Genomic DNA, 104,211 nt, shown 5'->3' on the forward strand with positions numbered 1-104,211 from the left:
GCTTTAGTTGATCCGCTTATAATTTTTCACGCTTTGTCCTCTTTTGGCACTGAACTCTATGAAATTTACAAAAGCAACACCTGCAGCTCTCTAAATCACAACCCTTTTGAAAGCTGATGTCTACATATCACATTCTCACATTCAATCAACCTAACTGTGTTAACAGCTATGTGACTTACAGTAAATCCCTGAAGACTTATTCTTGAGAAAGAATCTTCTTTGTTTGAAGATGTCTCTCTCTGAAAAATCTGTCATACTAGCCAGATTTTAAAACTCTGCTCTATAAACACCATGGCACAGTGCTCAGCAGCTTTCTGTGAGTTACTAAGTGCTTTCAACTCTTGCTGAACTTTTAGGAATTGTAGAGAGTTGACTATTTACAGGAAGAGCTGAGACTTTTAAAGAATGAAGTGCAAACTAATTTTATTAGCTAACATGCTTGTAGTTACTTTTAGGTGTAGTTTGACATTTTCTATTTTTTCTCCTTGACATAAAAATATACTTAACTGGCAAAGCCTTGCTGTCACTTCAGTTAAGATTCTCACACCAACCATCAGCTTCTTCTGTTGCTGTTGATGTTAGAGGACAAAATGTTTTGATGGAACTTCTGTGTAAAAAGCTTCAGTTTTTAAAATCAATGTGTAGTGCCATGAATTTCAGCAGTTAATTTGCTTCCCTCATGTATATAAATGTACTAATTCTGTGAGTTATTTTATGTTTTTCCAAAACCGTAGCAGCCAGATAGCCAAAGGACCTATTTGGTTGTGGACTTTTCCCTAAACAATCAGTGTATTTCCAGACCAGAGCTGTTGATTGCTCAATGATCTGTTGAAAGATTGAGTAGCATTTGGTACATAGATATTGTTTACAGCATGCCCTTCATTATCTCTGGCACACAACAGAGCCTTCTGCTTCCTCTTGCTTCCCTGATGATCACCTTACAGTGACTCTGGAAGTAAAATAATATAATTAAAGGGAGTGTGGTTATCACTAGATAACATTAGAAAATCACATAGCATATTTAGGAGGATTATCCAGCTTTGTGCTTAGCAAGTTTAGCGGAAAGATGGGTTCTGTGCTTTTTGACATAGATGTCACTATAATTCTTTGTGATGGGCCTTCACATTTGATGATATTGCAAAAGCAGAGTGGGATAGATTTAACCTTGAAATAAATTGCAATCTGTGTGAATAACTAAACAGTAGGGTGCTTTCACAAGGAAGTGGTGGATCACTATAACATTACTTTTTTTCAAAGTAAGAGTTGATATCTTTTTACAAAATATACTTAAATCATCTGGAAGAAATGTACAGTCCCTGTACTGCAATTATGGACTGGAGATACTGTAGTTCCTTTCAATTTCCAGAACCATGAATCCGTGAACAGTTTCTTTTCTTTGTGGATCATGGCATAGTGAGCAGAATTGTGCCCATAGTCCTTGCTTTGCTCACAGTACTTGTACTTCTGTATTACACTAATATGTGTAGTTAAATGTCATCTCTCAGGACTTCAGATGGTTTCCTGAAGTAGTTAGGAAGTTTTCTCTTCACCAAACCCATCAAAAGTGAGGTGCTGGATAGCTTAGACTGGTGGCTAGAGGGAGTGAAGATTTCACACTGGCTGGCTGGAATGTCTTGTTCACAACCCAGCTTTGGCCTAAGGAAGAGAGATCAGTCATAAGATGAATGTATATGTTTCTGTCTGAAAGGAGAGGTTGGGGGTTTATGCTTACAGCTGGGTGGAGGAGTGGAGTAGATTCTGGCTGCAGATGGGTTCCAGTAATATCACTAATGATGTCACTATAAAACATTTTCATACATAACATGATTAAAAGAGAATGCATGGTTCCTGTTGACCTTCCTCTGAAAAGAAGTTTGTAACTTGTCTGTGAAGTCTGAGGGTTATATTGCCATGCAGATTGAATTAGGCAGTAAAGACCTGTTCCTCATAAAACTATGCAGGTTTAATTCCGGCCACCAAACCCTTTTATTTATTGATATCAGACTTGGAGTTTTAGGAGAAGCATAAGGAACTGTCTTGTATCAGCAGTTCTTTCTGGGCTCAATTCCAACATCTTTCTCCACGTTGTATCCATGAATATAATATCTAATATTACATCTGTGGACATTCTTAATAATTCCATTCCTTTGATCCCAGAGGCCAAATTCATAACTTTCTTTTTTTTCCCCTCGAAGTTCTATACTTAAAATGCAAAGATATATATTGCACTTTTTTTTCAGTGTTGTGAGAAGTGAAAGGGAGAGATACTCTTACCCCCTTCTCCTTCAGTCTAATAACTTCCATGAGTAGGTGCTACTCACCATGAGGGACTATGGGAGCAACTTCACCAAGCTGGACTGGGCATAAAATTCTATTTTGAAACTGGACACCCATAGAAGCCCACAGTAGTCAGGGGTAGGGGTAGTACATTCCTGATGGCTTCAGATTTGGAGTTCTGGCTTTGGATCTTTTCCCAGTGGATATAAACATGATTATACACCCTAGCAGGTGTTATATAATCTCTAGTCACATTTGGATTCACTGCTATGTGTTTGATACTTCCTCTCCTACAAAAAATTAGAGATTAGTTCTCTTCATCTCCATCTGCGTAGCTGATGTTTTTTTCCTATAAAATTCGATAACAAGAAAAAAATCCAGTGCATTTATACTCACAGAAAACCAGTCATGCAAAGCATTCGTTTATGAAAGAGAGATGGTTACACTGAGTCAATACTAATACAATTACCTACTTGAACAAACTCAGTTACTCAATGCATTACTGAATTCTGTCTTTTGAGGGTCTTGCTGGGTTTCTTTTTTCTTAAGGTTCTCTTTCTGTATGCTTTTATTCTTGTGTTTTCAAGAACCACCAGTAGCTAGAAATGTAGAAGTACACACTGTTGTCATGGAAAACCTGACTTACCTACACAGGCATCTTACCATCACTGTAAACAAAAAACAAATGCAAGATTTGCAAACTGTATGTACAGCTCTGAGACATGGTAGACTACTCGGTAGAGCTGGGAAATACTTTTTTCTGACTGTCAAAATCTTGAAATAACCTTTTCTTAATCCCAATGGTTTTCCCAGAGTTTTCCTTATTCCAAGTGGAACAAAGGTTTTGAGGGGCAGAGAGATGAGTGGGATGAAAATGGTCTCTATTGAATTTTTAAATTAAAAAAAAACATTCTAGGTGAATTCTCATGTTTTACCTTACTCCATTCCAAATATTTTGCTTCAATTTAATTTTTTATGAGTTTCATCACTAAATGGCAAACCATATTGAGGTTAAACATTTCTGATTTGGAGAATATGGAAAAAGGAAGATTTTTGCTGTTATCTAATAGAAACTGCTTTGAAATTGATAATTTCACATACACCCTCCCCCCCTCCCCATCTGTAGAAATGATACTTTAAAAAATATATATTTAAAAGTGTGACTAGTCTAGGTTTTCAGCAATTTTTAAAAATTAAGATTGTGTGTTTGGAGCTATATCTGTGACCCTCTGAAATCAGTGGGAATCTTCTAATTTCTGTATTAATTATTTTTGCTAAGTCTTATGTGTCAAGCCCATTAAAAAAACACTCCAACAACTTTAGGTAGGTTTCACTTCATCTTAGGGACTTACTGAAGTTTACCATAGTCTGACATTGTTGCCCAGGAGCAATGAAACAGGAGCTGATTTAAACTCTTTATCCAAGGAGCGGGGAGATGTTGGTTCTTCCCCTTTAATTGTAGTTAGAGGAAGTTGCTCCTCTGCACTACACCTCTATGGTTGCACTTGTGACTCCAAAATTGTGGATTATCCCAGAGTGTCACACTGATCACAGTTGAAGTCACTTCAAAAGGCACCAGAATCCAAGTGTGATCCACAGAGGAGAAGTGAGTGGTAAAGATGCTCCTCTACTACAGCTGTTCATCTCCACGTAGTGTTATGAACAAATTTAAGTGTGTGTCATTGTGCATTGCCTGCTTAGCGTTCATCCTAAGTTTTCCATAACATACTCAGTAAATTAAAACTCATACACTCCCGGAAGAACAGACAAGAAACCCCATTCCTTCTCCAGTCCCCACCTTAATGACTAAGTTACAAGTCATACTCTCTCAGGTCCCTGTGAATATCAGCTATTCTACGTAGAGCGGAGCAGCTTCAGCAAAAGTGGTGAGACAGACATTCAGAATGCTGTATAACTTTGACATTATGGCACTTCCAAAGGAAAAGAAGCTCAAACCTGTAAGGCAAATGAAGTAACTGGGGTACTTCTGTAGTGGGCTGCATTCAAACTCAAATCCTTATCAGTGAGTTGTTAGGTAAACGCTTATCAGGAGCATCCAGCAGGCGCAGAAGAGCTCAGCCTTGAGCCTAATCCAAAGCAGTTTGGTAGCAGTACACTGGTCACAAGACCACGGCTGGTACTGGTATGCTTTCCTCTGGAGTTAACCATTATTGAGAAATAATGGCTGCAGTGGTTTGATTTTTGATCACATGGAAGGAATGAGGGTAGAGCAGCCCTCATAGTTTCTGTGTCATAAGGGGAGTGTGAAGCAGTAGCTCTTTGGGAAAGCTATTGCTGGAAGTCTGCACTCACTCCATCTCACACTGCAGCTCACCACCAGGAAAGGGCCGGCTTTGCCGGGCTTGACAGCAATGAGCATCATTTGGCTGACAACTCAGAAAGCTGGGGTTGGCTCACACACAGCATTTCCAGATGATGAGTTAGGTCAATTGATACACTGACTTTGGGAGACAGCAAGGCTACAGTGCATGAGTATCTCCCTCACAGAAAAGAGAGATGAAGGCTGCGTACAGGACAAGGTGTGATTAGCATGAGGGGAAAGAAAGAGAGACAGTATATCTTTTGGAGAGAAGAGTTTCATTCACTTTCCCTTGATCTTTTTGAAGGTTTGGAGTTTTTTTCCTTTATTGTCATGTATCTCATTTGTAGCCAAGGGACTCCATGCTTCCACCCTTTCCCCATTTTTCACATACACTGCACAGAGTGCACAGCTATGGGTGTAACTTAATGGCTGTGCACAGACTGCATCTCTTCTCCAAAGAAGAGTGACCCTTACTTTGCAAAAGACTCAGGAATTAATGACTCCTTTTGAGAGTAAAATAAGTGCAGCTGGACACAGGAGGGGACCAATCTCTAGAAGTTTACAGGGTACTGAGGGCAAAAGAACCAAGTTGATGGATCAGATGCCTAGCGGTAAGCTTCACTTCATTGCTTGGATTCTGAGCCATCTGGAGCAGAGTAGGCTGTTTGGCTTTCTTTTTTTTCTTTTTTTTTTTTTTTTTTTTTTTTTTGTCAGGCTGCATGATACAGTATAAATAAGAACAATTCACAATTCAGTACTGCTCTTCTGGGCAGTACCTAATGTTTTTTTGGTGCAGGGAAACAATCAGCTCTTGGCTTCTTTTCTTTTAATGTGTCATGCACAGGAGGAATTCCTCATGTTTTATATAGCTGCTACTAGATTTTTTTCTGCCACTGGCATTCAGTCTTTGATGTTGCTGCATTTGCCACAGCTCTAAGTGCATAATAACATTACAATACATATTAGCAAAAATGTAGTGACTTGTCACAATGTAACTTGCTGCTATAGCTGCTGCAAGAAGGCTTTTCTTTTCCTGGTTCTGCTTGATGGACAACCTTTCCTAAAACTCCTTAAATAAATCACATATTCCCAGTGTGCACCTTTTACTGTCAACCTTTCCTGCTTTTAAGGGCAGAGTACAAGTGTGTAGGGCACTGTTACAGCCTGTGAGAGTGCAGGACACTGCTGTGAACATGGTATGTAATGGAGGGACTGAGCCACTCCTCTATCACAAAGAGCAGAACAGGCTGGGATCAGCCGGAACCAACTGGCACTGGCTGGAACCTGCAAGGTGCAGCCCCTACACTTCCAGATTTCTAGGCTCTGGTCTGTTGACTTCTGTTTGGGACAGCTCTTGGACTCTCACATCTCCCCATTAGGGCAGCTTTTGGTATGTCTTATCTACACACTGGGACAGCTCTTGGTATCTCTCATCTTCCAACTGGTACAGCTTTTCTACTCTCACATCTTCCCATTGGGACAACTCTTGGACTCCCACTTCTTCTACTTTGTACAGAGATGTGTCATTGGCAACCTTACAGTCCTGCAGTGTTAATCAAACCAAACAGTGGGCTTATTTTGTTTTTAATAAAGATACAGAGCCATAATTACTCCAGTATTGTTTTAACTACCTCAGCACATTCTTATCTGTTTTTTACTGCACTTCATTTCATATTACACATTTTCAGTTGGAGGCTTGACAGGAAGCAGAAGCAATCAAACCATATTGTCTTGCATAACAGTGGGGGAACTGCCATGTCTCTCATGCAAAAGATTAATCATAGACTGTGTGCTGTCTTTGTTAAACAAAAACATGTCTCACTTAAACAGCTTACAAGCTACGTCCTGTGTGATGCTGTCGGGATAGGGGCCATAAGTCAGATGCCTAAAGACTCAAATCTTTGAAGAAGCAGCTTTTTTTTTTTTTTTTTTTTTTTTTTGTAAATCATAGCATAAATTGTTGCAGCTGATCTTGGAGCACGATGCTTACACAAGACTGCTGCTGCAGATAGGAAGGGACAAAGTGTTGCTGGGCAGATTAGTGGGGAAGCTGGGAGTATTTCAGGTGGAGAAGGAATAGCCTGCTATTGCCAGGCGAGGGAGCTGCTTAGGTGCAAGCTTGAATTTTAGATCCAGACATTATCTCTGGAATATAAGGAGCCTAATTGTGTAACTGCTGCCCTAAAATACCTGTGAGGCCCAGGGACTTTATTTCTAGGTCTGACAACAGCTTGGAAAAACCTACATAGATGCTGTCTCCCTCTTCACTGTGTTTAACTGGAGGAGGTAGGGATATGTCCAGAATTATTAAACAGAAAAAATAGGAGTAGGAAGACTTGTGAGGAGGCAACAAAAGTTTATTTGGAATTTTTACCCACATATTTGTTAAGGAATGCTTCAGAAATACATGAAATCACTGTAGGGACTGATTTTCAATCCAGGAGTATAACTCCTTCATATTGCATTTACTGTGATCCATTTTATCCTAAATATCTGAATTGAAGGTAATGCAGCACAGAGCACTGGATTTTATTAATCTGACCAAAGTACAGAGAAATGGTTAAACATAAAAAATTTTGCAGGTGGTGGGGAGGAGGCAAATAGAAAGTGCTGGCACAGGGACTTATCCTCTGCTTGCAGGGAATGTGTATAATCTTCATTAAAAAAATTCAAAGCCTACTTGGCATGGATCCTAGCTGTGTAGTGGTTTGTTTAGTGATGATGGAAAGCTCACTCTACATTAATTCCTAATGGTTTATTGCAAAATGTTCTGTAATGATGACGTGCTTGAGCTGTTAATTGATTATGAAATGCCTTGAGATCTTTATGAAAAGCATAAGATACAACAATTATTGGATCATGCTGCTCATTAACTTTAAAGAAAAGAAATGTGTTGTAATTCCAACTGTCCTGTAAATCTCTTCTTGGAAGTATTTTTATGTCATTCTTCTTTTCTCTGGTAGCATCAGTGTTTGCTGCTTGTTCGAATTCCAGTAGATTCAAGGAGATCAAGGGCCTGAACCAATCTGACTGAAGTCAACCTGCATTGTTCCCATTGAATACAGAAGGAGTTGGAGCAGTCCTTGTTTGCTCTGTCCAAGTCTAAGAAGAAAATCAGTGGAAGAGTGTGGCAGCCATGAGACTTTCCAAAGAGAGGGGACATGAAAATTCTTGTTTCTGAACTGGGAGAACTACTTCATCCTAGGAATGTTTCAAGTTCCTAGCTGTCTTTTGTTGTCAAAAGACTTCTGCATAAATGGTGAGATGTAGGAGATTGGGACAGGGTTTGCTGGAATACTCAAGATTTGGGTACAATTACCTCCTGACCTGGTTTCAAGAGGAGTTTGAATTCTCAGGGTACCACTGAGATGTGGTGAGGCCAGTGCATAAGGGCCAGTCCAGGAAAGGACATTAATGAGTGTGACTTTCACCTTGTTCTGAATGGGGCTTAGGGAAGAAGCTTGGTAATGATCCTCTGTGTAAGGCTGAATTTCAACTCTAATTCTTACACTTGCAGCAAGTCCATCATAAATGAGAGCTGAGCATTTTTATAATTAATACATTAGAAATAATTTAACTGGAGACATGAAAGTTGTATTTTAATTTGTATTGTTTCAGAAATAATGCTGTTGCCACTAGTTATTGGGAAGCAAACACGTGTTGCAAAGAAAAGTTTCAATTTTATCTGAAGTAGTGTAGACTTCTAGTTTCTGCAGAGCATTCTGTCTATAGAGAAGTCAGCAGACTCCCACATTACTCCAGACCTCAAATGCTAACAGGTAGCACTGGCAGTCTGGAAGGTGAAAGTGTATTCTGGATATTCATAAGTAAATTGAGGCAACTGATGTCCCATACTTTTGCTTTCAATTAAAAAAATTAAGAGAGGGGGAGAGAGAGAGAGAGAAAGCAATCCCTCCAAATACAATGGAATATTTACATATAAAAAGACCATTAACTTACATTCTTTGCTCATTGGCAGTCTTTGGAAGCCCACCATTCTTTTCTGTTGTTAAATTTACTCAGAAAAAACATTCACATTTCTGGAGAAGGAGAAGTTTATAAAAAAAAAATTGTTGTTCATTTATTTTCACAGGATGCAAACCTTTCTAGACACAACAAATGTTTCTAGACATGAGCAGGAAAAAATGTAAGATTCTGCGGTAGTGTGTTGTTTTGTCTTTTTTAAAAATATCCTAGATAAAGGTTTATAGGTGCTTTATCAGTAGAAAATCTTACTATGGCAGCAAAGGAAATGTGGATGTTCTCAGTTTCTCATCCTGAATGTGCAGCTTTGTGACTAGATAACCATGAACAAATGACTTATTATATCAAGGACTAAAGTTAGTGTTATTTCTACTGGTGTAAATCAGGAATAACTCCACAGAAGTCAATGGTGTTACAATGCTAATCCAATATTGTTTCTTCATCTGGAAAAGAGGTTAATGACATTATCCTCTCTTGGGGAATATGTCAAGGATATTTAGTTAATGTTGATTCTGTAAAATGGTAATTAATTGTTGGTGCAAAATTTGTACTTTACAGGTGAAAGAAACAGCACACAAGGTACTCATGCTTAACCCACTCTGCTAAAGATGTATTCGCTTTCATTACAACATCTCAAACAATTTTGCCATTATCTCTTTCATTTGGGAGGGAAGACTGATCCATTCTATTAGGAAAGCAACCAGATGCATGTAAATAAATTAACTCCAAAAGATTACCAAGCGTAGCATGTGCATATTCCCTACACTATGCAGCTTGTTTGTGTACCAGTCCAAAGAAAGCATTGTAAGTTTAAAATAAGCAGCTTTGATTCTGCTAACTAATTTGTTGTTATATATAGACTGAGAGAGAATAAAATATACACAGACAAAATGGTGGACAGATAAATAATTACTGCCAGAAGTGATCTGCAGCTTTCAGGCAATCCTTTTAACATTTTTCTGTCTCATTATTTCTGTATATAAATGAGAAGTATCTTTGTAAGAAGCAGCAAGGATACCAGGGAGGAAAGCCCTGGTATGTGTCTATCCAATGCAAACAGAAACACGACTGTAATTCTTAGTAACTCAGAATTAGCAATTTATGAAGCACTCATGGGACACTGTCACAAAGCAAGTAGAAGCATGTAAAACTGCAACAGCAATAATTTCCACTCCTGTTCTAAGGTTCATGCTGGTAATTCTCAATGCATTTTTCAAAAATGGGTGCATTATTCCCGTTTTACAGACATAGAAGGGAATGGCACTGGGGCAAGTGCCTTGCCTAAACAAAGCAGGATATGTGAGGAAGCCATGCAGCTGTGTGCAGAGAAGAAAAGGGCAGGAGTGGGGATCTCATTTCCAGCAGCAGGCATCCCACAGAGCTGCTCCCACACCCACTTTCTCATATGGAAAGAGAAACTTGGCCTACCAGGTCCCATCTTCCATCCACTGACATTAGATTAAAGGTAGAGGACAGAAGAATACCACCTAAAATAGCATTAAAGAACTCTTCCTTATGAATGACCAACTCAAGTATTGGGATCTCCTGGACTTTTTTAGATGCTACTCTTCTCAACAGTGTGTTCATACCAATGTATTGCGTTTCATCTTCAACCAACAACCTGCCAGCCTCCTTTTGTTATCCCTTTTACTAATGCTGCAATGATGAGGGGGCTGATTGAACAGTTCTCATGCTCTAATCTTTCCAAGGGTTCGGTTGTGGTCTCTTGAATCAGGTCTGTAGGACACAGCTTTCCAGCATAGACCAGCTCGGGTTTTTGTTCAGTCTGCAAGGACTGGTGAAAACTGACAGTAATGGTTAAAGCTTCCCTCTGTCTTAGCTACATGACTGTGTCCTGTGAGATAATATTTCCGGAAAAAAACATTGTTAATCAGTTCTGTATTAACCCATAATATTTTTACATGGAACTCTTGAGCTGGCAATGTAGTTAGAGTGGCTTTGGGCACCAGCTGCCAAGTGTTGACCCAGAATTTCAAGTTGGCTTGTCCCATTCATGCCATGAGAGCTACGCTGCTACTGGTTCCTCAGTCATCATGATACACAGCTTGGGTTCATTAACACAACATAAGAACATGCTAGACTTTCCTTTGTTGCCAAAACATTTGCAAAGAAAAACCAAAAATTCTACAACAATCATTGGAAATCACACATTTTATTTCCAAAAGTAGGTTTTTGTATATTCACATGCTAAAAGGAAAAGAAGCAGCAATATTTCTGATAAAGTTTTAATTTAGGAGAGAAACTAATCAAGTAACTTTTTCCGTAGCCTCTATAAATTAGCAATAGCACTGTTTTGGCCAACTTGTCCTGAAAATGAGCTCATTAAGTCTAATTGCACACACCGTATAGCAAAGAATCATATGAAAAAAATCCTTGAGTTTTACGTCCAATTAGAAGAATACTCTGTGGTGTTCAGCACTGATTCCAGTGGTGGATGTCTGCCAAGATACATTTAACTAAAATTAATACACTTTGAGATAGAATCAGCCCTGACAGCAGGGAAGTCATCTATTAGAGGCAATAACTCAAAGATCACAGCAAAACTGCATGTTAAAAGAAATCATAAACTTGGGAAAATACAGATTTTTATTAAAATTTATTATCTCCGATATAAACAGATGGCATAGTGGAAGACATCAAGATATTTTTAAGATTTTTTAACTTGACCATAGTGAATCAAAATGAATGAACACATGCCTTGCGAGTAGAAAATAGGGCTAATATCCTCCCCTACAGTCAAAAGCAAAGGGAAAATACACAACTAAATAATGTGAGGATGAAATCCAGAGTGCCAATTTATGCATCACGAAGTCTGGGCACAGCAGGGGAACCCAAATAACTAAATTATGCACGTCAGTTCCATATTCCCGGAGAAAATAATAAGACACTGTGCAGGGTAGCCCAGAATGCCACACAAGGGCTTAGTGGCTGGCCAGTATGAGATCCTCAGGATAACAGGTGTCTGAGCAGTCGGTCCCCTGTTCCTGAACCTTGGAGCTTCTTTCTGCTCAGTACACACTGCACAGAGCCTTCCCCCAATGCAATGGCCAAACTGAGCATGGCTTATTCTTTCCAGGTGAATGGAATGGCTGAAGAACAAACCTTACCTGGAGTCTCGACTCATTTGTTAGCTTTGGAAGTTTGTCTCATGATTGCCCAATATAAAATGTAATGGTCATTCAGAGCACAGCAGAGAATTCAATCTTAGCCTGATTTCCATGTTCCCTCACCTTTCTCTCTGGCACTGCCCTGTCTGCTTTCTTTCCAGTCTCATTCCCGGATGTGCAGCAGCCCCTTTGGTACACGATGTTCCCTTAAGAGACTTTTCTAGCCTGAGACAGGGCATTTTCAGGCTAAGGATTAACCCGAAATCTCCACTGTCCTGGGTAACTGCTTTGACCACTAAGCAACAGCACTGAAGCAGCAAAAGCAGCATCACTTCTGTAAAGGGTATCTTGGCTGTCATGCTTTGCACTGAAAGAAATATAGTCCTTAAGTGATACATATATACGTTTATAGCTCACACAGTAATTTCTGGTTGTATCATGGTGGACTTCTTTTTTCAGCAAGCAGGCACTTACTTTCACAGAAAAGATACACAGAAGTCTCATTTGAAGTGTTGAGAGAGTTCCTAAGTCAAGTAGGGGCATGCCATCACCAAGAGTAGGTTTTCTGTGGAACACTGGGGTTTTGAAGATGACTTTCTTGTGTTCTTCCCAACTTCTTGTCTCAAGGCACTGAAGAGATGTCCCTAGAATTGCTCCTGGCTGCAAAGTGTGACACCAGCTATAGGGCAGTTGCAACCAAAGGACAAACTTGAGTTTCATACTTAAAACTTTACCTCCATAATTCTTGTCACATTTTCTTAGCGCAGTACCCAGTCTGTATGGTCTGAAATGGACAGTATGTTTCAATATACTTGTCAAATTCCTTCCCTCTGTGGATCAGGATTTCTCAGGACAAAAGCTCATATTAAGCCTTTAGTAGAGGAACCAAGCATTTTAGAACATATATTAAAATACCATATGCAGTATGGAAGATAGCAAGTAAACAAGAAACTTATGTTTTCAGTAAATCTAGATATATGTGCATCTCCCATCACTACAGTACCTGAAGGATTCATTGCCTTTATATATAAAGTATATATAGTATAAGTATATAAAGTATAAGTATATAAAGTATAGTATTAATGTCAACCTGATTTTACACCAATCACTGAAGCTCGGCTTTTTTGACTCCCAGTCCAGTGTCTTCCAGTAGCTCAGGCATTCTGGTTTTTTACTTGATTATTGTTTTTTCTGTTGGTGTTGCTTTTATGTAAATAAAATCAAGAACATAAATATTGTCTAATTCTATCCCTTCCATTCTTAAACCAGTGTTCATTTCCATGGAATAAAATTTGAGTTCTGGCAGAGGGCTGAGCAGCAGTCCTAAGCACGCTGACAAGCACTGATTTGCCACATGTGCAAAGAATTCAACCTTGGTCAGTCTTTTTCATCCAAACAATCTCAGTGTCTTTCACTGATTTGTGACTGGCTGTTCCCTGCCACCTGTGCTGGAATGAGATGCCTGACCAGGCAAACCAGCCTGTATGAGAGGAAGTTAACAGATAATGTACAATAAAGCTTTATTGTTTCCCCAGTATGTATTTACTCTGCATCACAGGCAATCCATTTGTCAAATATTAATTGAATTCTCCAACATTTGGCATATTTGCATAAGTATTATGAAATAGAGCATTATCTCCCTTGGTATTACACCCATTTCCCTTAGATGGTCTTTCTTTGATCCATTAATCATGTTTCCTGTATCCTCCCACAGAAACTTAATTGCTCACATCCTGCAGAACCCCCCCACAAAGAAAGAAATTAGCTCTATGTAAATCTAAGGTTATTACCTTGCCTCTATAAATGTAAAACAATTAAATTATCCTCTAAAAAGGACAGTGATAAAATTCCAGATGAGCACTGATCACCCTAAAAAGCAGATTGAGGCAATTTTATTGGACCAGTGGGGGAAAAAGTGGTTTTGCTCTACCAAGGACACTACTGGGGCAAAGGATAACGCTGCCTATATCTGTCTCTGCTATTGCTGCTGTCCCCTTTACTGACTTCAGTATTACTTTAATGTATGAAACAAAGGGTTAGATTCAATAGATGCCTCCAATATTAGGGCAGATGTAGCCTCATACTGGTGGGTACATCACCTGGGCTTTGCAGGAAGCTCGAGCTATGATCTAAAGATGTGAGCACACCATTAGGGAACCATGTAAAGTCAAAGGTGCAGCTGTCCAGCTACCTTTTAAGAAATACTGAGAAAAGGAATATATCTTCTGTAGGGATATGATTTTCAGAATATGTATCTTTAGCCTCAAACATCTACTAAATATTGGAATCCACATGAAAAACCAAAAAAGTCCTTTTGATTGCACTAGATGTTGATGAATATATATATCTATATATATATATAAAACCCAAAATTCCTGGATCTTGCTCAGGTTTAGATTCTGACCTTTTCAGTCCTATCAACATCAGAAGAGCCTGGGCATATAAAGATCAGCAAATCTAGAAGCTCGTGGATCTTTAAGATTGAAAAATGTTAATAGCTTCTAGACTTCAGTAGCTTAGCAAGGCTTTTCAGGATCAGGATTCTGGGACTTAGGTCCATTCATCAGATCTACCCCAAAATGCCTAAGACAGCATTACAGGCACAAAAATCTCTCATCTTGTAGAAAACAGAAGCTAAGACTTCAGTTTACCAAACTAGCATCTAAATCATCAATAGCTTCCTTACACATTTGTTTTCCTCAGAATTGACTCTAATTATCTGCAATCACTAGAGATCCTTTGTTCTTTCACCCGGCCTTGGTTTCTATAATATTTAGCAAAATTGTGACAGAAAATGTCTCCATATCTTTAGAGAGATTGTTTTTTGTTAAAAAGAGTAAAATGTGAGCAGTAAGAACCAGTATAGCACTACTCCATATTCACTTCTTTCTTCTGAACTAATTTGTTCACTCTTCAGCTTTTCCAAATTTTTTTCTGTTGGTGCAAATTCATTCTCACTTCTTGCAAATTTTTCTTCACTACCCATTCCTTTTGTAAGGTTCTCTTTGAAACATATTTCAACCATAAAGCCTTTTAATGACTTCATCTATATAATCAGTTTCTCTCTACTAAAGGAAACATCAAAGTTAATCTGCAGTAGAAGTGTAATCTGTTATATCACAAGTCTGTCTGATCATACAGTCTCTTTGATTTACAGCATGAAGGTCTTGATCAAACTAGGATCCACTCTTTTACACTGTGAACACTTTTGCTGGTATTTCATAAACAAGAATAAGATGTTATAACAGCTATCCAAGAATAATGACATGTACTTTCCCAAGAGGACACCTGCATCCTGTATCATATCCTGTATGTCACCCACTGTACAGGTGAGGGAAAGGGAGTATCTAACACACACTTTTAACTGCTTTAGATATAAATGGCTATTAAGAGCCTAAAAAGGATTCTGAAATTCTGTGCTTGAATTGGTTAACATATTGGCAGGTCCTGACAACTTCATTCTTTATGATTTTATCCAGAACCTTAATTAAACCTCTTCTTTGGAGACTTGTAGACTTAAAGCCTTAAGCTATCCTTCAGGATGTCTTTGCATTCTCTTTTTTTGTTTGTTTGTTTATGGTACAGCGTTTGTATGTCCATCTGAGAGAAACTAAAGCTTGTGAAAACTCCCATGCCTCCTGTATAAAATGTAATAAACATAAGCCATCAAATGGAGGGGGCAAACAATACAGAGGTTGGAGAAAAAGTAATTAGGTTGGAGAAAAAGTAATCATTTTGAAATTAGGAAAAAACCCCTAGTTTTCTCCTTTTGCCTTTACTATGTGCTGAAAATACAAAGCTTACTACTAATATAGGACTAAACTAAAAAAGCATTTTTCATCACATGAGGAGGGCTTTCCCTACAATGTGAAATTTTAAGCCATTTAAGAAATCTTCTTGGAGTAGAATCTGTTATTTAAAGAAAATGTCAGAAAATCCAGGTTTCTGCTTGAAACTGCCTGCAATAAAGAAAGGAATGTTCAATATAGTTTCTGAAATTGAAGAGAAGTAGATATTAGAAGAAGAAAATCAGGAAGGTTAGCCAAACAAGATATGGCACAGTAGTTGAGAAAAGCTGGCAAAGACCAGCTGTAAACTCACTGGACTGAGCATAATTGGCCTATTAGTGCAAATAGCTACTATGCATATTTTAAGAACTGGAAAAAATTCTTTGTATGGTTCCCATATATTTTAGAAGGCTGAATGCCAGTTATAAGAATTTTAGCAAATGAATGTGCATACACCAAGTTTGCATTGTAGAAGTCTACACATGCTGGCATCACAGAGTAATTAGGTAGGTTGGTTCTGAGGATATAAAATAGGTACACAAGGCTCCTTTTTGTCTGTAAAAACCTGAATCCCGCTCAGTTCTGTTGGCTTCAAGCTTTGGGAGAGTTCATTTGTTTGAGAGCCCATTTTAAAATGACCTTAGGCAGCACGGTGGTTCATGCATGAATGATAAGTTCTTAGTCACTTGTTGCTGCTCTTACCACCCTAAGGCTGGTTGTTTTCCAGAGATCCAAATCATTAAGCTTGGCTAAGGATGCTGGGTGAAATCCCAGGAGCATTTGTGACAGAGAATGAGCCTGGTTTCCTAATAAGAGCCTCTGGATCAATGTCATACGACAGCACACCTCTTTTTTTTGTCTGTAAGACAACACCATATATGTCCAAAACTGTATCTGAATTTAAAGACATTTCCTTCCAGAACAATTATTTTAGGATGTATGCTGTATTTAATTGCACATAATTGTCCTTTTTCCAGCTACATAGCCTTTTGTGCCTCATATTTTACTTATTTTTTCCTTCATTTTTTTAAACGGTAGGATCTTTTTTGGACTGAATCTGCACGCTGAGAATTTATACAGGCACAGCTCTGGATACAGTTGCTTTGGTACTGAAAAGTGTAGCTTTGCAGCTTTCTATTACATGACATGGAACATAATAACAAAAGCTATTCTTCCACATCTGTCAAGAAAATTTATCTCCAAATCAGTCTCAGGCAGGAACTATTATAGGCTGTGCTTGCACTGGCTGACCATGGTAGATTAGTCAGCCTCAAAAATAAAGATTAGCCCTTCTTCCTTCTTAGGAAACTCCATGTCTTTTTGCAAAGCTTACACATGAACATACTTATTGCAAACTAATTAACAAAAGCACTTTGCAGTTTTGAAAATGTATGAACTGGAGGATTACAAACATTTGTAAAACCACATCCTGTCAGTTCCTGGTGGTCATGATAATTAGACATCAGGTGCTAGGTGCTAAAAGAGAACAGCATGGGAGAAGTAATCACACATCAAACCAAAATGAACCATAGGGGAACTTTTAAGCTTATATGGCAGTGTGGAATGTGACATTGAAGAATACTGAATGCAGGGAAAGGTCAGTTCAGACTGAGATAAGTTCTCATTTCATTCTGCTACTTCAGTTATCAGCAAGAAGGAGACTAGAAGCAGAAAACCTCAGTAATGTACAATGATGTGTTAGAGGACTCAGGGCAGGGGGATTTTGTGTCTGAATATGACATGTTTTTTAAAGCTCTTCCTTCAGGGTTTTTCAAGGAGAATACTTAATTCGTGCAGGGTGCCAAGTTCGGTCCAAGGGTGAGCTGTCAGGTGTTTGTATTGTTCCATTACTAGCTCGCAGAAAACCTTTGAAACCGGGGCTGCCCTGCTAAAGATGCAGAAAAGCCTACAAAGTCATCTTTCCCTTGTGCAGCTGAGAGACATGAGTGGACAGTGAAGAATTTCTGATGAGGAAAGGAGCAAGTGTTCCTGTGTGGTAATAAAAGATATAGGTTGCTTGTGCTGGTCTGCTTGACCTGCCCATGAGACAGGGAGTATTTTTTCTCAGGCCACACCAAGTCAGGTCCAGCCTCACGGATCTCATATTCAGACCAAACGGCCCCACAGAGCACACCGGGGCAAGGTGTCTATGCCGAAGTCTCTTGCAATGGTTCATCTACTGATAGGATAAACCTCCTCTGTGATAGGGGCGTACAAACAGTCCACTCTCAAAAGACATTTTCTGGGACAGCACAAGGCCTGTACTGTGATTTGAGCTCCTGACTGTGCACTGCAGGCCAACTCATCAGTGGTTTTCACAGTCATACAACCTCTCTTCAACCTCAAACGCAGTAAATTAAAATAATTTATTTCAAATCTGTGCTTTCACGTAGATTCACTCTGAGACATTTTTTACGCATGGAAATTCTATTCCTGAAAATAAATTCAAATTTTCCACCGGCTGTCTTGGGACTTTGTAGAGAACTCCTGCAAGTGTAATTCCTTTTCCTCAAGAGGAATGTGACTGATAACTGAAGCTCAGTACCTGCAGTTTAATATATCCCTGTGTAAATGCACCAGTACTGCTGCATCACTATTCACCTTTTATAAAATAAACACCATCTACTTCACAGGGGGAAGGAATTAATGTAGGTCTGTAATACTGTCATTCAAATGTGTGTAGTAAAAAGTAGAAAACATTCCAATATTAAAATTCCTGGTTTTCAGTATATGTATGTAAATTAAACAGTAGCAGATATAACTCTGTGAGACAATGACATTAAACACCCTTGAAACAAAATTCTTACCCAGCACATGTAGGTTTCATAATATCCCTTTTATTCGACATTATAATTGAGGAGCATATATTTGACCTCTTTCACATTTTATAAGTAGAGGATTCTAAAATCCATAATCTCAATTACTCTCTTAATAGACTGTCTTAACTTTTTTTTTTTTCACCTGTTGACCTGCAGGATAAAGCTATTTACAAGTGATGTTATTGAGGAGAGTGCTGCCATAATGAAAATGCTGAAGGACAAAAAATCCAATAAGGAGACTAGAAAACACATTTGGAAGTGCACTTCTCAAATCTAATTTATTCAATATGCATATTGTGAAACAGCTGTGTGTCTAATGTACAATCAGGTACTAGCTTGGTACCAGCTATTCCAGACAGTAGTTTGCAGCAAGTTGCAGGCACTTGTCAGAAAGCAAGTCTGTGAACAAGAAGACAGTTTAGCATAAAACTGTTATGTTACCTCATCTCCTTATGCTGATTTCTTTTCTTTTGCAATTCTGTATTTTTTTTTGTCTAATGCCCGAGCAGCCATGCATCTGCATGCACCAAACCAAAAAGTTTTACTGAGTAATCTCAGCCCTCCTGGTTTCAGTCCTGTAGGGCACTCACTATATGGTGGGTTACTATGACAGCTAGCTCTCAGTATAAAATATATTTTTTTTCCTTTCCCTATAAGAAACTACCAAAAAATAGCTATATTTTGCACTCGAGTTTCGGCGCAGGACATTTAATTATCTCCTTTGTGCCTGGTCTGTTTTAAGTCACAAACCTTTCTTTCATTTTTGTAGCAGCGGCTCAGACTCTTGGAATGTGTTCCATGCAAAGAAACAGAATAACTAGCACAAACTCTCTGGCCTCATCTGTATGTGTGGCCGGGTCGTTTCCCTCTATACAAATAACATTTGCATTCCTCAAAAATCAAGGATCTCAGATGTCTCCACTTTCAAATTCCAACTTCTGCAAATCTTACACATACGATAAATGTCTCTTCTCGGAAAGAAAGGTGAAGCATGCGAATGGTTTGGATGGAACGGGACTTTAAAGACGCCTGGTTCCAAGTCTCTGCAATGGGTAAGGACGCCTCCCACCAGACCAGGCTCCTCAAAACCCCATCCGATCCAGTCTTGGGGGATCCAGCTTCCAGGGATGGGCCAGCCACGGCTTCTCCGGGCAACCTGTGCCAGTGCCTCACACTAAAGAACTTCCTCCTCATGTTCCATCTAAACCTATTATTCTCTTTATGTTTAAATCCATTATCCCCCTTGTCCTGTCACGACATGCTACCAGCAAAGAAGCAAGCATTGCATCAGACTTACGAGGGGCAGACATTAGTTAAAATGTATATTTATGAAGGAAAGGTTTATGTTTGACCCCGCTGTAGAAGCCGTGTGCAAGCCCAGAAGACAGGCAGAGCAGCACTGCAGGTACAGGGGCACTGCCATGGCCTGAATGGGCTCGGAACTAAATGATCTCCGTGGTCCGCCTCCAAGCCAAAACCACTCCACGATCCCATGATATTCTTTGTACCGACACAGGGCAGCCAGAAAGAGCGCTGAGCAAAGAAGCTACATAGAAGTAACGCTAGTGAGGCAGAACTAGCAGAATCCAGCTTTATTCCGCTCTCTCAGCGCTTCAAGCTCGGGCAGTGACTGTCCCTCCCACGCGAGCACTTGGAAACTCCGGTGTTGAGAGGGAGCCGTGGTGACAAACCCCTGCAGCTGCGAGTTGAGATTGCCGCGTTAGGCGAGCAAGGCACTGCCCGCACTTAGCTAGGCCATAGAGTAGAGGCAGACCGGCACACAGGAACGCCTTCTTCACCCAGAGCCCCGCTTTTATATTGGGCGCGCGCGCGCCACCGCTGCCGGCCAGAGCTCCAATTGGACACCACGGAAGGGAGGCGGGGCTCGGGTGGCCGAGGCGGGCGGTGGCGCATGCGCTATTGGCGGCTCGTTGGGAGCGCGGGGTCACGTGGCGGGAGCGGCGGCCGTTGGCCACGGCGAGCGGCAGGGCCCAGACGGCGGCGGGTGCGTGAGGATCCTTCTCCTTCTTCTCCTTCTCTCCCCCGTTGTTTTGCTTTCTCTTCCCTCCGTGCTGTCCCTCCTCCAGCTGCGGCCCCCTGGGGGCTCCCGGTGCCTGGCGGGAGCGGCCCGGGCGGACCCGGGGCCCTCTCCCCCCAGCACCATCCCCGTGGTGCTGTGGCTGAGCCCGGGCAAGCGCGACGTTTGCAATCTCTGCCTCTGCTCTTATCCTTTAGACCCAGGCTTTGCATTGGTCATCCTCCACATTTTTCATCTCTTCAGGAGTGTGTGTGTGTGAGTGAGAGAGAGAATGTAGTAATTTGCTGCTTAATTTTGTGCCGTGATAGACTTCTGTACCTCAGCTGGTGACTAAGGGAGGGCTGGCAGGAGCCAGGATGCTGCTGTCTGTCTTTATGCTGTAAAGAGCTTAGGATTCATTGCTTTTATAATTCTTTGCCAAAAGTATCTTGTGGATCTCCGGCTTTACGCCCCACCTGTTTTCTTTACAGTCTTGCTATTTTATCTATGATACTCTGTCTCTAAATACACCAAGATCAGTATATATGATGCCGAAAATAATTGTTTCCAGGTGTGACATTAGCGCTATATGAATTGCTCACTAGTTTTTTAGAATTAAACAGTGGGTTTTGAAAGTCCTTGCTTGTTTTCTTGGGAATATTTCCAGAGTTCTAAACATTTAAAGATCCAGTAAAATTCTTGCTTGATTTAGGGGGAGGGGAATTTTAGACTAGGCTACATATCAGATAGAAGAAGTTTTTTTTTTCTGTTTTTTTTTTTTTTTTTTTTTTGTTGTTTTGTTTTTTTGTTTTGGGGTTTTTTTGGGGTTTTTTTGGGGTTTTTTTGGGGTTTTTTTTGGTGTGCATATGAAAATCGTAATTACAAGAAAAAGAAAAATGGGAAGCAATCTGTAGAACCAGAAGATTCTTGTTTCAACAGTAAAATCTCGAGGGAAACATAATTTGAAATGTGTCTTCTTAGGAGAACTTGAATAAAAAAATCGTTAGTGAGCAGTTTCAGCTTTCCAGTGAAATGCTTGGTACTCAGGCTATTGCTACAGTTCCAGAGCCTGTAGGGCAGAAAACCTTGGAGTGCAGCCAAGAACATTAACAGATTTGCTGTTGTGTCTTACTTCTTCTCTACCACAGTTATGGGGGTATTTCAGTCCAAATCACCTGAGTGACTAGCCTGCTTTACTGTGGACTGTGCTTTTCAGTAGTATGTGGGTTTGTTTTTAAATCTTGACAGTAGCAGAATGGTGTTCACTCTTTGCTTTGCAAATGTTCGTGGCTGGTTCACAGAGTAGACTGTGAGTGTGATCCTGTTGCAGTGTTTGGTACTAAGCTCAAGATAGTTCAAAAGCATTATCTTTTGTGACTGTCAGAAAGACAGAGCCAATGCTGTTCATTGCAGTTAAGAGTTATTAAGGTTGGAAAAGACTTCTGAGATACAGACTCGAACAGTTGTAGCTCTCACACACAGATACCATGACAGACTTGACAACATTGTGGCAGAAACATTATCCTGTTTTTATCACTGTTTTGCCAGTGTCATGTATGCTTAATTTCTCTTTTTCTTTGCATTGTTCTCATAGAAGTTGATTATTCAGCGTATCCGAAGATGAAGAGGAAACTTGCTACAGCTGGCACACTGCGGCTTAGTCCTAATGAAGAAGCCATGTTTCTGAAAGAAGAATATGAAAGAAGAAGAAAACTAAGGCTACAACAGGTAAGCCTGTATTTTTCCATGCGTTGTATTTAATTTGATGGTGTAACAAATAATTTAAGAAAAGTAACTGAAAAGATTGTTTCCTGTAAGCTAAATTTCAAGGTAATAGTATTGTAGAATGGTGAAACTTTTTATGTTGGAAAAGACTCTTGGGGTTATCATGTCCAACTGTTAATCCAGCACTGCCAAGTCCACCACTGAACTATGTCCCTAAGTACCACATCTGCGTGTCTTTGGAATTTTTCAAGGGGTAGTGACTCAACCACTTCCTTGGGCAGCTTGTTCCAGTGCTTGACAACCTTTTCAGTTTAAAAAAAAAAAAGCCTAAAATACAAAGTGGAAAATAATAAACTATGTTTACTAAGCTTTCGGTATAGTTGTTGATTTTTTTTTTTTTAAACTGTGTTGAATTGTAATAGGAGCCTTTCATAAATTACTGTGTTGTATTTTTGGAGGGAAGAATATTCCAAGCAGTTTTTGCAGTTTGTCACTTTTATGACATTTTTTGCACTTCAACTAAAGTGTTTAATTAAGTTTAAATTTATTATTTTATATATTATTTTTAGAGAAAGGTAACAGCAACTTGAAAGTATTTTCTGGACAGACTGTGGATGGAATAGTAGATGAGATGGAAAGGTGGAAGGAGGATAGACTATGTTGTGGAAAGTCTTGCTGCAAAAAGTATTGTGCTGTTCTTCAATTGCTGACAAACATAAATGCTATTTCTGCAGGTCAGAGAGCAGCAGAAGTATATCTCGTACCAGATAAGGCAGAAGGTAAAGCAGAAGAGAGAAGAACAACTGCATCAGTTAGAGGAGGCACTAAGAGCTGAATGGCAGAAGGCACAGGATGAGAAAATGAAAGCCCTGGAAGAACTGTATCTCTCAAGCTTAAGAGCAATTGGGGAGGGTCACCGACAGGCCAAGGAGAATGTAAGTGAGCTTAATATTATTGTGTCATGGTTTCACCCCAGCCAGCAGCCAAGTAGCAGGCAGCTGCTTCACCAGTGGGACCAGAGAGAGAATCAGAAGAGTAAAAGCCAGAAAACTCATGGGTTGAGATATAGACAGTTTAATAGGGAAAGCAAAAGCCACACACAGAGCAAAGGAAAACAAGGAATTAAATCACTTCTTCCCATGAACAGGCAGGTGTTCAGCCATCTCCAGGACAGCAGGGACCCATCTGTTACTTGGAGAAGACAAACACCATTACTCCAAACATTGCCCCCTTCTTCCTTATTTTCCCTTCTTTATGTACTGAGCATGATACCATGTGGTCTGGAGTATCTCTCTGGGTAGTTGGGGTTGCCTGTTCTGGCTGTCTCCTCCCACCCACTCCTAACTTCACCGGTATGGCAGCACAAAAAGCAGAAAAGGCCTTGGGTCTATGTGCACCCTGCTCAGCAATAACAAAAATATTTCTGTGTTATCAACCCTATGTTCAGCACAAATCAAAAGCACAGCCTTATTTGTATCAGCCACTGTGAAGAACATAATTTCTGTCCCAGCCAATACCAGCATATATTGTCAGACACAATTTTGATGTTTTAGAAATACCAAAATTGCTGTTTGGTTGGTTTTTCCTTTGACATTCCTGATTTTGAAGTCCTGTTACCTAAAAAGACAACTTTTTAAGAATGGAAACTTTTTAGAAAAGGTTATGTACTTTTTTGCAGGTGTCTTTCCGTAAGATAGTCTATGGACCTATTGTCCATAGACTTTTGCTGGGCAGACTTTAAAGTTACTTTGTTTGTATTAGCTTGTTGTATGATCATGTACTTTTGTACCTGACTAAATTGTATATAATGATTCAGTATCTCAATTATGCCAGTAATACAGTAATTTTTTTCTCTACCATGGATCTTTTCTATGGTTAAGAAAATACACTTAACATTTTTGTCCCCTTCAGTGCTCCAGTAACATGGAAAGCCTTGGTAAAGGCTTCAGAGGTCTTTTCCTGGACTGCAAACAGGTGTCACTTTTTAATTCTGCACCTATAAACTGGTTTCACTTTCTTTAAAATCCTGTAACTTATGTAGTCTCTGCTTGAGAGATCATTGAGATTGCTGAGTAGAATTTTTCTATAGGTTTGACTCTGAATCAGGTTTGTAGAAATCAGCCAGAGATTTTTTACATGGATTTCACAGCTTACTTCCTGAATTAGTCAGGATCTTGAAACCCAAGTAAAATAGCATTATGCTTTTCCTTATATCAGTGTCTTTGAATCAAATTCTTTATAAAGTCCTTTCCAATCCTAGGATGGGTGAGTTAGTGAAAAACTGTGGAACCAGTGTTAGAGGAACAGAGAAGTAATAATAAATGTTTCTGTTGATGACTGAAGGGTAGTAACATGCTTCTTCTACACAGTTTAATCTGCATTTACTACAGGGTGTTTAAATAACTAAATTTAAATTAACAGGGTTTTTAATTATCTTTTTCATCAAACTGATGCAGAAGAAGCTAAGATTTCTACATCAATATTTGGTTGTCTGAGGGATGTGGCAGGTTTGCTGCTGTTGGTGGAGAAGAAAATAAAGGTGGCATAGAAGGGAAAGTTATTAGAGTATTTTTTACCCTAATACAGTAGAAGGTAGTTTTGAGCTTGTGCTTCTTACCAGCAGTTTGTAATTTGGAATGTCGTACTGATAGTATGAGATAAAATGAGTAAAATTCTGTATTAAGTGATTGCAATATTTCAATGTTAAGGAACCTGACTTAGAAGCTCTGGCAAAGCAAGCAGAGGAAAGGAAACAAAAAGCAGAGACGAGACATAGAAAAGCTCTGATAGAGCAGAAACACCAGAAAGAAAAAATACTTCGTGAGCAAGCCAGGTATGCAATAGTTATTTTGTTTTATTAAGAATAAACTTGCTTGGGATTTTTTCAATCTTGAAATTTTATGGGTAAGAGAATTAATGCTCATGGACAAAGCTGTGGATTTTGATAAAAACTGTAGCTTTAAAACTAAAACAAGAATGTCAGATGTTCAAGCTGGCCTTATAGACTCTCCAGGAATTCAGTGACATATGAAATGAAATGCTGTCAGGCCACTTTCTGATGGAGAGTTAACTACCTGGAAAAAGGGCCTAGTGCATTTGTTATGGTCTTCCTTCTTGGGGTTTTTTATGTTAAGCAGATTGGACTGAACTTGAGCTGGCATGGAAAATGGTCTGTGTCCTCTTGGGCATAGTTGTGCTTGAGTAGAGCTAAGACCTGTAAATTAAATAGTTAAGTATGTCTACGCTCAAGCAATTAAAGTATGTTGAAATGCACAATGCTTTCTGGAAACTTAGGTCAAAAGCAGAGATTTTGCATTGCTTTTGGAATACTTGTATATATTAATGTTTTTGCATAACTTGAAGAAGGTAATTTTTAATGCTGCCTTCCAGCCTAAGTTCTGTTGTCTTTTTGATATATTTCCCCATCCCTATGGCCTGAGATTCAGTGCAGGTACTTAGGAATCTGATTTTATGTTTACCTTTTATTTTGCACAGTTCTGCAACTGTTGCTTGCATAATTTTCCGTCTCTCTTCTCTTCTGTGGTTTTTGTTTCTGTCTCCCAAGACGAACAGATGCACGTAAATGTGCTCTGGAAGTGGAAAGACAAAGAGCAGCCAAAGTTGCAAGCCTGCCACCTCCTCCACCACGTCCTTTTGAGGTATGTATCAGTGATATAACAGTGGTCACAATTTCAGGAGTACCATACATATTTATTAGTCTCACTCTTTGCAACAGGGCATCCAGAGTTGTCATTTGCATACTATAAGGAGAGTGGTTCAGCAAAAACTATGAGAATTAATTAATTATATATTAGCAGATTTCTTGCTACTAAGCTTGGGTACTTTACTGATCTCTTGTTATATGTGAATTTTGTCTTGTAATCGGACTCTTATTTTTGTAGTTAATATGTCTTTTTAAACTTCCATTATATCTCATTTTCATTTAGTAGCCCAAGTGGTATGAGACTTTACAATGTACATTACATGCCTCCTCAGCCTTCTGTTTCATTGATGCAGTTGATAGCATTTTGTTTAGTTCTGTAATAACGACAATTCTGTCTTTTTAGCTGCGGGGTGGCTTTGTTGGGGTGTTTTTCTCCTTTCAATTTCTTTTTCTTGTAGGGAGTACTAAATAAAAGGGAAGCTCTTTAATTTTGGTTGGAAACCATCACACAAGTCTGTTGGGGAGGCTGCAGCCTTTTGAGCTGTGGCTTTGTAGCCCATTCATGCTGCTTTGATTTCATAGAGCTGGTGCATATGTGTAGAATTTCCTGTAGGATTGCAGATCTGAACTGCCGAAAGAACATTACATGCATTGTTACTTTGGAGTTAACTGATAGAACTTCATGAATGCGGAGTTTAAGTTGCCTCATGTGCTGTTGTGCCCTTTTAGACCTTTGAGTTCAGGGATGTTCAAACTACTGATAATAAAAGAAAGGGTTGAGGTATACTAGCCCCTCTCAGAGCCAGTGAAACTTTCAAAAATTTTCCCAGTTACATCCCAGCATGTTATGTACAGGTTAGAGTGCAGGATGATAGCGGTTTGGTGTGGTATCTGTAAAAACTGAGTAAGGTTTGACCCTCACAGTTTTAAGAATGTTTAGAAGGAGTACTCAAGGCCTTTCTTTAGTACACGTTTCTCTCTAGATCTTCTCATTGGCTGCCCAAGGGTTTTCATGTTGTGTAAGCTGGATATGAGTGAAGATTAAAACAAGTGTTGTAAATTGTGAAGTTTGGGGTTATTTCTGATAAGTATATGCAGTATTGAAATTTAGTACATCTGGAATAAGGTCCTGTCTGGTAGAGTTCAGGTAAATTCACACATCCTTTCATGCTGATGTTTCCATCTATGTTGTGCCACAGGGTGTGTTCCTGGTGTGTCTGGTGTAGAGGAGATGAAGTCTGTATCAGTCCAAACTTTGACTTTATTTCCTGGGCTTCAGGTGCTTCTGTTGCTCAGTTTGGCATTGTTGGGAAAGCATGAGATGCTGTGGCTTTGCTTTGTAGTAACTTTTGCAGTTTAGAATGTGTCTTATGTCACATTTTATTTAACCCTTTCCCATCCATAGATAATCACTGCAGTTAACCTCCATAACAACTAAAATGACACAGTACTTAATATGTAATACCTTTATTTAATACTTTTAATCTAGCAACATCAATAATGCAACTTCCTTTCCATTTTATAAATGCAAAATTTTCTCTTCATTCTTTAGTCTTTTGTCGTCAGGGGAAGCAAGAAGGCTTCGTTTCCATGTTTCTCCAGGTTTTGGTGAAACCAGAATTGCATATAAAATTGTGTTGGATGATATGTCTGGGTCAGTGCTCTATTTAAGTATAGTTCCTTTCCAAAAAATAAATTAATTAAGTTCTTTGCTCGTCTTTTCAACAAATGTAGTTTCTAACTGGTTACAGCAGAGTTTGCAAACATCTGGATTTTCTACAGTATGTGGGTTTTGTTTCTGTTATGAAGTTCATGTTGTGATAATGGCAGATTGAATCAGTAATATTGCAGACATGTTGCGTTTTTGTTGAGGAAAGAGATTGCTCTGTTTCAGTATAGCACAGCGTGTCAATTTGTTCCATTTAAACACTGGATGACTTTAAGCCTTTTTTTCTAGTTTTCATATCTGTATAGATTTTAATCCTTTTGTTGTAGACCTATGGCTGGGAGGGCACAGGGCTAAGAATAAAGTTATTTTCTTCAAAGAGTTCTTGGGTGCCATGTACTTCATGGGGGAAAATGTAAAGTAATTGAAAGAGTAAGAGATTTTTGTTCCTGTTTCTGCTTCAAGAGAGAGAGAAAAAAAGATGCTGACTGTCAGTTGGGGAAAGGTAAATGTAGTGCTTTGTCTTGCAAATGTGCTACTCAAAAGGCACTGAATTTAAATTGTTTAAGTCCTGTGAATTACAGCAAATTACAGGGTCATCTGAATAAGTCTGCTTGTTTTTTTTTTTTGAATCAGTTTGCATAAGGAGCTTATTAAATACAACTATAATCATAATCTGGTACTCTGTTGCAGTAACAATTGACTGTAATTTTGACTGTAATTTCATAAAAAGGAGCTAGGGCACTGTTGTTCATGGCATGTTTACTTAGAATATAAGAAATGTTCCCTAAAGATACTCCTATTATTGTTATTTTACCCAGTTAGAAAAGAAGTATTTTTACTCTAATGTTATAACCCATTTTGGTTCTCAGAATTATGGATTTTAGGAGTTGAGACCATATTTAGTTAGACCAAATGAAAAGTTATTTAATGGAACTTAATCTGTAAACACCATTTTATTGAAAAGTCTTGCAGAGTTCTTGTAAACTTACTTTTTCTTACATGATCTTCTAGATTTTTATGGAATGAAAATAAAACCTAAGAAGTGTTACTATACTCTGCTTGAGTATTCGTAGCATTTGTAGAATTGGGATCATGGGGTTTTTTTTAGGATTTTTTTCCTGTTTCATGATACTTTGCTGCTCTGGTTTTGCCAGCTTAGTATAGAATTTCTTGCTTTTTGAAGGAATAAAAATAAAAAGGAAGGAGGAGTTACAAAACCATGATGTAGGTATTTTTTTCAGCCTAAATTGCTTTTGACATTAATTGGAAAATTGCAGGCTCCAACATAATTCTCACATCTGCAGCTTTTGAATAAAATTCTGGAGGTTTGATTGATTACATATAATTAATATTTATTTGTTATTGGTATTTAATTTTTTTAATAATTCTGAAGAGGTGTTTAATTGTATATTCTGAAAGCAACCCAGTACAGGGCAGGCACTGGTAATCTGGCTAATGAGGTTTAGGCCTGGGATTTGTCTGTCTTCATAGTTATGATCAGTATTAGTAAGTGTTTTGGTTAATGTTGATCTGTTACAATTACTATGATTTTCATTGATTAAGGAATTTAGCAGTTTGGTTTTTACCTGCTAGAATATCATGCAATAATATTGTTTAAGGATCATAAAGTAAGTTACTGATGTTTTATTGGTAAGGCCAAAAGTAGTTTAACTGGGTTTGGGTCCCTTATGACAAGAAAGACATTGAGGGGCTGGAGTTCGTCCGTAGAAGGGCAACGTGTCTGGAGCACAAGTCTGATGAGGAGTGGCTGAGGAATCTGTGGGTGTTTCTTCTGGAGAAAAGGAGGCTGGGGGGAGCCTTATCACTTTCTACAATTGCCTGAAAGGAGACTGTAATCAGGTGAGGGTTGGTCTCTTCACCCAGGTAACAAGTGATGGGACAAGGGGAAATAGCCTCAAGTTACACCAAGGAAAGTTTAGACTGGATATTAGGAAAAAATTCTTCACTGGCTTGTCAAGCACTGGAAAGGGCTGCTTGGGGAAGTGGTGGAGTTAGTATTCCTGGAGGTTTCTAAAAGATGTGAGTTGTGGCACTCAGGAACCTGGTTTGGTGGTGGACATGCCAGTGCTGAGTTAATGGCTGGACTTGATGAAGGTTTTTTCCAATATAAATGATTCTATGATTCTTTGATTTTCATTTAAGGACTTTACTTTCTACAGTCTTCATAAAATAGTGACAGTCAATACTGAAATTTTGTATGCCTCTTCTTATGCAGAGATAAGTTTAAGATATTCCTGAGATTTAATGCTGCTCTTTTTGTGTGTGCATTTCTTTATGGTCGTGTTGGTTTTAGACCATTCAAGCTATGAATCTTTTTTATTTAGTTCGTGGGGATAAGAACACCTTTTTAGGCGAAAAAAGGGAAGGGAAGCTGAAAGAAATTTAATGAAGGAGATGTTAAGTACAAAGACGGGTCCTACAGGATATCGAGTTACCTAACCTCCCTATTTTGCTACAGAAAACATGAGGCTAAGCCAAAGAAGAGGGAGAGTCTGATGGCATGTTGTTCAAACTTCCAGAAAAGAGTTAGTGTTAGTTAGGAATGTGTTAGTGTACCCAAAATGAAAAAACCACAGCAAGTGAGTATTGTATGAATAGACACTTTTCAGTGAAGTTACAGAAAATGCTCTTTTCTCTGGTCAGCTAATGAATTGGATGTAGTGGCTCTGAGTTTCCTGAAGCAAGTCTGTACTTGACAAGTGTTGCTTTGCTGTTGGGTATAATTATATTGTGGATCTGTGGTTGCCCTGCTCTGAGGTGAATGTGACATTTGTTGTAAGTGGGATTTGTGTTAATGCATTAAACTCAAGTGCTTTCAAATTACTGCTTTTGAAACATGACACTGATGAGCATCAATTTCTGTGCAGGGCTTTCCCTAAGACTGTTAGACGGTATCAGTTATTAAAGCACTCTAGATTTGCCTTTTGCTAATGTGGTTTATCAATTATTACATGTATGTAAGATTTTAAACAGTATTTTCAGGACAGAATTTGGTGGGGTGGGTTTCTTTTAATAATTCTGTTTAGTTGCTTTGATGGAGATACTGTGACACGGTGGAGACTACAGCTGTAATTGTACCTTTCTTCCTAGAGTTTTGAAGTGAAAAAGATCATTGCAATGAAGCCCAGTGGTGCTGGTAACTTTTCTGTTACACGTTACCATATTGCTGAAGCTTTGGTGGACCGAGAAGTGGATGTTGAGCAGGTGATTAAGTGTTTGTGCTACAGTCTTACAATATATGTTTCTTTACATTGCAGATGTTGTCTGGATATCAGCTCTTGGATTTTCTAGAATGTGTTTAAAAATATGAACTTGTATAAGGCAGTTGTTACACCACTTACTAGAAAGAATCTCAGATGGGCAGGCTTCTAAAGCCTGTTAGGTGCTCAGTCACTTAGGGGGTCACACCTGGCAGTCCCTTGTGAACAGGCTTTCATTAGAAGGTGAGATCACAAGGCTTGCATAATGTTCAGGCACCCAAACTGGAAGACTTGTGGCTTATGCTGAATTGATAGCTGCAGTTGTCTTGCTTTTCTTTCTTCCCCTCTTTTTAGCAACGTAGTGCCAGACTTGCCTTGTATTCGCGTTATTTGTTTGGAATGACTTTTTCTTTTCCTAAGTATATTTTTATTTTTTTCTAGTAAGATTTTTCTTTGAAAGTTGTAGATTGTTTCTGGTTTCCCAAATGATATTGAAGATATTTGAGGGGGTCTTTTTCTTCCCCTTATTTAAAATAAAACCATGAGGATAGAAGTACTCTATCTGTAATGTTGACCATATCATTCATTTTACCATGTATTGTAGGAAAAACAACCACTCTGTGATAACAAATAAATCATATAAATGATTGTCCTTGGTACTGCTTGAAACTGGAACACTGTCCTTTAACAAAATGCGTAACTATGAATTTTTTTCCAAAGGTAAAAAATTATTTTGGTCCTGCTTGCAACATGAACATTCAAGGATGTTCATATGGCATTGTATATCTTTTTTAATGCTTTTGCTGAAGAATTATTCATTTATTTATTGTTACATATGCTTTAAACTATCAAAGAACTTTGTGGACTAAACTGTTGATTGACTGCCAGCCAGATGCTCATTTAGCTGCTGAAGAAGAAGGGAGACGTTTGGAGGAACTACACAGGGAGGCAGAGAGGGAGAGAAGGAAGCAGCTTGAAAAGGCGCATGTTAGAGGAAGTCATGCCTTGAAGAAGATCCAATTGGCCAAGGTAGGCAAAGGAGTTATGCCTGTATTTAATGTCAGAACATCCACTGCTAAGTAAGTTGTAGGTAGGTGATGAATAAAGTAATTACATTTACAGGAGGGAAATTGATGTAACTAAATAAAGTTTGCAGAATGTCTTGGAAAATAAAAAGGCAAAAATTGTTTGCTTGTTTTGGCATCCGGAAGGAGTGAGAATAACAGAATATCCTCTTAATTTTTGTTATCTGAATGTTTGACCAGCTACTAAACAATAGGTAATAGTCAAGCAAAGTTTTTTTAATAGGTAATGAATTCTGCTCTTCCACATTAGCTTTAGTTGGAGTTGGTGATTCTGTACTTCGGGGAAAAAATATTGGTAAGAAGGTAACAAGTTTTTTTTTATTTTTTGAAAACTTTTCAAAGTTTTTTTTAAAGACTGACATTCTGTTAGCATGCAAGTCTGGAGACGTTGAAATATTTCCTTTAAGAAATAAAATTTGAACCACTGAGAAAAGTCTTTGTAGTGAGATCTGCATTCAAAATTATTTTTTGTCTGATAGCTTCACAAGTGTTTGTGTTGGCTAGAAAAAGAAAAGTTTGCTTTTTATCAGCTGGGATATGATTGGCCCTGAATGAGTAACCAAACTAAAATAGGAATTTCTGGAAATATTACTAATGCTCCTGAAATTAAGAGAAAAAAAAAAACAACAAACTTTTTTTTTTTTCAAATAGCTCTCACATATATTCAGTGTGCCAAAGAGTATTTAGTTTACATCTTACAAAGTAGCAACTTCCAAATTATATGCTAGCAAAAGTAATTTGGCAAAAGAAGTACTCATTTACCTTATAAAACAGGAAGTTTAATTGTCTTGAGGAAAGTTGGCCTGCAGGTGTAGAGTCTGATCCTTTATTCAGCATCAGATCTTTGAGGTAGTATTGATGCCACCTGTGTCTAAAGGGCTGATGCAGCCTTCTCCTGAGGAAGCACTTTCTCCCTAGAATAAGATTAACTTTGAACATTAAGCAAACATCAAGGTAACCACATGGAAGCATTTAGTATCAGTCTTGGTATGTGGCTGTCTGAATGTGAACACTGAAGGTTTATGTTATTCCTTCTTTATTCTTGAAGGACAGGGAAAGACTCCTGGAAGAGCTGGAGCAAATGCATGCTCAGGATCGGATGCGCAGGAGACAGTTTGTCGCACAGATGCCACCTCAGCTTTCAGTGCCACCATACAAACGCACGGAAATAAAAGAAGAATGGCAGAGAGAACTGGAGTCTGCGTTTGAAGAAATGTACAGTGAAGACAGGAGTAAGTTCCTTGTTGGAGGTTGCTGAATCTGGTTCCTAGTAAAGGAGAGGCTGCTGCAGGTGCCTCTTGCCAGGTCCAGGCAGTAGCGAGGCTGTGTGTGTATTCATAGTTGGCACACAGACAAACAGCCTTCCAGGGTGCATCCTTACAGCTGCCTCTGCAGGCCAACTGGGAAAACACAGCACTCACATTAACTACAAACAGCACAACTGACCTCCTTCTGCTCTGGCTGATCAAGATGAAGGCCTTTAGTGGGATATAAGTCTGTAATATGGTATGGATCCCTCCAGCAGTTGGTCTTAGACACTAAGACACCAGTCTATCCAGGAGCTGTTCCCTTGTATCCCAGGTCTCTGCTGCACTACAGATCTTCTTCAGGTCTTGCACACCCAGTCTACCCAGTGATTCACGCTGGAGACTGGAGCCTTGGAGTTACCTCTCATACTCATGTATGCACTCAAATGCACATGTGCTCAAATATGTGCTATGGATCACTTGGTGAATAGCTTTAGACGCTCGCTCTTACCTGGCAGTTGATCCTTAGTCTTGATCCTTAGTCTTCCCATTTGCTGGCTGCTGGGCATGTGAACCCCAAGATCTGCTGCTCCACTCCAGTTGTTGCTGCACAGATCCAGCTGGGCATGTGAGCATATGCACAGACATGCATATGCTATGGATTCCTGTGGGAACTGACCTAATACTCAGTCTACTCAGTAGCTGACCCTGGATCCTGTTGTAGTCTTGGAGATGCACACGCATGCTGGCAGGTTTCTTAGGATCCCTTCCTCTCCTCTGTAGCTGGCTTGAATTCTTGGATCTCCTGATCCCTCCACTAGACAACTTTTAGGTCCCCTGGCCTCTGCAATACCCAGCCCAGTCTTACAGCTGCCTGATGTGTAACTCCTAAGCCTTTTACCATTCTTGCTGGCTAGTCTGGCTTGTGATTTGCTAGCCACTGCATGCTGATACTCATACCCACTTAAATGCATTCATTATGGCCTCTGCAGTTGGCAGTGCTCTAGACACAGGTACACCTGTGACTTCTGGTCCTCATTCCAGTTGCTGACCCTTACCTATCTGTGCACACATATGCATACAAAACTCAGCATTCCTCACATAGGAAAACAGTTACAACTGGAATTTTGTGAGAAGACAGAACAGACTGTCAGGCCCAGTGCATGGCGTGACTGTCTGATTTTATCTCACTATTTCTTCATGTTTCTTTCATAGTTGTTCTGCCCTGACTAACTTGATCCTTTCCTTTTCCTGCCTTGGGTTCCTCCCTAAGTATATGTAAGAGGCATAGAATTCCAAGGTGTTCTTCCCCTGTGTCCCACATCCCTTGTAGGCAGTAATCCCTTTAGTCAATAAGGTGATCATAGGAGAATTCCTGTTGTGCAGTCTTCTGGGATTTCACACCTGGACTGTGCAATCGCTCTCCTGTGGCAGCCTTGTGAACAGCCAGGTCAGGGTGTGTCTTTTCCCCAATGAAATTATTGGGGTCATGTGTAATTTTTCTTGTGAGCTGCTGGTGTAAAACTGAGCCTTTCATCACATCAACTTGTATTTTGAAAAACATAGTAATATTCTAGTGGAAACTGCTGTGGAGGTTCTGAATGAATAGATGGCTATTGGTCTAAATGGTTTTGAGCCTTGTGTTTTGGTGGGGAAAAAAGAAGTTGGATAAATCTGTTGTGAAATAACCTATTAATATTTTAATTTCCTGGGGTTTTGTGTGTGAGTGTAGTCTTGCAATGTTGTTTGATTTGTATTCCAAATGGTCATTTTATTTCGTTGTGCTCTTTTAATTAGATGTGAAAGGAGACCTGATTTTGCAGTTTGAGCCCCAACCTTTGCCAGCCCCTTCTGACAGAGCTCAAGATAATGATCTTGATATCTCTTTGGAGCATGAATCTGCTTGTGACACTCAACCTGAGCTTCCTGGTGATACTCAACAAGAATCAGAACATGTGATAGAAGAGGAGGTCCCTAGTAAGCCAGAAAGTAAAACTTCTAATCTTCATATTTAACTTAAAGTTTTTAATTTTACATTAGGAAAGATTAGTCTAGTATATCAAATAAATTTTAGCAATAAGTAAAATGCCTTAAATAGTAAAACTTCTTAATGTGTGTAAAATAACTCGGTATAATTTGGTTTATGGTTAGCGTACATGATAATACCCTAGTGATGATGAGTTTAAAAATGAAAATGTGACTTCTTTTTCTGATATGCTTCAGTTCATTCATATGCTGAGAATAATTTTCAGTTGTAAGAACTACACTTTTAGTAGCCATAATTATTGCTGTGTAATTAGTGTAAATTATGGACTGATGCTGATGTGTGAACTTAAATATTTTCCATTTTGAGGTATTTCAAAGTTGAAGCTTTATAGTTTGCTTATTGTGCATCCTTTATGTTCAGGTTTGTGATTGAGCTGCTGCATATTGTGAGTAGGCTGGAATGGATGCATGAGTGTGTCCTGTTTGCTTGTGGCATGTCCAGGGTCATGTGATATGAGCCAGAAGTGTCTCAGTGAACTTTGCTGCTTGGCCAAGCACTTCTGCATTCCTTGGGTGGCCCAGGCTGGTGTTTGGTCTGTGGTGCATTGTGTTGCCAGTGCTGATAGAAGGCACAGGGCAGGTGTGGGGATAGTACTGCATATTTCTGCTACAATTTGACTATAAAACACTGCATCCAGCTTAGTCCTTCTTTTATAGCTTGCAGAGGCAGATTACTGCTCCTCTCTTGCAGGTAAGAGAAAGTTTTGCCAAGATTTTAAAAATACACCTGAACTGTCAAACTGTGTAAGCAATAAAAAAAAAGAGAGGTTTTGTTTATGGTATGAAGATATTCATATATGAAGATATTCATTACGCAAGACTCTTAACAGTATATATTCTTTATAGGGCATGAAGAAGGAAAAACTTGCCAACCTCAACCAAAACTTGCCTTAAAGAAATTGTTGAACAAAATTAGAAGCCAAAAAGAGGAGTGGATATCAAAAAGTGAGAAAGAACGTCAAAGTGAATTTGGAACTATTGAATCAGGCACAATTGCTAGTGAAAAGAGACCATTATATGATTTAGAACTTAACAAAGAGCAGCAGAAAAATACAGTGTCTGAAGCCAAAGGTACACAGTACATACTTGCATCAAAGTTTGTTGTGTAGGAGCAAAAAAACTTGCACAGGGGGGCTGTGAGAGTGACTGTAACTAAACTGCTTAATGAGCTTTCAATGTTAAGTGCTTTGTCACGTTGAATGAAAGTACAGTTTCCTATCTGTGCCCACTGTAGAGTTGTTGAAACCTCAGATAGGAGAGGTTTTTGCTCTTATGTCTAACTTGTCCATTAAGATCTTGAACAGAACAGATGTCCGAAATAACTTTCTATCTTTCAAATCTCACTCCAGTTGTTGTCACACTTGGAGTTGCTGCACTTTAATAGGTGTTTGCTTCCAGAGATAGACTTATCAGTGCAGAAGTCAGCATTGAAGTGCTGTACCTGTTGAACTGGAAAAGCTGCTTTCTTTGGAGATTCACAACTATAAATGCCCAAGACAAGCATAAGTGGAGATTTTTTCCACTTTTAGGCACCATTCCAAGAAACATTTTTGCAAAATTAGAATTCATAGTGATTAGACATTGCAATTTGTTTGATAGCCAAATCATCTTGGGGTTACTTCCCATGTCTGTGCTTGGTGCCCTTGTGGTTAGGCTGATGCTGGATTGTTGATCTTGTACGTGGAGTGGGATTTCTGAAGTGATCAAATTGTGGCATGTGTTTTGATTGTTTGGTATTTTTGCTTTTGGATTATTTACTTTCACAGGGTTCTTGTTTTTTTTAAACAAGATAAAGTGATTTAGTTCCATCGTGTACATGGCTATGCCAACGTGATGCCTGGGGATTGGAGGGTGCAGCATGAGTGAAACCTTGCCTTGGGGGAAATGTGCTGCTATTTGAAGCTAACAGTACAGGATTGAGACTTGCTTTTTGTGCAATAGCCAAATGTTAGATTATTTGCCCAGTACTGCCAGTTTCAGACCCTTTTTGTTCCAAGAGGTTAATGTGTGGCTTTTCAGTCTTCAGGATGATCTTGCTCTTGAGCTCCCAAGTAATATTAGAAGTAATTTTCAGTCCCATTGAAGCTGGGACATTACTGTATATTCAAGAAAGACACACAATAAAGGGTTATTAAAGACTTAAATAATATAAAAAACTTATTTTCCAGCTTATGGAGACAGGCAGAGTAGTAGGATATAGATCTTTTCAAGACCAGCTTATGCATTTTGTTGAGAGGTTGGGAAACTGTAAAGCAAAATGTAAAGAAGATCCAAGGCTTGCTCTGACTGCAATTACAGCTAAATAACATGTACATTTTAGACCATATGAGCACGTTGGAAAATACAGTTGCAAATGAAAAGTCAGTTCTAATCCATCCTCCAGAACAAGCAGCTAATGTTAGAATAGAAGAGGAGAGACAGAAGCGGGTAAGTGTGTTTGTATTTATTCTTATCTCAGTTTGGTGTAAAAAAAAATAATTACAGAAGATTTAAAAATGCTTCAGATTATACAGCTGCTATAGGCACTCTTAACATTTAAACTTTTACTGTAACATTTTCTGTACTTCTCAAAAATTATGAAGCTGTAGCTGGAATTAAGAATAGAGTGGAAACCCCCAGTTTCTTCAACTCTAACAAGTGCTGTAGGCAGGGATAATTATGATTAAATGAGGATCCCAATTCTCCATTAATACCTTTTTTATAAAGGGAGGTTATAGTCAGCCATATACAACTCTGAAAACTTTATTAACCCTGTGTAATAATGTGAGAAAGTCTGTGGGGTTGTGTTTATAGTGACAGAAAAAGCATACAAACGTTGAGTTTTTGGGTTTTTTTCAGTTATCTAGGAAGGTTATTCAGGAAGCAAATGGAAAAAGTTTTTTGTGTCTCTGGGAATGCTATATTTATTAAGTTTAGAAAATAATAACTTTGTGCATTATTTCATTATATATTGTACCTATTGTGTTTCATTGTATTTTAATTTTTGTTGTATCCCTAGAGACCTGCCTGTTGTTATGTGGTGGTTTACAGATTAAAGGAAAAGTTGAAATTTGGCTCATACTGCAGCCTTCAGTTGTAGAATTTAAGTTCAGAAATTAAGGAAACAAAAATTTGACTAATAATAGTATTTAAAAAGAAAAAACAAGTCACAAATTCTTTATGTAAGTGTGGCTACTTTCTTTAACCTTCATTTCCTCCTACTTTGCACCTGGCCAGGTGTATGTAGCTCTGTGTCCACATTAACTGTTCTCAGGTTTAGCATTTTCTTGGGTTGTTTTTCCTGGCATCCCCATTCAGACTGTCATTAAAGGCTGTTGTCTACTTCATCTTTGCCAGTACTTCGAAATTTTTCCTTGCTTCCATTCTTAAAGCACATATGCTGTTGCTAGGTGTGGATCTAAGTGAATCGTAGCTGACAGGTACATGGAAAGAGAATAAAAATAAACAGACTACTTCAGAGATTTATAGACTGCTCTCAGAATGGTTATACATTAGCTATTTCAGAAGGTTTTGTAAAGCTTCAATTAACGTTTAGATGTGTTGAACTCTGATGAAAAACTGAGTAAAATGCAAAATAGATTTTTCAAGTAAATTCAAGAATAGGACTTCTTTTGCAGTCTTTGGAAAATGATAACGTATCTTGAATGGATTCTGATTTTATCCATTGTACTAATTTGAGAACAGATAATAATGCAATAGTAAATGGATTCAGGGATTGTTGGAAATACTGAGCCAGTAAAACAACGTTATTCCTGTAGACTTTGGAACTACTTTTAAAGGCCTGTTGCAATTTGGAAATACCTGTCACAATCAATAGAATTTCTTCTGTAATTTGGAACACAGGTTTGTGTGTGATGGTGTGTGTGAGCAGTCTGGTTTCCTTGTCATTCAGTTCTAGAGATTCCCCCTAATTTCTCTTTTTGATAGAATGAGGAAATAGAGAAACAGAAACAGGAGCAGCTGGCTTTGATTAAAAAAATTGAGGAAGAGAAGGCTCTTTTGGAGGCTGATTATCTGAAGATCCAAATGCAAACCTGTTTGGACCAGGCTAAGAAAAAGAAAGAGGAAGAGCAAGGTCAGCTGGTGCAAAACCACAGTCTCCCTTCCACAGATCAGCAGAACCAAATGGAACATGAGGTGAAGAATTACAGAAAATTGTGTGTAGGTTTTTATTTACTATTATAATAAAAATAAAGAATACTATTAGCCAATTTTAAACCATATCAAGTAAGAGAATTTTTATTTCTTTGGCTGTGGATTAGAAATGTGTATGTTTCAAAGCTTCCTTTTCTAGTGTACAAGCTTCTATTTCATATGGTATCACTGGACACGAAGGAGTAGCATAAGTCTGTATCGGGGAGGTTTAGGTTAGACACTATGAAAAAGATTTTTAACTAGAGCAGCTCCCAGAGAAGTGGTCACAGCACCAAGCTTCTCTGAGTTAGAGAAGTGTTTGGACAATGGTGTCAGGTCCATGCTGTGACTCTTGGGGATGGTCTTGTGCAGGACTAGAAACTGCACTTTGATGACCTTGTGGATTTCTTTCAACTCAGATATTCTGTGATTTTATGATTGTGACTCTTGCTGTTGTATTGTCTCTCTAGTCTGAGGGGCAGCACATCTGTTTATAATAACTGTTAGTAAATCTGATTGTGGTCACATAATGATTATGCATGTAGACATAACCTTTTTCAAGAAGGAAAAAAGAAACCATAGCGGAGAAAAAAAAGACACAAAAATCTGCCCCTGTTTATATCTCAAACAGCTGCTTAAAGAAGAGGAATTTATGGAGGATGTTGAAGGAAAGTAATCTTTTTTATATATGAAATCTTGCTTCATTTGCACAACCAGTACTCTTTTGAGCGCCTGATTGCATTGGAAGTGCAACTACATTGGCTCATTGCTCCCTGAGTTTGCAGGGTGTATTTACCTCTTTAGGCTAAGCTGCTGTAAGCACCGTTGTCTTTGATGGTGTGTGCAGAGAGAGGCTGTGGCTGTGGGCCATCTGTTCTAGAAACTCCTTTAGCTTCATTGCCTCAGGCTGAAATCTCACAGACTTCAAACATGGTGCTACCCAGTGGTTTCTGTAAACTTGGGCAGAAGATCATACATCTTAAGGTTGCTGCCATAATAGTTTTCTGTGAATTAGTTGTATATGTGCAATTAAAATTATTTTATTTTGATTAGACTGGGAATGTATCAGAAACCAGGAGTCCAAGAGAAGACAGTCACAGACAGATGATACGTAATTTTCAACAACGCCTTCTGCAGCAAAAGAGGTAAGTGTCTTTATGGAATGTAAAATGTCTTTATGGAATGCCTGTTCAAAGTAATTGGACTTGCCTTGATTATTGAAATTGATGTTTCTTTTTGTACTGCTCTGAAAAGATTGTTTTTGCTCTGTTCAGGTTGCACGAACAAAGCATTGAAGAAGCTAGAAAGAATCTGAAGGAGTATCAGGATAAACTGAAGCAAAGGTACTTGTCTACTTCTGAAATAGCTCTGAGCACAAGGGAAACAAAATCCATTAATTTAGAGCCTGTCTCAGAGCCGCTCCTACAGATGCAAGGAGCACAGCCAACACAGTACCAGGCATTGGAACAAGTTCATGCCCAAGAATATGCACGGTCATTACCTGTGTTTTCAGGAACATTGGGTATGTTGGAAAAACCATCTTCACAGAACCAGGAAGAGGAAGTGCATAATATATGTGCTGGAAAATCAGTGCAGTTTTCAGAGGCATCAGAATTGAAGCATGTAGAGTTTCACTTGCCCTGTGACTATCCTTCACAAGAACAAGTAGGAATGTTCGAAACTGCCAGTAATCACATCCGAGATCCATTCCAGTCCCATTTGCCAGCAGGGTCAGTTAGGAAAGAAGTGGCTGAAGTAAGAACACAACCAGAAGCACACCAACAATACGTTAGATACATGTTGTCTGCAGAAAGTTCCTCTGAGTCTTCAGAAACAGTACACTCTGAAGAGTTATCTCAAAAGATATCTAACTATCAAATCAAGACAGGAGCTGGAGAACAGCATCCATTTAAGACATCCCTCGTGCCAGCAACAAAGAGATCAGCCTCAGTTGATCCTTTAGCCTATCAGCAGGGATCTGTAGAGAGCAGCAGCGAAACAAGCCCTGATCAACTCCTATCTGAACCCACGATTCTAGCCCATGAAGAATCTGAAGCCCAGGACGTTGAGGAATTCTTGATATCAAAAGCAGGAGATGCATCTTTGTTAAGTTATTCTGGTATACAGAGTTTAAGGGACCAAGTGTTGGCCTCAGCACAAAGCATTCAAGCTCAGCAAAAGTATTTGAAAGAATTGCAAGAGCAGCTAGATGCACAAAGAGAAGCTCTTCTTTCTAAACAGAAAGTACAAGAAAAACTGCTTTTACAGAAGCAAGATAAATTGAAGGAACAGATGCAGAGACAGGAAGAGGCTTTGAAAGAATTTCTAAACAAGCAGGTAAGCTTTCTAAACACTTGGCATGTGTAATCATCTAGTAGGTGATTAAACTTACAAGTCAATGCTACAGTGTACCCCATGGAGTGTTGATAGTTTTAGGTGATTTACCATAATGAAAATTTTCATTATGACTTGTGATTTTTAATCAGTACTTTTCCTCTGTAAAGCTCCAAGAGTCTAACAGAAGCACTGTGAAGGTCCCTGCTTGGTCTCTGAACATAATGCCTATTGAAATTGTTAACGCTGTTTGAAATACCTGTAGGTGAAGTTGTCTTCAAGTCTATAAATGCACCTCTATGTGTAGAACAGCCCCTGTATTAAAAATACTGAAGTAATGCCTGGAAGGATATCATAAGCATCTTGAATAGATAATTTTTAAAGCTTGTCTTTTTGTGTGTTTTCCTAGGAAACCCACTAGGAAATTGGTTTGGCAGCTGCAGTCTTGAGTTGTAATTTGTTTGTTTCTCAGTAACCGAAGAAAAATCTAAGTTTATTTTTGAGCTTCTAAAGAGCCTCCTTTGGCCTCTCCTTGTGTTTTTTCAAACAGAAGCCATCTTAGAAGAATAACTGTTCCCTGTAGCTCCTGTCTTTTGATTTTTCAGTCTCCAAGAAGCTAAAATTCTTGAATTCAGAAGCTGAAAAACTAAAAGCAGACTTTTCAGGAGTAGTTCCTGTTAAAAATTATGAGTACTCTGATCTAATCTCACAATGGCCTTGAAAATGCCACTGATTGTGTTTTAGCACATGAGGTTTGTAGAGCTCAATAAAGTACCTCCATGTCAAAATGTTTTTGTGAGCTAAGCAGATCTGTCTGGCATACACACAAGAGAAAATGCTCTTTTGATAAATGAGTATAATCTTATCTAAAACTGCTTCTTCCCTTCTAAGGTGAGACATGTGTGCCCAAATGCAGAAGTGACAGAGGCACAAAAGCCTGTCAGGATGAAGAGAACTGACTTCTTCCAAGTCTCAGAAAACTACCATCAAGAGAATTGTGGCAAGAATAAATTTCATGGAAGTGAAACAATTTCACGGTGCACTGGTCCAGTTGAGCAAACTGGTAAGGCTGTTATGTTATTTTTCATTGTAATTTTTATTGTTTTACAGCTGAGATGGAGTTCTCTCCTATCTCTCCAAGTTAATTTGAGGTGTGTGTGTACACATATTACTGCAACATACTAAACTTTGTTTTCCAGAACAATCTGAGAAAGTTCTCTGTAGAGTACAGAAATGGAGATCTTCCAAACCACCAGTGACAAAAGTCAAGTTAGGGCTTGGTTTGCAACAACATGAACTTAGTATTATACCAGAGGTAGACACACCGAAGAGTTGCAGCCTCTCTTTGGCAGGTAATGTATAAAATATACAAGTGCTGTTATGAGTAGTAGATTGGAGGAATATAATCTCTTCTGAAGACTCTTTGAGATTATTAGGAAATAATAGCTGATACGGTTGCCTTTCTTAAAGTATTACTTCTATACTAGCAAAGTTGTAGTTCAGAAAAGTTGATTCTGTGAATGTCTAGAAAAACAGAATTTAAACAAAATTTCACCAGGAAAAGAAAATTCAGTTACTCCATGACCTGGGTTCCCTGTTGATTTTTCATTTGGGCAGGATCTGTGTTAATAGGCAGTTGTACAGTAACTCTGAAGTGAAATTGGTAGATTTTGTTTAAAGTTTTACCTTTTGAACATACCAAGAAGGTGACTGAAATCTTTCAAGTGGGGTGCTAGTATCAGTCTTCTACCATCTTTTAGACCATCTTTTTAGGTTTTTTTTTTCTAGTTAAAAAACACTAGTTGCAAAAAAAAGAAATGGAGAGCAATAAAAGTTTTATAAATATGTTTGTTACAGTCTGCAAGCAATGCTTTCCAATTCCCTATAAGGAACATTGTTTAACAGGTGCAACAAACTCATGTTGTCTAAAGGTAAACATTTAATTTTTTTCAGTGTCTCTTCCGATCTAAGATGTAATGTATATTTTACAAAGTTTTTTGTCGTGTTCTTAAAAAGGCTCAGCAGAACAAAGTGAGTGATTATAGGCCTGTCAGGCTGGCATTCATTGCAAAATAATGAAACAGCTGATGTGGGACATCCTTCAATTAAAGGAAAGTAATTAATGCTAGTCAGCATCAGCTTATGCAGAACAATTCTTGTTGGACCAATTTGATATCTCGATTAGATAGCAAGTTCTGTTGGAGAAGATTTTGATGGAAGAATATATTTATGTTCTCAAAAGCACTTGGCTTAGTAACTTACACTTAGCTGTATAATACTATTATGATCCACAGGTGATTTATTCTGATATTATCAAACCATTGGTAGTTAGGAAAAACTTGAGATTTTTATTGGATTGGATGGCCAAAAAAGGGATGTTTTTCGAGCTGTGTTGTAGAGAAAGAAATCTTTAAACCAAAGCAGAGAAGTTGTATTACCTCTGGACCTGGAGAAGTGACTGCAAGTTTTCTTGGATTTGGTGTGTGAAAAAATTTGAGGTTTTGTTTTTTCTTTTGAAAAAATAGTTTGGTGGATTTAGGAACTAGCTTTTGAGAAGTCTATGATCTGTGTAATCTTTCAGCCTGTATGATGCATAGACTGAGGTGATATATGGCTAAATTCATTAAAATGGAGACCATACAAACTCAGCAGTTTATTTCTGTAGAATAGAATGTGCATCTTAATGTTCCTCGTGAAGTGCAAAACACTTCCTTTTTATACCTAAACTGATCACAGATGTTTTAAATTCAGATAGAACAGGTGATGGTACTGGAGAAACTTCACCACTTTCAACCTCTGGGGGGTTTACATGTGCAAAACATCACAGTCATGCTCTTCATGAAGGTACCTTTCCTTTGGGCATAACAAACTATGCAGGAAAAGCCTCCAATGAAAGTCCAAAGCAAACCAATCCATCAGGGAGATTATTACAAGAACTGCTGATGATGGCTGCTGAAACTTCAAATGATTCAGGTGAGCAAATCCTCTCCATTCAAGAACACCATTCAGCTATTCAGCATTGCTGATTTTGATGCTGTTTATTTGTAGAATATGACCTGACTTGTTAAAGAACATGCTATTTAATGCTATTAAATTTTGAGTGTGAAAAAAGGATGTTTCAATAAGCACTTCAGAATGAATGCGTTTTTATCATTTGGGTTTTTGTGATCTGTTGCCATTCTGGTAACAAGTCCACACTGCAGGACACTTCATTGCTGGCCAACAGTTTTTTTTTTTTTTGTCCAGGGCATGTGCTTTTTATCTGTAACCTTTAGAATTGTAAAAGTTTGCAGGAATTCCAGGTGGGAACCTGTTTTGGCAGACCAGTTATTCAGTACCTGGTGATTCTTGTATTGATACAAAGGAAATCAATGCTTAAAAAGACATCTGGAGTGTTAATGTGTTGATGTAGACGTCCACTGGAAGATCAGTGTGCATAAGAAATTACTTTAAAATATGGTTGAGACAAAAAATAGGCTGAGGTCATCGTCAGCACAAAAAAACTTTGAAAGAATCTTGTCTTAGGTGTGACAGACATGAAAATTGAGCATTGTAGAATATTTCAAATTTAAAGACTATAAAGATCATCAAGTCCATCTCTCTGCTTCTCCCAGGATTACCTAGAATAAAACCATTTCCCAGTTGCTCCTTTGAACTCTGATGGCCTTAGTGCTATGATCACTCCCTGGGAAATGTGTCCCAGTGACTGACCACCCTCTCAGTGAAAAGCCTTTTCCTGATGTCCAATCTGAGCTTGCCCTAATGCAGCTTCATTCCATTTCCTTGTGTTCTATTGCCTTGTTTAGTGTCAGGTAATTATTTTGTATCTGCAATTTCTATTTAATTAGGGAAGTTATGACTGTCTGCTCACAGTTCATTAGCCTTGACTCTAAGCTTACAATGCTGGAGTTGAGCCAGACACCTGGAATTTTCAAGCAGCTGAGACAGCTCTCCAACTAGGAAAAGTCTGTGCATAACCAGTATTCAAGAGAGGTCCATTCTGCTTTGACCTTTTCTAGTAGCCATCATAGGCTTTTCACATGTTCCACTGATTATGTCAAAAGGAACAAAAGTGCAATATTATAAGGACTGCTTTAGCTCTATTCTTGTCTGTCTATGAATAGCTTTTATTGAACAAAAACATCTTTGAGGATAGGCTGTGTTCATAGGTGGCAGAGTTACTCTGATTCCATAAAATAAAACAAGTTGTTTTGGTTATCAAGAAAAAAGTTTTGGTTAGAAAGTTTTGTGAATGTTCAAAATAATTTTGTAACAGGGACATTGAAACCTACTAAACATGTTACAGGTTAACTTGACTGGCTTTATTAAAGAACAAAGATGACTAGTTTGTAAAACATTCACTAAAGCAATTTGAAGCATATTACAAGAATGCAGCGTTGTATGGTCCAATGCAGTTTTCAGTATCCATCTACAATATTTTTGGAGCTGCAATGGAGTTCTCAGAAGGTTGGCAGCTTTCACATGCCCATTGTTACAAGCAATACAACTATGTAGTACACATCTCCTGATTTTGCTAGAAATTTCACCCTAAGCTTTAATTTTTCATTTAGTTTGCACTGAGTCATCATTTCCAATTCAATCGGATTTACTTGGAATTGAAGTTGTTTTGAATAAGTACATATAAGCTCATTTTCCTTCAGCTGTTTCTTTATTTCTCAGAATGTACCTTTTGAAGTATATCTATCTATCTTTGAACTTCAGTTATAATGGAAATACTTTGTCTTTTAACCATATTTGAAGAAAATACTTGTATTTTTCTGAGTAAGCTGTAGAACCATTGCTAGAGCATCTGTTACCAAATTAATATAAAGTATCTTGGTGTAGTGTCTATTTACATTATAGACTATTGTATATGAACAATGCTATAGCTTATGTAAGAGGATTAGAAAACTTCATGTGAACATCTATATTAGAAGAAAAAAAAACCCCAAAGCTTTCTGTGATTATGTGCTTAAGAGGATTGCTCTCTTGAGCAGATCAGCAACCAAAAGAGCCAGCAATAATCTTGGTAACATGTAGGCTGTGTGGCTCTCTTTGGTACTTTCACTAACTAGTGTGGTATTTCAGCAAGAAAATCTACAGTCCCTTGCACTTTAAATACTAAGTTTCTGAAGGGAAAACATAAGGTGCATTTTAGGCTGTTGCCTAAGATTTTTTTATTTGGTTTTAAACCTTTTGCTACTTGATTCTTACCAGAACATGTTCGTATTTTTTTCATGTTTTCATGATGTAATTGTATTTCTACAGGTAAGAGCAAATGAATGCTTTGTGTGATTCTTGACCTTGTTCTTTGAAGTTATGTTCTTGGTGGTTTGAACCTTTCATCAAATAATATAAGTCTTACAACTTACAAGGTGTACTGCTTTCATGATTACAGAACCACTAGATGTGTTCAAATCCTTACTCACTGCTCACACGCTTTTTCAAATCAGACATCAAAGATAAAAAGAGAAAGTTGGTAAATCTGCTTTTTACAAGCAGATGCTTTATCAACAAAGGTGAGTTTCCTGTGATAGCAGAGTTGCCTTGGGGTAACAGGCAATTTTTAAAAAAAGTCTGTAATTAGCTGCCTGTATAGTTTGCCTCTCAAATTTAGAGGGAGCGTGTCTGTAAAATGGTTCTTAAGGACTGCTTGTGGTTGGTGGGATGAATCCTTGTGCTCAGTATTGAGTGGTTGCAAGTGCTACACATACTGATCAGCTGGTTGCAGCCAGAGGACAGGTAACTGCTGAAGTGATGTTGCACTGAGTGCCACCAGTGAGTCTGTAGTCTGAGATGCTCTTTTATATGCCACTGATGCATTGATAGGATGAGTTGGGAACCCTTTGGATACTTAATGTTCTTTCCAATCCTGTTTAGTTAGAATGGGCTAATAGAATTCAAACTGTGTGTAGGGAATTGCAGGGTAACCCTGCAGGTGAGATAGGCAGTTTGATGGCATAAACCTACTTTCCTTAGGAAGTCAGCCTGGATCTAGTGAGTAAGTTTGATATATACACCTCTTCCACAGTTCTCTTTCAGGACAGATCAACAGGCTTGTCTCTTTGTATTCATCTGCAGTGGTTCCCTTGAGCAATGTTTCAGATGTGATTATCTTCATGTGTTGCTACTCTGTACAGGGATGTTATTCCAAGCAGGACTTTTTTTTTTTGATCCAAGCTAACCTAAGATTTCATTTTATATCTAGTAATCACAAATTATTGTCCTTAATTCAGCATTTCAGCAGACTGTCTTTTCCATTTCCATTAGCTTTTGTTGGTTTGTCTGTCTACATGACTGGATTTGGACTAATCCCTGGTTTTATACTGTCTTCACTGAGTGGCTGAATTTTTGGGCATTTGTCTTTCAAATTGCACCCAAAAATAATTGTTGCTATTTTACTGCTATTTCTCCTGGGGGGGGAAGGCATTTGGGATATTACAGATTCAGCTTTTAAATATCAATTCTTCATTGTGGTGGCCAGGAAGTTAAAACATGAAAGTCCCATGTTGATGTCAGGATGCTGTTGGGAACAAGAACCCTGCACTATTATTTTAGAGGAGGGAGAGAAGACTGAAAAACCCTTCTTTATAAATCACCAAATACAGGATTTTAAAGGGTATTAATATAATAGAGTCATGGGATATGAGCATGGATTTTTAATTAAATAATTTGGTTTATAGCATGAAATTGATACTGTTCATCCCTGGTATTAAAGTCACAAGAACAGTGCAGGTTATTACAGTTCAGTAATGAAACATTTTTAACATAGCTGTCCCTAGAATTTACATACAATAGATTATTAAATGCTTGAATCTCATCTCTAGTGTATCCTGAGTTACTGCTTGTCATGGTGATATTCTAGAGAAAATAAAATAAATTCTTTCAGAAAAGTATCTCTAATGTTGATGAAAAGGTATTAGGAAATGGAGAATTATGTGGTAGCTCATTCTGGCATTTGGTTTTTTATCAAATCTTAAAATAGTCTTTTTCTTGTTTCTGAATGTCTGACAGCCATTTCTAGACACTGCTTCTTGTTACAACTTTAGGTTCAGCAATCTTTTCTACTATGCATTTTTCTCCTATGGAGCTATTTAAATTGCAATTGATTAGATGATTGCGGTTTTCGTGCTTGTTCGAGGAATTTTCTTGAAGGCTGTGCTCATTTTCAGGATTCTCTGTCTCTTGTATCCTGCTCCAAGGAAGTGGAGCAGACATGAGCAGAGTATTTGGTCTCTAAATAAATGTGTTTTAGATGTATTTCCTTTCATGTTTTGTACTTCATCCTTCATGTCTGCTGGGTAATAGTGGCTATAGGAAATATTGGGGTTTTTTTCCTTCTGCCTGAAATGAATTTCAGAATGTTTCATATTTATTGAGAACACAATCTTTATTATTATCACATTGTATCAATCATCACTGTTGTTGCTTTACAGAGGGAATACCTTCCTTTTTTATAGTATGAATTAGAACAACCAGTTTGCCACCTGGTAAGAAACTGAGTTTCAGCATATACGAAGTAGTGTTAGGATTCAGAAAAAGTTAGATCTGCCTAAGTAGAGAGTCTTACAAAAGCTTGGAAGTTGAAGTGTATGTCATTAGCATTCTTTTTAGAATTTGGAGAAAACATACCTACTTCACTTGTTTCATTTCAGTTTCATACTTAGCACTTCTTTCTTGAAAACTATACTGGAAATAAGAATATGTATTTGTTTATGACAACTAATTTATAATCATAGAATTGTCAGACTTTGAAGGTGTTATCAGCACTGAATGAAGAAATTGCATTTTTTGGGTGCTGCCGTAGTGGGTTTTTTGCAAAGATACTGATCTTACTTTTATGTGGAAAGGCAAAAGTGACTCAGTTCCGTGGTAGTAGTCATGCTGTAGTAAAGGAATTCAGTGTTTCTGGTTTCTCTGATTCACATGGAATGTCTGCTTTTCTTTGTAATCACTGTAATGGTGGTTCGTAAAAGATTCCACCCACTCCAGTGAAATGATTGCAGTAACACTGGCAAAGCCATGTTTCATTCTGCTAAGCCAAAACATGAATTTTGATCTCTTCCTGCCTGCTCTGTGGAGAGCAATCGGGGTAGTTAGAAATTTTAGGAAGGCATGTCAAGGACCACAGGTTGCAGATGAAATTAGTGGTATGGTGGAGCAATAACTATTGTGTAGGTGAGAGAAAAGTGCTTAAGGATGGGCAGAATCAATGCCCAAAGAGTACAGCCAACAGCAGTGGAGTGTTACTGCCCTCTGCTGTGCATTGCTCACTGTGAATTCAAAAATGGTTTTTTGTTCCTTATTGCTTCTATTACTTTTGTGTTCAGCCCAGTCCCAGGATTCTCAAGTGTCTCAAGATTCACCAGTTGCTGCTGCTGAAGGTGGAGAGAGACTTAGAACAAGTTCTGGACCATCATTCAGGCTTGATAATATGGTTGGTCATATCAAAATAACTGTATAACTCACTCTTTATTTTGTGATGTAATCTTTCTTTCTCATATTGGGTGGCTAAGAGCAGGTGCACTATTCTAGATGCAACAGTAAAACAAGCATCAAGTAAAGAGGTAACCACTGTGATACATCTACTGGCTCTGTTCCTGTTCATGCAGTATGGGATGCTGTTGCTCCTCTGTCAGGGCACATCATGGGCTTACACTCAGCTTGCTGAGACTCCTTTTTCACAGTGCTGCTCCCCAGGCAGGCCCAGTTGGGACTGGTGCTCTGGCTTCTTCCTTTCCATGTGCTGGATTTAGCCCTTGCTGAGTTTCATACCATTCCTGTAGAGGCAGACTCAGAAGTCCTTCTGGATACCGGCCCTGCTGTTCAGTGCATGGGATGCTTCTCCTGCCTTAACGTATCGGCAAATTTGATAAAAGTGTGGTGTCACCTCCTCTGGGTCATTGCCAAGGACAGAGCCCTGTGTACTTGTTCCTTACTTCCACAGAGTGTGTAAACCTTCAGTCACTGACTTCTGAGCCTGATTATCCACCCAGGTTTTTACCCTTTTTACTGTCTATCCATCCAGATTGCAACATCCAAACGGGGATGATAGAGTATTGTGAGAGTGTTAAAAGCTTTGCCAAAACCAGCACCAATCTCCCTCCTTTCTCTCCCTCAAAGATTATATCATTTTGGTAGCAGATAAAAACAGTATTTAAAACATGCTGTGTATTACATGGAGATGTGAAAGTTTACATTTACCTTAGGATGTAAATGTTTTAGATGTGTATGTTAAATACATATATACATATATATAAAAAGTAGTACTTAATGAAAAATGTAGCAGAAGGATTTCCAAGATTTTTTATTTTCTTAGGGTACATTTTAAGTCAGAGTTTGAGAAGAACTGTTCACATCTAAATCTTCAGAACTATGAAGTACAAGAGCCCTCATTATCTGCTTTGTAACTTTGTAGAGCTTACCTTAAAGAAGAGAATGCTCTAGAAGATTTTGTATATTTTAGTTTAATTTCACATAATTAGATTTTAAATCTCTTAGGTGTAAAAAGCTCAATATTAGAAGTACTTGTAAAGTTCATGAGTTTAATATTTTGCATATATGTCCCTCTGAGATCCACAGTTCTACTGAAGTGGGTCTGTGATGAGAAATAGCCAAATCTGACCACCAGAAGATAAAACAATCTTCCAGGTGTCATGATTTATATGCAGTTCTGAGAAGCTTTATATGAGTGAGTGTGTGTGTGTGTAGTGTGTGTGTGTGTGTGTATGAGAGAGAGAGAGGGGAGGGGGCTGTTGGGGAGTGGTGTGCCTGGACCATGGGGGTGTGAATGTCTTGTACTGAGCAAGGATGAGTCCATATTTGCCTGACTGTGCAAAACATGAAGGCTCCTACACTTGAACTGAGCTCAGAATAAAATGTGTGGGTTTAGAGCTTTACTTCTGAACATGTGAATGCCTGATAATAGGTGTGTTACTTTATCCTAGGAAGTACCAGGTTCAGAGGCTTTCATGCAACAAATACCCTGTGATGTAACTTCAACAGTTTCCACTGGCAGCTTTTCAACCAGTGAAATGTTGAAAGCAAGCCCTGTTGACACTGGTGAGTGTTCAGGTTTTGTTGTTCTTGTAAAAGGAAAATGGTGGTTTAATTTTATGGCAAAATGGGTCTAACTCACCTAACCTAAGTTTTGTAATAAGCTTATGTTGAGCTTCACTTAAGGTTGATTAATACACATTACAGAGCTGAGTATGATCAGAACCTTTTCTTCTGTGCTCATGATTTTTTACTTTTATAATAATTTGATATTATTATACATCTGCTTTGGCAAAGGATATTTTGAGTTTTATTATGCAACTGTAGCACTAGCAGCTTTCAAGTGGCAATTTTTGTTTTAAAAATTATCTTCAAATGATACACTGATAAAAGTTTTCTCATCAATATATATATAATGGATTATTGCAGAACTATGATTGTGTTGCTGTTAAGATGCTCTTTCCAGTATATGGCTTGTCACCACAGTAATTCTTAATGACTTATTTGTCAATATGGGATTTTAATGCCATATTGGCTTTTAATAGTTTTCTGGTAAATATGTTCTTACTATTTTTTTGTCTGTAGTCTGCCTCTTGATGTTGTTAGTTTTTTATAAAATCAAAAACAATTCCTTAATAATAAATACGTAAGTGCTTCTGACATTATTACTTGTGAACATAGAAGTGCGTTTGAAATTGATTAGATAGTGACTCTTGGATTAACTTACTTAGAGGCTTGATACTGTGTTATTCTGACATGCATCTGATTTCTTAAGAAACATGTGTTATCCCATGTTTATAAATCAGTTTTTGAAGATTATAGTTTTTATAGCCTGAGATTTCAATGGCTCATTTTAACCCTAATGTTTCAAACAGATATTATTTTGAGTACTAAACTTTATAATTCAAGTGACACATCTGTGTTTTATTGATGTAAGAGAGCTAAAGCCATTTCTAAGATAATTTTCTTGTAGTTTTTCTTCTCTGTTCTTTTTTAGTTGTGAAAGAAAAATACCAGAAGTTTTGTTATTTGACTACATAAATTTTTCAATCTAGATGTGTCTTCACCATACACTCAGTGCTTAGTAATGACCTTTTCTGGTAGCTTTGTGCAATTCTTCTGTAAACTTATGGCTAAAGAAGAGTTGGTGTACTTTTTAGGAACATAGTTTTGGTTGTTTGTTTGATCCCTTGGCTTTCTATTGTTGGTATAAAGCAATTTCTGTTTGAGCACAAATAAAAACACTGTGGGGTGTCATAAATATATTAAAGATCACATGAAAGGATTGACACATTTATATGCAGTAGGAGGTAAAGATGTGCTAGTTAGCATAAAATAGCAGTATTAATTCTTTTCTGATTTTATAATTTCAGTATTTCCCAAATCTACATTCTGTAAAAGTTCTACATACTGAATGCTCCCTAATTAGATATTAGCAACTTGCATTTGTGGAAATGTGTGGCAAGGTTTGTAGGAGTGTTGACAGGAGACAATTAAAGAAACAAAACCCCAGAACTCTATGAATATTTCAGGATTCTAAGCACTGTCTTTTCAAATGATGTAATGTAAGTGGTTTTTATGCAAAACTTTGAACATCTAACTTATTATTTCAGGATTGTCTTCTGATAGTAGAGGAGATGTAATTCTGAGAGAAACAGGAAGCCACCCTTGGAACTCCTCACTTCCTTTTACCTTGCAGCAGAGGCAAGAGAATTTGTCTGGAGTGTCTGAAGGAGAGATGTACTTTTATAAAGAAAACCAGATACAGCAGATCTTGGGGAGACCTACTGAGAACTTGAATTCTTACTCAGAGGACAATACACATTTCCAAGGTATTCATTATTTTATTGCATTTTTGTGCTGCTATCTGATCATACAGAATGAGGAGCTCGCTCAGCGTTGGTCTGTATTATTCACATTCAACTTCCATTTTAAAGTCAATAAGGATTCTACATGCAGGAGTTCAATACTTTGTTCTTGGAGCTTGGTGGTAGATATATGTTCACAAAGCATTATCCAGTGCAGAGAAAAAAAATTGATAGACCAGGTCTCTGTCAGTTCTGTGCAACTTCCTGCCACTGTGGCTTGGCTGCTTGGTACCTGTGCCATTTTTGTCACTTATTTATGCACAGCTTTCACTTGAAGAAGGTAGAGAAGTACTATATAACACTTCATTGTTCACAGGGACTTACATAGTTGATGGAACTCTGGCTGGCTGGCTGGTGGGAGTTTTATGCTTCCTAGACAAATGTAGCAATTCATGAAAATTAAGAACATCATTATTAGCTATCATGAATATTTAATTCAAATCACTTCCTCCTGGAATGTTTGAAAACCTCAAATCAGATAATTATAGATTAATCTAGACCCAGAAGGACCTTCCTAGTTATGTGGCCCCAAATTTTCCTTTCTTCTCACAGCAGAGTCAACTTAGACCAGGTTGGTTAACAGCTTGTCCAGAAAAGTTCCGAGTATCTCCAAGGACAACGATTCTGTACCTCCAAGTGACATTTTAATAACTTTCTTCTTTTTTTTTTCTCCTTTTCTTGCATGTTTGAGTCGACTGCATTTTCTTTAAACTGACAGAGGACAAATTTAGATTTAGTACTAGGAAGAAATCCATCCTAGTGAGGGTATTGAGGCACTGGTACTGGCTGCCCAGAGAAGTTGTGGATGCCCCATCCCTGGAATTTTTCAAGGCCAAGTTGGATGGGGCTTTAAGTAGCTGGTCAAGTGGAAGGTGTCCCATTGCAAGGGGTTTGGAACTAGATGATCATTGGGGTCCCTTCCAACCCAGACCATTCTAGGATTCCCTGTGCTGTCTCTTACAGGGTAGTAGACAGCAGACATTTTTTGTACTACTTCCCTTACACCCCCAGTTCTTTTAAGATTGAACAAACTCAGTTATTTAGCTGCTGTTTGAACATCATGTGCTACATCATCCTCTGATCGTCCTTGTGGCTCTTCATTGGTCTTGTTCAGTTGTGAGTTTTGTACTGAGGAACCCCCACTACTTCTGATGTAGTCTCACAAGAGCTGAACAGAGAACTTATGGACTTCCTTTTCATTTAAAGAATAATAAAATTGAATCAGGGTATCACTTTCTTACTGCTTTTTATATATGCATTGTGTCAGAGTCAGAGAATTGGATGCTGTAAAGATTTTGTTCTTATGGCTGGTATTTGTATACCTGCAGAATTCTATAGACTTTATTTACTGTGTATCGAAACAACTTGTGATATGTCCATTGTTTTGGGTTTTTTTTGCTTTGTTTTAGTTTTATTTTTATGGGGAGTTTTTTTGGGGGATATGGGTGATGCTTGTTTATTTAGAAAATAAATTATTTTCTTATAGCTCTAGCAATGGAACTCTATTTTCCTGAAATGGAGAGACCTTTTCAGAACTTTGATCACCAGCTCTTTCAGCCTTTGGAACCAAGTGTTGACTTCGAAACATCATCATCATCATCATCCTGTTCTCAATACAGAATTTCCCAACACAGTAGAGAATTTAGCAAGGTACTGAAGAAAAAACTCTGTAGGGGAAAATGCTTTGGGTGAAGATTTCTGTAAGATGTAAATGGATAATCCCTGTACTACTTTAAAAAAACACAGCAGGATTTTTGTATGCATAGATTGCTGATTGTCACAGAAGTGTGACCCAAAAATCAAAACTACCTTTTTCTTTTTATCCTTCATATTTCTGAGGAAATTAATCTTAAATCAAAATCATATTTTTATGCCGCTAGATTTCAGAATTTTCAACACAAGGTCCAGACATGTCTGCATTTCTAGAAGGGGAAGACTCCAGTCTGAATGAACAAAGAAGCAGTCTGCCTTCTAGTCTTGAAACAAATGGGCAAAACATTGCATCAGAAGAAGGGTTTGCTAGAGAAAATGCTACTCCAGGTATGTTCAGTGTAGTCAGATCAGTGCTTTCAAAATCAGCTGTGTGCCAGTGTGTAAATACCAGCCCTTAGAGTGGGTTTGCAGTGTTGAAATGGATCTCACTTTTCTCAGCCCTGCCTCGAAATGTCTTAACTCCACTGCACTCTCTCACACAGTCTTCTTCACCACTGTAAATGCTAGAACTCCTAAATTTTCTAAAGTTTTCTAAAGACTGTGGTACAGAAGCAGACCGGTGTGTTCAAGTCACTGTAATGGATGCTATGTTACTTATTCTTTCTGAAGTGATTTGGTTAGCAAAGAAGTATCAACTGTGGCTGAAGCTGTCCTTTTTCAAATACTTGTAAATGTATATCCATTACTTTGTAAGTTTGAGTAAGGTAAGGAGGTTCCAAAAATTAAATTTTTGTTCATCTGTTAGTCTCTCTGAGCTGACTCATTTGTCTTTTACATACATTGTGTTCTTAAAGAAAAATTCCTTTGTCTTTTCCCACTGTTAAGCCACAGCACTGCACACTGTGATACTTGATTTGATTACAGAACTGTCTGATCTTGCTACAAAATAAAGTGGAGGATAAGGCAGCAACTTTTGAGCTAAAGTGTTATAATTAATTTAGTGGATTAGAAGTTTATTATTAACTTAACTGCAGCTTATAGCAGGAAAAATATTTTTTATGTTTTGCAGTTAAATTTAAATTGATACTTCATGTAATTCTAAATTCTAAAAATTCCAAATGAAGCTAGTAGCAATCTAAATATTTTTGGAGTAAGAATTAGGTGTTTCAGTGTTACAAGATGCTCCAACAAAAACGCTGAACTGGAAATGTGGCACAATAATTGAAGTAATAGGTATAGTTACGACGTAAATGTTATTAGTCAGTTGTATTTGTGACTTGCAAAATAATAAAAAATGCTAGAAGAGGTTGACACTTCAAAATGTTGTGGCTGTGGTCACATCAAATAGGGTTTAGGAAGCTCCCTTCTAACTTCAAACCATTCTATTTTGAAACTTCTTATAGACACAGTCTTTGAGGTTTAACTTCAAAATCTTCCCATCTCTTAAGCGTTTTTATAATCCCAAATAAATTATTGTTGTGCTTTAAAAGGAGGGGGAAAATAACATAAGCAACAGACTAAGCAAGTAAAACTATTTTGAGTTGTTCAAGGAAGGCTGATATGCAGGTGCATCATCCAGAGAATCTTCTGTTGATGGCTGATGTTGCAGTGTAATTCTTCCCTCCCATGAACAGCTATTTATCAGCGGACGATATTCTTTATACATGTAAAACTAGATCTTTTCTGCGTATCTAAGAATGCAAAAAAAGATCTAAAGGAAACCATCAAGGGTTTCTGTGGCACTTTCCATGTGTATAAAAAGCCTGGTGATAGCACAGTGCTGGAGTCTGTGTAACCGATTTCATCAAACTTAGGACAAAAAATAAATGTAAACAACACTGTTGTCTGTTCGGCAGATGCTGTTCTGCTGAAAAGACACACCAGTAATTAATGTTGACACCCAGTCTTTCTCTTTGCCTAGCTTCTTCTGGGGAAAAATGGTATCTTGACTTCTATGCTCAGATAAAGAAATATAATTTAAGGTGGAATACTGTACTTTGTAGGGACAGTGGTCTCTGTTCCCGTTTGAATGTTGCTTTCTACTTTGAAGATTTTCTGCCCAAGTAATGGTGTTTTGGATAATTTTCTTTCTGGTTTAGAAATTTTTGTTGCATGCCCAAAGAGACTCAGAGGACTTACATTTACAGATTATGAGCTGTAAAAAATGTTCTGACTTCCAGTGTAGTTATGTCAGCACCTCACAAAGTCCATCCCTAAACCATATTCTAAGAAGCAGCCAAAAGTGTTGTTTTTTTTAGATTTTGTGTACAGTGGTGGAGTAATTTTCTGTAATATGTCCTGGTTTGAAAGACAGGTGTTTGCTAAGACAATGGTCCTTCCTTCCTACAGATTATTATGATTTTGAAATTAAGGGAGCTCTCAGGCAAAGATATGGGGGTAGGAATAACAGTTCATTACTAGTTTATCTAACACGACAAACAAGAACAACAACAGCTATGAAATTACCCACAAACAGAACAGTAACTCAGTCCCAGTGTTTTTTGGCTGCAGGCACCTTTTCCCTGAGCTGCAGTTCCCGGTGCTGGGGGCGGGCGGGTCCCGCAGAGCCGCAGGAGGGCTGGGGGTGATGGCAGAGCTGTCCCGGGGGGAGAGAGAGATGGAGAGAGAGCTCTCCGCTCACGGTGTGGGTCCCGGTGATCAGCAGAGTGCTGGATGGTGGTAGTTCACAGCGAGAAGACAGCCAGGCAGGGTCCGATGGTGGTTTCCCGACGCTGGGATGGCAGGGATGGACACAGGCGGCGATCGTCCTTCTCGTCCGAACTCCGCGGGAGAAATGGGCCGAGGCCCAGCCTTCCGCTTCCTCTTCTGGATGTTTGAATCTCGCGGGGTTCCCTCTTCCCTCCCGTCCCCTCCCCCTTGTCACCAGGGCCCAGTCAACAGGTATCTTAGCATGACAATGGGGAAAATTCCACAGAGGGAAAAAGGGAGAGAACCAACCCCCAACAAATGTTAATGGTAGTATGTTTGAGGAAACTTAAGCAGTTTTTTAAACAAAATGTTTCTTCCTATTTACTAGACTTCTTGTTACCCATTACTGAAAGGTTTCTTATAGAGAGACTTAAAGTGGAAATTATGTTTAGTTAACAAGAAGTTTGACTTCTGACAATTTTTGAAACAGGATCTGAAGAATCTTTTCACCCACTGCAATTAGAATCTACCCTGAGCGATGACTGTCAGAATACTGATCAGCCAGGGGATGTTAACACTGTGTCACAGAGACCTTTTGAACAAACCCCTGGAATTACAAACAGAGGCAGTGAGAACTGTATTTCACCTGCAAGTGGATATGAGGAGCTGTCAAGAAGTATGGGATGTATTAGTCTCCAGTGTTCAGTAGAAAATCTGCGGAATGAAAGTGTGATTCACCTGGAAGAGCAAAAATCATTTTATCAACTAGATCCCTCACCAGTTACAATGGGTGAAACTTTCCCTCAGCAGTTAGTAAAAGAGACTATGTCTTCTGAAAGATTACCTTTGGAGGCATTTGATAAGAAGCAGCATGTGAAGCTTCCTCAAAGATCAGTTCATGTAGATGAAGTAAATAAAGCTGTGGAGCTGCATTCTCAGTGCAATACGGATATAAAGGAGCCAGATCAAAGCTTTCCAGAAGGACAAGAATCTCTGAGGGCTCTCAGAGAAACCAACTTGCAAGACTCAGACATTTGTTTGTACAGTGTTGTACAGCAGAACAGTTCTTTATTCCAAAGACGTGAAAAACATTCTCATCCTGTGCCCAGAAGCTCCTGTCATATTCCAGTCTGGGTGAGTAGAACAGATTTTCAAAAGTAGGAGTTTTGTTGTTGCACAAAGTTATTTTTGACCTTTAATATCTGAAAGCTTGGCAAATGTTCATTTTACAATTCTCATTCCTGCTTCCTGGAGTTTTGCCCTATTCCTTCTTCCAGATCATAGCACTGAGATAATTAGCAGTAGTTTAAATGAGCTGAGTTCCCACGATGGTTGGAGGAGCTGTAGCATCTTTACTGCATCTCCTTCTCTTAGCACCAAGTGACAAGGTTCATGCAGCTAGGTTACATGGCATGGGTACCTCACTGAACAGCCCCTGGCTCCATTAGAAGCCTAAAGGAGGTAAATAAATAAACCAAAGCATAAGTAAATTCAAAGAAATAGAATTGATGTAGCTTTAAACAGTTTGTCCTAGAACTAAGTAATTTAAACTTGTGGAGAGGGGGAGTTTTTGTAGTTGTTTGGTTGCTTTGGGTTATTTGTTTCAGCTCTTTGAATTCTTATAAACAGAAGTTCTTTCTATATTTCATTTACTGCTTGGGGCAGGTTTTATTTCTTCTGGATGTTAAATGAGCTTCCTTTTTCTGACAGCAGTGTTGCTATTGCTGGAAATACTGGGTTTTTACTATTTTCCTTACTGATGTCTTGATTTATTTTCTAGGAGACTGAGTCAGGGTGTGGTATTATGGAAGAACCTGAGCTCACTCTGATAAGCTCCAATGACATCAGTATTGTAGAATCAGACACTGAACATCCTAACCAAGAGAAGATTAAGGAGGATGCAATGGCTAACTCAGCACGTGTGGATCAGTCTGAGTGTAATGTTTTTACAGAGGTGAGCATTATCTGATGTGATTCTGTTTTGAACTTATTATTAATCACAATATAAAGAGAGGCCCCACTGTAGCAGTTCATGCACTGTTGCAAAACAAGAGATTTGTTGGGGTCTCCAAGCTTTGCAATTGCTTTGGATCATCTTGGTTTGATGTTGTGTTTTTCAGACAGATCAGATAGATCCTAAATACGGGATATTCCTTAGAATCACTACCTTGTCATATTGATCCAAATAGAGTTTGGGAAGACTTGCTCCAAAAAAACAAAACTATCTTGCTGGTGTTGGCAAGACTGAATTGTATCTTCTTAGTTGAAAACTAAACCAAAGGAGAGTGTGGGATAAAATCGAAACTGAAAAAATGTTTACAATGTTTACAAACTAAACAGGGAAAAAAAAAGGAGAAACCCCCGACCTTGGTGCTCCATGGGTGCTGAAGTACTGATGTAGGGCCAAGTAATCTGTACCAGTTAGATGAGCAGATTAGATTAAATCATGCACTAATTGCAAAGAGGCATGTAGAGAATTCCTAAAAGTATTTAAGGATGGATTTTTATCAAGTAGTTCATACATGGGTGAGTGGAGGTTGGCAGCTGGAGGCTGTAGTATGCTGCAGAGGGTGTTGTCACCTGCCTCTGGGAAAACGGGGAAAAAGACAGAGCAGGAAGAGAGCGATGGGGAGAACTGGAGTGAGCAGGAGGAAAGGAAAATAAATTGGAATCACAGACCTGTATTAAGAACACGCAATTAAAATCTGGTGGGCAAAAAGTCTTTAATGGATGTTTTTGGTTTTTTTGTTTTAAGTTTTAAAAAGTTTTTAGAAAACAGCTTTTTCATACCTAATTACCAAGACGTATTTCTGTTTTTTCTTTGCATCAGGCATAAAGGCAAAATCATGTCTTTGCATTGGGTCTATGCTAGTGGTACAGTAGTACTGTATACTTTGTATTTTATTTTATTTTTTGTATATTTTAAGTATTTCCAATCCACTCACTGGTCCTTTTGAAACAGGAAAGAGAATTTTTACCACTAGGTCCAGATGCAGATTATTCAGCATTCACAAGGCCTGACAGTTCTCCCAAAGCCCAGAGTTCCAACGAGAATCACTGTCCATCACATCAGACTGCAGGTAATTATGTGGTACTTCAATACACTGAAGTTGAAAGTATTTTTTAGTATTAAAATCATCAATAAAATACACCTCCCATTTGGAAAATTTAGAGCTGCTTTTACTTAGGCAAGTGCATCCTGCTGTTCAGGCTTGGTCTGCAGTACCTTTGACCGAGGTTTAGTGTGTCACATTGATTTGTCTCTTCCTGGGCCAGCTTCTCTCTGATGATACTTCAGAATCTCTACACTACACTTGTTTGGTGTTGTAATTACTTAATTTTGAAAAAAAATGTGTTGTTTTCTGATTTGTTGTCATAGTGTATGTACCTTTTTGTTTATTTCTCACTTTCTCTTAGTCCCTCAAGTCCTGCAGCCAAAGAATTATCCTTTCTGTCCTTTTTTTTTCTAATTCTGATGAAAGTCTGGAAAAGTATTAAAATACAAGACTTTTTTTTTTTCCCCAAGATGACCTGCAGTAATTTAAAGGTCAGGAATTCACAGAACTTAATTGTGTTAGGGACTTGTCAGGACTTCAGTGTATTTTGATGCATTCAGATGCTTTTGATGCAATATTTCTCACAGCATTTTTCTGGGCAGACCTGCTGATCATTACTGGATTCCATAGGTCTGAACTGCTGCTGGTTCTGCAAGGTGCTTTATCATTCAAAGCCATTCTCCTCATGCCATTTACAAAAGTGCTCAAGCTCAGCATTTTAGGAGAAATACCTTGAAATGCATGACTTACTGCTTATTATTAACGGTGAGAAATGTGGAGACTTTTCCTTTTCTTTCACAGTGATGCTGCTGGAATTTGCAGCTACACCTGGAAGTTTACAAAAATCTTTTTTAAAAAGAAAGCAGAATTTCATCCAGGAATCTCTGAAAAGAGTAGAAGCAATAAAAAATAAGGAGAGAGAAAATGAAAAGCTGGGAGCAAGAAAGCTTCAAGGGGGAAAGTCTAAGAATCTAAGAAGCAGACAGAAGGAGTCTGGTCTTCCCTCTGGTAGGTTTATCTGGGAGCACAGTATTAGGTATCCCTTCAATTGCTGCTTTATATCAAATAATAGATTTTTTTATTTGCTACATATTTGCTATTGCAGACTGGGATATTCTTTGTTTTCTCAGGGAATCAGGGAGCTTTGTTTTCCCCCACTGCCTGGCTGTCTCTCAGTGTTGTAAAGGCCCTTACAGGGGCTCTTCGTATTTCACAATCAGCCCACCTGGTGTATCTGTAATTCATGGTCCTGGGGACTTGGAGGTCAGCTGGGGAGAGCCGTGGACGGCATAAAGCACAGGCAGCAGCCTCGAGTGAGACTGGGAGGATCTGTTATAACTCAGGATCTCATCTCTATTGCTTCCATTCTGCTAGCTTGTTTTGGGTTTTGTTATGTCATTTAAAAATCTTTGGAAATCTCTCATACTTTTGAGTTAGCTGAACTAGAGATTTAAATTTTTTTTGGTTTCTTTTTTTCCATAGGAAAAAATGGTACACTTGCCAATCAGCTGAAAAAAGTAGAAGTGAAAGTATCTTCGCGAGAGGATAGAAAGGCTGGAGAAATTGAAATGCACCAGCGTACATCCAGGTAATGCATGAACACAAGTGGGAGAAGTTTGATTAAAAACAACCCAAAAAACCCCGAGTTAATCAATGTTTTGTGAAAGCTGCTGCTCAGTTAGTGCTCTTCCAGCTGAACCCAGTGCTGCTTAACATTGTACAGTGGGGAGAGGAGCTGGTGTTTGTTGCAGGTACCTGCGGGGCAATGCCCTTGGTGGCACTGAGGAAGGTCACCCTGCTGGGCCAGCCTGACATGGGATGAAAGTTGATACCAAGTTCACAGTTGCACTTGGGCATTTAGGAGCAGTAACAGGCAACAAGTGCAGCTCTGAACGGGGATGGGGTTTGCTGGAGCTGAAAAAGAATTTGAAGTGATTCTGGATTACTGGAGAGTGCACTCAAATTTTCCCAATTGCTAGCAATTGAGCCAGGGCAAGCCCTTAAGCCTGTTAACCTACTCTGTCTTTGCCGCTTCCTTCCTGCCCAGACACTATTTTTTTGTTTGTTTTCAGACTTTATAATCAGCTTGCAGAAGTAAAAATCAGAAAGGAAGAAAAAACAAGGCAAGAAACTTATGCTAAAAACAGAGAGAAAGCTAAAGAGTTTCAAAAGGTAACAGTTTGCTAGAGTGACCTCTTGCCCTTTGGTCTCATCATTTCACTGATCTTCCACTCAGAGTAATTGAGATGTGGTGTGACTGGAGCTGAAATGGAGATCCTCAAACCAGTCTGGATGTTAAGTGATGCCATGGGTACATGCCATGTAAGAGTTTCCTTGTCAACAGCTGAGCTCAGATTTTCTCTAAAAATCATGTCTGCCTAAGGCTGAATTTTTCTGTGACCTGAGCTTTTGCAAAAAGGCTCCAGTCTGTGGCAAAAGAATGACAGCCTTTTTATTAGTCCAGACTTGACCAAATTTCCATTTCAAGGCAACATTCTGGGTTTGGTGTTTTTTGGGCTGCTTTGTCTACTTGAGGTAGGGTAAGGTTCTGGACATGCCTGAACTTGAAAGGTACAAGAATCTTGTTGGGGTTTTGATGGCATTTGCTGTGGGACAAGAGGCCTGGACCCATTCCCCTGCTGGGCCTTAGATAACTGAAAGGAAATGCTCAGTAATTCTGACAGGCTCTGACATCCATGGGGAATCCAGGCCCAATTCCTGCCTTTACCCCTGACCACATCTCACCTGCTTTGTGGTAGAATGAACTGCTGCTCTTGTTACATTGCTTTACACATTCCCATTATTAATAGAAGAGAAATAAGCACCCTTCCCTCCTGCCCTGTAAGGTGTGGCCTCTTTGGAACAGGGACAGGTGCTGCACTTAGTGCTGTCCAGACCAGCACTGCCCATTCCTGATGTCCTAGTTACAGGCACAGTACCCAGACAACGCTGACTTTCACTGGGCAGTCACTTCAACTTCAGAACTGTAGTCTCAAGGTTTGTTGTATTTGCAGAAAATGCTGGAAAAACTGCGAGCCAAGAAGACTTGGAAAGCACCGTGACAGGCAAAGACTTTGAGCAACAAGGACAGGCAGTGGGATTAGTACAATCTGGGCCCCTGAGTGTGCAGCCTAAAGGGTGAAGCTATTCAGGAACCCTCAGCTTTAAGCTGTAGGAAAACAGTGAGTACCTCCTGGAGTCCCCTGGTAAGAGCTCACCACAGCAGCAGATGGACTGTGCTGCTTTCTTTGTTGTTTGTCTCAGACCGAGTTACTGGCATGAAAGGCCTTTCTTACATGTCAATATTTTGAAGAGATACTAAGTTTTGTAATATACATATATAAAACATTTTCAAATAAAGTTTCAAGGTTACTTGAGTCATTGGGTACAGGATATTTCTTCTGTAAAAATGGGAGTTTTTAATCTGTTGCTTGCACTATGCAATTAAAGATTAGAGGTATGGTTTTCTGCAGTTACAAGGTACATCTTAAAAGCACTTGAATGTGAGAATTAAAAATCCTACACTGTTATTTCTTCTAAAGAGATGTTTTCTATCCCTGTTTTCTGAGCTAAGCACATCAGGGACAAACTCAAAGCGCAGCTTTGGCTGTAAACTTTGTTATTAACAGGTGCAGTATCAAGGGCTTTTCATTAATTCTCCGTTTGGCTAAAGTGCACCACTGCCAATCATGGAGTAGGTGGGGGTGGTGAAGAAACCTTAAAGATTCTCTGGACCAATCCCCCTGCAGTGCTTAAGGCTCTGTGAAGAGTGCTGGAGCCTTCTCTGCTCCAGGCTGAACCCCAACTCTGAGCATCTTCAGACAAGGTCCTCCAGCCCTCTGCTCATTTTTGCAGCCTCTTCTCCATCTGCTCAATCTGCTGATTTTTGATGCATTAACTCTCCATTTCTTGTCACTCATTTCTTTCAGTCTGGTGCAGTTGCCTGTACTGCTGCAGCAAGCCATAAACCTGAACAGGTTTGGTAAAGCCCATGCAGTCACATGGAGGCTGTTTGTAGTGCTGGGACTAGTAGTAGAGCATGGAGTCTCAACATCATGGCAGGTCTGCAAGGGCTGCTGAGGCCCACCTACATCAATATTCTTGTTCCTCTCTCAGAATATAAGAGACCAAGCTTGCATTCTGCTACCAGCAACGCAGAGGTGATTGAGCAGCTGCCATAATTTCCTCAACCCCGTGTTGGGTCTTCAGTGCAGCAGCAGGAAATAACCCCAGGCAGCAGCCCAGAGCCCCAAGTTTTATTTAAATGCTGTCATTTTCCATACAGAATAAACACCCGTCCAGGGCTTTGGTACAGTTGAGTTCAGTGACAAGGAAGTCAGGGAAATTCCCTGATAAAGCCACTTCCAGTCCCCTCTGTAATCTCAGTTTAGCTGGGCCTTCTCTTAACACTGCAAAGGCATCTTCACCACAGCTCTGAGAAGGGCAAGAGGCAAGTCACAACACATGCTACTACAGTGTACAAAGCAGTAACAAGTTAAAATGGGTGTTTAATGCCAAAAAGCTGCAACACTCTAGAGAAGGTTTTCTTCATTTGTAACAGCTGTGCAGTTCTTTGCAGCAGGCTTGCAGCAACATCACCAGCACCTAAGAGAGGAAAAATATTTATTAGCACCTTCAATCCAAATAAAAGCAACTTGCCTAATACTCAATCTAAGTCTCTCCTGGCACAACTTGAGGTAATCTCTCATCCTACTGCTTGTTAATTGGCAGACCACCCCCCCACCTGCAAGCTTTTGAGAGGTGGTTGTACAAAGCAGAAGGTTCCCCCTGTGCCTTCCTTCTTCCAGGCCAAACACCCCCAGCTGCTGCTCCTCCCTCATCAGACTTGTGCTCCAGACTCTTCTCCAGCTCCACTGCCCTTCTCTGGACACACAACCAGCAACTGGGCTGCAAGACTGCTCAAACCACAACTGAAGCAATGCTGTTTCCCTAATGCTGCAAGTTCTTGCTTCAGAATGGAACTGAGTTGCCTCTCCTCTACATCAGCATGAAAAAAACCCAAAGGCAGGATAAGGCCCTTTTTCAGCCCAGGAGGCGTAACTACACACAAGGTGTTATCTCCTCACAAATAGACCATAGCACACATGGAGTGTCCACGGCATCCTGTAGAGGATTTCAATATGCGGTCACTGCGTTAAGAGCTGCTGGTTTTTCAGCCATGCAAACCCTCTTTGAAGTGACCTTCAATTTCTTTACAGTTCTCAGCTTTTTTGCTAACTGCCCTTACCTTCACATTCACTTTGGTAGCTCCCACCTGGTGTTTCTCATCCCTCTGACATACAGCAACTTGGTAGCAGACCCTAGGAGTTTAAGAGTCAGGTTTGGTTAGTACAGGGCAAAAGTGCATCTTGGGTGCAGACAGCATGGAACAGCCTTTGTTCCCCTTTCTTGCTTCTGTTCCAAAGAACCACCCTCTCAGCAGGAGCTCTAGAATCCAGTCTATGGAACTCCCAACTGGAACTTTTGCTCCCCTGTAGCTTAAGTGAAAGCACCCAAGGATACATCCCTACACCTCAGCAGGAGCTTGCTCTTAACAGCAGAAGGGACTATTGTGTCCTTGACCTATGTTGAAGCTTTATTCCCAGCAGACTTGGTGCCACATCATGTGACGACAACACATGAGTCTGGTGGGTTTGCTTTTTGGTCATGTCCACAGCTCACCAGAAACAGCAACATCCCAGCAGCCTTGGTAATGACCAGATACTCCTCTCACTGCTCTTACAGGATTTCACTCAATAACCCAGCTGCCCATCTTTTCCAGTGAAGGACCAGTCAATCCCACCAATACATAACCTAAGCTGTGAACAAGCCTGAAGAATGGCACATGCTCCAAATACTGAGGAATTCCTCACAACCAACAGCAGTCTAATTAAGACACCAGCAATACAAATGGCTGCAAAACTGGCACTAATTTAAAATATGTCTACACACACAGGTGAGTGATCTGCTCAGGTAACTGCAAAGATCTGCAGTGATCACTACCCAGGAATCTCTGGTACTACACAACCATTTCTACAACACTCAGTTGTACAACAGTTTAGTAGTTCCCATGCTTACAGTCATACAAAGCTAATATACCAACTGTGAAACAGTATGGAACTATTAACTTAGTGCTTACCTGTCAAACAGGTTGCTTCCATTTTTTAAACTCGGGGCAGTTCACTTTGTTCTGTATCCTCAAGCACCTGTTACAAAGCATTGAATGCACTTGCTGAGTTCCAGAAGCCAGAAGCCAGTTTTCACACAGACAATCAAAATGAAGACAAATGAAAACTTCTATTCTCATTTGTTACATGAAAATACAAAGTACACTGAAATCCCTGAAGAGGTTAAAGACTATTTCAGCAAAAGCACCAGCTTTAACGGACACAGCAGAATGAAAACCAAGGAGGCAAAATGCTGCACTGGTGTAGCACTGCTTTTTGAACATTCCACAGAATGCTGCCGAGTGCAGGTACTGGAACACTGCAACTGCTACAGACCTTCAACCACAACAGCTCGCTTTACACTTGAGCTTCTTGCCTGCACCAGTGGGTGTCAGGGAGTAAGAGGTGCCTGTCACAACACTGCCATGCAGCTGAGAGGGAGAACAGACTAATATGAACAGCAGCTTCAGAATTCTCCTATGCTAAGATTTATACTTTTTCCAGAGTACTTTGCTACTTTTACTTTGGACTCTTCTACAGAACAGAATCCAGGGATTTCAACAATATAGCAGTTAATTGCCTGAGCTGCTCAGAAATTAACTCTCTAAATCCTATACTTGAAGAAACAACTCAAATAATGCTGCTCAATATGAAGCTGTGGAGCATCTCTTGATATAAAACAAAAATGCATCAAGTTTATGAATTTACTTCACAACAGACATTACAGTGCTCTCTTCTTACCTACAGCCACTGAAACAAGAAAAAATAATCATTTCTGCACAAGCCATCCAGAAAACAAGAAGCAAAAAGATTTGTGTTACAAGTCAGGTGCCTACACAAAAACCTGGGCAAAAGACTAAATTCAGCTCATGTAATTCAGAATGTCAGTTGCCCCTGAGGTCCCAGAACACACCAACTTTCAACTCCAACCAAGCTTTCCACTTGAATCAGTTCTTGTTTTGTATTCCAAGCATGTTCCAGTACACCTGAAGGAGAACACCAGGCATCCCTGCATTCCTCGGATTTAATATTTGTCTTGCGGTTTTATCCCACAGAGCTAACAGGTAGTTAAGTGGGTAAAGCCAAACCACAAATTTATTCTGTGAGGCGTTTCCAACGACATGAACCTACAGAAAAGATCCTATCGGGATAGACCTCAGCACTTTTGGTACTAAAAATTAACACAAGAGAGAAATAAAAATATCAAGCAGACTAGAAAGTTATCTGGTACAGATCCCAGTAAGTCTAATTTTATGTTGTTTCAAGACTTTTAGGGGAAGGAAGAGGGTAAATTATACACTAGCACCTCCTTCATATTAGCAAATTTTCAATTACAAGTTACCTGAGAAGCAAATATCAAAGGGAATTAACTACAGAACTCTGCACAATCCTTCCTTATAAATTTCCTAGTAAGTCTAATTTACTGGTTGACACAAAGCTATCAGTTTAAGCAGTTAACCTGTTCACCTCATTTTTTGACTGAGGAATTTACATCAACATTCTTTGGGCAAACTTAAGTTACAATAAATTCTTCCCTTGACAGAATGAATGATTCATTAAGATATAGTAATGTAATGTTGAAAACAGTCCCTGAAACCTTCACAAATTAAGAAGCTTGGTTTGAGACTTCTGGCCTAATGACAGCCAGAGCCCCTAAATCATTAAGGTACAGGCAGAACTTCAGATGTCACACTAACCCTTGAAGCAGCTTCAGACTTCAGTGAAATGGCATCCTACGTTTCTTCCTTCACTTTCTCTTAAGTACCTAGCACCAGAAAAAAACAATGTTAGAAACCAGCATGTACGTGCAGGCAAATCAGCAGAACCTACAACAGTACTGAGTAATTTGTTCAGAAAGGCTCTTCTCACTCACTCTCTTCAGAGCAGTTGAACATTTTGCCAATCATCACAACAACTTTCTCACAGCATTCTCAAGTTTGGGGAAGATAAACTCCCATGTTTTCTGAAACAACACTGCATTCTCTCAGGAAGAAAGGAGCAGCAGTATAACTAGCTCACCAAGTTAAAGACAGGTGGCTGACCTGAAACAGGCACAGGAAGAAAAAACAGACACACCAACTTACCAAGACACTAATTCAGACTGGACTTCAGGTGCACTTCGTAAAATAAATTGTTGTAACCAAGTAATACTTCTAAAGTTTCCTCAGTATTTTAGCAGTCCATCAAGACTTGGGTGCTTTTATCTGGGTATGAAGCCAGGCAGCCAGTAGTCCAGTTACACTGGTTGAATGCTGGTAACACAACAAAGTGTTTTATCTGCAATCAAACAACATCCCACTTAATCAAACTACTACTAACAAGGTCTCTCTGCAGTTGAAGTGGAGCACTAAGGCACAGAAGTTAAAACTAAAGGAGTTACCTCACAAAGAAAGCATGGAAGAGACCATTTTAATACACCTTTAAAAAATGCTTTTAATAAACCACCTACAATAATTCAGCACTGCAAATATTTTTCCCCTACCTGCTAATTCTACTTTTAGTACAAAGGATGCAGAATTGTCCCACTAAATGAACTTGTTACAGGTCTCATTGTCACCACTGCAACAAAGTGTACAGTGAGGAAAGCAAAACCTGTTACTCTTCTAGCCAAGTTTTCCATTTCAGACACACAGCAGGTTGTGTCTAATTGCTGAAGAACAAGGCATACCAACTCCACAATGTCTTTAGAATAGCCTGGTTTTTAAGCCCACCCAGGTAACTTTGAATGAAACCTGTCTCTAGAGCCATCTCGAACTTGGTGTTTCAAAATAAAGTACTATTTTTCTTCTTGTCAAAAGACAGTCAAGAAGACTTGAACTTTTATCTTTATACAACCACTTCCATGTAAGAAAAAAAAACACAACTGTTTCCCAAATACTTACACCTCAGCAGAGGCTCTCCAATCTGCTCCACCCATCACAGGAATGCCCCTTTAAGAAAAATTATTTTGGAACAACATCATTAGTTTAACTATACTTTTATCCTGTAACAGTTTAGCAGTTTTTTAATATTGTATTTGAAAAGCTTCACACTAAGAAACATTAAATCTACTTGTGTCAACAGAAATACCAAGTTTAACTAGCACATCTGCTTGAAAACCAACGATGCCAGCTGTTGAGATACTTTAGCACTGTTTTTTGAACACCCCACCAGGAAGACACTGCTGGGTGCAGATACCATACAGTGCACAAATTAGTCTGATTACTTTCTGTGGGAATAGCACTAGGCTGAAGAAATCAAACGGTCTTATGCAGAAGCTCAGAAGAAACACAAAGCTCACCTTTTTTACTACCATGTTGCACAGATGTCCATTGAAGTAATAGATTTGTGAATTAGGTCAGCAAACAGCGTTAAGAATTCAAGAGATCCAAGAAGTTACAACTGCTGCTACTGCAGTGTCAGTGTGCTCATCTGCAAAGAAAAGGCACAACCAAACTACAGTTCTGAAAACTTAGAATACCAAACTCTAGACTGATAAGTATTTGAATGAATGCTATTTGAGGCCATGCAAATACTGTCCCTTCATATATGTAACACAACTAATACATTCATCAGCTGTGGGTTGCAAAAGAAGGGTTTTTTCTAAGCACTAGGTTCCAGGTTTTTGTCTACAGCAAAAGACAAAACCTGATCAAGTGCTGGAACTGACTGAACACATTTTTTTACTATTTTTGAAACAGCATTTGAAGCTACTTCCCAATTGACTACATACTTACTGTTAGCAGTAGAAGCAGCTGACAGTGACCACACCTTCCAGTTCTAGACAGGTAGGCTTGGACCAAGGTAATTGTGGTGAACAGTTCAGAATCGCATACACTCCTCAGGACAGCTTACACTGGGCCAGCCTGATGTAGGCTTCCCAGTGCAGCTCTCTACCTACAGCCAAGGCCATGTGAGAGGTCTGTTCTTATCTCTTACTTGAGAATGTTCTTTTCAGGTTTCACTTGCTCACCCTCAACTGAGTGTTTCCTGTGTTTTCCTATGCTGTATCCTTACAAGGTGCTTTCTTCCATGCTATTTCCTACTCTGTCCCAAGCCATGCGAACTTGGCAACATCCTACAGTAAGCAGCTTTCACAGCCATGCAAGACTAAGCAGCTGCTCTCTGCTGTCCCTCCTGTTCTTGCAAGGGATATGAATTAAGATGGAATTTTACCACAGGGAAGCCATCAGAAGCTGCAGCTGTATGATAGACCCTGGTACAGAAGAAAGTGTGGGTGACACACCACAAAGTCACTGAGGGTAAAGTACCTCAACATCTTCAGCAGAGAAAACTCCAGGCAGTGCTGTTTAAGCCAAATTAGATAAAGTTGCCCTGCAGCATTCGACATCAGGAAAACTTGTGTTTTAACAAAAACTGCACTCTGAAGTAATCAAGAACACAAGTTTTTGTCTAAAGAGGCTACAGGCTCTATTTCTGGTAAGAGGTTATGTACCACTGAAGGTTATGTACCACTGAACTCCTATCTTGGAAGCTTCACACAGAAACTGCTCAGCTGTGGAGCACTGTCAAGTATTTATTGTACCTATGGAGCACTTTTTCAAAACCTTTTGTGAAATAATGCAAAAAACCCAAGTAACAACTTACCTTGTGCAGCAAGTAATCCATGAGGTATTTCATCTTCCAAAAGCAACATGAACTGGAAGGGAAAGAACAGCGAAGTGATAAGAACTGTCATATACAGTCAAATAACTGAAGGTTCCTAAAGTCAAAGCCAGATTTCAATAACCAGTTTAACAGCTGTAATAATCTTGATTTTCATATATATTTATCCAGTTCTAATCAGAATTGAACTTTAGTTCATTTCTGAGTCACTCAGCAGTTGAACAGCCAAATTCATCACATGAATTGCAGAATGATCAGAACTCCACATACCCTTCACTATGCCCTACCAAGCAAGAACCCCACTCCTAGATCCAGAATGAGTTTTTCAAGCCATTGAATATTTCTCAGGGAGACACCCAGCAGAGTTACACTTAGTCATTAATTCTGGACCAGTTTTACTTGTGATCTTTAAATGCTGAAGACAATTTTTGCAGTCCTATAGCTATCAAACCGTATTAGGCAAATTTCCTTCACAGAGGTTCAGGACCATAATTCAAGCATCTAAATAACACAGCTTGACTTTCCCTCAATATTAAACACCTACTGCAAATCTCCTCAGACTCTCAGTTGCATCTGAAGGAAATTTAATCAGCAGACAAAGCCTTTTTCTGACAACATGCCCACTGAGCAGATTACTTTTATGTGCTGAACAGCTGTCAGACAGCTGCTGACAGTGATTGTAAGAGCACCTGAGTGTGCCTGTGAGTTGACTTTTTTAAACCTTGCTGATTCGCAAGTGAACATTTTAAACATTTATTACTTCAGCTACCAAAACTGCTGCATTAGGACTTGGTGATATTCAGACCACTTCTAAACACTAGCCATGTTTCCTACTGACTAAGACACCTTTGAGAAAGGTATTTGCAGTTGGGGCAATGCCTGGTAAGTACTGCTAATAAAGAGCTTTTAGCTTCTGCTAAGTCATGTTCACATCAGAAGCCATTCTGGACAGAGGAGGGCAAGAGGGAGAAAAATTTTAATTCAAGATTCACAATACTGCTACAGTTATTGTTACAATTAACTCACAACTAGAGATTATTGTATTAGATTAAGGAGCAGAGAATTAGTTTTCTGTGAAGCTGTTTCACATGGAATAGACAACCTCAATCATACAAGATTGAATTTTACTATCATTCAAATGCATTAACCAAATTTTGCAATAGACTTTTGTCAAAGCTGACCAACCGCTTCTGCATTTTTGTTGTTGCCACTAGACATGCATTAAATGTCAATTCTGTCTTAAACCCTTTAACTTCTTAAGCATTTCTAACCTGCACCTCTAAGACAGAAAAACAATCTCTCAAGAACCATCCATAAGTCAGCTGTGAAGGAAAGGCATCTAAACTGCCCTTTTAGCTGGAGAACACAGATGTATGCATGCTTTTCTAGATACACATGCTTTTCTATCCTGTGCTGTTGTTCCATTACAGTAATTTGGAACTTGTCTTCCCATTTTTAATTACATAAATTCTATGATCTCAGATACAAGCCAAATATACTCACAGTAAGTCAAATGTGCCCAGGCAGCTGGTTGGAGAGATCAATACTGACTCCAGACCGATGCTTTAAACCAAACAAGCCCATGAAGCTTCATCTGAAGAACGATGACTGCCACCTTTTTTGTCTGTCTGCCATTCACTGAACTGAGCCTTGCAGAGAAACAAAGTTCTCTTCAGCACCATCTTCTTCATCCACTATTTCAATCACTTCAGGTGGTTTAGCGTGTTTTCTTCCGGACTTGGACTTTTTTTTAACAGGAATTGTGCTGCTTAGAATGAAAGAGCTGTTCTCCTAAGCAAATGGAAGACAGAAGTAGTCACAAGTCTAGTTTTGAGATACTTATGACTTTAGTAGCAAATTTGGAGATTTTAAGAACTCTACAGAGAACTGCAGAATTCCTATACATTTCAGCATTACACTGAAGAGAACAGTGTGAACTATAAACCTCCTGCACTAAAAGATCAGGATTCACACAGGTCACAGTAAACTCTGGATCTAAGCTCAAGAACTAAATACTGAAGACATTATTTACTTATTCCGTAACTTCAGAACAGAAAGGCTAGAATGCTCCTGAAGTTGAAGACTGCTTACTTACCACTACTCTGGCATCAAGCTTTTCCTCAGTATCAGAATTCATGCTGTCTTCATCATCACTGAAACAGACAAACTAGATCAAATTGTGTAATTTTACAGTACCTTAAAATGTGGAAGTTACAAGCCCTTAAGTGAACAGTAGCTGAAAAATAGCATTGTACCTTCAGACTGTCTTTTAAGCTTTCTAAAGATTATGAGTACATTAACAAGTGCAAGTATTCTGTTTTTATTTCACTAAGCTAATTGCTTGACCCAGAAGACAAAAGATGACACTTCGGTTTTTAATAATGCAAAAAGGTATTAAAAATTATCCTGTAGTCCTTGTTTTACAACACAGCATTTCAGGAAATACTTTATTTAAATTTCTTCCAACAATTACCAGTCTTCAGATCAAATTAAAAATACTTCCTTCTGTGAGAACTTTTAAGTCACATCTACAAACACAGAATCCCAAGTGGCAGAGTGCTTTGTTCACAAAATAAGCAATGCTTTCGTAAGTTAAAAGGACAGGAGAACAACTGACTTGATACACACACATTTATGCTAGCTAAACACAAAAGAGCAAGTAAAGATGAACTTACTCTGTCTCCTGAATAGGGGAAATGGGGCCTTCATCATCTAAGTATTTGTGTTTCCGAAACACCACACATTCTTTTTCTAAGTCGTCACTGGCCTGAAGGGCTTTTAAAGCTTTTTTGAGATGGTCTTCATATTTAAGCACTTCAATATACTTGAAATATCCTTTTGCAGCTGCTTGCTGTAGGAAAAAAATACAAATATCTTAAAAATACCACTATATAAAGCATTTATATATATTACAAACTGAATTGTAGCATTCTGTCAACACAATAAATTCTTGCTGTTTGCTTTAAAAGGTATTAAATCTACAACAACGAGTTTCCTGATTAACAGAAGTAAAGCCTGTTTCATTGTTTTGTTCTAGTAGAAGCACAAGATAGACCATTTCAATTCACTACTTTTAGACTAAGAAAATATTTATCCCACAAAACAGAGTACTTACCTCATAGCCAAGAACCATCTTCAAGGGAATATGTTTCTCCCCATAATGTTTTTCAACAAAAGGGAATTGAAAACCTCTGTCTAGAAGCCTCCTCTTTTGTTCCTGAGGTGAGGCTGTGAGTGGTGGCCTCCCCGTGGGCATCTGTGTGCTCTCATACTTTTTCTTCTTTTTGCTCTTTCGCTCACGAATTTTGTATTTTCGGTGTGCGGCTGCTTTGAACTTCCTTCCCCTGAAGTGATAGGCAAAAATAGCCTTCAAATTGAGTTTTGACTTCTGCTTGGGAACTTCCAATGATTTCCCTGGACTTTGGAGAGACAAAGAAGAATCTGAAGAACTTTCATTGTCAGGTACTCCTGTAACAGATTCAGCTTGCTGCCTTGATGATTGATATCTCCTTTTCTGCTTTGAAGGTGCAACAGACCACTCGGGATGAGCAGCAGAGACATCACTGGAAGAAAAAAATATTTATTTTCAAAAGAAGGTAGTTTTATGATACATTACATAGGTTGTCCACAATTCTCAACTAGTGATAAAAACTCACGTTTCTGAATCACTGCTAATGAGTAAAACCTCAGCTGAAGTTGCTGGTGATTTGCACATGCTGTTAGCATGATCTGAAGACTCCCCAGGAGCAGCCACCTTCTGCCTTGACCATGGACACTCTGTTCCTGTATTCCTCTGCCATGAATACACCTCAGATGGCTCCTTCTGCTGATGGCTGATCAGCTCTTGGGCATCAGGGTAATCGGAGCCAGAAGCCTGGGGTTCATCTGTATCAGTCATGTTTCACTTTGCCCTAAAAAACAATGAGAATTCAAGAAACTAAACAAAATTTCACATTAATCAGGTAACAAACTTTCCTCTTCTCCACTCATGATCACAGGGTAAGCTTTTAAGAACAATCTTGAGCTAACTAGAGCAGAGATTTTCCTATGACCCACGATCAGTTATATTCTTAATACCAGCATCCAAGTCACAGCCACTTATCTGAAGATATTCACAGCATAATTGAGATCAGAAAGTTTTTTAGACTTTTTAGTTCAGCTCCTGTCCAAAGGAAGGCAAACCTCAGTGGTTCAATGGATTGTTCAGAGACTTACTGAGATGAATTCTGAATGTTATAGCCCTCTCCCTACTAGGGTGAAGTTTTCCTCCAAATAAGCACACATAAAAGTAGGCAATGGCTTCTTATACATGTAAGGACATTACAATTTAAAGTCATACATAAATACTTACTCCACTGTGATTTAAAACCTTTAAATTAATCCAAGACAGTGTCTTTATGAGAAGCAATGCCATCTTCCTTATGTTCTTTTATGAGCTTTAAGGTACCTAAGATCTCCTACTTAGTAATCCATTACCCATTTGTTCACTGGTAACAAATAATCATAGAGATCAGCCCCAAAACTAAAATGTTAATCCTCACTTGAATCTGCAAGACATGGCAATCCAGCTCTTCAGTGGCCAATCTATACAAAAGAGACTGGAACATACAGTGAAGGAACCTGGTTTTCCTCTGTAATAGCCTTAAGTTACTTTGCTTATCAAGTAATTTACTAGCCCTATAGATCTGTATCTTCCTAATTTTATTGTGTTTAGAGTTGTACCAACTGGTCATCATACCCGTTAGTATTTCAAATGTAACTACACACAATTCAGCATCTGAGGACACTACATCAGAACTCATCCAATGTCCTACACATGATCAGATGATCCCGAGGGCACATGCATCTCAACCAAAGGATCAGGCCCAGCCAGCATGAATTTAGGAAAGGCACATCCTTACTGACCCACTAAAGATGAGGCAAAGGCTGTGGCTATTGTCTGCCTGCACTTCAGTTGAACTTTGGACACCATTTCTCACAGCATTCCCCTTGAGAAACCGGCTGTTGATGAACTGGATGGGTACACTGTTCATTAGATGAAAATCTGGGTGGATGGCTGGGCTCTGAGAATCAGGTGAATGGACTTACATCCAGCTTGTAGCTGGTCTTACGCAGATGTTCCCTAGGGATCAGTGTTGGGGCCAGACCAGTTTAATGTCTTTACTGAGAACCTCAAAAAGGGGATTAAGCATACCCTCATTCAGTATACAGATTACACCAAATTGGTGGGAATGTTAATCTGCTGGAGGCCAGGACAGCTCTGCAGAGGCGTCTGCACAGGCTTAAGCCAAATGAGTGAGGTTTAACATGGGAAAGTGCCAGGTCCTATGCTTACGTCACAGCAGAAAAGGCCATGAGGGTGCTGGTCAACAGCAGCTCAACATGATCTAGGGTGTCCCCAGGTGGCCAAGAAGGCCAATGGCATCCTGGCCTATATTACCTCTAGTGTGGCCAGCAGGACGACGGCAGGGATTCCGCCGCCCCCCCACCCCGTACTCAGCGCTGGGGAGGCCACACCACCAGTAGAGCGTTCAGCCCCTCACACCAAGAAAAACACTTGTGCCAACTTCACTATGCCTATGCGGGCACACAGCTAACACTGGTTCACCCACGGCCTAACAAACACAAAGCCCGGAAGCAAAACCAACCAACGCCAGAGTCAGGACAGCAAGGCAACTCAACGTCCTTCGCGGCCTCCACAGCAGTTCAGGCCTGGAGCGCTAGCACAGCACACACATCCCTTAGGTAAGAAAAGCAACCACCTAAACTTGCTGAAGGACCCGACAAAGGCACCAGGCACACCGCTCGTACTCTCGCCAGGCTCGGCTGCCAGCAGTGCGCTGGGGCCAGCGGCACGGGAAGGCCTCGAACGCTGGCACGCATCAAGGCACCATGGGCCGGGCACACCCCTCACCGACCGCCGCCACACGCCCCGGACCTCGGGGCGCGATTCCACACCGCCCGGACCGTCCCCCCACTCCCGAGTCCCTCCGTCCCGGGCCCGGGCAACGCAGATGGCGACGGATGCACCCGCCCCTACCGACGAACCTGCGCCTCCCGCTGCCCCGCCGCAAAGGCTGAACAATGGCGGCTCCGCTTCTTAAATAGCGGCGGGCTCTCGCGAGAGTGCTCGGGCCGACGGGAGGCGGGAAGGAGGTGGCGTCATGGTGGGAGTGGCATGGTGCGCACGGGGCGGCCACGCCCGGGGGTGGGCGGAGCCGAGCGGAGCCGAGTCTTTCCTTGCTGTACCCGTCCTGGACAGCAGGGCAAGTACGGGCGACAGCGGAGGTCGGTGCGTGGCAGAGATCGGGCAGGTCCCGGCTTCCCTCGGCTTCCCGCCCGGTGAGAGGCTCCCGTTCCTGCTGTGCTGCTTCCCCGCGCTCCCCATGCTCCTCCGAGCTGGCTGTTCCAGCCTGAAGAGCCCCTGTCTTCCCCTCGCAGCCATGCCAAGCGTGCTGCCGCCTGTACCGCTCCCTCGCTCCAGTACTCTTCGCTGCCTTTGCCTGCCGGGATGCTCTCTGTCCCTATGGACCCCAGCCTCGCCTAGCACGCCTGTTAATACCCTGCCGTGACCCGTCCCTTCCCCAAATCCCAGCCGCTGAAGCAGTTGCTTCTGCTGCCCGGCTGCCTTCCTCTGCCCCGTACGGGATTTCCTGGCACCGCTCCAGGCAAGAAGTACGGCTTCTGCATCTGTGGATGTCTTGCTCTTCTTGGTGCCGTCGCTAAATTTCTCTCTCACAACTGCCATCTTCAATTTTTTTCCATTGATACTTCTTTCCCCACTACCCCCCTCCCCGACTCATATCTAGCCTGCCTATAACCTCTCCTTTTTGGCTTTAACCCCCTTAGTTAATTTCAATTCAGGTTTTGATAATAGACACCCCACACACATAATTAATCTAATGGTCACATTTCATCTGTGTCCTCCTGGCACCTATCCTCTCTCTGATGTTTTCCTCTCACTTCAAAGGTAGACTTTTAAGTCTTTACATACCTGTCTCCATTCTAGTTGCACCATCCAACATCTATAATGATTTTATCATTCCTTTAGCATTTGTGTTCTTTCTTTGGTAATCTTTTGTAGCAATTCAGTGTCACTGCATCCCTCCATGGTGGATCTTACTTCTGTGCTATTATCTCAGGTTCTCTCTGTTGCACACCACAAAATTCACTCCCCTGTGAATATTTGCAATGGTGGGCCACAGATCTACTATTTTGTGTCTTTCCTCATAATAACTACTGTCTACCAATCAGATTGGGTTTATTATGGTGCATCAAATTTTTCCACAGGCTTTCCCTCTTTTCTTGATTGTGGGGAGCCAACTTATTTGAATATGTACAAGTCTTGCCTCTGCCTTTTGCACAACAGCAATTCTAGTTTGTCTTCTCAGACGGTTTCAGGACACCCAACGTGTTAAGTGTTGGCACAGCCTCCTTCTGGATGTGGCAAAAGGTTCTTAAGGGGGTGAGGATCATCTCAAACAATGCTGCCAAAGCCTTATTCTCACTTTCTGCCTATGGCTTATTACTCCCTTTCTTGGTGCACACTAAAAGTCTTGGGGTATGATTCACTCCACCTGACATTAGGCTTCTACCAGAGGCACCAAATCCAGCCTGCTACTTTCTTCTCCAGAGCCAGAGGAGGGACAAAGTCAGCTGTGGAGATAGATAAGACCAACTAAGGTGGGAATTACTATACACAGGTTGCAGTCTTTCTTCCTTTCTCTACTGCTTGCTACAGCAGTAATTTGAGGTGGCTGAGCATTGAGCTCAAAGATTTCAGTTAAGTGACTGCTATGATCTCCCCACTCTTCTTATTTCTTTTTTTTTAACATGGTTTGTTTTTTTTTTCCTTTATGCAGACTCAAGAGGCTGATGGTGTAAGGACAGCTACATTTTTTTGACAGTCATAAAAGTTAGGATTTTTTAAAAACAGAAGCTAGAACTGTACATAAGCAGCTGTCTCACACTGTAGTCCTTCCTAACAAAGACTCAGTCAGGTCTAGGAATGTAGTTAGGATTTTGGCTGTTTCCTTCAACACCTGAGAGCTGGGTAAATGGGACCCATTTTATTTTTTTATTGCTGTGTGCAGCAAGTATGTGCCTAATGAGTTAATGATTACTGCAGCTGATTTTTAGGTAGTGTACAATCAGTTGTTTCTGCCCTGAGCTAATGGCTTGCCCTTCTAGCTGTCTTTGCTGTTGCAAGGCTGACTGATGTACAGTTCATTTATGAAGAGGCTCTTAAACCCATGTTCAAAACCTTTTGTTACAGGCTCTGTACCCATACAGAGCTTCATAATGCAGAACTTGCTGCTGTTGATTTCTATTTTGCTGCTAGCCTGTTTCTCTCTGGAAGGGGAAACACATGCCCAGAATCAATTGGAGACCATGTCACAGCTAGGGATGAAAGTCCACCACAGCCAATGCTGGAAAAGTAAACATTATGGTTGGGAAGACCTTAGGAGGGAGCTGATGTGCTCAGAAAAGCTCAGATTTCTTTCAAAACTTTCTTGTGACTCCAGGCTTACAAAAAGACATCCAAATCTCCTGATCCCTTGAACTGCATTCAGCATAGGATGTGTTTTCCCTACACCTGGTTATCAACTTGAGCGCTAATATGCGTAATGCTCTGAGCCAGCTATAGGGCTGACAAGACACATCTTCTTCCAAAGTGCATAAGAAATTTAACATTGCTATTGAAACTGTCAGTCTCTCCTGTGATGGCAGAACTCCAGTTCTACTTTTTCTATGTATTCTTGAGTGAAACTGAGAAATAATTAACATGTTGAAAGGAGCATGTTTAAATTGTTAAACTATTATCTTTGTTGACAGACCAATCACTCTGAAGTGTGCTGTACTGTAACTTCTTACCTGAAGAAATCAGCACCAATTAGGAAATGGCCAAAGTCGAAAGGTTTGCTTTTCATGTCCCAAGTCTGGAGGAGCTTGCTGGGGGTAAGTAATGCAACGTGTGACTTTATACAATCTTGTAACGTACTATTCAAACTTACATTAAAGCTCATACCAAAGTCTTTCTACAGCTAGTACATGCAGAATTCCTGCTTTTAGCACACTGAGAGATAAAGAACAGCACTATTTCTCTATACGTGATGATTTTCTTAGAGCAAACGACTCCTCCTCCAAGCCCCCAAGATATTTAAACAGACAGACAGGCTCTTAGTCTCTTTAAAACTGCTGCATATGCAGATCTGTGTGCAGGTCGTGAAAGTCTGACCACTACACACCAAACTTCTTTACACATACAGAATCATCTGTTCTCCTCTACCCTCTGGTATTTCTTACTTTTTCAGGACTGCTCAAATCATAGCTGACAAGATGCAGTGTAGCATGGCAGATCCTCTTGCTTGAACCTAGTTACCTCCTCCTTTGGTGACTGCCTTAGAACTGGGCTGCAGGAAACAGTTTACTTTTTTCTAAAGCGCTCTCAAGATGTGCTTGGAATAACAGAATGGTTGAGGCTGGCAGGGACTTCTGAGTTCAGTCCAGTTGCTCATGAGCCCTAGTAGGAAGACATTATTCCTTTTGGCAGTCTCTCCCCTGCAGCAGATACACTGAAGGATTTTTGTCTTTTGGATTGATCCTCAAGTTCAGTTTGCCACTTTCCTGAATCTGTATCGGTTTGACATTTCCAGCAGTGTGCCAGCAGTGCCCTGGATGGTTCTCAGTGCTTTTCTCACCCAGTTAGACTGGGGCAGTAGGCCAGGGCTGCTGTAGACCTGTAAGCTCCGCAGAGAACCACACGTACTTGCTGTAGAACAGCTTGAAAGAGTATCAGAAAAATTTCATCACAAAGCAGAATTTTCCTTTTTGTCCTTGTCTGTCTTGAGGATCTTCTATAAGATGGGAATTGTGTTGCTGTTCAAATTTTGGGTATAATTTGAGGAGTGCCCTTCTACTGTCCTTGTTCACTTGCCAGAAGGTACTGAGATGTATTAGAAATCTACCAAGCTACTGACCCTTTTGGGCAACGGCTTGGTAAATCTGATCATGAGAAGTAAAGTATGGCTGAAAGCCCAAGTGGAGAAAAAAAAGGCACAGGAAAGTCTTCTGTGTAAATAAGGAACCACCTGATTTGAGATCACAGAGTGGATGTTCTGTTCCTTAGTTTGAGACATCTGTCAAAGCAGACCCCCCAGGCATGAAAGAACCTGGACTTTTCAACATAATATTTGAAGCAGTTTATGTGAAGACAATGCCGCACTAAAGGTTTGGAAATTGTTTCCAAACAGTGCACTCATATAATCCTCCCTGTTGTTTGAGTGACTTTGCAAATTCTGAGCCTAAAAAACATTGATATGAAGCAAACAAAAAATTTTGGATTTGGTTCATTATCACCAACAACATTCATTATCTGTCTTGCTGTGACAGTGGCACTTGCCAGAAAATCTCTGCAAGAGCATGAACATGATAGGCAGTATCCTTTGCTGGTAGAAATTTCCAGACAGCCAGAGATGGTTTGAGATTATAATCAATTGCAAACTGTCTGGTTAATGTATGCAAAGAACTGATTGTTGCTTCAGCTGAATCTTGCTTCCTCCTTTGCTCTTGCATCATATTTGATCTGATTGTAATTGTCTGCTCTTTGAAGCAAACCCACTGCTGAAAGTGATTGAAGCTTACCCATGTTACTTCACAGTGTGCTGCTCCTAGTGCTACTTGGAGCAGTCAGTGTATTTCAATGAAAATGTTTTTTAAATTCTTTAAATTAATTAATGTGGCAAACAATTATCTGAATAAACTTTTGCTCCTCTCTGAAGCTCAGAGTAATGTTACAAGTGCCTGCAGACATTTAAATCAATGGAGTTACTAAGGATAAGCATAAGTAATATGTCTTGCAGAAATAATGCCCAAACAGATATGCTTTATTGTTGTTAGAAACTTGTCAGACTCTTGGTAATTTTTCATTGTCAATAATTTTGCCATTATTCTTTATTATAGTTTTGCAGAAAGGGCTTAAAGAGAACTTTGCTGATGCTCAAGTCTCTGTTGTAGATTGTCCTGATCTGACTCAGGAACCCTTCAACTTTCCTGCTAAAGGTAATCTAGCATTCTTGTTTTCCACTAAGACTTCTCCAGTTCTTCCTGTACGATCCTGCTTAGTTTTGATCCTCTGAAGATGTTGAGGGAGCTTAAAATGTTTTTCAGGTAAAGAATATACATGAGAGGAGAGCTACATTTTATTTCTGGATTTGCTTCCTAGTTGATGTCTGAACAGGGACAAGTTATTACTAAGTATTCGTCATAATTTTTTTTCTTAACCTGTCATTGCATTATTACTTATTTCATAAGCTTTATTTAGTGCACTGAAAAGGTTTTGAAATTAGGCTGTTATCTTTAGATAGAGAAATTTTTTAGAACCATGCCAATCACTATCTGAACCTAAGGAGTTGTGCTTCCATTAACTTTTTAATTCCTGGCATTCATGTATGTCAATGAAGTAAAACTGTCTTATTCTGAATGGGATTCATTTTCTTTGACACTAGCTGTCTGGAAGACAGACATGTCATCTGTGCTACTCATCTGAGTTCCCTCTGGCATCAATGTAAAAGAAACGCCTCCAGGAGATTATTAATCCCTTCTTAAAATGCATATCCAAATAAGTGGAATGAATTGTCCTGAGACAGCTTTCAGGTTTGCTAAAATTTTGCAAGTGGAGTCCCAGCAGAAGTTTCTACTGTGTGGTGAGGGCATTACTGGATAACTGGTAAAGGGAAGGTGTTGTCCACTCTGGCAAATTTTTTTTGTGCTTAGAGAATATTATTTTACAACGTGTTATGCAGCATTAAATCCTACTATGAATAATTTTAGGGCTTGGATTTCTTAATAGCTTAACACTTTATCTAAGCATGCTAGGGAAATAGTGTTCTCAAGGGTCTGAGAAGTTTGAGGAACCAGTTCTTTGGTGGGTTAGAATGCATGCCTATTGAAGATTATTGGGAATAAAGGTTTTACCAAGCTAACTGGCTGCATTTTTCCAGGAATCTGTGGAAAGCCTAGGATAGCAGATGTGGGAGGCGTTCCTTACCTCATACCTACTGTACAGAAAGAAAAAGTGAGTTTTTGCCTGTAGCTGTGGGGTTTTTGGTTTTTGACATTTGTCAAAAGAAAAACAATAAACAAAGATGAGGACTATGAGATACTAGGATCTAGATACTGGGATTCTACACTTGTGAAAGGCACTTTTCAGTGTTTAATGACACTGATTCTGATGTGTGTTGTATGTCACAAATCTACTAAGAACAATAATTCAGTCTGAATAAAATGAGCAGGGAACATACAGGTAGCAAGCAAATGGGCATCTACCAAATTTGTTGTTACTAAATGTTATGTTGTGTTCAGAAGCCATGTTCAACCTAATTATCAAAATTTTAATGAGGGTGGGTGTTGTGAATTAAATACCTCCAGGACTACAGTGAACAGAATGACAATTGCAGATCAGAGCACCACACCAAAATCATAGAATGGTTTGAGCTGGAAAAGACCTTAGAGATAATCTAGTTTCAGCCCCTCCTCTGGTGAGCAGGGATGCCATCCACTAGGTCAGGTTGCTTCATCCAGCAAGGCCCCATCCAGCCTAGCCTTGGACACTTCCAGGGATGAAAGTATTGTTTTTCTTTTGCAGGTTTATGATCTAAATAAAGTTGCAAAGGACATAGAGCTGCCTGGAGCTTTCATTCTTGGAGCTGGAGCTGCTTCATCCAAAGTTCTTGGAATAAATGCTGAGGTCAGTATGTAAGTGTGATGGTTCTCAAATAATTCATGGAACTGTTGTAACAGTAGAGCAGTACCATGCTGGGTATTCTGCATTTACAACAATGTATTTAATAAACACTTTCACACCACATACACATTAGAAGGAACTGAGATGAAGGCCATCCACTGAGGTGCCTACTCCTGAGATAAGAGGATTAATTTTTAACTTGTAATTCTTCAGGGAGCATGTGATTACCTTGAAGCATGCAAGAAACATATTTTTTGAAACTGATTCACAAAGACCTGACCAGAGGTTTTAATTCTGAGATTTAGAAATGCTTCTCAAACTTACTGGTAAATGTCTTTGAAATACTCCCTGTCTTTTGCCCTCTGAGATGACTTAGTTTCACTGTTGTGAATTCTAAAGATATCACATAGAAAATTATAAACTACAGGAGGGGTAGGAGACAAAAACTATTGCCTATGGAGACTTTGGTTAATCTCACTTTTTTCAGGCATAAACATTTGGTCTTGTGGTCTCGTTTTGATGGATTTATTGGCAGATGAGATAGTCCTTATCAGCTTTAAATTTAGGCCACTACAATAATGGTTGTTACTATATACTGAGAGAGTATTACATAGAATTCCCAATACTTGCATGTAGACTATAGATCTTGTTTCATTTTATTTATTTAACACTAGAATTCATCTTTATATAACATTAAGTTTAATTGTTCAGAAAAAGTAGACCTGTTTTCTGGACCTTTCAATTACATTACAATATTAGTGCATTTTTCTTACCAGTACAGACCTCATCCTGAGAGACAGAGCTGTGTGCTGAAGTGGATTTTTTTCTTGGGATCATGGTCCAAAGCTTAAATCACATTTATGTGTGTTCAGTTATTTTGGCTGATTCTTACATGTTCTTATTGACTTATATGTTCTTTTCCCCAGCTTATCCCTATTGTTCAAACTAAGAGTGAAAAAAAGCCTGCTGTAAATGGGAGCTACGTTGCTCAGATAAATCCTGCAGATAAAGGGTGCCTGCTTGAGAAGTACAGCAGCAAATACACCGATTGTGAGTTTGGACTGCTGGCCAACCTTTATGCCAGCGAGGGCCAACCTGGTAAGGTACGTACTTCCATCTAAGGTTACTTTGTGGTGCTTTGTGACTGAATGGAAACTCATGGTTCTTCTGTCAGTGGTCTGTGGTAATAGTAAAGTAGTAATTCCACAAGAGAAACATGCAATAGCAGTGACTTAAAGTAATGGTGCAATGTACTTGAGTAAATGAGACGTCAGCATGTAAGTAGTTTCTTCCATAAGTGCTTCTCCTGCCACAGCCAGCACTAAGAGGTGCTGGCAGAACCAGTCAAAAACCTGACAGCTACATGGAAACTGAACACTCTTCTCTGTTACCCAGTGTTTCTTTCTGACAGAGTGGAAGCCAGCTGGTGGACAAAAGGGAGTTGCTCAAGTCATTGTCTCATGTATGGGTAAATCTCTTTCTGTCCAGCACCCTTTACAGGCAAAGCTAGCATTGAACAGAACTAAGGAAAAGAGAGTTGGTCACCTACTGGAAAGATGCAAGTGCAGCAGCACTTGCATGGAAGCTTATTTTTTCAAAATGTGATCTTGGGTTATCAGCTTGGGAGAATTTCAGAACAGCTTTCACAGACCTTTCCAGACTATTGCAGCAGGAGATGGCAGTGACAAAGTGACTTTATCTTCCAGGTCATTGAAGTGAAAGCTAATGGAAGAACCGGGGAGCTTAACTTTGTGACCTGTCTGAGACAAACTTTAGAGAAACACTATGGAGAAAAGCCAGTTGGGATGGGTGGTACGTTTATCATTCAGAAGGGGAAAGCAAAGATTCACATTATGGTATGTTGTTCTCAATGAATGTAACTTTCTTTGTTCTCCTGAAAACAGAAGTATAAATCAGGGTGTAAATCTTAGCTCCTTCACTTTGTTTTCAATTTTTAAATGTATGCATAAACTATTAGGATGAACACTGTATTAAAGTAAGGAGTTGACATTACAAAATCAGTGTCCCAAAACTAATTCTGTTATAGTTGGCATTAGTGCCATCATCTTTTGAAATCTGTGTGCAGCTAAAGAACTGGAGAACTATTGTAAAACTAATTGAAATTAAATGCATGAACTCAGATGATACTTAAGAAGCATTAAACTTTTAAAATATAACTGAGCTTCTAAAATGTATCAGAAGGAGAAGCATCGTCACTTCAGTGGTTTTCCCACTACCTGTGCAATGAAAGACAAAATATTCTGGTTGCTTCTGTTTCTGGCAGAAACAGAGTGATGGACAGTGGTAAGCTTCTTTCAAGAAGGAAAATGAACAGAATAGTGGGAAGGGGAAAAGAAAAGTTGCTAGAGAAAAAGTATCCTGATGCAAGTGTCTTCCTTTTACTTAAAAAGCTTTTATTTTTGCTTTAGCCTCCAGAATTTTCTGCCTGTCCCCTGAATACTGATGAGGATGTGAATAACTGGCTCAAATTCTTTGAAATGAAGGCTCCACTGATTTGTCAGCCAGTAATAGTTTCCAGAGATCCAGTGAGTCTCTTTTTCTCATTTCTAAGTATAGACTGAGACCTGTAATGAATTTTGTCTTGGATGTTATTTTCCTTTCAAGAATGGGAGTTTGTATATGTATTGTGTTCAACTCTTCCAGAGCCAGGGCAATGATTGAGAAGCTTCTAATTTCTGTGAATTGTTTGAATTGAAGATAGATCAATCTGTTCTGAAACCTAGTGGTTGTTCATAATGGATTAACTTAATGGCTCAGTTCCAGTTGCATGTGTGCAAGTGCTTGCATCCCAAACCCAACAGTATGGTTTACATTCACTGCTGGCCACACTGGGAGAAATGTCAAGAGCATGGAAGGTGGTTCAGCCATGTGTTTATGTAGTTCACTTTCATAAGAACTCCCTCTGCTAATGCTGTGTTGAAAGACATGAAGCATGTGTCCCGTTGCTGATGTAAATTGAAGCCTGCAAAGCCTCATGCTGGAAACTTACCCAGCATCTTTCACAAGCACCAAATTCAACAGCAAGTAATTCAGGATAATAATCAATCTGGTTTCAAAAACCATTAAGGTGTTCATAATTAGGAAAACTATTTATTTAAAAATGACCAGAAAACCATAGATGAAAATGACTATTTTATAAATAAAAGTGCAGTCATAAGTAATATAAAAATGTTTTTTCCAGAGGTAAATGGGACATAGTGTAAGCTTAAATATATTGAAGGGTGTGATTTTATTGTGTCATCATGTGGCAGCCTTTGGCCTAAGGCTAAATTGTGATTATCTTCCCACAAGCCATTGAGGCATCATTTGAAAGCAGCCATCAGCAGTTGGTCCATTCAGAGCCAATGCAACTTGTGTGGTGGATGCCTCTGGCTTTCTCCTGTCTGCATCCCCTGCAAGCTCAACAGCACTTGCCTAGGCCTGTGGTTTTGGAAATGTTTGAGTGTCAGTACAAAGAGAGCAGCAGATGATGGCATTCCAGTGCCATAGCACTATTCACCAGTATCCCCTTGCAGCCCAGAAAACTAATCCTGTCCTGGGCTATGTCAAAGTAGGTGTGGCCAGGTCAAGCAAGGTGACTCTTTCCCTCATGAGACCCCACCTGGAATGCTGCATGTAGCTTTGGGGTGCCAAGAAAGATGTCGACCTGTTGGAGCAGGGCCTAAGGAGGGCCATGAGAATGAGCAGAGGGCTGGAATACTTCCTCCTATGAAGAGAGACTGGGAGCTGACATTGTTCAGCCTGGAGAAGAAAAGGCTCCAGAAAGACCTTATTGCAGCCTTCCAGTACTTAAAGGAGGCTTTCAGGAAAGATGGAGAGAAACTTTTTACCAGGACATGTAGCGATAAAAGAAGAGGCAAGGATTTTAAATTAAAAGGTAACGGATTTAAATTGGACATATGGACAAATTTATTTTAGAGAGACACTGGAAGAGGTTGCCCAAAGAAGATGTGGATGCCCCATTCCTGGAAGTGTTCAAGGCCAGGTTAGATGGGGCTTTGAGCAAGCTGGTTGAACAGAAGATGTCCCAGCCTATGATAGGGTGGTTAGAATAGATGACCTGTGGAGGACCCTTTGAACCCAGCCCATTCTATGATGCATAAAACTGGTGATGTTGATCTCATGGTTTAGCATGCTAGTTGCTATTTTATTCACTGCTCTTCCCATAGTCATCTAAGCTGGCTCTCAGAATTGGAGCAGAGACAATCCCTTTATTATATGGGCCTGTGGCAATTCAGTGCAAAGGGGTTTGATTTCCAGTAGGGGTTCCTTGGTGTGACTGCATTGTTTAATTCCAATGGAAAGCAAGGTGGAAGGGAAAAAAATGTTAAAAAGGAGATCTCAGTCAGATTAACACCAAAACCTGGGGGCTGTCAAAGTTTCTAAGTTATTTTGACTTACTGGTTTCACAAGTGTCTTGCAAGTTTTCACTGCTTAACATTTGGAGATGTGTGGACATACACATTAGGACACACTGTCCCGTGACTTTTAAGTGCCGTTCCCATGAACGCGTTGCTGACGGGCCTCTGTCTGGTGCCAGGGCTTCGACCTGCGTGTGGAGCACACGCACTGCTTCAGCCACCACGGGGAAGGAGGGCACTACCACCAGGACACCAGCCCGGACAGCGTGCAGTACCTGGGCTACTTCCAGCCCGCCGAGCTGCTCTTCCGCATCGACAGGCCCCAGGAGACGCACCTCGTCGGGAGAGACTGAGCCCCGGGGCCCATTTCACCTTCCTCAAGCACGCGTGCTGACTTTTGTCATGCTTTCAATTACGCACACTCACCAGATTTAAAAATAAATCTGAGAACAGTAAGCTGCCGCCTTCTTAATTGTGTCCAAGGGCAGAACTCGGAGCACTCTTGTCTTGGGAGTTATGAGCGAATTCAAATGGTAATTTAATGGCAATGTCATTGTATGTTTTCCTTTGGTTGGGTTGAGCTTCCTGCGTAGCTACAGCTGAAAATGGGTAACCAGAGGTGAAATTATGTTCAGAACGGGACATGAAACCAACTTCTAGTCAAAAATAAGGCTGCAGTAGAAAACGACAGCAGCTCCCAGCTCCTGCGCTCAGCACCGTCCCCTCAGCGCGCTGGCCCCACCCCCTCGCGAGCACCTCCGGAGGCAGCCGAGCCCACCCGGCGCTGGCCCCGCCCACTTCCGAGCTCTCCGAAAATGGCCGAGCCGGCGCGGCACTGGTCCCGCTCCCTCGCGAGCGCCTCCGGAAACGGCCGAGCCCGCCCGGCGCTGGCCCCACCCCCTCCCGGGCCCGCCGGCGCTGGCCCGCCCCCTGCCGAGTGCGGGCGGGGGTCGCTCCAAGATGGCGGGCGTGCCGGCCGTGCGCATCAGCATCGAGTCGGCGTGCGAGAAGCAGGTGCAGGAGGTGGGGCTGGATGGCAGCGAGACCTACCTCCAGCCGCTCTCCATGTCCCAGAACCTGGCGCGCCTGGCGCAGCGCATCGACTTCAGCCAGGGCTCCGGCTCCGAGGAGGACGAGCCGGGCTCGGCGGGCCGGCCCTGGGCCGAGCCGGGCGAGCCGGAGGATGAGGAAGGTGAGCAGGTCCGCCAGCCCCAACTCTCCCGCCGGGATACAGCTGGCGGAGGCGCGCCGAGCTGTGGCGGTGGTGCCGGCCCGCAGCTCCGCGAGTGGTTGGGCCTGGCCTGCCCTCCTTCCCCCGGGGGCTCCCGTGGTGGGCAGGTCAGAATATTCGTGACCGAACCCCAGTAAATTGCATTGGGAAAGGACGGGAGCTGATATGATATCGTGTTGTATTTCGTGCCTATATGATCTCTCTGTGGCTCAAAAATGAGCCCTATACCGTACCTTTTTAAGCTCCTTTGTTTTTCCTTGCTTTGTTTTATTTTTAGGGTTGGTAAAGTTTCAGCCATCCCTCTGGCCTTGGGACTCAGTGAGGAACAACTTAAGAAGTGCCTTGACTGAGATGTGTGTGTTGTATGACGTTCTTAGCATCGTGAAGGATAAAAAGTTCATGACACTAGATCCAGTCGGGCAGGATCCCCTTCCTCCAAAACAAGTATGTTGTACCAATGGAGCTTTGTGTGGCTTGATGCTAAAGATTTTATTATTTTATTCCAATGGATTTTTTTTCACATGTGGTCAGTACAAAATTTAGCAAAATGTTCCCATTGATGTGGTAATTCAGTGCTTTGAGGATCAGAGTAAGGCTGGGAATGGGAGCTGAGTCAATTTCAGAAGCCTCTTTGATGAAGCTCTAAGTCAAAATTCTGCTTCCAACTGTATAATGCTGGGATGAAAGTAATTCTGAATAAGTTACTGGACATCCAGCAAAAGCAACTTATCAATCACCATGAGTTAGTTTCCAGTACTACTACTTTCTACTAATAAATAATAATTAAAATTATTAATAATTTTAAAATAATGAATAATTTGTTGTGAATTAAAATGCATGTATGTTGTTGCTGTTGTTGTTGGTGCTAGAATCCTCAGTTTCTGCAGTTGATTTCAAAAAAGAAGTCTTTAGCTGGAGCAGCTCAGATCCTCTTGAAAGGTGCAGAAAGATTATCCAAGTCAGTTGCTGAAAATCAGGAGAATAAGCGACAAAGAGACTTCAACTCTGAACTGCTAAGACTGAGACAACACTGGAAGCTGAGAAAAGTGGGAGATAAAATTCTTGGTGATCTGAGCTACAGAAGTGCAGGTAAACAGTAAGATCTTTTTCACAAGAATGGCTATTTTATGAAATTGTCTCTTTGTAACTGGAAAAAGAAATGGAATAGCTCATAAATAAACAATTTCAATGTGAATTTATTATATTTAGGAGACAGGTTTATAAAGGGAGCACTCTCATTTTAGTATCAAGGAAAATACCTTGCCATCTTCAATCCAGAAAGTGATTTTAAAGGCTGTGTAGTATTTTACTAAGAATTTGTTCACAAAAATAATACTACATCTGCAATATAGTTGATCACTTGACAGGCAGACTTTGCAAATCCTTGGCTTTTATCTATGTTTGGTGTGTAAAGCACTGGAAAAAAAAGTAAAGAGTGGGTTACATTTTTTTTTAAATCAAAGGTTAGAAAATCCTAGAATATCTCAAGTTTGAAGGGACCCAAAAGGCTTATGATGTCTAACTCCCTGCTCCCCAGAATTCACACCAGGTAAAACTAAACCGTGTGACTAAAGAGTAACATTGAAGGTAGAATATTATACTTTATTCCTGCAGTTGAGAAACGATGCTGAGAATATGTCTTAATTCATGGATTACATTTAAAGGGGGTGACCAGACCAGGGTTCTAGATGCCATTATGGAGTGACAAAGTGAAAATAGAATCACACAGAATTTAGGATGTAGGTACAAAGCAAACATCAGACCAGGATGTCTTGGGTTTGTGTTGTCATTGATGAGGGAGGGGAAGGACAAATTTAGATTTTTTTCATGAAAAAGCTGTAGATGTACCCCAGGTTGTGTATCTTTTTTAGCTGATTTTCCCGGAACTGGGTGAACTGTACCCTGGATGAAAAAGGTGTGCAGCTAGGACAGTTGTGGGTATCTGCTTTTATCAGTCCATGAATGGCTGGCTATAGAGTTATCTTTTACAGTCAGAACATGGTCATAGTTTTAAGACTTCTAGCCAAACATCATCAGAATTCCTTTAAATTAATGAGGGTGTTGTCCCTTTAACTACCTGCTTGCAAAACTTCACACATTTACTTTTTTTGTCTTTTTTAATCAAGTATCTTTTTTTCCTCCTTCCTTGCGTGTGATGACTGTTTTGAAAAACTCCTGGCTTCCCCCCAGAATTATTAAATACTGTGTGTTAACTTGCTGTAAAATATTGCACAGTGGAGGATTTAGGTGCTGGTACAGTGGCATGAGCATTCTAATTTACCTGGAGTTTTTAAAGAAGTCATTAAGAAATTTGAGTCAAGTGCAGCTCTGAAGATCTGGAGACCCAGAAATACATACTGTTCCAAAACAGAGATAGGAGGTTTTTTTCATTTGCAGAAGGTGCTTAATATTTAATACGTCTGTCTTTGTCCTTCTTTGCTCAGGCTCACTTTTTCTTCATCATGGCACATTTGAGGTGATAAAGAACACTGACATTGACCTAGATAAGAAGATACCTGAGGATTACTGTCCTTTGGATGTTCAAATTCCAAGTGATTTAGAGGGATCAGCATACATCAAGGTTTGTCAGAGAAGCCTTAATAACCTAGTGGAGTTTTGTTTCAGATTTGTATGCTTGCAACAGAGAATAAACATTAATCACTCTTCTCTCTTGCTTAGGTTTCTATTCAAAAACAAGCACCAGACATTGGTGACCTCGGGACAGTCAATCTCTTTAAGAGACCCTTGCCAAAATCCAAACCAGGTATAGCTTATATGTTGTTCTATGAATATGTTCTCAAGGAATGAGTTTGCGTATGATTGTTTGAAAATTTCAGCATATAGCTGGGAAGAAGAGTGAATAAGACTTCCCTTATTTTAAACTAAAATTTTCTGTTTGGGCACTGCTTAGACTTAGAAATCATGCTTTTGAAGCACGCTCCTTCAGTTTTTCATGTGTATTTACTCCATTCTAAAACAAAATTATTAGGTTGTATTTTGAGTATTCTGGTGCCCCTTTTGTTAGACATAAAATGTTTGAGCCCATAACTGAAATCAAGCCAAGGTGTTGTGTTTCAGTCAGTTACATCCCATTAATTTGTCTGAACTAATAATTGTTCACTCTTAATCTGCCCAAAATGCATCATTGGTGTCTGTTGCTCATGTTTTACCTGGATCTGAAACTGTGCTGGTGGTTTGTGTGTTAATTACCAGCAGCTCACCTGGCAGGTAGTACATTGATTAATTTAATATATGCCAGTATGTGAAGTTGTAAACTTTTGGATTAAAAAGCCATGCTTTACATCCCTTAAAGTTAGAAATAAACTGGCAGGATTTTATTTCACAGTTCTCTGTGATACAGATGCTGGTACTGTCCTGAACATAGACAGACTGCTGTATTACGAGGTGTTTCATACAGTATTGAAGGCGCATTATACAGCTTGTGTGCTTATTCACCCCAGAATCTCCCCAAGAATTTTGGACCTGTAAACCCTGTGAAAGCACGTACATGCACTGAACATTATTGGGTAGTTCACCATAGAGTAAATTCAATAAAGCCAGAAATATCATTGAAAGTAAATTGCAAATCAAGGAGCAAAGGTTCATAACAGAGTTCACAAAAGGCCTGGGAGTGTAATACACTGTTCCATAAAGGTGGTGCATTTCACAGTATACATATATGTGAATTGAATCAAAATTACTTTTAGTTTTACCTTAAAGTGCTTATTTAATTGAGATAAAATTCTGCTAATACTCAGTTTGGGTATAAGGTACTGACTGTTTATCTTAGTGATCACACCTGGCTACTGCATAGTATCTGGCATCTGAACAAAAAGGTGGCTTCTCTTTGCTCTTCCCTCCTGCAAACATTGATTTATACTTTTCAGGTTCTGCACACTGGCAGACAAAGTTGGAGACTGCACAGAATGTTCTTCTATGTAAAGAAATTTTTGCCCAGCTGTCACGAGAAGCTGTTCAAATTAAATCACAGATTCCTCACATTGTTGTGAAAAATCAGATAATCTCCCAGCCTTTCCCAGGTAGGAAGCTTTTTAAGACTCTTAACCTACATTTATTTGCTTCAAGACTGATTGACGTCACCTTTTTTAATGCTCTGTCCTTACAAAATTAAAAACGAACTCCATGATTTTCAAAGGTTTTGAAAAACAGGATTTCATCTAATGCACAGCAGTTTCTAATGTACCGTGTTTTCCTTTGTGGCTATGTTCTTTGTCAGCAGCACTTAAAACTGTCAGCTGTAATGGCATGTGCATGTGGCAGTTTGGAGCTGTGCGTAAGTCATTGCTCCTGGATTGCATATAAAAAGAAATTTAAGACTTGAGTTTATGGGTCCGCAGAAGAACAAAAGCAAATGCTCTTTTGATTGAGGATAATTAAACAGCATAAAAGTGGCTCAGGGTCAGTGGTGAATCCTCTCTTCTTAAAAAGGGTACACAACTGATTGTATCAGGCAAAGAATATATTTCTGGATTGCTTAAAGTGTGTGTGAGGGTTAATCGCTCCTTTTTTGAGACAGAAATGGGATGCTGGGGACTTTTTGTGTGGGATTGAGTCATAGAAATTGGTGTTAAATGCACCTGGTGAATTCACAGTTGCCCTGTCAACGCTTCAGTGAATACCAGGTTTTACTTGCCTTTGGTGCTGTGCTCTCCACCATCATTCTTTCATTTTTCTCTGATACAGTGAATATCTGTTATTAAACTACCGAGTATAAAATATGAAGAAAAGCAGTTCTCAGTAGCAACCTTGAAAATTGTCAGTGCTTACTTTTTAAAATCTTTGTTTCCATCTGCTTTGTGCAGGTTTGCAGTTGTCTATTTCCCTGTGTCACTCTTCCAATGATAAAAAGTCACAAAAGGCTGCTTCTGAAAAACAGAATCCAGAGGATCATCTCTATGTTCTGGAACATAATTTGCATCAACTTATCAGAGAGGTACAGCATCTATGGCTGAAGAACTGAAGAGTTTTTGGGCTTTTGTTCAGCCTTCTGCCTAGTGTGTGGCACTGGTATAACAGCCGAGTGCCACTAGAGGCCAGTCCTTCTCCATCCATTTGCGGAAGGCAGCCTACTCCTTGCTTTCTGTGGGTGTAGGTGGTTTGGGAGTTCCAGTTAATGCTTTAATGGAATGCTGGTTCTTTACTTAACCTCAGACCTGGCTGCTCACTTCGGAAAAGCCATGCAAAGCTTTTCCTGTAGAGTTCATCAGTTCTGCCTTGTTTTGTTGTGTGTAATAGTGCTTACCCATCACTGTCAATGAGCATCTGGTCAGGCCATACCCTCATGAAGGAACAATCGATTGCCATAATAGCTTTGTTTATTTTAAGGTCCACTTCTCTGCTTCAGCATTTTAGATTCTTGTATAATCTAGCAAAATAACCTGGGATATGAGGTTGAAGTTTTGTCTCTTCAGGAAAGAAGCACAGTTTTGTATCTCTAAGTAGACGATTTTGTATCTCTGGAACCCTGTTCCAGAGAGTGTTCACCTCCTTAGAGCGTGGCTCTGCGAGTCATGCAGTCATGTGGAATAGTCCAGTGTTTTAAACACTGATTTAGGGTTCATGAAGCTTTGGCTCAGTGCCCACCTTTCCTGTGATTTTCCTTTCTTTATTTTGGACATGTTACTAAAACTTTTTGTGCTTCATTTTTTTTCGTCTCAAATGCTTCCTTTATTTTTAAGTGACCATTCTTTCTGTCTCCATAGCTGTATATAAAGAAGACTTATTAGTAGGAGCTACTGCCATGCTATGAAATTTTTGTTATCTAGTACTTCTTTTTTTTTTTTAATTACTTTTCTATAAGGATTGAAAGATATGTATAAATGGGAGAAGCAAAGTATAAAAAACTGTCTTTAAAGTGCTGTCAGGTCGATAAAGTTAAAAAGTTGTACTTTTTTCAAAGTATGTACACTCAACCTGATGTGAAGAAACATATTGTAGTATACATGGTATTTCTTGCAGATATGTTATTTGGTCCCTTCCTTTTATAACACCTGTTGGTTGTTGCAGTGTCACAAGCAAACCCTGAGCTCAACAGTGATGCCACATCCAGCTAGTGCACCTTTTGGCCATAAGAGAATGAGACTTGCAGGGCCCCAGGCTTTTGATAAAAATGAAATCAGTTCTTTACAGTCAAATGAAGGACTTCTGGAAAAGATCATAAAACAGGCAAAGCATATCTTTTTGAGACGAAGGTGGGTCACAAGATACTCTTGTTACAGAAACGTACCATTATGTAGAAGACAATTTATCTATTTTAAGTGTTCTTAAAACTAGCTGCTGTTTCCTTCACAGTTAATGCAGTCTTTTTTTAAGTGCTAAGAACCAAAAATTATGAAAAAATACAAGCAAACAGCATTCAGCTAGTAAAAAGAAAATGCCAGATGTCTTTGAGATCTCTGTGACAGTTGCAACATAAGCTGCTGATAATTGCCCCTATTTATCTCAAACTGCATAAATCCTTTTTTAGTATTCTTTCCAGTGCACTAGCTGATACTGAGTAATATACCACTTCAATACTGCTGCAGAATGTATGAGAAATGTACAGAATAAACAAGTGTACTTCATTAGCACCAGAACAGTGCTGAAATAGAATTTTGATCTACATGTTTCTGTTAAATCTAATAACCTCCTTGCTTCCTGTAAGCAAGATAACAGCACAAACTGCTTGTGTGTGGAATATGCTTTTATCTTCTAGAACTGCTCGGACCATTGACAGTCTGGCAAGTCGTATCGAGGATCCTCAGATTCAGGCTCACTGGTCCAATATCAATGATGTTTATGAATCCAGCGTTAAAGTTCTAATAACTTCTCAAGGATATGAGCAGATATGCAAGTAAGTATGAGAATGCATGTCCTTTTAGTTGTAGAAGCATGAAACAAAGGCAGTGTTGTGCTTTAAAGGTTTAGATTCTCTTCAGACAGATAAGTAAGAGTTCATTATTTGTGTGTGTTTGTTTTTCTGACTTGACTGTGGGATGAGCAGTGGCCTTAAGAAAACTTCACCCTCTTTACCTTTTAATGAAGATACTTAGTACATCTTTAAATAGTACAGTTTCCTTTCAAAGAAGAAATTTAAGATGAGGCACTTAGGGGTGGGATTTATTTGGGTAGAGATGACTGAATATAAAGTATCATTTGATGTGCTGGAAAGCTCATCAGTGCTCAGTCCTGGCTTGGTTGTATAGGTACTGAAATGTGGAACTCATGTAATTCATGCCATAATTATGCATGTTGTTACCGAAATACAAGATTTCATGTTCCAGAAATAAATGCTTGCAGACTGACCAGCAGTGAATTCATTAATGCATGGACTGTGTTTGTTTCCATTTGGAGCAGTGCTTTCTGGCTGTGACCACAGTGTGGGGCAACCTGCAGTCATTGGTGCATTTTCAGTCTTGGTTCCAGAGTACGTAAGCTGCCCAGGTCTTGTCTGTAGCATGGAAACACACCGTTTTCCCCTGCACAACTGGAAGGAAACTTGGGCACAGCGGCAGGCAGGGAGCTGCGAGGTTTCCTTGACCTGAACAAATGGTAGGCCAGGTCTGGGAGCATGCCGCAGAGTATGTCACCTGCCCTATAGAGGGAGCTGTTGCGGTGACTGATGAAACTGGAATGTTTGGAGTTGCTGTCACATTCGGTAGGCTTTGCACCATCTGTCTTAGGAATTCTTGTCAGTGACTGGGTGGGATTCTGTGTTCTTAGTTCTGTTTTCTTAAGTGTTTTAATGCTTTTTGAATAAATCTTGTCTTCAAAGATCCATTCAGCTACAGCTGAACATTGGAGTTGAACAAATCAGAGTTGTACATAGAGATGGAAGAGTCATTACATTGTCCCATCAAGAGCAAGAACTGCAGGATTTCCTTTTATCTCAGGTAGACTCACTTATGTTATTTTTCCCTTTCTTGTGATGTTTGGGAAACAGAAGAAGTTAGAATCTCACTTTTATCTATGTAGGAAATATTTGAAAGTTCAAATTCAGATAGTGACAATGGGAAGCTGGATGACTGAATTTTCACTGTGTTTGTGTAGAGTCTTTAGCAGCTGTTACTGAAATATATTGCCATTTTTTACAAGGATCAGTAGTCATAATAATTTTTCCCTCCCATTTAAAATGCATTTCTTTATGGTGCTCATTATGGGAGAAACAAGTCTATGTTTCATAGTAATCATAGCAGACAATAAGGTATTCTGTATTTGAAACTTACTGTAGCCAAGTTCTTAATGAACCCACAATTACTGTCATTTCAACATTGTCTGTTAATGCTCACTTTGCATCTGTTGTTACTAAATCAGCTGATACTAGAATGAACTCTGTTTTCTTAATTACTTAGAACAACCTGCTGGTTTTATTCAGAAGTAACAATTCAGAAGTAACAATGCATTATAAATAGTCAAAATACAGGTCTTTAATAACAGTGGTTAGTCTGTTGCAGTTTTATATAACTCCATGACACAGAAAACAAGTCCAAACAGATTCTGCTGAGGTCGTGTCTTTTTGGTCAAGTGTTGTCAGACTTGTTCACAGCGAGCTGCTGATCAGTGCTGGGTACTTCCTTATTACAAGGGTTAAGTGATGATACAGGAAAACAGTAGCATTTAAACTCCGAAGCTGTTAGAGATCAGTGCTTACACTTGAACATTAATGGAGATAATCATGCATGTGAGAACCTCAACTTTTTTTTCTGAATTTTCTCTGCTAATACTTACTCATATTTTTATATATTTTACAGCAGAAGTCTTGTTTCTTCTGAAAGACAGGATTGCTTACAAACTGATTTTTTGAGACCTAAAAAGACTTTTGTAAACTGAAAGCGATACTTAAATAAAACAGCTAGGCGCATATACCTATGAAAAATTCATTTAACTGCATAATAGAGAGATCTTCTCTGTCTGCAGAGGAGCTAGTCTAAATTCAAATAACACAAAGGTCTACCATCATATAAAAAAGTTCCTCTGAAAGCAGAGAACTTAAAGTCACTTTTACAAATAACTATTGTACAGAAGACAGTCTTGCTAAACCCCATAAGCAAGTCTTTCTGTGACCTGCAAATACTGAACAGAAAACAAACCTTGTTGTTTCAGATGTCACAGCACCAAGTACATGCAGTTCAGCAGCTTGCAAAAGTTATGGGATGGCATGTGCTGAGTTTCAGTAATCATGTTGGTCTGGGGCCGGTGGAGAGCATTGGCAATGCATCAGCAATAACTGTAGCATCACCAAATGGAGACTATGCCATTTCAGGTAGTGTTTCCTCTTGCAAATAGAAGTTAAATCTTTCTGAAAGTGTTTGTAGAATATTTTACTATAAATTGATACTGTGATGTGAAAGTTGAGAGACTCTTGTGTATGGAATTGAGATCTAAATAGAATCAACGCCTTGCCTAAGAAGCCACTTAATATAAACCTGATTTAATGTACACAGGCTTGAAAATAACTTTTATAGTTATCATGGAAAATTACATATATATATTCTATAATATGTATTATATTACTACATTATTTAAATTGTATGTTTTGATAAATATTATATAAATATTTGATTTTATAATGTATAAATATGTATAATTAATTATGTGTATTATTATTAGCATAGAAAAAAGAAATTATAAAAACTATCAGGATCCTGAGAGAAAGGGATAAACAACAGGATCACAGCTCCAGACTTAGGGAGAACAGAATTTGGTCTCTTTAGGGACCTTTTTGAAAGAATCCTATGGGATATGATCCTATGGGATGGAAAGAAGAGGGGTCCAGGAGTGCTATTTGATTATTGTTTTCAAGGGTCACCTCTTTAAAGCTCAAGAATGATCATTCCTAATGTTCAGGAAGTTGTGCAGAGGTTACAGGAGTCCTGTGTGTATGAACAAGGAACTCATCAGCGAACTCGTGACACAGGAAATAAGCTCCAAGAGATTATAAGTAGTTGACCTGGGAGGGATATAGAGAGACTATCCAAGCATGCATTGGTAAGGATAGGAAAGCTTAGGATAGGAATCTGATGAGGGGTGTACAGGGCAGCAAGAAGAGCTTCAGCAGATATGTTAGTACTAAGGGAAAGATTAGGGAAAAAGTGGGACTGCTGTTAAACAGAGAGAGTACCTGGTAGCACAGGACATGGAAGAGATTAAGGTACTCAGTACCTTCTTTACTTAAGACTGGCCTTCAGAAATGCATCTGTGAGACTCATGGGAATTTTGGAGCAAAGATTCAGCCTCAGTAGTGGAAGACCAGGTTAGAGAACCTTTGAACAGACTTAGACATATACAATTTCATGGGACCAGGTGGGATATATATCCATGATTGCTGAGGGAGTTGATTGATGTCACTGCAAGGCCAGTCTTGATCATCTCTAAAAGGCCAGGCTCAGGAAGGCCTCATGAGGACTGGAAGAAGGCAAATGTTACATCCTATATTCAAGAAGGAAAATGTGGGGAACTACAGTCTGATCAGCCCCATTGCAATTATTGGGAAGATGAGGAAGAAAAAACAGTCTCAGAAAAACTTTCCAAACTTACTGTGGAAAACATGGTGATGGGGAGTAGTTGGCATCAATTTATGAAAGAGAACTGTGTTCAGTCAGCCTGATTGTCATCTCTTTATAGAAGGTTAGCTTGGTAGATGAGGGAAAAGCTAGGTGGTACCTCCCTGAGTTTTCTTTAAAAAGCCAACATGCACCACTCCCCAACATGAAAACACAGAAACTCATCCAAGGCAACAAAGCACCACCACCCCTCCACCAGTCTTGCAGAATTTCATGATTGAAAGTAACTGCCTAGTGACTTAGATCCTGTCTATTTGAGATAAATCCGCTAGAAACAACACATATTGCAACAGAATAGTGGGGAATACATCCAAGGAAAGAATGAACAATGAAGCCTTTTCCCTTCATGGCATCACTGGGGAAAAAGAAATGCATTTGTAAGGTGTATGTTTTAGGGTTTATTGAAAGTTTCTCTGTCTTGATCTAACCAAGAACATGCAGTGCTAAAGCAACAAAATCATAGAGAATTGGGTGACAAGAGAAAAAGCTTTGAAAAAAAAAAAAAGGAAGGGAATTAATTTACCTTGTTTGCTTTCAGCATGTTTGGAATTGAGTAGGAGTAAAGTGTAGAATACACAAGGAAGAATAATTAGTATGAGGAATTTATACAGTGTAAAAATGCTCACTAGATCTCCTTTTTCCACAGTACGTAACGGTCCAGAAAGTGGCAGCAAAGTCATGGTTCAGTTTCCACGGAGTCAGTGCAAGGATCTCCCCAAGGGTGATGTCCTGCAGGACAGCAAGTGGAATCATCTCCGAGGGCCCTTCAAGGAAGTGCAGTGGAATAAAATGGAGGGGCGTAACTTTGTGTATAAAATGGAACTCCTCATGGCTGCCCTAACTCCTTGCTAGTGAAGCATCAGCCTCTCTCTGCCAGCTTTGAAGTGTCTCTGTGCAATGATAACTGCCAGCAATGGGGAAATGGGAGCTATGAGCCAATACAAGAAAGCAAAATCAAATTTATTTCCTGTACAGAAGTAGCCATTTTGGTATTTGTAATGAAACCTTTTTCAGTGGCATATAAAATACATACCATTTTTTATAAAAATAAAAAATCAGCTGTATCTTTGAAAATTGCTCTGTCCAGAGTGACATAGAAGAGTAATTAATCTATTTTTTGTTTATAAAATTAAATTTGGTAGTCCTTGAGTTGCAGCATTCCTGAATTAGAATTTGTTTGTACATTGATGGAGATTCTGGGTGACCCCTTTATTTTTGAGAACTGTGTTTACTTGGCAGTTTGAGAGTGTTACAAAGTCATTGCCTGTGGCAAAAGTCTTTCTTATGGCCTGTGTGCTGTCAGCTACTTTGCTTGTTTTTTGACCATGGTTTTTGCAAGTATGTAGAAGAAAGGATCTTCTTACTTGGCTTGCAAAGTTCTGACAATTTGAGTTTGTGGGTGACTTGTGACTTAGTGGCTGGATAGAAGGAGGTAACTCTCATGCAATAAACCTCCACACTTGCACATCTGGGTCTTTCTTCTGCATTCTCCATGATTATCATCCAGGGAAATAATAATATCTGCCCAAATATCAGCTCTTTTGAGTTCTTTCAAAATAAAAAAGACGTGTTTTGTATAGTTTTGGTTGCAGTTGTAGCCTTCTTGATACTTGATACAGTATGGTGTTCAACAAAGCTTTCATTTTATTTGGTATTTAGGTGCTAAGGGTCTTTTTGCAACCTGTCTGTGTGAACTGGTTCATGCCCATATTGTCTTTATGAGTTGTCTGAATATGTGTATATATATGAACTTGCACATAAACATGTTTGAATTGAACATCACACTTCCATGGTGACAGTTGTTATTTTGTTGTATCCTCAAGTATAAAGAATAATCGTAGGAAAATAATCAAGCTGCTTATTTTTCCTTATGTAGGAAAACAAGTTGCTGCTCAGCATGTATCCAAAGCAATTCTTGTACTTAGATTGGTGTTGGCCAGCACAAAGCATCTTGTTTCAGTTCCTGTAAGTACTTGCTTCTGTGTGACTGAACTAAAAGAGAGAAAGGGTTTTCCTTTAAGGTGCTCATGTATTTCCCAAGACAACTGATGAAAATTAAAAGCCCTAGTTGAAAATAGTCTCCTGATCTTGAAACAAGGCTGAGGCTAATGTAACCCTGTGATGCCAGCTCCTGTATTGTTGTGCCAGCAGACACTGTATGATTACAGGCAGAGGGGAGGTGGTTGTTCCTTGGTGAACAGTTCAGCCTACAGCTTGATGCATGTGTTCATGCATCTGACTAGATGAGGCTTTCTTATTCCTGCCAACGCAACAATTCTCTTATTAATAATTAGAAGATGAGTCTATGAAAGTTCCACGTATCTTTACACTTTATTGTTCTTTAACCTAAATTAACAAGTCTGCATGTAGCAATGGCCTTTTCATCAAGTGAGTTGTTCATTACCAAGTAATCAGATCACTGTGGAGCTATTACAGTCTCATGGTTGCAGGACTTCTCTCTTGAAAGAAGGATACGTCCTGTGTGGCAGAAGGGCAAGTTCTGCATGCTAGCATGAAAACACTTGTCAAGACTTCTAGGTCTAGCTGAAAAAAAAATCCCAATGATAACATAAAAAAAGAATTATTAGAGACCTGGGGAGTCTGTGTTTTCTTGCTGCATACACAGGGATTACTAATTTTAATGGGAAAAAACTGATTAGACATCTAACAGGGAGACAGTCTTGAAACTTGGTAGTGCATCTTTGAATATAAATGATGACAATATGAATGATTAAGACCTTTTCAATTGATTGCCAAAGCAATCTGATGAACTTAGACATCTCTTTAATTCAAGTTAAAAAGTAAAATGCCTTAATCCCTTTGATCATCTAGAATGCTGTAAATATTAAATTTGCTGCTGTTCTGCAGGGAGTTTACAAGTATAGTAAGAACAGCTGTTAATTTCTGAATTTCTACTGTAACAACCTTCCATAAGACTTAGGTGCTCCAGGGTAGTAAGAAACTGCTACAGTTTAGCCTCATGTTCTGTACCTCAAATACTGACATAATGCATATTGACAAACATAATTTTCAGGTAAATGTGAGTATTTTTAAAGTAATGTTACCTGTGTAGAGTAAGCATGTTAAATTGTGGGTAAAATTTTTGGATGAGGAATTGTCTGTAAGGAAAGCTGTATACAGACTGGATGTTCTCACTGAATACTGTTTGAGTGCTTGCTGTTCATACAGGATATTACTGCCTAAAAGCAAGGTTGGCAGCAGGTTCAATAGCCAGGGATGGGTGTCTGAAGTTGCAGTGGCTTCAGCCAGCCTAGAAGAGGTAGAACAACTGTGCTAGTTGTAAACTTTTGTTGTAGTATATTTGAAACTGAAGAATTTAAAGTGTTTATTTCCTACTTTTATCCCAGCTTTAAAACATTGTGGTTTAAATGTGTGTGTGACCTCTGCATTCACAGCAATGCACTGGAATGGTTATTCATGCCTGGATGTTTCCTGACTTCCTCTGGCAATTGCAGTGTTCAGGTCAGTGTTAGCAGATAATAGTTGTTTTATGTGTAAACTGCACTTTTTGTACTTTCTAAGTCTGGCAGAGTTAGAAATATATTCCTGCTATATATTCAGGTCAGCCTAGTACCTAGCTTCACTTTCAAAGTGCTTTAATGCTTTTTGCACTAAAAGTCTAAGATCTAGGGCTCAAAAAGAACCCCTAACATTTCCCATATTCTATAAGTATACTTTACCAAGTAATTCAAGTTTGGTGATTGAGATAGATGCACTTACGGTTGTCAAAGCTTAGTTCACAAAGACACAAAAGATAGGCAATATACATTTAAAGCAGAGAATTGGAATAAACTGTTACTTGTCTGTGCTGTATC

General features: G+C 39.5%; 4 protein-coding genes and 9 non-coding genes across 20 annotated transcripts; 4 read left to right on the plus strand and 9 right to left on the minus strand.

Moving 5' to 3' along the window:
• The first annotated feature begins 21,935 nt into the window (after positions 1-21,935).
• Positions 21,936-64,030, plus strand: CEP295 (centrosomal protein 295). Its single transcript, XM_062514283.1, has 28 exons — positions 21,936-22,064; positions 22,796-22,996; positions 24,770-24,894; positions 25,627-25,720; positions 30,506-30,619; positions 31,504-31,644; positions 32,749-32,932; positions 34,745-34,936; positions 35,840-36,064; positions 37,314-37,420; positions 38,921-39,130; positions 40,181-40,272; positions 40,402-41,464; positions 42,353-42,524; positions 42,661-42,813; positions 44,306-44,434; positions 49,792-49,898; positions 51,409-51,523; positions 53,071-53,289; positions 54,812-54,975; positions 55,206-55,365; positions 58,118-58,761; positions 59,408-59,581; positions 60,590-60,707; positions 61,485-61,691; positions 62,166-62,271; positions 62,756-62,855; positions 63,698-64,030. Exons 1-28 carry the CDS (start codon positions 21,957-21,959, stop codon positions 63,743-63,745), a joined length of 5,472 nt encoding a protein of 1,823 aa, XP_062370267.1. The 5' UTR covers positions 21,936-21,956; the 3' UTR covers positions 63,746-64,030.
• Positions 51,057-51,140, plus strand: LOC134041478 (small nucleolar RNA U2-19). The gene has a single exon (XR_009933020.1). It is a non-coding gene; the product is annotated as a small nucleolar RNA U2-19 (small nucleolar RNA).
• Positions 64,031-64,341: 311 nt separating the features above from the next.
• Positions 64,342-77,526, minus strand: TAF1D (TATA-box binding protein associated factor, RNA polymerase I subunit D). 6 transcript variants are annotated; one of them, XM_062487549.1, is made up of 14 exons: positions 77,504-77,526; positions 75,112-75,366; positions 74,571-75,018; positions 74,131-74,306; positions 73,551-73,608; positions 72,959-73,246; positions 71,438-71,489; positions 70,131-70,261; positions 69,733-69,780; positions 68,935-69,127; positions 68,548-68,615; positions 66,823-66,889; positions 65,932-66,004; positions 64,342-65,288 (listed from the first exon to the last, which is right to left on the minus strand). In XM_062487549.1, the coding sequence occupies exons 2-6, from the start codon at positions 75,351-75,353 to the stop codon at positions 73,091-73,093; spliced, it is 1,080 nt and encodes a 359-aa protein (XP_062343533.1). In that variant the 5' UTR covers positions 75,354-75,366; positions 77,504-77,526; the 3' UTR covers positions 64,342-65,288; positions 65,932-66,004; positions 66,823-66,889; positions 68,548-68,615; positions 68,935-69,127; positions 69,733-69,780; positions 70,131-70,261; positions 71,438-71,489; positions 72,959-73,090. The 6 variants fall into 6 exon arrangements, with proteins under 6 accessions (XP_062343533.1, XP_062343535.1, XP_062343534.1 ...); XM_062487551.1 differs by lacking the exon at positions 77,504-77,526 and adding an exon at positions 77,267-77,319; XM_062487550.1 differs by lacking the exon at positions 77,504-77,526 and adding an exon at positions 77,218-77,244.
• Positions 65,758-65,887, minus strand: LOC134041472 (small nucleolar RNA SNORA25). Its single transcript, XR_009933014.1, has one exon. It is a non-coding gene; the product is annotated as a small nucleolar RNA SNORA25 (small nucleolar RNA).
• On the minus strand, positions 67,039-67,174 carry LOC134041470 (small nucleolar RNA SNORA8). The gene has a single exon (XR_009933013.1). It is a non-coding gene; the product is annotated as a small nucleolar RNA SNORA8 (small nucleolar RNA).
• Positions 67,880-68,011, minus strand: LOC134041476 (small nucleolar RNA SNORA18). The gene has a single exon (XR_009933018.1). It is a non-coding gene; the product is annotated as a small nucleolar RNA SNORA18 (small nucleolar RNA).
• On the minus strand, positions 68,695-68,767 carry LOC134041468 (small nucleolar RNA Z40). The gene has a single exon (XR_009933011.1). It is a non-coding gene; the product is annotated as a small nucleolar RNA Z40 (small nucleolar RNA).
• Positions 69,384-69,515, minus strand: LOC134041473 (small nucleolar RNA SNORA1). Its single transcript, XR_009933015.1, has one exon. It is a non-coding gene; the product is annotated as a small nucleolar RNA SNORA1 (small nucleolar RNA).
• LOC134041469 (small nucleolar RNA SNORA8) lies at positions 69,900-70,038 on the minus strand. Its single transcript, XR_009933012.1, has one exon. It is a non-coding gene; the product is annotated as a small nucleolar RNA SNORA8 (small nucleolar RNA).
• LOC134041479 (small nucleolar RNA SNORA40) lies at positions 70,364-70,490 on the minus strand. The gene has a single exon (XR_009933021.1). It is a non-coding gene; the product is annotated as a small nucleolar RNA SNORA40 (small nucleolar RNA).
• Positions 71,628-71,699, minus strand: LOC134041482 (small nucleolar RNA SNORD5). Its single transcript, XR_009933024.1, has one exon. It is a non-coding gene; the product is annotated as a small nucleolar RNA SNORD5 (small nucleolar RNA).
• A 2,792-nt stretch (positions 77,527-80,318) lies between the features above and the next one.
• Positions 80,319-88,943, plus strand: C2H11orf54 (chromosome 2 C11orf54 homolog). Of its 3 annotated transcripts, XM_062514293.1 has the most exons (8): positions 80,319-80,413; positions 82,418-82,516; positions 83,458-83,531; positions 84,102-84,203; positions 85,127-85,303; positions 85,907-86,056; positions 86,630-86,746; positions 88,762-88,943. In XM_062514293.1, exons 1-8 carry the CDS (start codon positions 80,356-80,358, stop codon positions 88,933-88,935), a joined length of 951 nt encoding a protein of 316 aa, XP_062370277.1. In that variant the 5' UTR covers positions 80,319-80,355; the 3' UTR covers positions 88,936-88,943. The 3 variants fall into 3 exon arrangements, with proteins under 3 accessions (XP_062370277.1, XP_062370284.1, XP_062370290.1); XM_062514300.1 differs by lacking the exon at positions 85,907-86,056; XM_062514306.1 differs by lacking the exon at positions 85,127-85,303.
• A 599-nt stretch (positions 88,944-89,542) lies between these two features.
• On the plus strand, positions 89,543-102,159 carry MED17 (mediator complex subunit 17). The gene is made up of 12 exons (XM_062487554.1): positions 89,543-89,774; positions 90,091-90,257; positions 90,683-90,902; positions 92,258-92,394; positions 92,493-92,577; positions 93,701-93,853; positions 94,637-94,767; positions 95,841-96,025; positions 96,529-96,666; positions 97,588-97,705; positions 98,916-99,075; positions 101,022-102,159. Exons 1-12 carry the CDS (start codon positions 89,543-89,545, stop codon positions 101,225-101,227), a joined length of 1,932 nt encoding a protein of 643 aa, XP_062343538.1. The 3' UTR covers positions 101,228-102,159.
• Positions 102,160-104,211: the final 2,052 nt, after the last annotated feature.

Source organism: Cinclus cinclus, chromosome 2, assembly GCF_963662255.1.
Source record: "Cinclus cinclus chromosome 2, bCinCin1.1, whole genome shotgun sequence".
NCBI lineage: Eukaryota > Metazoa > Chordata > Aves > Passeriformes > Cinclidae > Cinclus > Cinclus cinclus.

Coding starts and splice junctions, on each gene's coding strand:
- CEP295 (XM_062514283.1), top strand. CDS start 21,957: ATGAAGAGGAAACTTGCTACAGCTGGCACACTGCGGCTTAGTCCTAAT. Junction 24,895..25,626: donor ATACTTCGTGAGCAAGCCAG/GTATGCAATAGT, acceptor CTGTCTCCCAAG/ACGAACAGATGCACGTAAAT. Junction 41,465..42,352: donor AAGAATTTCTAAACAAGCAG/GTAAGCTTTCTA, acceptor TTCCCTTCTAAG/GTGAGACATGTGTGCCCAAA.
- TAF1D (XM_062487549.1), bottom strand. CDS start 75,353: ATGACTGATACAGATGAACCCCAGGCTTCTGGCTCCGATTACCCTGAT. Junction 75,019..75,111: donor ATTAGCAGTGATTCAGAAAC/GTGAGTTTTTAT, acceptor TTTTTCTTCCAG/TGATGTCTCTGCTGCTCATC. Junction 73,247..73,550: donor AGCTTGATGCCAGAGTAGTG/GTAAGTAAGCAG, acceptor CCATTTGCTTAG/GAGAACAGCTCTTTCATTCT.
- C2H11orf54 (XM_062514293.1), top strand. CDS start 80,356: ATGGCCAAAGTCGAAAGGTTTGCTTTTCATGTCCCAAGTCTGGAGGAG. Junction 82,517..83,457: donor CTTCAACTTTCCTGCTAAAG/GTAATCTAGCAT, acceptor GCATTTTTCCAG/GAATCTGTGGAAAGCCTAGG. Junction 86,057..86,629: donor AAGCAAAGATTCACATTATG/GTATGTTGTTCT, acceptor TTTTTGCTTTAG/CCTCCAGAATTTTCTGCCTG.
- MED17 (XM_062487554.1), top strand. CDS start 89,543: ATGGCGGGCGTGCCGGCCGTGCGCATCAGCATCGAGTCGGCGTGCGAG. Junction 90,903..92,257: donor TCTGAGCTACAGAAGTGCAG/GTAAACAGTAAG, acceptor TTCTTTGCTCAG/GCTCACTTTTTCTTCATCAT. Junction 97,706..98,915: donor AGGATTTCCTTTTATCTCAG/GTAGACTCACTT, acceptor TTGTTGTTTCAG/ATGTCACAGCACCAAGTACA.